The sequence below is a fragment of the Nannobrachium achirus genome (assembly GCF_963921795.1).
Source record: "Nannobrachium achirus genome assembly, chromosome: 5".
NCBI classification, from domain to species: domain Eukaryota; kingdom Metazoa; phylum Chordata; class Actinopteri; order Myctophiformes; family Myctophidae; genus Nannobrachium; species Nannobrachium achirus.
This window is the reverse complement of record NC_137814.1, coordinates 27599899-27744077: the sequence shown is the minus strand read 5'-3', so window position 1 is coordinate 27744077 and position 144179 is coordinate 27599899. Positions and strand designations below refer to the sequence as shown.

At 42.2% G+C, this 144179-nt stretch overlaps 5 protein-coding genes across 7 annotated transcripts; 2 read left to right on the top strand and 3 right to left on the bottom strand.

Moving 5' to 3' along the window:
- Positions 1-9422: 9422 nt before the first annotated feature.
- Positions 9423-11963, bottom strand: LOC308284958 (exonuclease mut-7 homolog; the record flags this gene model as incomplete). The annotated part of the gene is made up of 1 exon (XM_080725680.1): positions 9423-11963. One exon carries the CDS (start codon positions 11961-11963, stop codon positions 9423-9425), a length of 2541 nt encoding a protein of 846 aa, XP_080581806.1.
- A 20719-nt stretch (positions 11964-32682) lies between these two features.
- Positions 32683-90322, top strand: slc1a7a (solute carrier family 1 member 7a; the record flags this gene model as incomplete). The annotated part of the gene is made up of 11 exons (XM_080725313.1): positions 32683-32817; positions 46262-46341; positions 66246-66461; positions 69251-69293; positions 71880-72111; positions 74768-74867; positions 77743-77976; positions 82286-82480; positions 87849-87983; positions 88940-89039; positions 90056-90322. 11 exons carry the CDS (start codon positions 32683-32685, stop codon positions 90320-90322), a joined length of 1737 nt encoding a protein of 578 aa, XP_080581439.1.
- A 7316-nt stretch (positions 90323-97638) lies between these two features.
- Positions 97639-133147, bottom strand: scp2a (sterol carrier protein 2a). Its single transcript, XM_080725155.1, has 16 exons — positions 132945-133147; positions 131200-131257; positions 130944-131015; positions 130426-130557; positions 129495-129559; positions 128756-128882; positions 128531-128594; positions 127124-127210; positions 126013-126163; positions 125448-125595; positions 125125-125232; positions 117907-118060; positions 109633-109729; positions 109300-109429; positions 103824-103903; positions 97639-98715 (listed from the first exon to the last, which is right to left on the bottom strand). The coding sequence occupies exons 1-16, from the start codon at positions 132999-133001 to the stop codon at positions 98620-98622; spliced, it is 1626 nt and encodes a 541-aa protein (XP_080581281.1). The 5' UTR covers positions 133002-133147; the 3' UTR covers positions 97639-98619.
- On the top strand, positions 133038-134894 carry LOC308284513 (endothelial differentiation-related factor 1 homolog). 3 transcript variants are annotated; one of them, XM_080725158.1, is made up of 2 exons: positions 133038-133165; positions 133948-134894. In XM_080725158.1, the coding sequence occupies exon 2, from the start codon at positions 133982-133984 to the stop codon at positions 134429-134431; it is 450 nt and encodes a 149-aa protein (XP_080581284.1). In that variant the 5' UTR covers positions 133038-133165; positions 133948-133981; the 3' UTR covers positions 134432-134894. The 3 variants fall into 3 exon arrangements, with proteins under 3 accessions (XP_080581284.1, XP_080581282.1, XP_080581283.1); XM_080725156.1 differs by lacking the exon at positions 133038-133165 and adding an exon at positions 133763-133847; XM_080725157.1 differs by lacking the exon at positions 133038-133165 and adding an exon at positions 133789-133843.
- A 655-nt stretch (positions 134895-135549) lies between these two features.
- On the bottom strand, positions 135550-142600 carry czib (CXXC motif containing zinc binding protein). The gene is made up of 8 exons (XM_080725382.1): positions 142584-142600; positions 142407-142490; positions 141077-141133; positions 140882-140963; positions 140730-140761; positions 139351-139428; positions 137333-137398; positions 135550-135935 (listed from the first exon to the last, which is right to left on the bottom strand). Exons 1-8 carry the CDS (start codon positions 142587-142589, stop codon positions 135858-135860), a joined length of 483 nt encoding a protein of 160 aa, XP_080581508.1. The 5' UTR covers positions 142590-142600; the 3' UTR covers positions 135550-135857.
- Positions 142601-144179: the final 1579 nt, after the last annotated feature.

Genomic DNA, 144179 nt, shown 5'->3' with positions numbered 1-144179 from the left:
AAGTAAAAGACTGCAGAGTCTTGAACCATGAGAAGCCATCCTAAGCTTAGCAGTAACTATGTGTAGCAGCAGCTAGCTGCGATCTCTGCGTTGACAAATTTATTTTATGCTAAAAGATACATGCTGCATCTTAAAAGAGAGACCATTCTATGATTAGTGAAATGAAATAGCTAAGAGAGGCAGCGAAGCGACGCTGCCGACCTTTGAAATAATTATTCTGTTAAGAAGCAGTTCTTAAATTAAGAAAAGGCCATCCTACCATTAGTGTATAAAGTGGGTCAGCTACGCTTGCTGTGCTGTGTGTGCGAGCGGTTCTAACGCAGAACCAAATTGTATTAAGCAGTTGGTCTTAAGCCATCCTACACTGCGAAGAAGAGTGAATCAGCTACGCTTGCCGAGTTGTGCCCCATCCCTTAAAGGGGGAGCGAGCTGTTTGAGGTTACCCACCATGCTAGGTAGACGTGACCCTGCAATTGGAAGTTGATATTAACAGCTGTGATAACCGTGCCAACCACCTTTGAGCAATTAATTAGCCGACCGTCTCCTCACTTAATGCCGCTCATGCTTTTGAGCAACAAGAATGACCTCCTTCCTGGCGAGTAACATTCATAGCTGCTGAGGATCAGCGTCCATAACGTCCGAGTTGGAGCCAGCCCGGTTGTATGCATAGAGAGATGTACAGGTGTGGAGCCATCCCCGATGCTGCAGGAAGCATCTCTGGTAGCCATCCTTCCAAGGTCCGATACAGCTTGCCTCGCCAGAGGACGCCAGGCAGATACCATGACATAGAGGATAGAAAGAAGTATTAGTTTGAGAACGTAGTCTGGATTGCCTTGATGCACCACCCGGCTGAATATTAATGAACTCATACAAGCATAAGGTGCTGCTGAAATATACTTAGAATCATCTTGAGACTTGTTGCAACGATCATCATTATTATAATTATTATTATCATCCACAACCACGCAATCTATATAATACATCTGACTTATCAGCCATATAATTATGCCTTTAGATGAAGATGCAGTTTGATTAACGAATGACCTGCCTTTCATGGCTTCGGGAGGAGGTCCAGGTGAGTATCCTCGATCCAGAATCCTCGATCATCGCGACACATCGATGTCGCTCATGAAACAGGCAGGCAGCCACTCCCCTGTCTGCTGAATCTGTAGCGTGCAAGCAGGCGGGCCAGCAGGCGGGCAGGCGTGCAGCAGGTGGGCAGGCAGGCAGGAGTACAGGCAGGCAGGCTCATGGTTGCAGCAGAAGTAGCGTTAGCTGAAGCTGTAGTAGCAATGCCCTCTGCAGTGCCAACCGACTCCTGACTGGCCTCATGGCATTATACAGTAGTGGACGAAACTATAAAGATAAACATGTTAGCAGAAAACACACAGAAGCTGCAGCACAACGCTGCAATGACATGCTGTAGCAGCAGCCATGCAGCAGCTCCAGCACGAAGCTGAAAAGATAAACATGATGTTCGCAGCAGACATGTAGCAGCCTCAGCAAGAAGCTATATAGAAAAACACGATTTAGCGGAACATGAAGCAGCTTTAGCATGAAGCTGCAATGATAAAACCTGATGCCGTAGCAGTGGGCATGCCACAGCTCCGGCATGGAGCTGTAATGATAAACATGATGTTAGCATTAACTAGCAGTAGCATTAGCTGTAATTATTAGCAGTTATGCTAGCAGGCAGCAGCAGGTTGAGTGGAGCTAGCAATAGCTGAAATTCTAGGACACATGATAGTATCTGACTGAAGCAGCAGCAACAAGAGCCATTAGCACAATTATGTGATCATTGTAGCATAGCAGCACAACTGATAAAGAAAGAAGCCTGGAAATGAAACATGATGTTAGCAACAGACATGTAGCAGCTTTAGCATGAGCATAAGTTGAGCATACAGCAAAATGGCAGAAGCCTGGAAATGAAACATGATGTTAGCAACAGACATGTAGCAGCTTTAGCATGAGCATAAGTTGAGCATACAGCAAAATGGCAGAAGCCTGGAAATGAAACATGATGTTAGCAACAGACATGTAGCAGCTTTAGCATGAGCATAAGTTGAGCATACAGCAAAATGGCAGAAGCCTGGAAATGAAACATGATGTTAGCAACAAACATGTAGCAGCTTTAGCATGAGCATAAGTTGAGCATACAGCAAAATGGCAGAAGCCTGGAAATGAAACATGATGTTAGCAACAGACGTGTAGCAGCTTTAGCATGAGCATAAGTTGAGCATACAGCAAAATGGCAGAATCGAAGCAGCAGCCAGCCTATGCAGTAAATATATATATATATATATATATATTTTTTTTTTTTTTTTTTTTTTTTTTTTTTTTTTTTTCTCACCGTGTGCAAAATTACAGAACAAGTGTTTAACGCTGTTCCGAACAACGTTCAGCATGTACTGGCTGTGCATAGATACAATAATCAACTCAGTTTATCCATTTCACATGGCCACTTCAGTGTTACCATGCTAGCGTTTGTAGCATAAGACAATGGCACCCCTGAGTGTTACTAGCATTAGCCTCTAACATTAGCATTTAGCAGTGAACAAGCCTCTCCCCATGCTGGAATGTATCCTCTTACTCCATACAACTCAAAGGTTCCAAATGCGCTAACATTAGCATTTAGCAGTGAACAAGCCTCTCACCATGCTGGAATATTCCTCTCACTCAAACCTCTCTCTCAAAGGTTCCTGAGTAAATAGGGAGAGCTTCCTAGAATCTCCTTTTAGTAGAACTGTACCATCATGCAACTGTACTTTTCCCATGCAACCTTCTAACAAGTCTTCAACTCTCCCCACACTACACACACAGTAGCTGCTTGACCTCATGTGGCTCAAAAAAGGGAATTAACCCACTCTGCACACAGACTAGGCTGATTCTAACAGGAAGCATGTTGGAAGGATGTTGAAAGCAAGCCAAATAAGCAACTTTACTTCAGAACAAGCCCGAACAAAACAACCCACAACTAGAAGTTATGGGGAAACAAGACCGAGTTGCTTATAATGGGCAGACCTGGCAACACTGCTAGACTGAGAACAGTGTGAATGTGTATGGTAGCAGTACATAGACTGCACTACCCATGATGCATTGCCCATTTAACAACCTCCCTTATCAACTTTCCACCATTCCACCACATAGGACATTAACTATGGTGTTTATAAAGCCAAATAATCACCTGTGCAAGAACCTTCAGTTCCATACTTAAGCAAGTGTGAGAGTGAGCGTGTTTGATCCTCGCTTGAATGCCGCAATCTCACCTACTTTACTCCAAGTAGTGGCAGTTAGTTGAATATGGACTAATTCAACTGTAGCACATGACAATCTCTCTCATGGTAACAAGTTCTTACACCCATGAAGGCATATGTTAACCATTAAACATTTAAACCCCCTCCATAAAACTTCTAACATCTTGAAATGCTGTACCACTGAATTATCTAAGCATCAATATTTGATTCAAGACTCTTACCGAATACTAGCTGAACCACTCCTCAAGGACAGGTCCCCAACAAACACTCGGACTCAGGCTTCTGCATGGCCAAACAGGCCCAGACGCAGCCACCTCCCCTTATGCTCTGCCCTTAAAGGGGCAGTGCTACTCCTGTAAACACTTGACATGATTCCTGAATGAGCAAAGCATTAATCTTAATACACAAATATACTCAGTAGTTCCAACCTGCCTGCAGAGTAAAAGTAGCATTAGTATATGATTAGCAGCAATGTTGGGAAAAGAGGCATATATTAGAAGTGAGCAATAGCATCAGAATATCATCCATGCATGATATCAATAATAGCATAGGCTAGACCTGTTTAAAGCAGGATGGGAATCCCTGCATGGAGCCATGCATCTGAAGGGAGTATGGCCACACCGGCCAACATGTTGGATTAGCTGCCGAACTAGCTGGTGTTTGCAGAGTGTAGCCCTGCGATTAAAGATTTAAGAAACCCAGTGTGGCATCTGCTGGAGACAAACAGCACTGGAAGCTGGGCAGGAACAACAGTTCACATACTGTTCTAGGCAGCACAAATCACAGCCAATGCCATCATGGTTCGGGGTGCACTGTAGAGCAAAGCATGCTGTTAGCTTATGTTGCTACAAACAATTTGAAGCTTCCACTACTACCACTGTTAGCATATGCTATACTGTTGAAATGTTTTCTCTTCTGAGAAGCAAGCATGCTAGTAATACATTTTAGATGAGACCTTGTTCAAGTTATGAGTAGTAGTAAACACGTAAATGAGAACTAATGAAGTAGTGCATCATGATAGCTGTAGTTAACATTAGGCATAATACTGTTAGCAGTAGCATAGTGATAGCAACAGATATAAAAGCAGGCTAGCATTGCTATTGAAGCAGCACGGCAGTAAGCAGTATCTAAAGCAGAACCATATGGTATCACCAAGCTTTCGAGCAGAACCAGAGAGTAGAGCAGCCGCAGCAGCAAATGATTCCGAAGCTTCGGAACCAAGCATTGGTAGGGAAAGCAAGCTCTATTTAAAGGAGCCTTCCCTACTGATTGAGAGCTCTGATTGGAGTATGGCAGTCATGTGACATAATGACCAGCAGATATGTTAATGAGGTATGAGAACAGAGCTGACTGACAACTGACACTCAGACTGGCGGCGACTTGACTCCCATGCCCTGCATAAACTTACGCTATGCTTTATTAATAAAAAACAGCCTAATCTGCATTTAAGTATAGATTGCTTACACATATTGTTTCTAATTAAGTACTGTAGTTACAATCAATGGAAAGGTGTCCTGTAACATTCTGAGAATTTCTCTTACGCCCTTTGCGCTCCATGCAAGCCCTCGAAATAACCTATACTGTACAACAAGCTCACACCGCTTAGATGTGCCATCTCCGCTATTTGTGGTTTAGAGGAGAATGACCTTCCTTCACACAAATGCTGTATCATTCATTAACAGTGTACACTGTATACAGATACACACTTATGAACGCTTTGGATTTGAAAGAATTTTTATTGAAGATTCAACAGGAATCAATCAATAGGTCAGCACTCAGCACTACCTGTGTTACACTTACAATGACATACTCTAAAATGTATGTACAAGTACAGTAAGCAAACATAGGTTCATGGCCATGTACTAAAATGTATGTACAAGTACAGTAAGCAAACATAGGTTCATGGCCATGTACTGTACAGACAGTATAGCAATGGTCTGTTTGTGAGGCTAAACATTTGTGCTGCCACAAGGCCGTGACAGACTCAGAGTTTCTCCCTCAAGCTACGAGAGCTCTGAACAAGGATCTGTATGATTATATTTCTTTTCAAATCTTTTTATTCAATTTTCAAATGAGCAAAGCCCAGAGGCGGGTAAACAATCTCAAAAAGATGGATACATCACATGTAGAAAAACAGATTACATTATTATGAGAGTGAGTAAAACCCATCCCCTATCCCCCCTCCCCCCACCCTCAATCCCCAGGACGGTTGAACTGTCAAAACAAAGTAAATAAATAATCAAAACAGTGAAGCAGAATAAATAATCAAAGCTTGCTGCGCACTGGGTTGGTCAAACAGGTAAGCGCCACACTACACCGTTTGAGTATTATGGTAGAACATCATAAAAGGGCTCCAGGTTTTATAAAATTTCTTTTCAGAGCCGGCAATTGAGAACCTCAACATTTCCAATTCCAGACAGGACATTATAGCGCGAAGCCACAGGTCGAGCACAGGCGGGGCAGCATCCTTCCACTTAAGCAGAATGGCGCGCCTAGCGATCAATAAAGCAAAGTCGACCATACGACTTTCCGTCCGTGTTAGAGGGAGGCCCTCGCTTCCAACTGTACCAAACAGAGCTAATAAGGGGTCTGGGTCTATGTCACGATGTAAAATGTTGGATAGCGTGCTGAATACACCCTCCCAGAATGGCTGTAGCCGTGGGCACGTCCAGTATTGATGTATAAGAGTGGCCTCATTGTTACATTTATCACAGCTAGAACTTACGTCGGGATATATGCTTGCAAGTCTGGCTTTAGAGATGTGGGCCCTATGAACTATCTTGAACTGTATTAAACAGTGACGGGCACAGAGGGAAGATTTGTGTATAGAAGAAAAAATTGAGTCCCACTTTTCCTCTGATAATGTGAGCCCTAGATCCCGCTCCCAGTCAGCTCTTATCCTATCCAACGGCGCGGATCTCAGATTAGAGATGGTGTCATATAGGATTGATATAGCGCCTTTTGTTGTCGGATCAAAAGATAAAAAGGTATCTATGGGGTTAGTATTAGGTTTGTCAGGGAAATCGGGTATTATAGATCTCACGTAATGCCTGACTTGGAAGAACCTAAATTGATCTGATCTAGGCAGGCCATATTTCCTCATTAGTTGTTCGAAAGAGGCGAAGACCCCGTCTAAGAACAAATTCTTGAGACTTTTGATGCCTTTCCCGCGCCAATTTCGAAAGGTTATGTCACTTAATGAGGGAGCGAAAAAGTGGTTGGAGGCTACCGGGGTTAGCAGAGACAAATCTCCATAGTTATAGGTTCTCCTGAACTGGGTCCACACTCTCAGTGTGTGACTGTATGATTATATTTAACCTATAATTAACCATTCACCAATAGAGCACACGTATACAGTATATTATTTGGTGTTTTTATTTTTTTTTATTTGCACAACTCATTGTATGAATTGTACATTTAGTTTACATCAAACGCATAATTGCCATAGTTCACCACCTTCTGCTGAAAGAAAGAAGTGTGCACAGATGAAACTAGAACTGCACTCTGTCGAGGTGCCATGTATGGCCTACTTGTGTGCCAGCAGAGCGTGCAAGGAGGTGCGCTCACAACTGGCATCACCAGGAATGCTGGTCCCTCATTGGCTGTTAATGATGACGTTGCCAGAAATTCTGTTCCCTGATTGGGCTACAGGCTTAAACACGGGCAGACAACGTCTGCATACACATACGCGGCCGAACGCAGTAATGAGTCAGTATACAGTACACAGCATGGTTTATGTTTTGTTATTGAAAACTGAATATTCTCACAATAGATAAGACTAACTAGTCTTACACCATTCACTCATATCGGTTTAAAAAAAAGGGTTATTATATTGTGCATCTCCAATTCTGAATAATGGTGACAGGCCACGGTGGTCTGCTGACCCATCCGCTGTCCGAATACAGGTCTGGTCGCCCTCCCAGCCGTTCGCCCTGGGCGTCTATCAGGCGTAATTGCGACCGTCAGGTCGCACTTACTATCAAAACCTCCACCGGCTGTCTGTCTGTCCGTCTGTCCGTCCGTCCGTCCGTCCGTCCGTCCGTCCGTCCGTCCGTCACACTTTTGCCCTGCTCATATCTCTGCAACCGTTGCCCCGATCCATGCCAAATTTTGCACACACACTCCTTGCCTGCCAAACCACAACCTCCACCCAATTCTCACATGGCCCTCTTCTAGCGCCACCATCAGGCCGATTCTTGCTAAACACATTTTTGGACACTGCTCCTACAATTTTTGCCCTAAAATCACGCAAATCGGTACACAGTATGTCTACACTCATCTCATCAACATGGATCTGTCCCATTTAGCGCCACCTTCAGGCAGAATTTTTAAAACACATTTTTGGACACTACTCCTACAGATTTTGTCCTAAAATCACGCAAATCGCTACACAGTATGTCTACACTCATGTCTTCAACATGGACCTATCCCATAGCGCCACCATCAGGCCGATTCTTGCTAAACACATTTTTGGACACTGCTCCTACAATTTTTGCCCTAAAATCACGCAAATCGGTACACAGTATGTCTACACTCATCTCATCAACATGGACCTTACAGCCCTCTTTGTGTATACATGTGACCTGACGGTCGCTTACCTCCCGATTAGGGAGTCTTACTGGTGATAATTGGGGTGAAATGTTTACTATTCTGTCCCTATCGTGACATACTGTAACTCGGACAGCGCTGAGTCGGCTCATGTGACTTTTGCAACGCTCGACACCGCAACTCGCCCGCTTTAGCTTGCTCCGCAGTGTCTCACGTGGATCAAGGTCACCTGAGATGGCGCACCTTCGTCATCTCCACCATCAGCGCAGTGAGCGTGAGGTAGAGCGAACGACCCGGGAGGGCGATTTGGGTCTTAAATTACATTTGTTGAGGTCTTAAAAAGTCTTAAACATCAGCACTATGACATCTACCACCTGCTTGGCCATACACTGATCTTCGGGGCCAGCTGTCAGCCATCCACCAGCTGCCTCTCTAAAGGGTCTGTCTCTTTCTTCATTTCTGCTTTTGGCTATCTTCTTGGCAGTCAGCAGGCTCTCTAGAGTCAGAAAGGTGGTGTAGCAGGTTGTTAGAATGCATAATGGATGGAAGTGTGTCTTCTGTGACAGCTCATCAAAGTAAGACCCTGCCATGCTCTGAGTGGGCTAAACAGCTGTGCAATTAACATTGAGAATGACAGTATGAAACAGTTCTGCGGTTACAGTGGTCGCTCTGTAAACAACTTGTGTGTTGTCGCTTCCGTTCTTTACCTCTCCTCTGCCCCCTCCTCTCGGTGAAGATAGCAATCTTTAATCACAATAAAAAGCACAGACAGTAAATGTACCGGTATGCTAACGACAACTGTCAAACAACAGTAGGCTACTGTCTACAACTTGCCGACAAGACTATGTTGCCACAAAATGTAACAAAGAAGTGAATGTAGTCTCAGGCATTTCTGTGGTAACCTGAGTTTACTTTGTTTGCAACATTTTTATGAAGGCATCTGCATGCAACCATGCATTTTTCAAGAGGCACGCGAAGACACATTTGCCACTTTTCCTTTTGTTCATTGGTCGACATTTTGTGCAAAGCATAACTTGGCGTATTATTCCCTTTGGGCCAGCCTCGCTGTTATCGACAGCCTGCTGTATAGTGGTGAACTAGGCGCAGGAAAGGAATTTGCCTCTGGGGCACAGGTGTGAGCAGGGGTGTCAAAAGGGGGGAGGGGGGGAGGGGGGGTACTGAGTTACTAGGGCCCAAGGAGGAGAGGACTTAATTATTTTATACTTTAACTATTGAAAAATAGCAGATCTACAAGCTCACATGAAAAGTTTGAGAACCACTGACATAGAAACAGGTTTTAAAAAAAAATCCTTAGAAGGATTTGAAATATTCAAAGACTTTTCAAGATTTTTCAAAAATAGCAGATCGTAGCTCGGCACTCAGTGCCGCGCTGTGAGCTTGTATCTGCTATTTTTCAATAGTTAAAGCACAAAACGATGCATAATAATGCGTTCCCAGCCTCAGCATCCACAGTAGAAGCCCAGTTTGTAGAAAGCTGCATGTAGAAATTTTAGCTTTTATATTGAAAAGAATTTGCATTTGAGCTTTTATATTGAAAAGAATGTGCACTGAATTTGAATTTTGTGAATTAGTAATGAGCTTGTGAATGCATTACCAGTACTACTGTGCAACACCAGCGGGTGCTGTTGTCAAAGACATGTCGTCAGCGATGCGTAGAATGCTCCGGAACTGGGAGAGGACGCGAATGGAGTGAGAGCCTTCCCAGAACACCTTCCCACAGCCAGTGCAGACAAAGAAGCGTGGTATTCTGTGTAGAATGGTGGGCGGGACCTTATGGAGCTGTATGGAAGCCCCCCCAGGGAAGGTGAGGGTGTCAGGGTCTAGGACTGACACAGGGGCCCAGTGACACTTAAGGGCGTAGCTGGGGAGGCCAGGGGTCACACCAGAGGTCAAAGAGCCAGTGTGCTCCACGTCCTTATGCAGAGTGCCTTCCAGTCCTGTGTGGTCAGAGTCCCTGCCTTGGAGAAATCCGGTCTCTTTGAGCATCCGGACCATGTCCTCTCTGGACAGCGTCATGTACTGGTTGCTGTTGCAGGCATGACAGCGGCTGAAGATGTCACTGGGAGTGGGCCGAATGTTGAAGAGCCTGAGGACCCTCATGGCCTGTTCTATCGCATTCTCTGAACAGCTGAGAGACAAACAGCGACCCTCACCCACCTGGGACCGCAAAGTGTGGTATGGCAGTCCACTGGTGAGTATGGTACGGTCCTCTGCTCGAGCCAACTCAGCTGCAACTCTGTGGTCATCGCTGTTTTCCAATATAGCCACGTCTACCCCTAAACAGCGCAGGTACTTCCCCAGTCCCTGTAGCATGTTGTCACACACTATCCGTAACTGTTGGGGAGTCATATAAGGGCCCTCTGATGCCTTCTCAACACACAGGAGGCCCATTTCCTGACCATTGGATGTGGCTCCAATTACCTGATCCCCTTGATGTTCCATTTGACCACTGGCCTTGGTGTATTTCGTCTTTGGCTTCCTTACCTGGCCAGAGCAGATGTACCTTGGATGGAAATTGGTGGGAAGCCCAAAGGATGCTGGGTTGCTGGCAAGGGCAGAGTAGATTTCCAGTAGACAGTAGGCATCCAATGCTGCATATTTAATTTGGCTGATGCGTAGCGGGCGTTTTTCCCACATGGAGAGCTGCTCTGATTTGTCCAGGGGCTTTCCCAGGATCTGCTTTACCATCAGGCTGAGGCCTCTATCTTTGCGGGATAGCGTAGCACACCGAATCTGTTCATGTAGAGTCTTCAGATCTAGAACTTCCTCCACTTTCAGTGGCGCCTGCAACAACTGAGGCCATGTAGTCTTTAGGCATTTCAAGTCTCCAGTTATATCGTAAACCAGTTTAAGAACTTTGCTTTCAAAGAAGGTCCTGATGAAGCAAAGGGTTTCCTCATATTGGCGTAAACCACTGTCAGACAGGTCTAATAGGAAAACCTGGTCTGAAACAGCAAGCTGTATCACAGCAACACGCCCCACTGAGATAGAGAGTGGGGCCCACCACTCCATGTCGAATCCAACTACACCACCTTCCTTTAATACAGTGTCTTGGCATTTCTTAAGTCCTTCCAGTGTGTCCAGGAAGTAAACCTTGTCCCTGGAGAGTGACAGCTGGTGGTACTCTTCACAGTGAGACATGGGTGGGATCCACCCCATACTGTGAACAGAACTCATTTGTTTGAGATCATCTGGTAGACTCTGTTGTTTGTCCCAAACACAAGCCGACAGTCTGTTTCTGGGGATGCCGTATTGGACTGACCACCGGGCCGCTGTCTGGAGGTCAGAGTACTTGACCAGCATTTTAACCAAAGAGATCTGCAGCTCAAGGTCATCTGCCACTATATACTCTACACTGTCTCTCCAGCTCGCCTCTGTCATGGTTTTCTCTGTAAACATCTTATGTGTTAAGTATCGCAGGACAACCTCTTTTCTCTTCTGCATAGAATTGGGAAACAGTTCTGCGCACACCTCTTGATCAGTTGAAAAGTTGAATTTCTTTATTAGGCGAACCACATGTTTGCAGAGTACTTTAGGATGGATCTTTATATCATAGTGTTTGGAGAGGGCGAGGTGTGGGAACTTCTTGCATATGTTTCTCACGCTGAAGTCAGGAAGGCACCAGGAGTCTAGGAGTGTGACTAAGTGTTGCTCCAGTGCATGGTGGCCTGCGACAAATGATTCTGCTATAGACAGCTTGTCATGCAGAATCAGTGGTATACAAATCTCCTCCATGTCCAATACATTCTGTAGATTCAATTTCATGCCTAAAATCGCTGCCCCTTTGTACCATTTGAGGCCCTGAAGCTTCATGATGCTCAATCGGAGAACGCTTGGGTCCAGAGATCGGAGTTGGTATATGTCCAGCAATGCATCCATAGAGGCAGGGTGCCAGGTCAGTGGAATCTTTGTCAGTAGTCCTAAGACTTGATGCTGTAGTGCTACTGCCTGCTTCTCTGAGACTGAGTCAAGGGTCACCTGGGGCTGATTCTTCCGCCATTCTTTAAACTCTGCCAGGATGCAGCGGACTGGGTTGTTCATGTTAAAGTGCAATTTCTCCATGAAGCCCTCTAGGATTGTCAGGAGGTCTTCCAGTGGTTTATTCAGCTCTGAAAAGCCTTGGTAGGCCATCAAACGCATCTTCCGTCCATTTTTGCTGTTCCAGACTTCCAATAGTTGGTCTACAAGCTGGTCAACACCCATTGTAGTAATGTTTGATTCCTCTTTGCTTGCAGTCAAGTCTTTGTGATGGGTACTCTGCCCCATTAGAGAAGATTAGGCCATTCTCCTTGTGAAATATTAGGAAAAAGAACGCTGCAGTGGTGTACCAGACTTTCATGTGGCCAGTCTATGACATCAATCATCTATGATGTCAATACTATGATGCCAGTCTTCTCTATATTTGGGGAAAGTATCAGCCCAATCTGTCATCCGTTGACTTTAAAATTACAGAGAGATCCATAGAGAGATACACAGAGATGGCAATGTGTTTATTAGGATGAGGAGGGGATACTAATGTAATCTTTCTCAGAGTATTTGATTTGTCGGAGTTTGCCTACAGTATGTCTGCTATCTATACGTGGTGGCCATAGCAGCTTAGTAGGTACAGAGGATGTCTGGTAATCTGAAGGTCACCTCCAGGCCATACTAGTCTAGGCCAGGCCTCACTACCCCCCCCCCCCCCCCCCCCCATCAGCCATCAGCCAGATGAAGCTGATAAGTGAATTCTCCCTGAAGGACTAACTAGAAGAGTGTGACCTTGACAAGGCTTGATATGAACCACTTTGAGAATCACCACAAAATACATACAGTACATACTGTACATACTGTACACAGTTTATTATAGTGAGTTTAGCATCCCAAAACACTGACATTTCTTAATTCTTAATTTAGGCTGAGACGGTGCATAATGGAATATGTTGAGGTGACAGCAGATCACCATAGAAGTCGATTGTGTCTGTCAGTCTAAATAAATGAGGTACACAACAGGCCTATAACTGCTTGCTCTAATCCCAGATTATCTCTGCTAGTTCAATCCAGAAACAGGGGAAAAATTTACTGAAGAAAAAGGATTATTTGTACTGTGGTGGCGGGATGGTGGTGGTGATGACGGGGGAGCATGGCAGTCAGTTCACACACCTACCCGTAAACACAAGAGACAGAGACAACACACACTTGCACACACACATAATACACACGCAGTGTACACTTTCTGGGTGTAGTGTACAGTACACAATGGTGGCAATGAGTCTGGCACTAGCTACTGTACAATAGTTCACGTCTTTGACAGCCAGTGGGTACACTTTGAAAACAGCCAATCTATCTATACTATAATTTTCCGAATGTCTGAGTGAGTGTCTGTCTGTCTGTCTGTCTGTCTGTCTGTCTGTCTGTCTGTCTGTCTGTCTGAAACAGCGTTTCTCCTCAGTGGCTGGAGCAATTGATCTGAAATCGCATCACCATCAGCATATGAACACACCTGACATAACTGTGAAGCCCGTTTGTCACTTTCACAAATCGTATGCTGTATATTAGCATTTTTATGGTGTATCTATATCTATTTAGCCTACAGTACCTTTTGTGACCACACATGTTAAGGGAGGGGCGCTGTTGTTCAGGCCATGCACAATCACACACAAACCCACACACACACACACACACACTCTTTCCATCCCTCATATACTGTGTGCACAGTGCACATCCCATAACCCACACACTGCACATCATTTCGGAGCTCATATCTTTGAACGGGTAAGGGCTAGTACAGTTAATGTGTTGTTTTGGAGTTGGCCTTTTTTAATATAACACTATCGTCACAAAGAGGTTATTTTTGAACAATGCTAACCGCTCCAATACGTGACTTTGTGTGTACCGCTGTTGCCTATATTGAGATTGGCAGATTTCACCCAGTCTACCGTCTTCACACATTTAGGGAAACATAGGCATACACATAGTATAGCATAAACATTAAAGTATATAGGCTACTTACCATTGACCATTTGGAATACAAGACAGTAACAAAGAAGCAAATCGCAACTGCCCCTTAGTAGCGGACAGTGGAAAATCAAAGTAGTATGAGTGACATGAGTGATCTGGGCAGCTTGCCCCAGGAAATATGCCAAGCTCAATAGGCAACAACAGTATGTCCAATTGTTTTTCCATGGTATCAAATACTGCTGTTGTAAGTTCTCCAATTGTTTTTCCATGGTATCAAATACCAAATACATCATCATCATCATCAGCAGCAGCAGCAGCACCACTCACTTCACACCGTTGTGATTTTTGAATGATATGCGAATTGCGAAATTTGACAATTCTATTTCTCTCTCTTTCTTTCTCTTACCCTCCTTTTGCTCATCCTCTCAGATCCTCCGGTGATTGCAGGATGGATGAACCCCTCCCTCCCTTCACACCCTCTGACTGCACTCTGCTGGAGACGTGGCTTTGCCGTGGCCTGTGAGTGCAGCACACGTTAGCACGCATTTAACCACTTAAACCCCCCTAACACTTACACACACACACACACACACACACACACACACACACACACACACACACACACACACACACACACACACACACCCCTAACACTTACACACATACACACACACACACACACACACACACACACACACACACACACACACACACACACACACACACACACACGCGCGCTATGCTACTTCATTTATTCATTCTTGTGTCTTTGTATTTTCTAAATTCAATGCATTTTGTCTTTTACATTTATGGTACTGAAGATGACTCAACCTGTGAATCAGAAAAACAACCAAGGTCTTGACTGACAGGCTATATCCGGCCTCATTAGAACCCTGCTTTTTGAAACTGCAGTAAATGGAAGTGAAACCCACTTTCCATCACTGTTTCATAGCAACAGTGGTGGACACAGGGGCGCCCGCTGGCCTAGTGGTCCAGGCGCATACCACATACTAGGCTATGATGCCTGCTGGGGTCGCCGATTCGGTTCCCGATCCGGACGACCATCCGTCATTCCCCGTCTCTCTCCCCATTTCCTGTCAGTCTACTCTCCTATCAAATAAAGGCATAAAAAGCCCCAAAAACAAATCTTAAAAAAAAAAAACAGTGGCGGACAGTAACCAAGTACCAAGGTCGTTGCACACTGCTGCGTCTTTTCGGCTGAATTTCGGAGCACGTAAATAAAGAAATCAACCTCACGTTATGTCAATCACGTTTGCACACTGCCGCCCGTTTCGTATTTATTTTCGACCACTGGGTCCCTTGCTCTCTCTATCTCTCTCTCTCTCTCCTTGCCCTGAAAAACGCATTTCTCAATGAAAATACGCAGCAGTGTGCAACCAGCTTAATGTTCTTAAGTACATGTACTTCACCTGAGTATTTGTGTTTTTGGGATACTTTCACTCAGTGGATACTTTCACTCATTACTACTGTAGTAAGTGAAGCTGCTATTTTTGAATTAATGAGGTATAAAATAGTATGAGAATGAGTTTAAATTTAGGGCCACAACTATCGATTGTTACGATACGATTATTCTATCAATTACCTCTTCCATTCATGGTATAACTGAAGCGCAGTAAAAAATAAAATAAAAATAGAAATCTGTTGCGTATCTGTCTGTGTTTACGACCGTAGCCAATCAGGGACCAGCATTTCTGGTGACATCACCTTCAACAGCCAATGAGGGACCAGCATTCTTGGTGACGTCACCATCAACAAGTGCGACCTGATATAAATAACAAGGCGTGCTCTGCTGGTGCACAGCACAAGTAGGCCATACGTACATAGCCACGAGTGCACGAGGAGCAAGTTGGCACCTCGACAGAGTGAAGTCTAGTTAACTTTTGAAATACTATGTTTAGTGAGCACTAGTCACACAGAGGATGTACATCAAAAATACATTTTAATTTGAGTAGCCATCCTCTTTGTATGATTCGTTTAGTCATGTCTTTTTTCCCCTTCCCTCACCAGTAGGCGCAAAATAACAACAATATTAACTCAGCGGGTGCCCACGCGTCAAACTCTTTGATGTCGCTGGAGGCCCACGACGTGTTTGCCGCGTTTACTGTATTTACAGTATTAACTTTAAATCTCACCGTAAGGTCGGGGCTACGCCTGGATGCAGCCCATTCACCGCGGGTTGCTTCGAATCGACGCTGAGAGCATCGCACGGCCGTTTTTCTCCATATAATCCAATGCATTTCCTCATCTTTAACGCCCTTTATCTCTGATGTTTGTTTTATGGCTAAAACTGTGGCCGGCTGCGGCAAAATGACCAACTTTTGATCGGCAATGAACAGCTATGATCAACACTGGCCCATACCATACAGTATGTTACACAACAACATCCTGTCTGCGGTCATGTGACCAAGTGACGTCATGACGCATGTATTGACGCAGCAGGGCCGTATTCAATAGAATGGTGGTGGGCCTGGGCATCGAGAGGGGGCTCAATCTTGGGGCACCCAATGTGTTAATGGCAGTAGCCTAATACCCCAAATAATATAAATCATAGAAAATAAAAGAACAGTCAAATAAATACCAACAAACATTTAAAACAAAAACCAAACTAAAACAATGTTTTACATACCAAAAAAGCAAAAAAAGGCTTTCTGAGAGGCTAATTGTAGAGGTTCTTTTCTTTGGCACTTTGACTTTCTATACCCATCTAAACCCATCAACCTTCAGTGAATGTCGGTGTCTGACAACAGGTTGTACCTGCATCCCATCAGCCGGCTTGCAGGGAAAATGTCCCCTGCCCCACCACCCCCATCCCCTGTGGGAAATTGATTTTTTACTTGTATGAATCTTTTAAATTGCGCACCACACCAGTGCTAATCCAGCTCGTCACGCAGGTTTGACTTGACGTTAACCTAACCAATAATTACAAACGGTTGCTTTTCATCTGTGGCCTCATTGTCTGCTCGTGTTTGAGGTGACATCTACTGATCTTTGAATACCATTAGACTTTTGAATTCCTACTTGGTGGGGATAGAGTACTGCAGGATAAATGGGCTTCGGCCTCACTGACAGATTTAAATCCTTCACTCTATTCTGGGGCAAACTTGTGGCAAAAATAGACTATTTACAAGCTCACAATGCATCACATTACTTGAACTTGTATATTGGCTATTTTGGTTTAGAGGGAAATACTACAATTTAGGCATTTAGCAGACGCTTTTAATCCAAAGCGACTTACAATAAACAGGTAATACATCAGTATAAGCAAGATACTATGTCAGTACATCAACAACAATATAAGAAATGCATAGGAATATCAACAATAACATAGGTAGACCATGCACCTAATCAGTAAAAAAAGTTTTCTAAAACCTAAAAATGCTATCTAGCTTCATGTATGGTCATCGAGGGAAAGGGAGTGTTACAGTAGTGCTATGGGTTTAGGTGGAGCCTGAAGAGGTGGGTCTTCAGTCCACGGTGGAAGCAAGGGAGGGAGTCTGTAGTTCTAAGTGCAATGGGGAGTTTATTCCACAGTTTGGGGGCCAGGAGGGCAAATTGTCTAGGACATAAAGGTGTCAGGTGTGGTGTTGATTTAATTGAGCTGTCACTGTTTGAAATGGAATGATTCAGAAAACCGAACCAAAGAACCTCACATGTGATGACAGTGATGACACACGTGTCATCACTGTCATGTCAGGCAGTGGTGGAACATTTACTCAAGTACTGTACTTAATTTTACAGTACTTTTACTGAACTTGAGTACTTGTATTTCCATTTTTACGCCACTACATCCCAGAGTCAAATATTGTACTCAGCTACAATTATTTAAAATATTTACTTTCTAGTTACTTTTTAGATGAATACTACAGTTTGGGCCACCCGCCAGCCTTTTACTCAAGTCCAATTTTGAATAAGTACTGCATGCACAAAATTGGGCAGCTCTGCATCAGAATGTTGTAGAAGTTGACTAGAGATAAGGTAGAGTTAGGGCCGATTTATACTCCACTTTTAGAGCCGAATTTATTTCTGTTCGGTTCGGCGAGTCACAAAATCTCGGTGGCACCGAACAGCCGAATTAATGAGGGTACCTGAACCTCTGAATGACCTCATATTGTAGTTTAAATAGAGCCGAGCCGAAATAAATGTGGCTCTAAAAGTGGAGTATGAATAAAGTCCACAGGTCATAACAGAGTCAGAGTGGGTCCATGAGTCTCCAACGCCACCCAAGTGTACAATTTTGTGCAGACTAGTACAATGATGAATAGCAGTCATTATAGTGTGTTCCCGGAATTCAGTGCCATCACTGGCAGCAGCACTCTTGTTCCTTACATTGTAGCAAAATGATGACAACATAATAGTAGTAGTAGTGTGACAATAGGGGGAACTGTACTGAAGTCAGTGACGCATACTGGAGGAACAGTCTGAGAGCAGCTACAGTATGACCTGACTGAACCAGTGGTATTAAGTAACTACATTAAGAACATTTACTCAGTACTGTACTTTTGTGCAATGTTGAGGTATTTTTAAGGCTCCTGGAAGGAGCTAAGCTCCAACATCTGGCTTTGTTCGGGCTCCAAAACATTCCGGTCTCTGAAGCGCGGCCTACATCTGGCCTACATCTTGGCACAAAGTGCTCAAAGTTTGTTGTACGCCCAGGCAGCTTACAACAAGGCAGCAAAGTTGGACGGGATATAGCTGCATACTGTATGTGGTATACACCTGGATCTCTGTAGGCCAGTGGGTGCCCCATAACATAACACAGCATTTCTACATTACGGTATTGATACTTTTACTGAAAGTAAAGCAATTGAGTACTTTGTCAGGTAATGGCACAGTCACTCAGCACTTTTATTCTACCTATGAGGGCGGATTCTTCCAATGCATTTCAATGGGAATGGAGCGGTTTTGTGGATTTCTGCAAAGGTACATAGAATAAAAGTGTGGTGTGACCATGCCCTAAAGGGCCTTGTAGCGAACCCCAGCCAGAGAATGGTGAAGCTTACTGATGTTTCCAGAAGTTTTTATTCATGCTCAGCCTTAGACCTTGTTTGAACATTTTCCTTTCCTTTAGTTGTAGAAACATGCCTTTTCTGGACAGACACCGTAAGAACTATAAGACAGATAAATTACATAAAATGAGTTCTTACAACATACAAACGTTAAAAAGATGTCATACAAACATAACATAGAAAATGGGCCTATAAAACACATACAAACATATCTACCATATAGGTCCTATTATCATCAAAATGTTTACCGACATAACAATATAACCTGTGGCATCCCAATATGAAACCCAGAATTTCATCATTACCGTCATGTTATAGCCATTCATTTAAACAAGGCAAATATCAATGTTTACATGACAGCAAACACCCTCTCTCTGTTAATATGAATAGGCATTAAGTGCACAGAATCATGAAACCAAAATGAGCACATTACCTTGTTCCCGTTCTAGCTGGGTGCTAAATGAGCCGTAAATCATAGAACCTTATTTCAGAGCAACATTGTGATGTCTTTCCTTCCTTCTGAATTCACAGCAGGCAAGTCACTCTTTATATGCATCATTCACTTCGTTCCATGGCTTCAAAATAATAGCACTGCCATAAAGCAAACCGAACCTAATGAAAAGAAAGCTTACATAGTCCTTCAAAATAAAATAACCGTTATATAAGAGGCAGTGACAAACCAAGACCTTGCAGAAGTGTTACCTTATCAACAGACCTCCAAAGGGGTCTGTTACAGGCCTGTATTCCAAATTAGACTTGAGTAAAAGGCTGGCGGGCAGCCCAAACCGTAGTATTCATCTACAAAGTAACTAAAGTAAAGATTTTAAATAATTGTAGTTCAATATTTGACTCTGAGATGTAGTGATGTAAAAATGGAAATACTCAAGTTCAGTAAAAGTACTGTAAAAATAAAGCTATACTGTGTAAGTTTCTCAACTAGTGGTCAGTAGCGGTATAGCAAACCGCGGTCGCGTCTGCTTTTTTCGGCCGTTTTACCGGGCCTTCAGACCACCGTGTCCGCCTCGCCACGCATCCGTAGAGGTCTCTCGTGTCCCTCTGCGGACCGGCGTTGGGGAGTTACAGGCTAGACTTCTAGACCAGCGTAAACAAAGCTGTTGAAGCAAGCTACTTCCTGAAGAGACGCAAGATGCTCTGTGATTGGCCGTCAGTGTATGATCTTCGCTGTGATTGGCCGGTAGGGAGACAGGTATACAGAATGATGCAGATGACGTAATTTTGCCGGGAAAAACAGTCCCGGTCACGGCCACAGGGGCTCAGTAGAACACATAAAGAAAAGGCTTTTGGGGCTGAAATTAACAGAGTGGGTGTTCTAAAACTTTAGCGATTTAATAGTTAGGACAATTTTAAGATTTGTTTCATTAAAAAAGTTACATAGTATAACTTTAAGTACAGTACCTGAGTAAATGTTCCACCACTGTGATGACACGTGAGCTTCTTCGTGTCAGTTTTCTGAATCATTCCATTTCAAACAGTGACAGCTCAATAAAATCAACACCACACCTCATACCTTTATTTGAAAATAGCAATAACCCTGTCAGAAATCCCATGATGCACAGCCTCGCAGACATACTGTTGTAGCGAATCCTTGTAAAACATTTTTGTGCACAACCTGTGCAGAGCCACTGTAATGTCAGTAGACATACTGTACCAAAGTCACACAGATTCTCCCCCCCTCTCTGCTCCCTCCACTGGCTCCCGGTTGCGGCCCGCACTGAATACAAAACACTGATGCTGACCTTCAAAGCAGCCAAAGGTACGGCTCCTCCATACCTCCAAAACCTGATGAATCCCTACAATCCCACCCATTCAATCAGATCAGCCAACACAGGGATGCTGACAGAACCCTCAATAAAAACCCCAGTACAAAAATCCACTCGTCCTCGACAATTTCCCCTCCTGGCCCCCAAACTTTGGAATAAACTCCCTGTCGAACTTAGAACTACAGACTCACTCCCTAGCTTCCGCCGTGGACTGAAGACCCACCTCTTCAGACTCCACCTCCTAAACCCATAGCACTACTGTAACACTGCCCTTCCCTCGATGACCACACATGAAGCTAGATAGCTGTTCTCTTTTTTTCCTTAGGTTTTTAGACGTTTTTAGAAGATAACTTCTATACCTATGTTCTAGATTGATATTCCTATGCATTTTTTGTATTGTTGTTGATGTACTGACATATTATCTTGCTTATTATATTGATGTATTACCTACTTAGTGTAAGTCGTTTTGGATTAAAAGCGTCTGCTAAATGCCTAAACTGTAAAGTGTAAACTGTCACACTCATGAAGTTTCAAAACCAAGTTTAAACCCTATAAAATCTGCTGCAGAAGAGCAGTGGTGGAAGAAATACTCACGTTTTACTTAAGTAAAATTATCAATACTGCAATGTGGAAATACTTTGTTAGGGCATGATCACACCAAAGTATGGCTGCCAGCTGATAAACCCTTTTGTTTTGTATGCATTCTGTCCCAATAACCAGTGACACACATGTCACTCACTTTCAGGACCCTCCTTATAGCTACACAACACACGTCTGTGGCGAGATACGTATCTAACTGCACAGCAGACAGAGAGACGGGGTAGCCTCGCCCCAGTCTGTGCATTCCCAAAGCTCAAAACACACATTGCTACAACCAGTTGTCGCTCCGAGGTGGAAAGTCTGGTGACACGATAGTTGTCTCTTCCAGAGTCTTAGTACGGTCCACCTTCGATTCACCTGACTGTACAGAGTGGGAAAAGCGGAATCTGAGTATGAGAGCACAACTGCCAACTTAGGTTGTTCGTGGCCGACTGTCTTTTGCAGCCAGCGCATTCTAAAAAACTTCTGTCCCAATAATAGTGACGCACCTGTCACTCACTTTCAGGACCCTCCCCATAGCTTCACAACACACGTAGCTACAACCAGTTGTCGCTTGAGTCTTGGGACGGCCCGCCTTTGGACAGAGGGGGAAAAACTGCATCTGTATCGAGAATGTATCTGCTTCAAATAGACAAGGCGTATAAAGCGCATAAACGCAAGGTCTGCACGGCATGCGGAAATACACGCAAGACCATCAAACCACACTATTGAAATGCATTTACAGAATCTGCCCTCTTACAGTACGTAGAATAAAAGTGCAGTGTGACCGTGCCCCTTCAAAACCTTTTCTCAAACTTGGGAATTGTGGCATTGATGTAATGGGTAATATTGTTGCATTGTCATCAACATTAAATAGTAAACACGGCAGGTGCCACATTGGACAGACATATTGCTACAATAAAAATTTGAAGACAAAATCACAAAATGTATTCTAGCGTGTAAAGGGGTCCAGCAAACAGGGGAACAGCTGCCGTGGATGAATGTCATCCTGGAGCCCAATCACAGATTACCCATCGCCCATACAGCAGCTGTGCCATGTGAGATTACAATTAGAGTAATATCATCCATCATGTGAAAGCTTGTTATGCTACAGTTAACTCTGGTAGCTCTGGGTCTGCCGCTTGTCAGGCACGTGGGTGCCTTGTGCTGCCCATGGCTTTGTTACTGGGCTGCGTAATGGAAATTAAATCAGCTGTCTGCGTTGTTTGACTTTTCATTCTAATCAAGATAATGGAGGCTGGGGATGTACAGTAGGGACCCAAGGATTATACATCCAAGGAGTTTAAAACGAACCAGTAGGTTGGAGTGGCAGTTGTGTCAGTGGAGACCGAGTGTCTTTATCACTTCTTTGCTAGACCCTGGGAGATGGATTACTGAGGTGGAGCACCACTCCTACCATCAACTCTCAGTACCTACACTCATACACTGAGCACCACACCAAGCATCAGCTCTCAGTACTAGAGGTTGAAAGAGTACTGAAAAATCCTACTCAAAGTAAGAGTATTTTCCTGGACTAGTGTCCAGGAAAATACTCAAAAGTAAGAGTAAAAAGTAGCCTATTTAAAGTAAAAGTCTTCAAGTAAAAAGTAAAAGTATTTTTTTCTTTCTTTTTTTTTTTTACATTAATTACATCATGAGAACATTTAAGCAGATATCTCTACCATCCGGAGAAGGCACATCACATATTGCATTATATAGTTAACATTGTTAACTTGCTAACTCGTTTCATACTGAACAACTTGTTCAGATGTAGCCAGGGCCCAGGGATGCGCACATTCTTCACTTTCCTGTGTTTGTGAAGTTCGACAATATCAGGAGAATCATTGTCAGTTTCAGATACATTCATTTTCTCCCAGTCAGTTCTCACGTTAGCCTTTCCTTGTTTGGTTTCTGAATGTACTTATTTACTGAATTTAAATTACTCTTAGGCCTACTCATTGTCCAAATGAAAAGTAACGAAGTAGGCTACAAGTATTTACTATTTTAATTACTCAAAAGTAAGAGTAAAAGTAGAGCAAGTACAGATCCTCAAAAAAAGACTCTTGAGTAATTACTCGAGTACTTTTACACTCATACACTTAGTTGGCGGTGCCCATGCAGGGCCGGCGCCAGGAAACAATGGTTTAGGTTGCGTGAGCTTAAGTTACGTTTTTTTTTATTTATTTTTTTTTTATAAAAAGGGTGCAAGCCTGCGAGGTGGTCTGCGTGAGGGGGGGGCTGACACCGGGCCTGTGCCCAGGTGAGATCTCTCATTCTCTACCAACTGAACCACCTTAAAAAAACAGTGACTGTAAGCTATACACAATGTAGGCTATACACAACTTCACACATTTTGTATTTTTTAGCCATGCCTGCCTCTAACATTCAAACTCTGACAATGAACACAGTTTTAACTCTTATACTGCTTTGAACGTTCCTGTTCGCCCCAATTCTTGAGGTCGAGTAGGGCCAATACGGCCGTTCGTTCGTTTGATGTTTTTTATGGATTATGATAAAAGACGTCCTTGCGCAACTTTTGAATGCATAATTGGTCGTCGGTGTCATTTTGAGGACAGCCGGAAACCGTTCATAAAAAAAAAAGTAAACAGACTGTCCTGGCTCCGCCTGCCCAGAGCGACTCTGCGCCTGCCTAGCTGCCAGGGGCGTCAATTGGGTATGGCAGGGGTATGCAGCTGCCATACCTTGACAGGGGGAAATAATAAAAATGTACTTTTCATCGTGCCTGTTGCTAAGGTATGGCAACATGACTGGTGTCTTCACCAGACACCAGTCATGTTGCCATACCTTAGCTTGTTCTGAACTGACGCCACTGCTAGCTGCTAGCAGCCTTGAGGGACTATATTGTTTTATGCATCGGGCTGTTAGTAGAGAAAGAGAGAGAGAAACGTTGGTAAAAGCGATCATTTTGTCGGAAATCAGTTGTTTTATAGTATTAGTAGTATAGTAATTGTAGTAGGTAGTAGTATTTAGCAGTAGACCTACTAGAATATTGGGCCCTGCTCAGTATCAATCCGCCGAAGCAAAGCGACCATCCCCCACCACCCCACGGCCGAGGTCGCACAGCAGAGATTCCACGGAAGGAAAGTTTCGACAACAAACTTTGTTAGAATTAGGATTACAAACCTACCCGCGTTGGTGACCCAGGACCAGGCAGCGCCCACCACGAATGGTGGTGGTCGTCGTGATGATGATGAAGAAGAAGAGAAAAAGATTCCTGTAGTGTAGCCGTTGGCTTTGAAGAGAAACATTCCATTTCTTGGTGCCGTTGGTCGCGAAGAACCGGGTCAAAAAGTGCATCAAGAGCCTCCTGATATCCCGATATGGACTCGGAGACCCCCGCCATACCCGCCGTTCGTTCCTGAGAGTGAGACCCCCGCGCTGGATGGATCGGCACGGCACAGTGGACACACATCTCGGGCGCAGTAGAGACCGCCGCCACCCATTCAACAGCCAGACGTACAGAGGCAGAGACTCACTGGACGATGGCCATGATTCTACTGTCCAGAGTGGTAAGACTTAGACTTAAATCCAGTGCATCTGCATGTATGTATAGTATACTGTATGTGAATCGCTTCAGACTTCCAATCCAGTGCATGTATGTATTGTATAGTTGTATACTGTATATAGTTGTATACTGTGTGATAACAGAGCATCCGTGTGGAACTGGAAGCCTGGGATGGGGGGGATGGTCAGTGATCAGTGAGATAGGGTAACGGTTTTCCATTGCGACGTGTTGCCACTCCGACATTGGGATCCGGTCTAGAGCCCGCCTACTGCATCCGGCTATTTACACGTACACATACATGCAAGAAATGTTTCCGTATCCGGACCGGATCAGTAACTTGATCCAAGCAGTTAGGATCCACGTGCTTGGTTTGTTTTTGTCGCTACTCAGGACACACGTGGAGTTCCTATCACGCGCGTGCACGTACCGCGTGTAGTGTACGTGCACTGCACAGCCTACTAGGATTATTTGATGGGAATTTAGGATTTATTGGCTTAGTTTGTGTGTGCGTGCGTACGATGCGTGTGTGTGTGAGAGAGAGGGAGAGGTTTCTTTTTATCGTCATCATCATCATCATCATCATCATCAGTAGCTGATGATGTAGCTTTTCAGTTCAATTCAAAGGAGCTTTATTGGCATGAGAAAACATACGTTTACATTGCCAAAGCAAGTGTTACAAATAAAAACTGTTGAAAATGGGGAACATATATACAGTTGGAGGGAGTACAGCTTTGTGTAAACAGAGCTATGTTGCATTGTGACATTTTATATAGGTATACAGGGTATAAAGGGAATTTCACTGTGACAGTAAATGCATGGTAACTATTTACTATAACTGCATTTTATGTTATATATGAACTTATTGTAAGTCATTTGCTAAATGTCAAAATTGTAAATTGATTTGTTTAGATATAAACTATTTGATATTTTCCTGGCTATGATTTTAGATGATGAGTCGACGATGATGATGAGCCTACTTATTCATTTCCACATCGTGGTCGTCCAAGGACAAGGATAGGTAAAGAAAAAACAAACTTTTTTCTGTAAATCAGACTTAGCACCATGCACATGCTCACATAGACATCAAAGGGGGCTTGAGCCCCTGCCCTTTTATCCATCTGTAAAAAGTGCCCTCTCCAGACCATGAATGCTGTTTTTACATAATTACTATATATATATATATATATATATATATATATATATATATATATATATATATATATATTTGTGTGGTAAGCAGGAAGTGCATAGAATGTTAGAGAGGCAGGGGTTGACATTTCTAAAACGGCCTTTTGATGAAAATAGTAGGCCCCCAACCTCCACGCATTCTGCTGTGACGCGTTGTGAGCTTGAAGGTGTACTATTTTTCATGTATTTTATAGTAATTATGTATTTGTATAATTTACAGATCGACCATGGGCTCGTGTACGAGTTCAGCAGACCCGGTGGAGCCCTTCCGGAGGAGCCTGGCTGGAGTGAAACAGAATGGAGCCCCAGGCCCTGTGCAGGCTGAATGACACACACGCACGCACGCACGCACGCACGCACACACACATATACACTCTGTAGACATGTAGTGTCACAGTAGTGTCACAGTGAGATAAAGAGAACCCTGAAAGCTGAAGCAGGATTCAGGCTGAAGCTCATGTCACTGTGTCAATGTTCTGCACTGCTCTTACTACTGCTCTTACTTCTCTTACACACTAAAAGTGTGTAAAAAGACACTTTTTCTTGTTTTTATTTTTTTGAATTTGTTTGTAAACAACCACTGATCATAGGTGTGATGTTACTGAAGCCAACAATAAAAGGCTAAAGAGAGATTTCTGCCTGAAAATGTATTCTTCACAAAAATGCATTTTTCTCAGCTTTATGTTCTCAAAGAGCTGTTTTTAGGCCACATTCTGCAGCTTCTAGCTAATGAACAGAACAAGATAAAAACTCGAAATCTTTTTCTGTTGCAAAGTAGACATTCTATTCTTCGTTGCCATATAATTGTTGTCTTTATAGTCGAAACCAAATTTCTCCAGTAGGCCTTCAAAGATGAGCGACAATTCTCAATTTAGCTGGCAGTGGATTGAGCTTTTTGTTCAATTCTGTGGCAGTAAAAGAGTTAATGTAATCCAATAATCCATACTGCTGTAACTCTCACTTTTACGATAAGAAATGATTGGGTTGCCATAAAGCCTGAAGAATAACAAATGTCCATAACGATAATTATCATGAAACTCACACTTTTTTGTATGGATCATTGCACTAATGTACAGTACATGTACTGTAACAGTGCATACTATATTTTAACTTGTGGCTTCCTGACACCTGTCATCTATTGGCTTTTACCAGCCTACTGTATCAACATGAGGGACTAGATTCTGGGCAGTTGTGATTTTCATAATGTCATATGTGTTGCACAGACATCTGTGTTGATTCAATATATCAAATGGCTGCGCCCACAGTCTTCCTGAAAATGCCAAAGGATCTTTGAGGCAAAATCTGTTTGATATACAGTACTCTGGCACCATGTCATTTGCTGTAGCATGTTTAATGCTGTAAAAGTGTCACTCACTATAAGATGCTGTGAACAGACTATATACAGTATATATTAAAGCTCAATTATAATCCATTATAAACCTGGGATAGTGTGTCTCTGACAGACCCATAATTGTCTCCACCAGCCGAAGGCAGGGGGAGAGTATGTTTTCGCTTTTGGGGTTACATTCAAGGTGGGGAATCCTATCCTATCCTATCCTATGGCCAGACCACTGGGGGATATTTTGGGCCAAAACAAGAAACAAGTGCACCCTGATATAAATAACAAGTTGCAAGTTTGGCACCTCGACAGAGTGCCAACTTGCCCACAAACATACCCACAGACAGCTACAGTATCATCACCCTACATGCACGCTCTGCTGGTCGCACTTTCTTCGGAAAGTGACGCAAATTACCAGCCATATTGGCTATGAGTGCACAAGGTGAAAGTTGGCACCTCGACAGAGAGCAGTCTAGTTAGAATTTCCATTGTGGCAAAATGGACTGGGCAAAATGCTGATCGTGCATTTTTGGTGGATATAAACCAGCACTTAAACTCTCTTGTATAGCCTTCCACTGTACATGCACGTTAATACCGATTATAAAAGTAAAGCTTTCTAGGCAAACGTCTTCATAAGAGACAAAATGAATAAAATGAAACATTTTGTAGTAGCAAAGACTGAGACACATTCACTTTATAGTCCGTGTTCCCTGTTACTGTCTCAAGCGGCTTTATACTTAGAGAGCCACATGTCTTTAAGGAAAGACATTACATCCCCTGACCACGTGCATGTAGAACGAGAGCTCATTAGGGCAGACTGGGGACATTAATGAACGATAATAACCAGAACACATTATGTATTCCTTACAATAACTGACTCATCACACACATACTGTACACGTCGTACATATAAAGTGTATATATAATTACAATGTCATCGTTATCTCTCTCTCTCTCTCTCTCTCTGTGTGTGTGTGTGTGTGTGTGTGTGTGTGTGTGTGTGTGTGTGTGTGTGTGTGTGTGTGTGTGTGTGTGTGTGTGTGTGTGTGTGTGTGTTTTGTGTAGTGAAAGGCCAACCAGGCAAGCGCTGCCACAGATGAGTAGGGATTTATTTAGCTTGTTAATTATCTTTATTGATAATGAGCACCTTATCGATCCTGCTTATTCAGCCGGGCTTTTATCGAGCCCACTATTGAGCGCTTTCCTATAGTTTGTGGAAAGAGACGACAAATTCTGAACAGAACTTTCTTATTGGCCAGTTGTTGTGAGTTTGTGGCCGAGCACCATCTATGAAGATGACAGTTGACAAAAGTAACAAATATTATAATTAATTATCATTGAAAAAAATCATTCATTAGTGTGCAATAAGTGTTAAATGGCTTATGAATAGGAGGCTACTGTAATCATTTATTGATCGCCTCTTGTCTTGATTGTTTAAACATGACGTCATGGGCTGCTATGCTCGATAAACAGCTTGATAAGCCCAAAGCTTATTGATACCGGGTACTCAATACATTTGTTATGGAGTTTGTAGCGGGCCCTTGTTTGAAGCTCCATCCCTACCGATGAGACCAGAGGGATGAGGAGAGGGTTCAGCACCACGGACAGCACCGGGTCTTTTAGGTCAGATTATCACATGTCTCTCCTTTTTGTATTGTATTAATATACTGTAGCAGATCTTGAAGCTCACAATGTGCCGTGACGTGTTGTGAGCTTGTGGATTTTCAATATTGTAATATGCTTTTTAAAAAATAAAAAGGAATGCAGGGGCTGCAGGTTGATAGGAGTGTAGTTTCTGATACACACTCCATTCCAGCTCTGCTTAAAAGAGCCCCAGCTGCAGACCCTGTGGGGAAAGCGACAACAAGGAGGACTGGAGGAGTGCTGCCTTGATTGTCACAGTACTGATCTCCCAGTCCCATCTGCCCGGCTCACTAGCCAGCACTGTGTGAAAACAACACTCCATGGGCAAGAAGATGAAGGAACAAATGAGAACAGACGATAGCTCAAGGAGCTTGCAAGACTGAATTGATCCGTTTTCTGCATTCCCCTCAAGGTTGTACCAGTTACATTAAGTCATATGGTATTGTAAGTCATGCATATACTGAGCACTTTTCCCACATGTGGTTCAACGTACCCATTTTCCTCCTCCTCCTGTGTATGGTAGTGACAGCGAGTCTTCTATGTTAGGCTTTTCCACAATGCGTTCTATTTTGTAGTCATATGTCTGTAATCTTAATCCCAGTCTTTGAATTCTGATTGGCAACAGTGAGCCTCCTCGGGATTGAACATGTAAATGAGAGGTTTGTTATCCGTTTGAAGTGTAAACTTCCCACAAATATGTTCTGAAGTGTTTGGCGGCCCATACACATCCTAGAGCCTCTCGCGTCTTTCCATAAGAGTAATGAAGTGAGAGGCTTGCGTAAGGGATTGTTTTATTCTGTCCATCTGCCTGTTCCTGTAGGACTGCTCCCAGTCACTGTATTATGGCCACAGTGGGTGCATCGATCTTGTACTATATGCTAGGCAGGGTTCTCTTACCAGCGTTCTGATTTCTACTCCCACTCTTGTGTTTTCAGTGTCTCCTGAGTGGTTCTGATATGTCTGGAATAAATGTAATCAGAAATCCACGTGTGCGAGCGCAACTGAGGCACATTCCAAGGTCTCGGTACATTACAGACAGCCTCTATTTACCAGGGGTCTGGTTTTATGCCTTCCGCTGAGATCACATGTCCCAGCATCTCAGTCTTTTTCATTTTTCAGCATATACATCTATCACATCATCCATATAGCACACCTGGCAATCCTGTTAGCATCAAGTCCATAGCCTTCTGGTTGGTCTCAGGTGCACTTGACAATCCTGAAACGGTAGCACCCTCTGCGAGTGATGAAAATAGTCAGGTGTCTTTGACTCTGGTGTTAACTCCACTTGCCAGAATCCTTTTCTAGCATCCAGTCTAGCATAATATTCACATGATTTTGCTAGTTCTCTCAAAGCATTAACAAAGGTATCGATATATTCCTCCGGGCATTGAGCTCTCTGTCCCGGGAGGTTGGCAAAGATCCTCTGAGTTGGTTCTCCAATACAATGCAGTTGTGTAGCTCTCCTTACGGCATCTTCTGCATCCTCAGTCCCACTGGCTATTTCGAAGATTGTGTAGTTCTTCCACAACCTGTATATCCGCTGCTTCCAAGTTCAATGGAGGAGGTGGCGATAGCTAAACATAATCGGATGCCATAATTCCTTTATCCTCGTCGCCAATGTATTATTCAATAATGAAAAGGTTTTTATTTTTATTTTTTACAAAATAGCTCCTCCATACACTTTCTGTGTTCTGCATTTCACTCTGTCTTTTCGTACTTCCGGCTTCCTAGTCTCGCGACCCATGCACTCTCGCTGTACATTCCACTCTACCACAATGTATTTGAATACCTGTGCCTATGTAAAGCACTGTCATTTTACCTTTGTGTATGAAGAAGCAATACAAATATAGTTGCCTTGCTTTGAAGACGAGAAACACAGAATCTCCCTTGGCATAGGAGGGATCCCTTTGGCTCAGTGGACGTTTCATTTGCCATGTGAGAGGTGGTTGTGGGTTTAAATCCATGGGGTTACATTCGCATTAGCCTTCCCTAACACAGGCTGATTTTGGTATAGAGGGGGCGGATTCACCAGCTGAAAACAGCCAGTGGATCCTATTGGTTCACGATCTGTGCCATGGCCCGCCTCCCACTTCCTATGCCAGAAATTGCAGCAGGTCAGCCCAGGCTTTTATTTTTCTTCCTATCGCTACATTCGCATAGTCTGATGCACAGTTGCAAGTTTGATGGCATCTTTATGTTTATGTTTAGTACTGTATATCTGCTTCTCCCTGCATGTGCCAGCCAGTACATAGTTAATGACTTAAGCCTGTTGCATGCTGATGCACAGGCCACCAGCTTGTCAGTCAGTGGGATAATTGAAAAAGACAGTCTCCCTTCCCCTCCATCTCTCTCAGGCTTTACAGCCTGTGTTATGTCTACAGGTGAACAGGTGTGCCCTCCTGCCCTAGCGGCACGTTCATTAAGTTGGCACGGATCACGGGATAAAGATTAAAAATCTCAGTGTGTCACGGCAATCTCTCTAGGTCAGCCTGCTCGTGCTCTGCGAGAGATCATAGGGTTCCTCCTCATTCGTGTCTGTGTGTGTGTGTGTGTGTGTGTGTGTGTGTGTGTGTGTGTGTGTGTGTGTGTGTGTGTGTGCATGGGAGGCAATTAATCTACCTGTATAGGCCTTACCATGCAGTGTCACATTAGCGATCTGCACCTACCTCTTCATGTGTGCCAAAGTTGGCGACTTAAAGGCGCTCTGATCACGACACCATAGGCCTACTGTAGGTCAGGCATTTGCTCTTGACATGCACTGTACATGTATGTAGTACATGCACGCATATGCTGACTTTTAACTTGTTAACTCATAGAATAGACTCAATAGAATTGAATCAATGTTACGCTTATGAAGAAGAACCAACTATGTCGTGTACTTTCTCCTAGCTAGTGTGATTGCATGTGTGCATGCATGCGTGCATGTGGTTAGTTGGATACACAGCACATGCTGTGTATGTGCATATGTTCATTCACACCTTGTGCATGCTCACTCCACATGTGCTTTCTAGCGTGTGCTCAGCACCTGTAGCCTATATTAAAAAGTCAATAACTCATTACAAATGTCATTCTACCTCTCCCCAGGCTCTGCACAGTGCAGTTCAGCCCAGTGTTTCTTGTGCCATTGTTTTTTGTTTTTTTCCTTCCTTTTCGTAACAATCTGCCGTCCAATTGTTCAGAGAGCTCTCTAATCCAGCCTCCAGTCCTACAGTACGGCCTAATAGGATCGGTAGTATTAACCCTGATGACAATATCGCCAGCTGTCGCAGAGCCCCCTATTGGCCGCACGCGGAAGTGAGATGGTGGTGGGGGATGAGGGTGGGGTTGAGAGAGAGGGAGGGAGGGGACAGGCAGAGTTAGAGTGTCTGGAGCGTTCAGTTCTCTTAGGGGATCAGGGGAAGCAGCTCATTGCATGGAGCAACGCAGAAACTACTAAAGTGCTTTATCACTGGACGAATACCTCCGGATTTATTACCCCCACCATTAACCGACTTTGATTCCCGCTCATGAACTCATTTTTCATGTATTCATCGTCTTCCTGTTCATCTTTTCCATGACTGAGTTTCTCGGCCTCATCTAATTTCCCGTTTGTCCCACTTTCTCCCTCATTCTCGGGTCGGTTCAGCTCGTACGGCCGTCCCTCTTTTTCTTCCCAACACCTCCTGCCCCCTGCATTCAGTCACCCTGCATGCACTGGCCGGGCGACTGTGCCTCTCTTTATGGCTAAGTAAGAGGGGTCAGAGAAGAGGGGGGGGGCTGTTTTGGGGTGCAGGGTTCACAATCAGGACCTGCAAGCAAGACCAGGAGGCAAAGGTGGTGGAGGAGGAGGAGGAGGAGGATGTCTTTTCACGAAGTATGGGCCCGCGTGAAGAATGTCTGCAAGCAGAACGGACTGCTCATCCTGTCAGTGTTGGCCGTGGTCGTCGGCTGCTTGCTGGGATTCCACCTGCGGGGCAAGCAGCTCTCCGAGCAGGTTGGTTGGAACACCCTGACTCCCATGGCTCTCCCTCTGTTACCTAACTTAAGATGTCCCCCCCCCCCCCCCCCCCCTCCACACACACACGTACCACACCAAAACCCCTCCTGTCGCCCTGGAGCACTGGTTCTCAAATTATGGTCCGGGGACCCCTAGGGGTCCTTGAGGGGGTTCCAGTGGGCGAAGTAAGATAAGACCTCTATTGATCCCGTGGGGGATAAAGTTTGGGAGACGCTTAAAAAAGCTGATCTACAAGCTCACAACGTATCACAATGCCACACGTTGAGGACTTATAGATCGTCCCTGATATCAAAATGTTTGACAACCACTGACGTACAGTTATCGGTGAATAAACAGATTCCCTGGCACCTGAGTGAAAAGCCATCACGCTGCCATTAAGAAGCAGTCACCTTCCTGTTCTTTCATTTCCAGAGAAAAGTCCTGTATACAGCTCAGGTTTGGAACGTTTATTCAGAAATATTTGAGGGAACGGTCATGCTTAACTGGTACCAGTCATAGCAAGATAAAAAAAACACCTGGGATGTTTCACAACGTTGAAAACATTACATTCAGAACCGAAGCCATGACTGAGTAGGATATACATGGGAAACTGGCGGCCCGGGGGCCACATGCGGCCCCCACCTTCACTTAATGAGGCCCACAGGTTAATACCGGAATAATGATATATTATTGATCAGTCTATCTTAGTAGCTTAAAGGGGAAGACCACCCATTTTCAATATTGAAATATGTCATTAATATACCTTAGAGGAGTTGTGTGGAAATAGAAAAAAAGTTCCCCCCATTCTGTGTTGCCTAGAACTGGAGGATTGATTTTGGGGTTTGTATTGTAAAGTACAATGTGTGATGTCATCAAGTTGTAATTTACAATACAAACCCCGAAATCAATCCTCCAGTTCTAGGCAACACAGAAGGGGGGGAACTTTTTTTCTATTTCCACACAACTCCTCTAAGGTATATCAATGACATATTTCAATATTGAAAATGGGTGGTCTTCCCCTTTAATGACTAGTATAGTAGTATTATTATTATTTTTTATGTCCAATGTATTTGTATTTAGGTTCATAAATTTAACATGAGTATATAACTAAATGAGTTTGAAATTAAATCAAAATGTCACATTTCAGGATTCCAATAAAAAAAAAATCAGGATTCCAATTCAAAAGAAGAAGAAATAGCCGATTTACTGCGATGCGTTTTGAGCTTGTAGATCTGCTATTTTTGCTGCTTTTGTATGAGATACTAGAATGATACTAGAATGACAAAGTTGGACGTAAGCTAGCATTATGCAATGTGGCCCTCTGGAGTGAAGGTGGAAATATAGCGGCCCTCACCATCATCAAAGTTGCCCACCCCTGGAGTAGGATATACATTTTCATCTATTCGAAATCTGAAGAAATCATTGGAAATTACTTCACCTGGAGAATAACATTATGTCAATTGGATTCTTCCCAAACCATGGGACTAACTGGTAGAAAGGTTTGGACTTCCCCCTTGCCTTGAAACTGAACTTAAAACCACCGTGAGACTCTTTGGAAAGATCCAAAGAGCAACATACATGTTCCATGCGAGGGCCAGAGTGGGGGGTTGTTAGCAGTATTCCGTCACTCACGCAGATTGACCTTCGGTTATTCTCAATGCATCCGCAGTAAGAGATTGCTGCTGGTGGAGAGAGATTAGTTGTCAATCACTCACAGCAAGCTTCAATTCAACAACGCCCTGCTCATGTTGGCTTATATAATTCACACAAGAGAGCGGAATTAAATAGCTGGACTTTATTCCAGTGTAACCCTTTCGGGTTAAAGCTCTCCACGCCCAACAGCAAGCAGAAATGATTATGGCACATTAGGGAATACAGTATGTGTGAAAAGTGCAACTAGTTAAAACCTATGTATGTACAGTATGTATGTATATACATTAGGGCATTCACGAATAGTGATTTTTAGTATTCTAATTATTCGACCTCAAAGTATTCGAATAGTCGAATATTCGACAGGACTGGCCAAACTGTCAAATATTAAGTAAGCAAGAGGCGAACATTGTGAAAATTGCCGATCTACATGCTCACAACGCCTCTCACAACGCGACTTATTTGCGGAATGTGTGTGAATGTGTGTTATTCAAATTTGAATGGTTTTCGGGATTGCCTGTTACTTATACAGTATGAGGAACAGTTTAAACACTTAAACCCTATTTTATTTTTTGACTATTTCAAAATGTTATCTTATCTCTGGTAATATATCTCACCAATTTCTGTATTTCCTGGATGTGGGAGCCAGGAGTACAGTACTGTCAGCACAGCCTCATTTCTGCCTGTCATAGCCTCTGACCAAACCCTCAGCACCTACAGTATACAACGTGACAACATTCTGTCTCAGTATGGCTTCATTCTATTTGTGTACCGGCTAAACTATCTGTTTAGACACGTGTGTCATATGTAGCCTATGGCCATGTCACAGTCACAGGTCACCAGACCCCAAGCTTACTCTTAAAGGACAACTGTGTTTTTTTTACAACAAGGGTTCATATTTTAGATTGTAATTAGAGAAAAGAAAAGTTAAAATGTTTTCATTTGCTTTCTATAGTTTTAGCGATTTTGATTTCAGTGCGTAGGGGCATGCGTACAAGTGGCTAAATGTGTATTTTTTGACACAATAAGCCCATTCCCAAGATGCACTGCAGTCTTTCATGGACAGATGTGACTTATGGGGGCTTGTAGTGTTACTGTAAAAAGTATTAAAGAAATCTAAAATAACTAAAACGATAGAAAGCAAAACATTTGAAAATCTAAAATATGAACCCTTGTTGTAAAAAACAAAGTTGTCTTTAACTGCAAACTGGTCACACTGATACAGAATTAAGAGTTCTAAATGATAACTTATTCAGATATCTTTAACACAGACAGCCATAGTAGTGGCAGGAATTCACATGACCCTCTGTCTGCATGACAAGGGACTCTGGAGGTCCCTTGTTGACGGCCTCTACCCTGGTATGGGTGATTGATTGATTGATTGATTGATTGATTGATTGATTGATTGATTGATTGAAGACTTTATTAGAAGTTTGCATAGGAACAGGTACACTGGTACAAGGTCAACTAGAAAATTAGCAATTTGTGAAATTGCAAGTGTGGTTGCCCGGTTATGTTTGTTTAGCAGTAAGTGCTGCATCTTGAGCATTGTAATGCATTTCTGGGCTGATTTGACTGATGTGGGACCAGAGCCTGCTTTTAGTATGTCAATGAACTAAATTCATCCAGATGCCTGGGGATCCCCATATATGAGTATAAGGGGGTACCCTAACAGGGCATGTATAAACCCTAACAGGGCCTAACAGGGCATCATCTGGGAATGCCCATACTGTACATGGACATTTTATTTATGTCATCCTTTAATATATATATCCATATACATATGGACTTAATATTAACGTTTTCGGGGGGAATGCCCATATATGGACATATATGGTCTCATGTGGTCTGTGATTGCGACCGTAGGTCGCACTTTACTATCAAAACCACCACAAAGTGTAAGTAAGTAACTCCGTCTGTCTGTCAGTCTGTCTGTCACACCTCACACGTCACACTTTTTCCCTGCTTATATCTCCGCAACCGTTGCCCCAATCCATGCCAAATTTTGCACACACGTTCCTTGGCTGCCAAACTACAACCTCCCCGGAGCTCCAGGGACCCCCAGGTCCCTGGGGGACCCCCAGATGTAAAAAATGACCAAATGCGCAAACATGACCAAATGACCACCCCAACGGGGCTGCTCACGGGGAATTCCCGGGGACCACCGACTCCTGGTGCTCCAGAACGGATGCAAAAGTGGTGGCGCCCCCAGTGGAGGACCCCCTACACTGCAGCTCACATAAAATGCCGTAACTCCGGCTAGGAGCGACCGCGACAGCCGGGGCCGGTACCTATTCGTCCGCCTTGCCGGCACGGAGACCCCACCCCTCATTTCTCACATGGCCCTCTTCTAGCGCCACCATGAGGCCGATTCTTACAAAACACATTTTTGGACACTGCTCCTACAATTTTTGCCCTAAAATCACGCAAATCGGTACACAGTATGTCTACACTCATCCCATCAACATGAATCCCTCCCATATAGCGCCACCTCCAGGCCGAATTTTAAAAACACATTTTTGGACACTGCTCCTACACATTTTGCCCTAAAATCACGAAAATCACTGCACAGTATGTCTACACTCATGTCATCAACATGGATCAGGAAGATTTTGGCAAAACACATTTTTGCCCTATTTGTGGAGATAAGTGACCTACGGTCGCTTATCTCCCGATTAGGGAGCCTTACTGGTATACCATTGAATGACAGACGGATAGAACACAGTACTATGCAGTAGATAGTCAGAAAAGAAAAATACAGTAGATATTTACAATAGAAGGGTCAGGGGGATGGTTAAGGCTGGGCTAGGTTTGTTTTTACCAGTTAGTTACGAGCGGCTGCCGCCTGTAAGTGGTTTCTCAGGGCGATTTTAAAGGATGTTAGGGATTTACACTCTTTTAAAGCCTTCGGTAAGGCTTTCCACATTTTGGTGGTATAGCAGGAGAACGAGTTTGACCCTTTGTTTGAGTTGACTTTGTGTCAGGCAAGTTATTTCTGCCTGTATATAAGGGTTAGGGTTAGGGATGGAATTATCCATTTAATACAGTGTGTGTGTGTGTGTGTGTGTGTGTGTGTGTGTGCGTGCGTGCGTGCGTGCGTGCGTGCGTGCGTGCGTGCACAATGCATATATTTTTTTAATATATTTTTCATGAACGGAAATGACAAACGATGACAACTTCTTTGTACCGTTTTCAGGGGCCGTAATTATTCGAAGATTGTGGAAAGGTTGTCTGGCTTGAGAGACTTCAATTCCTCTCTGTTGCTTCCCTCTCCTCATTGCCTTAATTACCCTGAGATGACTGACTTTGTCCACCTGAGTCTGGTCTGGATAATGTGCCCAGTAAGACTCCCTAATCGGGAGATAAGCGACCCTCAGGTCGCAGCGTGATTTTAGGCCAAAATGTGTAGGAGCAGTGTCCAAAAATGTGTTTGAAAAGAATCAGCCTGATGGTGGCGCTATATGGGACAGATCCATGTTGATGACATGAGTGTAGACATACTGTGTAGCGATTTGCGTGATTTTAGGGCAAAATCTGTAGGAGTAGTGTCCAAAAATGTGTTTTAAAAAATCGGCCTTGAAGGTGGCGCTAAATGGGACAGATCCACATTGATGACATGAGTGTAGAGCAAGTGTGTACCGATTTGCGTGATTTTAGGGCAAAATTTGTAGGAGCAGTGTCCAAAAATTTGTTTTAAAAAATCGGCTTGATGGTGGCGCTATATGGGAGAGATCCATGTTGATGACATGTGTGTAGACATACTGTGTAGCGATTTGCGTGATTTTAGGGCCAAATCTGTAGGAGTAGTGTCCAAAAATGTTTAAAAAAAAATTGGCCTGATGGTGGCGCTATATGGGAGAGATCCATGTTGATGACGTGTGTAGACATACTGTGTAGCGATTTGCGTGATTTTAGGGCCAAATCTGTAGGAGTAGTGTCCAAAAATGTGTTTTAAAAAATCAGCCTGAAGGTGGCGCTAAATGGGACAGATCCATGTTGATGAGATGAGTGTAGACATGCTGTGTACCGATTTGCGTGATTTTAGGGCAAAAATTGTAGGAGCAGTGTCCAAAAATGTGTTTCGCTAGAAGAGGGGAATGTGAGAATTGATGGGTGGAGGTTGTGGTTTGGCAAGGAGTGTGTGTGCAAAATTTGGCATGGATCGGGGCAACGGTTGCGGAGATATGAGCAGGGCAAAAGTGTGACATGTGACAGACGGACGGACGGACAGCTGGTCGAGGTTTTGACAGTAACTGCGACCTGACGGTCGCAATAAAGACTCTGTGTTCCTTCACTGCTGGTTTGTATTTTGAGGCCGCAATCACACATATGCTTGAGACATCCTCTCCGTATCGTTTGAGAATGGTCCAATTCACATGGTTTCATGTTGTTGCCGTGTCTCTTGCTCAACCGAAGGCTGTCTTTTGGCCAAGAGATTTGCAAACCACGTGACCTTCATTGAGAATGAATTGGACCCACCCTCTTCCCCTCATTCTCAAACGACGCGGACACGATAGCTGTCGCAAATGTTTGGACGGCGCCTGAGAGTATTCTATGTGTTTGAGTGATGTTTGTTTTGGTAATATGCATTTTAGTGAGAACGCATAAAAACTAGACTGCACTCTGTCGAGGTGCCAACTTGCTCCTTGTGCACTCGTGGCCATGTGTGGCCTACTTGTGCGCCAGCAGAGCTGCCCAGTATCATTTATATCGCACTTTTTGATGGTGACGTCAGCAAGAATGCTGGTCCTTGATTGGCTACAGGTGTAAACACAGACACACATGATTTTCATTCCTGTTTTGAAAGTGATCTAAATTTTTTAAAGGATGGTGCAGGGCATTCCACATTTTTGAAGCTGCTCCTGTGATATTACAGAATGATTATCTGTGCAAGAATGACGCAGAATCTGAGATCAATAACCCCCCTTAAGCAGCGATACAGTTATTGCATGAACATAACATTCAAACAGTCCCAACCAGTCCTCAACATCTACAATACGTTCCAAGACTCTGCTACCCGTCTTCTCACCAGAACCTCCCCGTCAAGCAAAGAATCCTGCTCACCACCTACAAGGCACTCAACAATCTGGCACCTATTCTACCATTTCTGAGGCAATCATGAAAAGATATTTCATGAACAAAAAATCCTGCACTCTGCTCTTGCTCAGCTGCTCATCTTTATTTCACTTGACAGACGTTTCGGGCCCACTGGACCTTCTTCAAGAGTGTCTTACATTTTTTGTTCATGAAATATCTTTTCATGATTGCCTCAGTATTCACTATCCAACGCACCTGCACCCATCCAGTGGATGTGCGAATATTTCCCTTACATATATTCTACCATTTCTTTTTTTTACTTATTTCACCTAATAAAGTTGGTTCCTCCTTTTCCTTATGTAAAGCGACTTTGGGTACTTAGAAAAGCGCTATATAAATCTGAGCTATTATTACGAACATCAGGTCGCAAGTTACTATGAAAAGCTCCAACGGCTGTCTGTCTGTCAGTCTGTCTGTCTCACGTCACGTCACACTTTTGCCCTACTCTTATCTCTGGCACCGTTGCCCCTATCCATGCCAAACCTTGCACATACACTCCTTGGATGGCAACCCACAACCTCCACCACTCTCACATGGCCCTCTTCTAGCGCCACCATGAGGCCGATTTTTGCAAAACACATTTTTGGACACTGCTCCTACAGATTTTGGCCTAAAATCACGCAAAGCGGTACACAGTATCTCTAGTCATGTCATCAACATGGATCTGTCCCATTTCCCTTATTCCCTCCTGATTGGCTACGATTGCCTTCTAAAGTTTGTGTATGCGACCTGACGGTCGCTTATCTCCTGATTAGGGAGTCTTACTGGTTATTAAATCTGAGCTATAACCATTCAAGGAAATATGTTAAGATACAGATACTGTATGGCATCATTCAATCCACAGAATCATACATTTAATTTAGACCTAGATTGCACAAGGAGATGTTGAGGAGGCAGGAGAGCTGAGCATGGAGAACCGCCTTGACTGCCGTGCCTGCCTGAACTATCGTGATGCTCGATTGTACAGTACATGTTTTGTCGTCTGTTGAGTGAAGTCTTTGAGTTAATTAATGTCTCCGAAGTTTGAGTTCCTGGGGTCCAGTCTGAGTTGAGTCCCTGACATGCATGCGCAGAACAATTTACAATTTCAGTATTTAGTAGAAGAATATTCTATCAAAAAAGGGGTCCAGAAGTGATAGGCTACAAGTAGCCATAACCTCTAAATTCCCTACATTGACAACCCCATTCACGAGGCAGAAAGGTCAAATCTGATTGTATTAAATTACGATAAACTCACCAATATTGGACCTCTGATGGACAGCTTGGCTTATCCTTTGTGTCTGTTTCACAAGAATCTGCAGTTGACATTTTATGAGCAATCACTAAACCTGTGTGTGAGCTAGTTGTTCTGGGGCGCTCTCTTTTTTAAATCACTCAAAGTCCTGCATACCACCTGTATCGACACATAATATCATGCAGGAGGTTCACATGAAGAAAAAATGTTCACCTTCAATCCTTGGAAAAGCCTTTTTTGTGCCTTTATTCTTTAGAATTCATTTTCAACAAAGTGCTCAATCAAAAATGGAATCCAGGAGGGAAAATATGACTGACTGGAACAAAAAAAGAAAAAGATCTCTCACTATCCACCTCCCACCCTCCCATCTCTTCCTCTGGCAGGGGGTTTAAATGGAGTTTCTATGTATAATAAAGAGCAGTAGTGTTGGATTAGGGTGGACTCCGTTCCCGCAGCAGCTGGCAGGGTGAAGTTGAGGATAGATGTGGGGACAGTCAGGCCCGCCACTGCATTCATGCTGATGTGGTGGACAAAGTACTCAACCCCAGTACTTGAGTCAAAGGATAGATACCACTGTTACTGTACTAGCTTCTAAAAATGTTTTAAAAGTACACATTACAAAGACATTTTATATTTAATATCAATGCATTGCTGTATTTGACCCCCATATTCATGCATTTCCTTTTAGGACTGATATGTTTGACATTTCTTTGATAATATCATAATGTATGAAAGATTTATGTTTAACAAATGCACCCTGCATACAGGTTAGAGTCTGACCATATGGCACGGGAGGTTGTGCGTGTGTCTACTGTCTACATGTCAGCACACATATTTTGTTGATATGCATTCATGACGTATTGCCACAAAGGCTGCATGGTCACAATTCAGTTCCTGTCACTCTCATATTCATCTCATACTCATATTCACTCTCATTCTTCTATTTTTTAGCTCTCATGTCCAATGTGAGATATATTGTGTTGTACATACAGTAACTAGGTCATCGGAGAGATTGAATATTTATAATCATATGATTAGTTCTGTATTGTATGCGCTCGTTGCATACATTCATGCCCACAGGCTCGAAGAGCGCCAACAACTCCCATCTCCCATCTCCCATCGCTAACAGAGAGAACACTGCTCAAACAGAATATAACTCTTATTGTGCAAGAGCATACGATCATATAAGCTGAACCACCTCCAGTCATACTGCATATTAAATCATTACTGTCAGGCAGCAAAACCTTATATCTCTGCATTTCAACGTTTTACCTTCGTGAATGGATGCCCTGCTTTGTCATACTGCAGTCGTCAGTGTCAGGCAATGTTTCCACTCAACAGTGACATGTTATGCCACTTACAGTATAGCATAGGATCATTTTAGCTGAACCACCTCCAGTCATAGTATCAAGTGCAGAAGAAAAGCAATTAAGGCTCAACCGAGACACTCAATAAAACCTTGAGCATTTAACAAGCAGCAGCTCATTCAGCCACTGAGTGTGATTCTATGGAATCAGTTTAGACTCATAATTATTCGTATCTGTGAACAATATTTGTACTTGTACAGGCAATTTGTATCAAACATTCTGTAAGTGTATATTGGATTTGTCTTTGTGCAGTTATTTTTCGTATCTGTGAAAAATATTTGTGTCAGTCATATAAATGACTATCAAATGCAACACTGGCGGTGTGCCATGTTCACCTTTTAACACCTGAGTGAATGATTATGAATAATATTCAGAATGTGTGTGTGTGTGTGTGTGTGTGTGTGTGTGTGTGTGTGTGTGTGTGTGTGTGTGTGTGTGTGTGTGTGTGTGCGCACACGTGTTCGCGTGTGCATCTGTGTTGCTTTAGATATTAACCACTTTAACCATTATTTTATATTTTAACTATTAAAAATAGCAGATACAGATAAAAATAGCAGATACATAGCGGATACAAGCTTGTAGATCTGCTATTTTTTTTAATTGTGGAAGGTAAATCTTTGAATATATATATTAAAGCAAACATTTGTAATTCAAACCTTTCTTTCTCAGGGTCCCTGGAACAAAATATTTTGAGATGGGTGTCCACGGTGAAATACATGGAATTCTAGGGGTCATTATTGTCATATGATGTAATGCATCATATGACCAGTTGTTGCATGCTGAAATACTAAAATATCTAAAAACACAGATTGAACACAAAAAATAACTCAGGATTGTGTTGATCGTGTCCCAAACAACAATAAAATAAGATCTGGTTGTCCCAGAGGTGAAGTGGTCCTTTAAAGACGCACGCACGCACGCACGCACGCACGCACGCACGCACACACACACACAAACAAATGTTGCAAACTCAACAGTTACAGGCAGGATGCTTGGTGCATGCTGAATGACTTACACTACAGTGTTACAATGCAACAGCAGAGACTGCGTGAGAAGTTAATCCCACCTCAGCAGCCCCCAGTCCACCCACACACCTCATTCATACATGCCGTGCAGAGACAGCTATAGGAAGCAGACTAGCAGAGGAGCACATAGTAGCATGCACAAGTGGCTAATCGGCTACGCACTCCGTGACTGCAAATTCTTTTTTGCTTTTTCCACAACAATTCCTCAACTCTAAAATCCCTCCCATACCCACCTACTCACCCTCCACCCAAACAACTGTTGGCATTGTGTGCAGAACAATTTATACACTAGATTAAATCATATTCCATTTAGTAATAAAATAAGGATAAGAATACAGTTTAGGGGAAAAGATTAACATTTTCATAGTTCAAGGTCTATTTCATGTAAACAAACAGTTTTAATGCACTTCTTACTACAGTAGGTAGGCAGTGATATATTTTCCATCAGAAATGCACATGCACACACAGAGTTGTCATCATGTACAGATCTTTTTATTTTATCATCTCTCTCCTTTTGTCATATTATTATGATTCTCCGCCAGGCCGCAAGGCATGGCCGAGACTATGTTTTGCACCCTATTCGTTCGTCCGTGTGTGTGTCCTTCCATCTGTGGACAGCTAATCTCTGGAACCGATGGCAACAAAACTGTGCACGCACACTCCCTGGGTGGCAGAGCATCGGACAGATCCACGTTGATCACTTTAGTATAGAGATTAAATCTACCAATTTGTGCTATAACAGGCCCATGTGAAAGATTTGGGGCAGAACCTCTGCCCCAAAAAGAAAAGTAGAAAAGTACCGTAGATAAGGCAGGGAAATACATCACACTCAAAAGAAACACCATCAATAATGAAAAAATAAAAATAATAATAATATATATACAACGATATACACCCGTAACAGTGCTTACATTATGCAAGCATTATGCTGCCTTGTAGGTTCGAAAACCAGCTGCCTCTTGTATAGCATGGCAACGTGCCACTGATGATTCACTGTTGTGGTGGAAAGTAAATACGTAGGTATAGTCTACTCAAGTATTGTACTAAGCGGTAAGTACAATTTTGAGGCACATTTAGGCTACTTCTACTTCTACTCCAACTCCACTATATCTCAGAACAACATTTAAATTTTACTCGACTACAAATATTTGACAGCTTTAGTTAGTTACTATGCAGATTTAGATTATCTTTTACAAAACTTTAACCAATTAAGCACTCTATGACACTTTTTGGCGTTTCGAAATAGCTGTTCTTCAAGCTCACAGTGTGTTGCATTGCGACACGTTGTGAGCTTGTATTTTGAATACAGGCAGTTAGTTTTACTTGTTACAGGCTATTTTTATATTATGGTGTCTATTGCTACTTTTACTTAACTAATTCTGAATACTTTTTACACCACTGGTAGGGGTCTTGTAAAAACACTTTTGGTCATTTTATCGTCTAATCAGGCTTCTATGAACACCCTGAACAGTTTTTAAGTTGCTTGATTCAATATTTAGATATTTGATGTAAATTTGATCAGGCCCTCCAGGCACAGGGCCGCTCCCCATACACACCCATTGTAACTTCAAACTCCATTTTAACTATGATAGATTAAAAACACCCATTGTTTTTTCTGGTGAAATACCCTCGTAATATGTGAGCAGGCTGTGGAAAATGGAAATAATTTAATACAGAAATGGATTATTATAAATAAATGAAGTATTATGAGTCATTCAGGGTGTTCATAAAAGCCTGATTAGACAATAAAATGACCAAAAGTTTTTTTGAAAGTGAAATGTCCCTTTAATGCTGTGTGTGGCCTTACTTCCATCCCCAGGAGAAATGTAAGTGCTACTGGGTCAAAGTACAATGAATAAGCTGCCATTCACCCCAGGGGCGTCACAAGGGGTAGGAAAGTGGGACTGAGTTACTAGGGCCCAAGGTGGAGGGGCCCTCGTAACTTTAGCTATTGAAAAATAGCAGATATACAAGCTCACAGCGCGGCACCAAGTGCTGCGCTGCGAGCTTGTAGATCTGCTATTTTTGCAAAGTCGTGAAAATGTGTTAAAATCTTTGAATATGTATTTTTTAAGCGAACATTTTGGGGGGGGAACTAAATATTTTGAGATGGGGGTCCGTGGCCAAATTCATATCATTTTGGGGGTTTGAGCATCACTGACATGGAAACATGGGTTTCTTGCACACATTTTCACAATTTTTCAAAAATAGCAGATCTACAAGCTCGCAGCGCGGCACTCGGTGCCGCGCTGTGAGCTTGTATATCTGCTATTTTTCAATAGTTAACATTCATGGGGGGCCCGCAGTGAATCCTTGTACCCAGGGCCCAGAATTTGGTGTGACGCCCCTGATTCACCCACTCTAATGAACAGTTACTGTGGGGCTGAACAACCCATGAATACAAATGTGGACAAAAGGGACCAATTTTATGCTCTACTGTACCATATAATACAGTCTGCCATTATGTTATACATTAAGTGTGTAAAATGCATGGTCTATGGACATTATCTCACCAGTAATTACTACTTAACTGGCAAAAAAAGTGTCATTATGTTTAACCACTTCAATCCCATGTGGTTTGGCGGAGTACTTCGGGGCTCTATAGAGTATTTTCTGTTTCTCTACATTCAATATCTTCTCTGAAAATTGACAATGTGAGCACGTACAGTAGATGCTGCTATTTTCAGCGAAAAGCTTTTTGCCAGAATATGCTGGGGTGTTTAAGAACGCTAGCATTAATTCTTGGGCATGTCATAAAGACAAACATTCTGGAAAAATAGGACAAACATTCGCCAAGTGTCACAACATGACTCTTGTGAACTTGTAGATTGTGACCTTCGGTGAAATGATTTGATGTAGAGGTAAAAAAAAAAAGAAAGAAAAAGAAAAGGGATCATTACAGACCCCCTGGGGTCTGTAATGAAGTCTGAGGTTTAAGTGTTTAAATTTATGTCAGCTTAGCTCCTCATGTGGTAGCCTATGATTTATTTTCCTAACCCCCCCCTCTCTCTCTCTCTCTCTCTCTCTCTCTCTCTCTCTCTCTCTCTCTCATTTTTCATCCTTTGAAGGAGGTGAAATACTTCCAGTTCCCCGGAGAGCTTCTGATGAGGATGCTGAAGATGTTAATTTTGCCCCTTGTTGTATCCAGGTAAGTGCAGTGCTACTCTACATACAGTTATGAATAGATTCAGTGACCTCCTTGTGTACAATAAGCAAAATAACATTACATTTACACATCCAAGCGGATACATTTTGTGTTCTACATTTTCGATGAATTGAGTACACAGGACCCCAGTGGAAACAAGCCAGGCTTTCTTGGAAAAATCCTTTTAGCAGACCTTGTATTTTACTGTACTTCGCTGTACCTGTCTCTGCAAACTGTTAATAATGTGTCCAATCAATCAATCAATAAATCAATAAAGGAATCAATCTACAGTAATACTGGATATTTTCACCATGGTCACTTTCCGCCTTCAGGCCGTAGGCTGCAGAGAATGCACCATTTCTCGCCATTAGGCTACGCCTACGCAGGTTTGCACACTGTTTATAATTCCTGGAAAATGTGCAGGCGCTTTTTTTTTTACTGTCCATTCTCATACTGTCCATCCATCACAACTAGATATGGTTGGGAGTATGCATAATATTTCTGAACTGTGTGGTCTCAGTGCATTTTACCTATTTTTTGTGGAAAGTGGGTGAAATGCAAATGAACGGAATATGGTTGAGTTGACTTTGTGAATACATAATAGTAAAGTATGTAGCTTTGATTGAATACGTTATTAACAGTTTGCAAAAAGTACAGCGGTTTACAATAATGCTAAAAGGATAACACAAAAAGCCCTTCAACGCTAGGAGCAGTAAAAGCATATATACAGAAAAGAAAGACAATTGCAAAATCGATCTTTTATGGTGTTTTGAAGGAGGGTAGGGAGTCGCACGATGCTTTCCACGTGTTGGAGGCATAATAGTCAGATGAATTCATCCCCATGTTCGTGCTGGATCTGGAGGGATGACATCCGTGGAGTTCCCTGTGGTGTTGTGCCTGTGGGAGATCCTTACTCTTTTGAAGTACAGGTACATGGGAACTGCATGGTGCCTTGAGTATCTTGAAAACAAGGCCCCAGCTTCAGAGAGAATAATATATGCTATAACGTGCTTTGCTCCTGCATGATGCAATGCATGCTTTGAGTGCAGAACCTTTTGACATACATATTGCATATCTAGCTGGAGATCCCCTGCTGGAACCCCTTCAAGGACCCCAGGGGTCCCCGGACTCCCCATTGAGAAGTTGAGAACCAGTGATCACAAGATCTCAATGACATACTCTCTTTAGTAAGTAACGCGCTAATGCAGTAAAGCTGCACTCTTGATGAAGTCTTATCATGTGGCTGATGTGTCACGGAGGTTTCTCTTTTCTCTTGTTATTTCAAAGACTGCTCTTTTGTTAAAGGGCCATTTCACCTCTGGGACAACACTATCTTATTTTATTGTTGTTTGGGACACGATCAACACAATCCTGAGTCATTTTTTGTGTTCAATCTGTGTTTTTAGATATTTTAGTATTTCAGCATGACTAGTGATGCATTTTGCATCATCAGTGATGCGTTTTGCATCATATGATGCAAAACACATCACTAGTACATTCTGACATACTAAAATATCTAAAGAAATTCCACGTAATTCCATGCACTCATGCACTAGTCCTCACTCTGTTATCTGACGGCTGATAAATCTAAATTCTAAACAATGATCCAAAGAAGATGGAAAGAGAACCTGTATGTGGACGGGGTGAAATGGGGGGCTTTGCTACGCAATTTACGTATAGGCAGCGGCTCAAATCAAATCCAATGGGGCTCTGTTTCCTATTGAAAGGTTGGAATAGAATGCTTGACGTGAAATCGTAAATCATCATGTCTCCCCGTCAGCTCGCAACATGGCAGTTCCCCCCTAAACGTCAAATAGTGAATAGTATGGTCAAATCCATCCCTAGTAGTCACCTGTTTGACAGCATGGGTTTGAGAATATGTTGCATGCACACACGCACACACACGCACACGCACGCACACACACACACACACACACACACACACACACACACACACACACACACACACACACACACACACACACACACACACACACACACACACACACACACACACACACACACACACACACACAGACGACTGGATGAGAGGTTAATATCCCACCTCACCACCCCCCAATCCACCCACCCACCCACCACACTCTCTCTCTCTCTTTCTCTCTCTCTCTCTCTCACTCTCTCTCTCTCTCTGTCTCCATCTCTCTCTCTCTTTCTCTGTCTCTGTCTGTCTGTCCTGCCTCACACTCTTTCTCTCTCTATTTCGCCCAGTTGATTCTGAACAGAGGGGAATTGATAGATAGATAGATAGATAGATAGATAGATAGATAGATAGATAGATAGATAGATAGATAGATAGATAGATAGATAGATAGATAGATAGATTATTATTATTTTCTTGCACAGTGTTGTTTGTGTTGTTGGTTTCATGTTATGTGAAAAAAGGAAGGATTGAATGCACACTTGTAATGTTGCCGAAACAAATTCCTATGTGTTTTACACAATGGTAAATAAAGGAATCTGAATCTGAAATCTAGATAGATAGATAGATAGATAGATAGATAGATAGATAGATAGATAGATAGATAGATAGAGTGTGTGTGTGTGTGTGTGTGTGTGTGTGTGTGTGTGTGTGTGTGTGTGTGTGTGTGTGTGTGTGTGTGTGTGTGTGTGTGTGTGTGTGTGTGTGTGTGTGTGTGTGTGTAGGAGATTACTGCTGTAAAGTCCACATAGAGTTGCCTCCTAAAGAAGCCCAGGCTCGTGAGTCTTGAGGGCAAGTTGTTAATGAGCACATGTGAAATGGTGGCTGCATGCTGGGAGACTAAAGCAGCCAGGCTCAATAGCATTTTGGCCCATTACACGAGGACCAGTCAGGGTCAATTGGAGTCATTCATGACTCATGATTACTTCCCCAGAAAGTAAGGGGGTTATTACACGAGGACGAATTCCCCTGAGGCCGCTAGTTTTTACTAGTGATTCGGCCATATTGACACACAGACACACGTTTTTATGACCCAATCCGACACTTTTTTGAATTCGGATCTGGAAGTGGATTAGTGCGTTTTAGCATCGATTTCGCAGCTGTGTAAATAAAGAAAACGACCAATATGGGAGAATACGTTTTGGTAGCAAATCCTAAATGAGACCGGCAGCGTCTCCATGCGTCTCCATATAAAAGGGGCCTAATGTCTAATGTTATACTGTTTGTTACAGTTGACTTTGATCCAATGTCATCTCTGTTAATATTTATAATCTTAATCACCACTTCTTAGAGGCAAAGCTTAATGAGTTTACATGTCATTACTCTGTAAGTAAGGTTAATGTTAATTGCTACCGTAGGTACATTTATTAGGAAAACCTGCAGATCATGTGCGTCTGTCACTCCTCATCACGCTCCATATGGCCAAGATCCCATCAATCGTCTTCTTTCGTGTATCATCGTTCTTGAAGATTGGTTGACGACATTTTATTTCACAAGATTTCTTGTTACTTAGGGGAGGCCATGGGGCTGGCTGTCGTCTTCTCCCCCTTGCTGATGTCGAAAATCGACTCGAAAATCGACTCATGCTCACCACGACTCAAAAAGTATGAGTCGAAAAATCGGCCCATTTTTTCCCCAAAAAATGTTTTAATCGCTTGTACGTTATAAGTGTCAATGTTTTCAAAATGTGAGAGGACCGGTGTGTGTGTGTGTGTCTGTGTCGGGTACGAGTGAATGTCTGTGTTGCATGCATGGATCGCAGATTCGCATGCATGCGGCGCTGGTCAGGTCCGCGGACTACTGGTTGAGAAACACTGCTGGTCTGTTTGTGTGCACGCGTCATAGCAGTGCGCGCTGACTGGATGTGTTTTGTTTACCTCCTGCCTTTGCATGCATGCTTGACACGAAAGCTCGCTTATTTAATGGCAGCGTCGCCTCGTGTGCAGTGATTTTGTCAAGATTGACAATAAAACACAACACAAAATAAATACACTACTCGCCTTTAATGCGACACACCCGTGGACGCGGTCGGGGAGGGAGAGCGAGCCAGCGAGGCAGACCAAACAAAGCTCCACATTTGATACACTAGCCTGGGGTGCCAGCCTGAGCGCTCCCACTACGGAACGGTTCCATGGACTTTGTCACTCCGCTTCTAGTCTATAGAGAACAGACTCCATGCTAACGCAAGGAAGAGCAATTGTTTATTATAATTATTATTAGGGCTTTGATGCAAGTTCTGGTGGGTACAGCTGCATAATTTGTGTTGCTTAAAGTAATGCGCCGTTGTGGTCTCCTCTCAGCTGCAGCTTAGCGGGGGAAAAAAGTGAAAAAAGTCGATCGACGCGTCGATTTTCGGCCGCGACGCGTCGATTCGCAAATAATGCGTTGATTAACATCCCTAATATGCACTAACCACTACACCAACGTCGTGCCAAATCCCATCAATATTAAGCCCATATCTGGGAATACCCATATATGGACTTATTGTGTCATTCTCATGATAACCAGTGTGGTTGTTGCAACGCGAGTCACACTTGCAAATTAATTCCGTCCTTGTCCCTTTCATGCCCATATATGGAGATCCCTGATGTCATCAATATTAAGCATATCTGTGAATGCCCATATATGGACTTATTGCTTCTTGCCCTTAGGGCATCTTACAGGTAATAATAATAATGTTTATTGTCCCCGAAGGTATATTTGTCCCCACAAGTTTGTTCGAGAACAACACAAAGACAAAACATGAGGTCCTCACTGTAAACAGAAACCCTTTCCCACTTCAGGGTTCTGTATCTTCTCCCAAATAGCATGAGGTCGAAGTAGCGAGGATGATCACTGTAATTTCTTATTGAAAGTGCTGTATTTGTGGCCCGCGGGGGGCTACTTTCTGGCCCACACAAACCCCAGTAATAATTGTGGTATAAGAGCAGCAACAACACTAGTATATCGTCGTTGTCGGGTGGAAATCTCGTATGTCCAAATTTGTACGTTCTTTCGCAAATCATACAAGGCCGTCGCACAAAGGTAGTGAAAACAGCAGATCGACAAGCACACAGGCGTTGTGTGCTTGTAGATCGGCTGTTTTCACTAGTTTAAGTCATTTTTAAATTGATAAATTCAAAACGAACGGTTTTGGACATACAAGAATTTCACCCGACAACGACGAAAACCGTCGCAGGAGTAGTGGGAACGCCACCGTCGCCCCCTGCAATGTTGTGTCCCTCGTCTTGGTACCCTAGACATAATTCGGCCCTTGGGGAAAACTAATTTGGCCATTAGTTACATCACACAGCACCAGCACCAGCACCAGACAAAGGCAGATGGCTAGAGCAGTTCCATGCTTTCCATTAAAGGTGTTGGGCTTGTGGAACAAGAAAGGAGAGTGGTGTTTCATTTCTATGATGTGCAGATGCTGAATGATGGCAGCAATGGCTCCTGTTGCCTCGCAGCTGCTTTTATTACTACACCCCAAGCCCATAAAAGTAAACACAGACGTTAATGAAATCCATGTCTGTCTGGCTGTTTCCCCCTCTCTCACTCTGTGGCCATATTTCACTCTTTTATTTGTAAATTGTACTCACATAATCCCAAACCAGACACAAAAACTCGTCTTAACTGCTAAAGTTTTTGGGTAGCTACTGTAAACTCGATTTGCGTGTGTTAGTGTGTTTTCAGTCTGTCTTTGTGGGGATTTAAATCATTCCATATACATTATTTTATTTTATTTTTTTAGTTTCTGTACCAGCACACAAATATTGGCAACAGAAAAGTTCTCGGTGGCAGCGAATGCAAGCTGTAATGCACTGCTCTTCAATACGGGATTAAAAGGGATGCTTTCGTTTTAGTGAGGGGGACTTTGATACTCTATCTGTCATAACACCTCTCAATACTCTCTGTGAGTTTTACCGCTGAGTAGAAATGAACAGAGAGCCATGCTGACCTAGATTTGTGTCGCAGCACTGCCCTAAATCCAAGGCACCACCCTAATATTTGTGTGTAATGCTGTCCTGAGCTGGAACCTTTTTTTGTGAGTTTGAGTTTGTTTTGTTTGTCTTTCGCTGCCAGTATATCAGATATGTTATCTGTTGTTCTATCAGATTGGAAGTCTCATCCAAAAGTTATTTGACTTACAGTATGAAGTGTCAAGGGATTTCTTTTTTTGTCACAAACAAAAAAGGAAACCCCAAGGCTGGGTTATAAGCAGGCTGGATTGAAGGAGGGCAGGAATGTAAAAAAGTTACAGTACACCACAGTGACCTGTTATTTCATTGTTCATGCCATAGAGTGATTGATCGGGTCACCAATTCATCGATCAATTGTTTTAATGAGCCTCAATGGAAACAAGCTTTTTTGTGACTTCATCCATGTTGAAAAAGTAGCTGGTCACACCATTAGCATCAGCTTCATGCTTTGATTTTCTCTAAATCTATAATAATAGGATTGTGGGGATATAAATCATTACATATACTGTACATTATTTTATTAATTTTTTTTAGTTTCTGTACCAGCATACAAAGATTGGCAACTGAAAAGTTCTCAGTGGCAGCGAATTTATCTTTTTGGCAACAGAAAAGTTGCAGTGGCAGCGAATTTATCTAAAAAATAATAAAAATAAAAAAGTAGCTGCACCATTAGCATCAGCTTCATGCTTTGACTTTCTCTAAATCTTTTTGATCCCTGTTCCTGTTCTGCTGTATTAAAGTATTAAATCCAGTGCTAGAAATAAAAAAAAATGCAATGCATTAAAAAACAAAAACGCACATGTAATCGAACTGGGTTCGACTGAAATAACGATGCGACATCACACAGCCACTCGCTGCATGGACCGCAATTAGTAGGAGTAGGAGTAGGAGTAGGAGTAGGAGTAGGAGTAGGAGCGTGTATATGTTGTAGAGAAACCTGTGTTCATTTTAAATGTTTGTCTGTTTTCCTGTGCAAATAAACCCAACTGTGTGCAAGGATCTTAGATCAGAGCACTAATAAGTTATGTTGTGAATTTGCCTCCTTTGAGCTGAATAACCTTTATCTCAGCTGGTTATGCTGGATAGTTAATTTGTGCTGTGGAAAACATAGCTATACTTCACATATAGTGAAGGAGCTGTGGCCTTCTCTTTTCCATCTGAAAGAGGGATTACTGTAATGCTCTTGCTCAGCAAAGATGCAGCCAGGAGGGACAGTAAGCCTCATATGGTCAGAAAACTTGTTGGCAGCCCCACTGTACTGTATGGAGCCTATCTGTTTCCCACATGATCTGGGCAGGTTCACATGTCAGGCAAGGTACCATAATCCTAAACTGAACTGCATGTAGGAAGCCAACAGGTTCTCATTTACTTGGAACCTGTGGTGTAAAGTAACTAAGCACATTTACTTATGTACATTTTTTAGGTACCGTATTTGTACTTCACTTGAGTATTTCTCATTTCCAATACTTTTACTTCTACTCCACCACATGTCGGGTCCAAATATTGTACTTTTACTCCACTACATTTATTTGAACACTTTAGTTACTAGTTACTTTGCAGATATAAATTATAATCTTATAAAACATACATTAACCACTTTAGCCCTATTTTATACCTTGGCTGTTTGGAAATAGCCGATCCACAAGCTCACAACGCGTTGCGATGCGACGCGTTGTGGCGCGTTGTGAGCTTGTAGATCTGCTATTTTCATTTTGTACTTTTACTTTTGGTACATTTTGGTTCATTTTGATGCCAACACTTTCACACTTTTACTCAAGTACCTTTTGAATTGCGGACTTTTACTTGTAACAGAGTATTTCTACATTGCAGTTGATTGATACTTTTTCTTAAAGGGGTACTGTCACCTAAAGGGGTTGAGAGGCAGATTACACTGTGACATGAGCTTCTCTGAAAACGGTCTGAAACAGTCTGAAGCTCATGTCACAGTGTAATCTGCCCCTCGCCCCCAAACAACAGCTGAAAAAAAAATATCAACTTGTTTTTTAAGATGATTCTTAAAGTGACAGTAACCCTTTAGGTGAGAGGCCCCATTTAAGTAAAATATGTGAGTACTCTTTCCACCACTGCTTGGAACTAGATAAACCTTCCCATGGCTCTGGCTCTCTGCACTGGGTAATGATTATTGCTTAACACAGCATGCTTTGTGCAATTGGCAGAACATTAGTCAGTCAATAGTACTATAGCATCTCTCATTTACACCACAATAGCACAACACTCCAAAGGAAAAAAATAAAGTAACCGTTATTCAATGTAAAAGATTGACAATGTTTTGGTTTACCTTTTATACCGTCTGAACAGGAAACACATAATGAAGGTGTCATGTGTTTCCTGTAAAAAGCTGCTGCTGAGCCAATCAAATGAAACTATGCGAAACTGATCTTTGTCACTGCACTAGCAACTACCAAGGGCAACAAGTTGGTCAGGGCGTAGTCTCGCGTGGCCAGACTGTTGCCTAACGCCATTTGCTAATGCTCCCGGCATACAGTCTGGGGCAACAGAAGAAGAACGATGAGTACCCGGTTAAAGCGGAAGTGAAGCCTCCTTCTCACTTCCGTTTCCGTCTCACATTGTCTGGCTACGCGAGACTAGTCAGGGCGCCTATCAATCAATAGCGTGTTGCTCCACATGTTACATGCTGCCAGATGAAAATAAGGTGTGTAAACTCTGTGTGTGTGTGTGTGTGTGTGCCCGCAAACGCATGTGTGTGTGTGTGTGTGTGTGTGTGTGTGTGTGTGTGTGGGGGGGGGGTCCTCTAATCTCCTGTGACCAGCAGGCAGTGGTGGTGGTGGAAAGTAACTAAGTACAAGTACTGTACTTAAAAGTTCAATGCAATTTTGAGATACTTTTACTTACTACTGGATTATTTCCAATTTTCTATACTTTTACTTCAACTCCACTACATCTCAGAGGCAAACATTGTATTTTTACTCCACTACAATTATTTGAAAACTTCATGCGACGTATTGTGATCTTTTTGTATGCCAATTATGTACTTTTACTCATGTACATTTTTTATTCCGTACTTGTAACAAAGGATTTCTACATTGCCGTATTGATACTTTTACTCAAGTAAAAAATAAAAATGGGAATACTCTTCCACCTAGTCTGGGATCACTTCACTTTTCGGGCTTGTAGCCGGTCTGGAGCGGAAACCACAACACGTCATGTTGTAGTACTCAAAGGACTACAATTTGCCGGAAAGATCAAACCGGATTCAGTTTTAACCCAAAATATTCCCCTGCGTTCAAGGACATACTTTTAGGGCCTACCTAATAAACTCCTTGATGCGGAGTAGTTTTGCTTTTGAAAAATGTGTTTGGTATATGCATATTTTTGTCCAACTGTTAGCGACTGGCAAGACTACACTAGGCTACTCAAGCATTTTAATAGGGATTGGGGAAACAAACGGAGGGAACCAAAACAAAGTGAGGCCGCTTCTTCTAGTGGTTTCCGCGCTTTAGGCGGAAACCAAACGGCCTGTTGTGAACGAACACCAGGCTTTCTCTCAGAAAGCCTGGTGGGCGAGGTTACTTCCACCATTGCCAGCAGGAGCGTTCCCCCCTCAGCACTGCTCACAGCTGTCATGGCTGTCCCATATATGCAGGGGGACTCAGATTTATTTGCACAAAGCTGTCTGTCTGTCAATCCAATCCAGCCACAACACAACCAAGCTCCTCTGCCCTCTGTCCCCTGTCCCCACCACTTGAAAATAAATACCACATACATACGGAATGGAACTTCAATGGCAGTACGTTTTGAAAGCCTGTCATTTTACAAAACAGGTTAGAGGGGACATGGTGTTATATTGCACAGGCAGAATATCAATTATCTGCAGGCCAGGTCGCTGTGGTTGGTCAGCAAAAGTGGTTTAGCATTTTGTATTTGATTTTGATTTGATTGGATTTAAAGGACTAAAGGATTAATGGACAACTTTGTTTTTTTACAACAAGGGATCATATTTTAGATTGTAATTGGAGAAAAGAAAAAAATTAGTGTTAAAATGTTTTCATTTACTAGTTTCTATCATTTTCGCGATTTTAATGATTTTGATTTCAGTGGTTGGGGGCATGCATGCAAGTGACTAAATATGTATTTTAGACACAATAAGCCCATTCCCAATATGCACCACAATCCTTCATGGGCAGATGTGACTTATGGGTGCTACTGTAAATAGTAATAAAGAAATCGCAAGCTTATTGTGTCTAAAAATACATATTTAGCCACTTGCATGCATGCCCCCAACCACTGAAATCAGTCATTAAAATTAAATGAAAACATTTTAACACTCATCTTTTCTTTTCTCTAATTACAATCTAAATTAAAGCTGCAAGCAGCAATGACCGGGCCCTCGCAGCTCTACCCACGTCACAAGGCCAGCAGCCAATCAGAAACCAAACAGGAAGTCAACCATTTCGACTAATTAGTGGCGTTTTGGCGCATTTTTGGCCGTTATCACAGGTCGCACTTTAACGATAGTTTAAAGTTTTTCTCAAAAAAAATTTTTGAGAAAAAAAAAATTTTGAGAAAAAGATTTTTGAGAAAAAAAAAATTTGAGAAAAAAAATGTTTTGAGAAAAAAAAAATTTTGAGAAAAATGATTTTTGAGAAAAAAAAATTTTTGAGAAAAAAAATTTTTTTGAGAAAAAAAAATTTGAGAAAAAAAATTTGAGAAAAAAAAATTTTTGAGAAAAAAAAATTGAGAAAAAAAAATTGAGAAAAAATTTTGAGAAAAAAAATTTTTTGAGAAAAAAAATTTTGAGAAAAAAAAATTTTGAGAAAAAAAATTTGAGAAAAAAAAAATTTTGAGAAAAAAAAATTATGACAACAGCCGCAAGTCTGTACGACAAACGGTTCATGAGTTATAGAGGCACTTCCTGTTTGGTGAAGGGCACTTCCTGTTTGGCGAAGGAAGCGTCAATTAAGGTTAAGGACTCTTAATCAAGTCATATGATACCAGCCACAACTCTGTACGATAAACGGTTGAAGAGTAACAGCCAAAAAAAGGAACAATCAAGTATGGACCAATCAGAAGAGGGGGCACTTCCTGTTTGGTGAAGGAAGTTTGACCCTTCGCCACGGGCACGCCGTTTTACGAAAACTCACGATTTTGATAACTTTTCATTGTTAAGGTGTCTTGAGTATGCCGAGCGAACTTGAAGTTGATCCGATTAACCCCCTAGGAGGAGTTCGTTAAAGTGCGACACGTGAAAACGGCCAAAAATACACCAAAACGCCACTAATTAGTCAAAATGGCTGACTTCCTGTTTGGTTTCGGACGTGGCGCCGAGAGACTTTTTTGTGAGTCCGGACACAATACAGATGTGTACCGATTTTCGTACTTGTGGGTGAAACCGTATAGTGGGGCTGTTGCGTTGAAATATTGTAGGGGGCGCTGTTGCGCCATTAGGCCACACCCCCTTTTTTTTTTTTTTTTTTTATACTAAATTTTTCGCCACTTGTGATGTGTGTGCAAAGTTGCGCAACTTTTGGAGTACGTTTTGCGGCTCAAAAACACGATTCATTCGGCGGAAGAAGAATAATAATCTTTGCAAATACAATAGGGTCCTCACACACTGTGTGTGCTCGGGCCCTAAATATGAACCCTTGTTGTAAAAAAACAAAGTTGTCCTTTAATGTTGGTGCGTCTTGTCATGTTTGTTTAAATTAGTGCAATCTAAAATAAAGACAAGACAAAAAAAAGTGGTTTAGCAGGAAGACGGCATTATACAGGGTTAGGGCATATTCATAGCATATTCGCTATTTTTAAATGGTTAAAGGCAGTGACGGATTAAGACTCCCCAGGGCCAAAGTAGAAACAGACTGAGGGATCTCAAGACTGACTGACTATTCAATAGTAATTCACACAGGGCCCTGCACATATAGCATATCGTACACATGAGCAACGAAAGTACATGTGAATTGTTGAAAAAAAGGAAGGAAAAAAAAAGGGCTGCGGTGTGCCCTAGCTGGCGCTTAAGCTCCAGTTATTTCCATTTTTAATCTGTGCCTTGTTAAAGGGAAAATACTAAAACCACAAATAAATGTAGGTCACTGGAATACTTGAACGGGGAAGTAAAAGTAGACAACCACTCAAAAAACATATAAAGAATTTAAAAAAATATATAAGAACAGCAAATAGGTGGTGAGTATTTAGCTTGAAAGATGGAAGAGGGGGGAGTGCATTCGGGTTCACTGCTTTTGAAATTGTGAAATCAGCTGGGGCAGTGTGGGAGGAGCATCAAGGCCATGCGTTATGGCCTCAGGGAACAGAACTCTTTGAGGAGAATAAGGCCAACCTGAGGCCTTCATGGGACAGCCTGCCGTAGGGGAGGGCGATAGAGAGTTCTGGTCGGAAACCGAACTGGTGACCTTTTGATCCACAGTTCCCCTATGCCGCTTAAAGGGTGTCATGTTTGAACATCTAACAGTGCAAAACTCCATCATGTAACTTATTTTTGTTAATATACCGTATATATTTATTTATTTGGGGGGAGGAGGACAGGAAACAGGTAGAGATAGAGATGGGGAGAGAAATGCAGCAATGATTGTCGGGAACGGGACTCGATGCGCTGTCAAGCTACATTAGAGCCTATACTTGTGCCCGGGGCAGTAGAGTCAACAGTAACTCTCAATTCACTTCATTTTCACTAACTCTTTTGCCTTTTCTCTTCTTAATTTTTCTATTTCCCCCTCATTCCCATTTTCCCCTCTTCTGCCTCCTGTCCCACCCAGACTTAATTGTTCCCCAGCTTTGGCTCAGGAGGTAGAGCGGCCTGGGAATCGGAAGGTTACTTCTTACTACTTAACCCCTAGTTACTCCCTATGAGCAGGTCGTTGCCTTGCATGTTTTCCTCCGCCATCAGTGTGTGAATGTTGAGTGCTTTGGATGAAGGCGGCATGTAAATGCACCATTATATTTACCAATTTGTGGCCTCCATGAAATTCTTGCCCTGGTGTCTTAATAATATGCATTGAATGGGAGTGTTGAATGCTCTATTCCTGACATTGAACGTGTCTGTAGCATACAACACATGCATTTACTTTGGAAGTGCATGTTCTATTAAAAAAGATGGGGAAAAAAAGGAACACCAGAAATATGTACATAGTGAAATGTACGGTACAGGCTCTCCTCGCTGATTAGTTTCTGCTATTGTCCCTCGCGGGCTAATCGGTATGCCACACAGCTATTTGGTATGCACAGACTATTCCTTCAACATTATTAAGTTCCGAAAGGGCTAAATGCGAGTGAGAAAATGTCAATACTTCATGTAGGGCATGTTTGCCAGTACCTAGTGTAGTAGTCCAGGTTGATTTCCAGCGCAATCAACTCCCTCTCAAATCCCTCTGAGAGGCAATACCCTTTTAAATGCAAATGGCTCCATCATGTACTGCACTGCATGTGTCCTCTGTGGGGAAATGTTGCATTTACAAAGGCATGTTAAAGAGATGACAAACCAGTAAGACGCCTCAGGGCGACAAGCGACCTCGCCCTAAAGGGCCATGTCTTGGCCATCTGGCCAAAGGGATTTGTTTCCCCTGGCATCACAGGGATCTCCATATAGGGCAATAAAAGGGATTTGGTTCCCCTGACATCACAGTGATTATATATTGGCATTCACAGATATGGGCTTAATATTGATGACATCAGGGATCTCCACATATGGGTATAAAAGTGATTTGGTTCCCCTGGCATCACAGTTATCTCCATATCTCCATATATGGGCATAAAAGGGATTTGGTTCCCCTGGCATAACAGGGATCTCACTATATGGCAATAAAAGAGATTTGGTTCATATGACATCACAGTGATGTCAGAGGGAACAAATCCCTTTTATGCCCATATATGGAGATATGGAGATCCCTGGGATGACAGGGGAACCAAATCCCTTTTATGCCCATTTATGGAGCTCCCTGATGCACACATCACTGTGACATCACTGTGACTCTGTGCCACACTGGCCAGATGGCCAAGACAGTGATGTGTCTGGGGAACCACAGTGTCAGGCGTTACCCATACGGAAAACGGACAAGCTGTGCCAGTTCTGACAGTAAACTGCGACCTACGGTTGCAATCAACGCCCTTCTGAGTGAAGAGCTTCTTCCAATGGTGAAGCTCATCTGTATTTAGAATGGTTCTAATCACAGCTCATCAAACTTTCATCACACTGTAATACTGTATGCTACACAGATTCTAATGCGTACTCACATAGATTTGCTGCCACGCAGAAACCTTATCTCCATTTTTCAACATTTTATGTTTTTTTTTTCATAGATTAAGACTGCCGGGTATTAATTAATAACCGTTACCTCTGCCAGCATTTTTACAGATGTTACCTTAACTTTCGAGATCCACATTTTTATTTTTATTCTTCCAAAGCGGATATAAACAAAGGATGTGACATTGGACAGACTAGTCTCTCTTCTGTCCACCGGAAAAATTAAATTGTAACCTCGATTTTCCGTTCTAAAGTTATGGGCGGTTAACCATAGCGGGGGCTGCTCTCCATTCCGACATGCTGCCATTCCGACATTGACTTCTTATTGTCTGAGTGGCAGCACTTCCATAGAGGTTAGGGTTAGGGTTTGGTGTAGGGTTAGTGTCAGAATGGGGGGATGTCGGAATGGCAGCATGTCGGAATGGAGACATGTAACGCAATACAGCTTGTTTACACCAAAAACGCAATCTGCGTTTTTGGTGTTGGACAGAGAGGTTTTTTTTTCTTATTGTTTTTATCCCACAATTTTGTAACCAATTTTTTCACCCAGTGCCAATTGCCTATGTAATCCTGGGCTCTGCTCTCCCTCTGCCGTGCCTGGGGAGACAACGGACTGACCTCATGCTTCCTTCTATGCATGAGGAGTCCAAGTTGCTTCTTTTCACCTGACAGTGGAGATTTCCCTGGTTTGGACATAGCACGTGGAAGGAACACGTTATTCCAACCAGTTCCTTTCCCCTCCATCAGGCGCCCCGGCTGGCCAGAGGGAGGCATTATTGAGACCAGGATTACGTGCATGTTTTTGTGAGGGTATCAACCCTATTCCTGTCTTTTCTTCCTCAGTAATAAGGTGGATAGATGTTCCCTGTCACATAGATTATGTATAGGGGGGAAAGTCTTGTCTGTCAACAGGAGAGGAGGGAATGAGCTTGCCTCCTTTTTCACAACAAATAATGACAATATGCCTTTTTGCCACAGGCTATAAACAGCCAAAGGTTGTTAAATAGACGGGAAAGACAGGGACGTTTGTATGATTGGCCAATTGACAGCACATGACCTTGTCTGCTGGAAACATTGTCCGCTGGAACCCACCTGCAGCCACGGGCAGAACAGAAATCGATAGGTCACCACATTCTTTTCAACCCTTGGGTGCCTTTCACACCTAAAGTCCTCTGAAAATCAAGAACCAAAATTGTTACATACTGTAGTTGCATTTTTCATTAGGTCTGGTTTGTGTTCACAAACTTCACATGGTCACAATGTCCTGTGTTAGCTATTGCCACCATGTTCTTCTGTCTCTCAGAGAGTTTGTTAGAGTGGAAAACGATTGCTGTTCAGAGCCGTCCAAGCCATTAAAAACACTAGTAAGAGGCAGAGTCATTAATGCCACAGATTCCAGTATTGAGATTTCAGCTGAGTAAAGTGTCTTGGGTTCTACTTCCCTTTCCAATGAGGGTCCAGTTGGTACCTGCCAGTTGGAGTCCAGGTCCTTCCTCCTCTGTCCTTCATGTTGTAGGTCTGTGCGCCTTTGTGTCCAGGGCAAAACTACTACCTCACTTTCAAACAGTGGCCATTAAATAGGGAGAGCCTTCCAGCCCAGCACCAATAGCAGCAATAGAGTCGTATGCCCTTGTCCAATTGGGACTCATCAATGCTGAAGGCAGCTGAACTGCTGTGCTGACACTGATACACGGCGCCTACAAATTCACGCCCCCTATTGTGACAGCGGCCCCACTTCGGGTAAAATAAATTATACAGAGTGAATTCTCCAGGTTAGTATTAATAATACAAAAAATACTTGCAAGACTCCGTTTGGAAGAAGCAAGATGCGATAATTTCCCAAATTATACACGAGAGACAAGCGTATCTGGGTAAACTTAAAATTTCCAATTCTAGCACTTTTGACCCACTGATTAAGTATATTATGGTATGTTGTGGGTTGTATATTGTGATGGCAGTTATATCATATTAAAAAGGAAAATCAAACAAATGGGACACCAGAGCTAGATCTAGCCTTTAGCACTAGGTGGGGCAGGAAGAAATGATAGGGGGGTCACCTCCAGCTCATGCCACGAAGCGGCGTGGGCGGAAAAAAATGGGGGTACAAAACACCCGAAATGCATAGAAAACTAAGCATTTTGGCACACTTCTATAACACGCAATACAAACAACAGGTCTTCACCTATCTATCTCTCTCTCTCTAATATCTTATCAGTTTATCTATCCATCTACTTAGTTGTAGCATAACATTTCAAATATTTTAATATTTTTGAAATTTTAGATTTTTGCATGCCATCATGTTTTGTGGGGCAGACAGGGCAATTGGGGGGGGGGGGGCATTGCCCCCCCTTGCCTATGCCTAGATCCGGGCCAACTCAAAAGGATTGAACTCAAAGCCAGTTACAGTATAATACAAATAAATAAGCTGTCAGCATGACATTCATTTACAGTCCTGACTGTCCTGTATAGAAAAGGCAGAGAAGCCTGTTGCATGTGATTTATTCAAATACTTTTTCTTGTTGTCAGTGGTGGTGAAGAAGAATATTGGCTTCTGCAAAATTCCTCTGCTAAAGGAATAGTTCACACCCAGAATTACTTTTTGATTACTCACGCCAATATTTGGTAGCACTTTATAATAACTATACACTATAAAGCATTAGTTAAGCATTAGTAACTAATGAATTCATCATGAATTCATCATGAGTTCATAGTTTATTAATCATGAATTCATCATTAGTAAGGCATTATTTATACATTTACTGTACATTAGTAAACACAGTAGTTAAGCATTAGTAACTGCTGAATTCATCATGAGTTCATACTTTATTAATCATGAATTCATCATCAATTAATGATGTATTAAGGTAGTTACTACTCGTTAGTTAAGTATGTTCCGTGAGCCCATCTAAAGTGAGGACTATTCATGCCTTATAAAGCATTTATAAATGAGATAGAAGCAGTGATGTAGAAAATGGCCGTATTTCTAGGTTCGTGAGGAGGTGACTAAAAGAATAGACCAGAGACAAGAGCTTAAATGTGAATAATAAAGACGTCAAGTTTACTGAATGAAATAATGAAGCAAAAATAGTATGCATACAATAAACTATTTACAATGATGGAGGTAGGTAGACAAAATTCTCAAAAACCATTCAACACCTTTCTTTTTTAGAGCAGGTTCTTAGGCCAGTTTTTCTATTTAGTTTACCAACTAAATATTTAATCCAGTTAATTCAAACTAAAGATAGTTTTCTATTTAGGACCGGTCAATCTTTATTATATTTTCAGCCTATTTAAACAGGTAAGACCTATTTATTTGAGCTATTTTCAGCAGGTTAAGTATGCTTTCAAAATAAAACGTGCAGGCAAGTACCTTTAAACTCCCCTTTAACCTTAATATGACCTTTAAGTTCAACCTTTACAGAAAATAATAAAATAAAATATCAAAAACAATCAATTATCAAAAATAGTGCAATATCAATTTTAGTAACAAAACAGTGCAATATTGTCAATATCTAACTTCCAAATGAAATGTCACTGTCTTTTCCTCTTCCTTAGATCTGTGTTCAGTTAACTCAGTGGATGATCAAAACAGTTCAGTTGCTCGGTCCAAAGTCTCAGTTCAAAAATATTAGTTAGTCAGAGTTCTGTTCAAAGTCAAATCTCAGTTCCAAAAAATAGTCAGTCAGAGCTCTGTTCAAGTCACTTGGTCAAACCATGCAGTTGGTCCAATAGATGTTTTTGTAGATTCAGTTCCTGGGTCTCCAATAGCTTGCCATCCGATGTCTGTGTGTTGCTTCACATGGAGAGGAACCCACTCAGTTCAAAACTATCTCTCCTGTCTTTCTTCAGCTGCTGGTCAGGCTTGTTGATGAGCAACAGCCAGTTAGCTTAGCTGTTAGCCACAAAGTTCGTTTTTGCTGACTGAAGCACTGGATTCTGTTGGCTCAAACTCCTGCTAACTTGGCTAGGCCTTTAAACACTCATATTGTACAAAAATAACACTTAAACTCTCGAAAATAAATGCTCAAAACTGTCTTTTGTCTGACGTTTTTTCTCTCTGTTCACTCACTGTTCTGTTGATCATACACTCTGTCTGTATCAGGAAGAGACTCTTAAAGGGGCAGTGCTCCTTTTATAGTGGAGTGCACTTAAAGGGATTTGTTCAAAGCCCGATTTTTTAACCTCACATATAAAATGTTTTTGGCACATTTTACACAATACAGCATGAGTTTTCAACCTTTTTAAGCATATTTATTACTGTAGATGAACCAACTATTTATTGTTGTTTTTAAGCAAAATCATATGATGCAATGAATGAGTTATTTAAACCAGTATGCATAACCAGGTAGTCATTTATTTGACTTTTTATCACCATATAATTGACCCTTATTTGGAACCTGGGTTATATAATGTACAGTAAATGTATAAATAATGCCTTACTAATGACAAATTCATGATTAATAAAGTATGAACTCATGATGAATTCAGTAGTTACTAATGCTTAACTACTGTCGCACTACTGTGTGCTAAATAATGTTCAGTTAATGTATAAATAATGCCTTACTAATGATGAATTCATGATTAATAAACTATGAACTCATGATGAATTCATGATGAATTCATTAGTTACTAATGCTTAACTAATGCTTTATAGTGTATAGTTATTATAAAGTGCTACCCAATATTTTTTTGTATTTGTCGCATTCCTAAGACAAAAAAAAATCTAATAAATGTACCCTCATTGAGTCCGGATGAGGACCCAAATGCATTTGGGCCCCCATCCGGAATCAATGTGGTAAATTTACTATAATACATAATTTTCTTCTTTTTCTTCTATGACTATTACCGCCCTCGCCCTACATCTTCAAACTGGTTTCGATCCCCTGGCTACAGTTTATTAACTTCAAAGGGTCGAGTGTGGGGACCACCGGGGAGATTTAATAGACAGAGAGATGGTGTCGCTGTATCGGGAGAGAAAGGGTGGGAGAGAGAGAAGGGAAAGAGGGTGTGTGTGTGTGTGTGTGTGTGTGTGTGTGTGTGTGTGTGTGTGTGTGTGTGTGTGTGTGTGTGTGCGTGTGCGGTGCGTGTGCGTGTGCGTGTGAGAGAGAGAGAGAGAGAGAATCTTAGAATCATGTGATCCATATCTGGATAATGAGAGACATCTTTTTTCTTTTACTGGTTATCAATTCTCCATGGAGGCATTCAAGCTCGGTGTGTTGCGATCTCTTGCACATTATATTATGTTCCTCCATTCCCATTTTGATAACACATCCATTCCCATTTTGATAACACATGACAGGGGTCGCTGCTATACAGGGTTCGCTGCTATAACGGTTCGCTGCTATACAGTGTATATTCATGGTTGTCATTTCTCTCTAACATTCAAACAGTCTTGTGTCACGGACGGCCTTATCTGAGACAGCTGTGCTCCGTGTCTTATGTAAAGGGCTTCTCAAGGTTTAGTAATGTTTACTTAAGGATCTGCCTGCCATCCATACAGCAATGAAACCAAACATTATATTTTAAGGCAGTGAAACACTGGTCACTGTTGATATCTGTGCTCTGTGATAGAGCACAGATTTTGGCTGCTGAATTATTAATCAACTAAAAAATGTTAATCTATTCCTAACATGTTTTTATCTCTTTGTGTCTGGTGTGTGGTGTGTCTCTCCCTCTCTCGCTCTTGCTCTCTCTCTCTCTCTCTTGCTCTCTCTCTCTCTCTCTCTCTCTCTCTCTCTCTCCCCCTCCCCATCATGTTTCCATGCATCAGTTTGATGTCAGGCCTGGCTGCCCTGGACGCCAAGTGTTCCAGCCGCCTGGGCATCATGACCGTCTCCTACTACCTGTGGACCACCTTTGTGGCGGTGGTGGTGGGCATCGTCATGGTGTCCATCATCCACCCCGGCGGCGCCGCGCAGAAGGAGGACAACGAGGACAGCGGCAAGCCAATCATGAGCTCCGCTGACGCCTTGCTGGATCTCATTCGGTAAGGCAGTGGTCTGTGGTCCCCAACCTGTGGTCCCTAACCTGGGGTGTGAGCAGTGTTGCATTGTTCTGGTCAAGCGTGTACACACTGTCCCGTATCTTTTTTGACAAGTGTCACGCCTCTCACGCGCATGGGCATGCATCAACCCCCAAGTTCACACCTCAACAACGTTTAGTGCCATAGCAGGGTGATTTAACAAAGGGATAAGCATGTGTGCATATCAATAGACCATTGTCTGAACCTGTTAAATTGGCCAATGTGACCATGGGTGTACAACAAACTTTGGACAAAGCCATGATGTTGGAGCTTAGCTCCTTTCATGAGCAATGCTCAAAAATAATCAAAAATAGTGCCCATTTTTCAAGATTTCTAAAAGGGTTTCAAAAATACAGAAAATAGCAGATACATGCTACTGTAGCAATGCGTCATAGCAGATCTGCTATTCTTCTATTCACTATATTTGTTGTACAAGAAGTACCGGTATATGGGTCTTGCAAGTTAACATGTTTGAATATATACACATATTCTCGTGTGTGTGTGTGTGTGTGTGTGTGTGTGTGTGTGTGGTGTGTGTGTGTGTGTGTGTGTGTGTGTGTGTGCGCGTGTGTGCGCGTGCGTACGTGCGTGCGTGCGTGCAAAGGGGTGCTCTCATACTGTTGAAATTATACAACAAACAAAAAAATCTTTTCTCGCCGTGTGCATGCGTGCTGTGTCATGACGAACAGAGAGGAATTTCTTGAAGGTAAGCCCCAGAGCCGCATGTGCCAGTGGGTTACAAACGCTAAGCTAATTAGTGGTTGTGCTGAGGGGGGGGGGGGGGGGGGGGGGGTGGGGAGGGGGGGGGGGGGGGGGGGGGGGGGGGGGGGGGTGGGTTGTGAGAAGGGTGATGCTGGGACAGAAGGAGTGACGGCCTGACCCTGAGAGCCAGTGTGTCAGTGTGACAGTTGGTCAACGGGCTGATGTCAACACATCACAGGCCACTAGTGTGTCAGGCGTCTTCCATGTTTGTGTGCTACAGGAGGGTTTCCCAGCAGAGACCCATTGTTGGGTCACTCAACATTGTTATGGGTCGCTAGTAAAGACATTTTCATATTTATAGGCAGGCTAAGTGATATTGTTTTGTTAAAAAATATAAAATAAATATATATACATGAGTGTTTGAGAGAACAGGATACAGATTAACAAGTGAAATTGGAAGTGGTGACACAAAGAAATGAGGTGACGAAACCCTGTTACTGTCTGAACATACACTCTAAAACCTTTTTACACAAAACTTAGAAACGTACCTTCAAGGGCACTGTCACACAGCACTAATATTCTACCTACGTATGAGAGTGGATTCTGCCAATGCATTTCAATGGGGATGGGGTGGTTTGATAGACTTGTGCATCTTTGGCGTGCCGCGCAGACCTTGCGTTTATGCTTGAAGCAGATAAATTCTCGACGCAGATTCTCGTTCGGGAACCTTTTGCTGGGATATGGTAAAAACAAAAAAACACCCACACTGTTTTGGGTCTTGAGCTAAAAGTTTGTAAACCCTTGAACCCAAAAGAAAAAGATTGTGTCGAGAATCTGCAAGGAGAATTTATCTGCTTCAAGCGGTTACACGTCTCCATTCCGACATGTCTTCTTTCCGACATCTAACCCTATATATCCCTAACCCTAACCCTAACCCTAACCTCTATGGAAGTGTTGCCACTCCGACAAAAGAAGTCAATGTCGGAATGGAGACATGTCGGAATAGAGAGCACCCCCCTTTAGGTCTTGAGCTCGAAAGTTTGGGTACCCCTGGGATAAAGTAAAAAAAAAAAAAAAAAAATCCGCATCCACATCCACATCCTTTTTTTTGTCTTGAGCTAAAAGTTTGGAAGCCCCTGGCTGGGATACAGTGAAAAAAAAAGTTTGGGACCGCCTGGGAAATACAGTAAAAGAAAAAAGAATAACAAATAAAAAACACACACTGTGCATCTGTGCGATTTATGCTGCTTTCATAACGGCGAAGGCCAGAGAAACATGACCAGGCTGAGTCTCCTCCAGTCCATCCATACCCCTCCTGTTGCACGGATGAAAATAAATCATCTCTGCACTCAAGCTCTGAGTGTGTTAGCGTGTGTGTTTGTGTGTATACACTATGTGCGTGTGTGTGTGTGTGTGTGTGTGTGTGTGTGTGTGTGTGTGTGTGTGTGTGTGTGTGTGTGTGTGTGTATGTGTGTGTGTGTGTGTGTGTGTGTGTGTGTGTGTGTGTGTGTGTGTGTGTGTTTTGCAGAGCACAGCTGTGCTTCGGATTTATCTCTTAAAGCTTCTTTAGACTCTCATTTATCATGCCAGCATATGTGTGTTTGCGCGCGCGGTGTGTGTGTGTGTGTGTGTGTGTGTGTGTGTGTGTGTGTGTGTGTGTGTGTGTGTGTGCGTGTGGGCGTGTGGGCGTGTGCACACGTGCACTTACAACCGTGCCTGCCTGCCCACACTCATGATGCGTCTGTGAGTGGGTGTTTTAAGTATAATGAGTACAGTATGTATGGAATGGTATTGTGTGTTACGTACTTATATTCAATTAGGGGCATTGGGGTCAGTGTCCATCCATTAGCCTGCTTTGCTCTTTGTCTTAGATGACAATGACATGATGGCTGAATGGTTAAGTGGTGAAATCCATGTAGAATAGAGCATATTGGCTTTTATCTGCTAGCTATTTTTGAAAAGATTCCCTCTGTAATTGCTTTCTTTCCCATCCAGTGCTTACATTTTTCAGATACCGCAACACTAAAGATTTTCAAAATCTTCTTTCCTAGCAACATGTTCCCGGCCAACTTGGTTCAAGCTACTTTTCAACAGGTAAGCACATGCTCGTGGCTTTGTGTGAGTGGACATATTAAGTGAATCCAATGTCATGAAATCAATGTCAAGGGCAATATATTACGCAATTATATTGGTGCCAGTGCGGCAATATACCCGGGGTATGCTGCTTACTATACGTTTATTCAAATTCTTTATAACTTTGCACCATTGAGCTGTCTCTCTCTCTGATGGCTTTTGACTGACTTTTGCATAAGTTTATACTGATATTCTCCATTTTATTGTAGAATTGTAAGATATAATCACAATCCCTAGTATTATATTAATTGTAGACATATGCACCTCTGGTGTAAAATCTTAAATTTAAATGGCAGCATCTCCAGCAAGTGACCAATTTAGCTTTTGTAGACAAAATACAGATTTCAATAACAATGTAAGGGTCGTTTCATACCGTTATAAGGAGCCTAACTAATTTCGGTTCGGGAGGACGCCCCGACCCGAAATTATTTAGGTTCGGGGGGAGTTCATCCATACTTTCTTAACGACTAGTGCCCAAGTCGCTTGTAAATATTGGAGGTCCGTGGCATGACGACGTTTGTGGCCGATGAATGAGCGTTGCAGGGCGGATATACATTTCTGACTTGCCCTCGCGCTGCACACTGAATGACTGGAGGTCCAGTGAGTAGCAGCTCCAGCAGGCAGCAGCACCAGCGGGGTCTCTTCTCTCTCTCTCATTCACACTCACAAACGCTCGGCTCGAGCTCTGTCAAAAACATTTAATCTACAAGCTCACATTATAGACGTGCCGCCTCCCTTGCTGCATGCATGTCATCACGCAGTCACACAACTCGTCGTGGAAAAAAAAATCAAACCTCGGTTCGAAGTGGAGCGGTGAATCTGAGCAGCTATACCGTGTGTGTGTGTGTGTGTGCGTGCATGCGTGCGTGCGTGCGTGCGTGTGTGTGTGTGTGCCTGCACAACAGCGCCCCTCCTTTAACTTGTGTGTTGTGTGTGGCCACTCAAGGTATTGCCAGGCTACAGACATAGCCAGCCACCCACATAGCCACCCACCCACCCACAGACATACCTGTCTATTGGGAGCGCTTTCACCGCTCCAAAAACATATCAACACGGAACACTAGCAATTAGCAAAGTTGTGTTTAAGCTCTTCTTTTCTCTTTAAAACGGTCGGCGACGCGTTAGCAGCGATACACGCAGCAAAGGCGTGTGTGTGTGTGTGTGTGTGTGTGTGTGTGTGTGTGTGTGTGTGTGTGTGTGTGTGTGTGTGTGTGTGTGTATGTGTGTGTGTGTGTGTGTGTGTGTGTGTGTGTGTGTGTGTGTGTGTCGCGCGCGCGCCTCCCAGTCCACCACTCTTCGTCTCCAGTATCCGCTCTCTGATGCCCAATACACGGCCACACAAGCATTTGGAAGTCGGCGTGTCTCCCACACAAACGACAGCTGTTTCTGTGTTTCCTTGGATTCACAGCCGAGAATATGAACGTGAAGCCGGGATGAATGAATGAGAAGACACCGCTGAGTACCGAAATTAAGTCGGGAGGTCACAACATTTCGTCAGCACCGTAGAGCCGAATTTAGTCGGTTGACGCCCCCCCGAACCGGGGGATGCGAACCATATTTGGGTTCGCCTACTGCCGAACCGAAATTAGTTAGGCTCCTTATAACGGTATGGATCGACCCTAATTCAATGTGCTTTAAATAAAACATTATGCAAAGGAAAGACATTAGAACTGAGAGTTGCAGCAGAACTAGGGATGGGACAATAAGTGATATAATCGTTTATCGTGATAAAAAAACACTCGTGATAATCGTATCGTGGAGATTTAATTTATCGTGATATCCTCATCCGTCACGCACTGGGATCAATTCACCTTTTATTTGCAGAGCTGCATATCCGCTACCATTTTAAACAATCTATTGGTAAAATGTACTTATAATATACGTACTTGATACAGTCTTGTTTCACTCTCTAGTCTCTACCAAATGTCTTTGTGAGCTTGTAGATCGGCTATTTTTTGGGGAAAATGTAATCCTGGATGTTGGGGATTTATATATATATATATATATATATATATATATATATATATATATATATATATATATATATACACACGCACACGCGCACACACGCACACACACGCACGCACGCACGCACACACACACACACAGTAGCCTACATATGCACACAGAGTACATACAGTAACAGTAGCCTACACACAAACATGAGCCCCTTTTCCACTGCAAGGTGGAACCAGAACTTTCAGGAACCTGAACCTATTTTTTTGGTTCTGGTTTTGTTTTCATTGCTCACGGCCCGGTTTCAGACGAGGTTCCTGGAACCTTTTTTAGGTCCTACTCCTGAGGCAGAACTATACTTAAGTTCTGGGAACCTATGGGCGGGACCAGCAGCGCTGCTGCTCTTTTTTCGGGACCTTCCCAGTTAGTTCTGGTTATCTGGAAATGTAAGCAGAACTTGGTCCCGGAACTTAACAGGTTCTTGAAAGTTCTTGGTTCTGGAAAGTTCTGGTTCTAGTTCTGGGTCGGCCCTACAGTGGAAATGGGGCTATTGACAGCACTGATATATCATTGCCGTGCTTGGCGTTGCAGTATCGCACCCAGAGCATCCCGGTGCCCATCCCCAAGCCCACGGTGTCTCAGCTGATGGACGAGATCACCACGCGGCGGATGTTCGTCTACGGCATCCAGGACGACAACGGCTCCGACGTCCAGAACTTCTCCCTGGACCTGACGCCGCCGCCCGACGTCATCATGCGCACGTCCCCCGGCACCAGCGAGGGCATGAACGTGCTGGGGATCGTCATCTTCTCTGCCACCATGGGTAAGAGGAGGCCTGCTCCACACAGTCAAACACACACACACATGCACGCACGCACGCAAGCATGCACACGCACACGCACACACACACACACACACACACACACACACACACACACACACACACACACACACACACACACAGTCAGTGGTCATGTTTTTTCACACGTAAAAGTATCAATACTGCACTGTAGAAGTACTCTGTTACAAGTACAGTAGAAGTACGAAATTCAAAATATACAGTTAAAGTACAAAAGTATTGGTATCAAATTGTGTCACATCAAACTCTTTGATGTCTCCCGGTGCCCACGACACGTTGTACAGTAAACTATATTAATCTGTAGCTACTGTACGAGGCAACTGCGGTGAAGAGAAACACTCCAATTCCCGAAATGCAACAGGGTATCATGTGACAGGGAAATCCGGTTTCCTCGTAGACAGCAGCATAGACATAGAAAGGTAGACGCCTCCTTCGGCTAGGGGGCGTATGCATTGAGCAACTAAGGGAATCTTCGTCGCTTCCGTGTTCATTGCTTCCGCGTGCGTCACACATACGGAAGTCGGTAAGCCAATCAGAGGCAGGTAGGGGCTGGTCTTTACGTATGCAGCCTATAAGAACAGCTGAGCAGCGCAACATCGGAAACTGGCTCTGTTGAATTGAATTGTGGTCCTTGGATAAGTCACGGAAAAGACACGCTGTGATTGGCCAGTAGTCACTTTGACTGACAGCGTTCCCTTAGTTTTTTCAGGAAGTCCGGACTAGAACTTTTGCACATCGCTCCAATTAACTGCAGAGGCGAACGAGGCATCTAGCTCTTTATATCTGTGGACAGCAGTGTTATGCTGCTGCACAAAAGTGCATTTATCTCCTAATCTAACCTGACCTCTAAAAAGACTCATTCTTACCAAGTGACAAGTGATTGGTAAGTTCACTTAAGTGGCTCAAAAGGTTAATGTCAACCCTTGGCCTGCGCAAACCCAGCGGATGTCTCTGTCAACATGTTGTTACCTTGAGAATGTCCTTGTCCACTGATTGCTATTTTCCACTGTCTGTAGCACATAATTGAAGCCCGTTGTGCCTCTTCTGGGGGGAACATTCGCCAAAAAGCTGATAGTCTCATACCTGTATCTCATGTCTCACACACACTCAGCACACTTACATACAGATAGGGCTGTCACGATTATGACATTTTACATGACGATTAATTGTCATTCAAAAAATTGCGATTAACGATTTAATTGTGTTTTTGTCGTTGACGATTACATTTCTGTTTGGCTTTTAGGCTTTGAAGTTGCACATGGTAGATATGACACATAATCTAAATAGCTATACAAAGAAATTAAGGACATATTTGACAACTTATATTTAAGTATACTTAAAAACTTGTATTTAACTATACTTAAAAAAATAACATTGATAGTGGAAATAGCCGATCTACAAGCTCACAACGCGTCACGATGAGCTTGTAGATCTGCTATTTCCACTATTTTTTACTTTAAAAAAAATAAATTAAATTTTTTCAACATGGTGACGATTATGAAAAATAATCGCGATTATGTGTGGGCGGCATAGCTCAGGGGTAGAGAAACCGTTATTAGAGCACGAAGGGTTCCCGAGGGTTCCCAGTTCGAATCCGGGCTCCCCCTGAGTTAATGTCGAAGAGTCCTTGGGCAAGGCTCTGAACCCCTAATTGCTCCCGGTGAGTAGGTTGGTGCCTTGCATGGTTTCCTCCGCCACCGGTGTATGAATGTGTGTGTGAATGGGTGAATGTAATGCACAATCTCTGTAAAGCGCTTTGGATAAAAGCGCTATATAAATGCACCATTTACCATTTTATTTACCATTTATGTCAAATAATTGCGATTAGACGATTATAATAATTGTGACAGCCCTACATATAGATTTGTGCCTCGCTAGCAGCGGGGCTCTGAAGATACCGTAGCTATGTGGATGTGCTTGGTGCTTCTCCCTGGGGTAATCTGTAGTTGATCCTTTATTGATTTTGGTGACCCCATAACGTCTCTAGCACATGTTTCTCATTTTCAATTCAATATTTGTATTGAGCTTTTTTCGTTATTGACAATGTCAGACACGCACACGTGCACGCGCGCACGCACGCGCGCACGCACGCACACAATATATTTACATCACTTGTAAGGACATTACATAGACTTCCATTCATTTGTATGCAAGTCCTGTGGCCTTAGCCTAACCTCTATCCCTAAACCTAACCCTAACCGTTGTGGGGACCTACTATTTTGTCCCCACATTGTCAGAGGACTGTGTCCAGGGTGACTGTGTGAACATACATGCGTTTAGTCCCCATAAGTATAGCTAGACAAACTCACACACACACACACACACACACACACACACACACACACACACACACACACACACACACACACACACACACACACACACACACACACACACACACACACACACACACACACACACTGACACACATCCCTCCCTACAGGCTACCTACACCACAGACAAATAACAAGCACATCCCACCTCTACACAAGACAGGTGTAATACAAATGGAATCAATACTGGACCAGAATAAAAAACAGCAAAGATTTGTGCTTGACTGCAATCAGAAATCCAATTTCATCCAATCACACCACAATTTGCTGTTTCTATGTCTTTTCAGGTATAATGCTGGGCAGAATGGGGCCTAATGGCACCGCGTTGGTCAATTTCTGTCAAAGTTTGAATGAGGCTGTTCTCAAGATAGTCGCCATCGTCATCTGGTAAGGTCACAGCTCTTGACTCACACTTGACACTTTCTTTTCTCCACTCAAGGTGTGTGACCATTAGGTCAGGGTGAAGAATTGCCTTTTGAATGAAAACCTATGTTCTATTCCTCACATGCACTTACAGTATAATACAACTGTGCCAACATTGCATGCAGTGAAATTCAAGTCTCCTCAACAGTGCAGAGAAAAGATTTAATAGTAAGAACATCAAAATAGCATATTATATACTGTAGGCATAGCTAATATTATACTTCTTGGCTATGCATTATTTCTACCCCTCTACCTGTCTTTTTTCCTCGCTTATTTACACAATGCATATGGTTCCACTCCACTGAATGGATCATAAGTTACTGTAGGCATTCCTGCATGTTAGACAGATGCCAGGTTCATTTGTTGACCTGGCATCCTATAGTTTGTATAGTTTCATCCGTATTATTTATCTTTTGATATTATAATGTTTTTAGACTGATGGTATACAGTAGGTTCTTGGTTTACCTACTGTATATATACGGTATGATCCTAGATTACTGCAGGCACTACACTGTCTATGGATTTGATTTATTACCTTGTTGTGTTTACCTTGTTTACCGTAAATCGCTGTGGATTAAGAGCGTCTGCTAAATGCCTAATATTAACATTTCATGTTTTGCTGTCTGGGTTTTTTTTTCTTTTTTTTTAAAATAAATTTACTCCCTGTTTTGTACTTTGTTGTATTACAGAGTAGCGCATTTGATGATGTGACCAAAATAGGGACATCAGAAAAATGAAAATGGTTAAGTCTGTCTGTGGGTGTTCATAAAGTTGAGCTGCATGTTAGATTTTGTTTGACCTTCTCACTGCTGCAGCAGTCAAGGAAAAAAGTCACAATAGAGCAGGGAAGGACTCACAGGAATGAAAATATATTGTTTGCCTTCATTAAAAGATCCATTATCTCCAGATGCACTGACTGACCTTGATCATGCGTCCCTGCGTGGTATGAAACGTTAGCAATACTCTGTTCAGCCCTGGATCTTTTAATGAAGGCTTTTATATGCAAACAAGACCTATTAGTCTGACCTCTTCATTCCTGTGTGCAAGTCCTTCCCAGTTCTATTTTAATAAATACTTAAGATTAATATTTAATGAAAATCTTACCAAGAGCTTATGACTAAATAAATACATTGGACCCATTGGAATACAGATTGCTTTTTCATTTCCTGAAAAGCAATGGTTTAGTTTGGACATATGATTATTAAAAATATATATATATATATATATATATATATATATATATATATATATATTAGGGGTGCAACGGTTCACAAAATTTACGGTTCGGTTTGGTTCGATTTTTACCTTTCTTAAAAATAAAAGCCAAAATAGCTGATATACAATGATCTGTGATGCAACACGTTGTGAGCTTGTAGGTCAGCTATTTTTGCTATTTTGCACAACACTGTTGTAGGACAAAGTTTAATATGATTTTTTTCATGCCTATTTGTTGATACAGTATTTGCTTCTCTCCTATCAACCGAAAAAGGGATGGATACAATAATTGCTAAGACAATAATGGATGGTCCAGCCCTAGTTTCAATACACTCAGAGGTGCCTCTGTGCAACTGTACAACATCAACTTGCATAACGTCAATGTCAGGCAGAAACCTCGTATCTCCAAGTTTCAAATATGTAAGTTTTTTCGCAAAGTATAAAGCCCTGCTTCATCATACAAGACTATCGCACAAAACTAGTGAAAATAGCATATCTAGAAGCAGTGCAAGGCGTTGTGTGCTTTAGAGGTCTTCGGATCCACCCGAGGTCCGAAATTACCCGGGGTCCGACCCGCCCCGAACCGGGTAACGGGGCCGTTTATGCGCAGTGAGGTCGGGGCCGGGTCGGAGCCGCCGCCGTATGTCCCGGGTCCTGGGTATCTGATAGTGAAATCGCCTGTTACTGATCCCCGAGGGGAACCGAGTCAGCCGAAATTGAAAATAATATGTGCACAGGTGCACTACAACGATTTCGCCACCAGATGGCCCTAAATGATACAGCATGTAATCTTAAGCCTAGATAGTGAAATGAAGTTGTTTAGAGGAGACACTGTCTGCGTGTCTGGGGCAGTTATATTATTATTATCAAAGATGTGATATTAACGTAACGTGTTGGTTTGTGGTTCACAATGGCGTTGTCATCGCGTTTTGTCATGCTCTGCAAAGCATATAATGGAAACTTCAAAGCAGACTATAAACAACAACAACACATGCGACAGAAAATGATAGCATTAGCATTGGCTAGCCAGAGAAGAAGGAATAAAGAAAACATGGATTCATTTGTATTTACAAACTGTCCGCAATGATTGACTTACTCGTCTGGGAAAACATCTTGTTGTGAGGAGAGGCGCGCAGCATGGCTGAACGCAGCAGCAGTATCTGCAACCATTACCATGGCGACGTTTAGGTAAGAAAGTAGTCTCATACAACTCTTAATATAATAACGTTGGCATTCGCGGCCACAGGTTCGGGTCTTGGACCTCTCATTCTGCAAGGGTATCGGATCTAATTTGCATATTAATAGTACGGGGCCGTCGGACCGGGTCCGTCACGTTTCGGGGCGAGACGGGTAACGGTTCTGAAATTCCAAATTATAGACGGGGCCAAATGGGTCCGGTTCCATTTTCCCCGGGTCCATTTGGGTTCGGGTAGTTAAAATTGGACCCGTGAAGACCTCTAGTGTGCTTGTAGATCAGCTATTTTCACTATTTTCGATGATTTTTAAAATGCTAAATGCAAAACGAACGGTTTCGGTTATACAAGGTTTCCACCTGACAACGACGATAACAGCATGACCAAGTTTGTCGCTATAACAACGACACGTGCCCCGTTTTTTCCCCCAGGTATTTCCCGTTTGGGATCGTGTTCCTGGTGGCGGGGAAGATCCTGGAGATGGACGACCCCTCGGCCATGGGGAAGAAGCTGGGCTTCTACGCCATCACGGTGGTGATGGGACTGATCCTCCATGGCCTCTTCATTCTGCCCGCCATGTACTTCTTCATCACCAAGAAGAGCCCCATCGTCTACATCCGGGGCATCCTGCAGGCCCTGCTCATATCGCTGGCCACCTCGTCCAGGTAAACCCGGTGGTTTTCAACCTTTTCAGGCCGCAACCCCCAAAATGATCATGTTTTAACCGGGGACCCCCCCACCCCCCCACCCCTGATGAGCACTAAGAGTTGAGGCATTACATTTTGTACAACACGGTTGGTTCTATTGAGGCGTTGTGAGCAGGCTATTTTCACAATTTCTGCCTCTAATATTTGACAATTTGGCCAATGTTTAATTTGCCATTTTAGGGATACTAGAAGCCAGCGTCTAGTCGGCGACCTGGCCAACTCGGAACAATGTAAATAGGGAATGAATGCCCCGCCCTTTAATGCAAACCCCATTATACCTGTTTTCATAGGACCCGTTTTGACCATTTGTCTGCCTGTGTCCATTTTTGCCCATATATGGAGATATCTGTATCTGTCTGTCGGTGTCCATTTTATGTCCATATATGGAGATCACTGCAGTTATAGTTCTGGGTCCATTTTATGCCCATATATGCCCATATATGGAGATATCTATCTGCATCCATTTTATGCCCATATATGGAGATCTCTGTATCTGTCTGTCTGTGTCCCTTTTATGCCCGTATATGGAGATCTTTGTGATTCTGCATCCATTGTATGCCCATATATGCCATATATGGAGATATCTGTTTATCTGCGTCCATTTTATGCCCATATATGAGATTTCTGTCGCTTTTTCAAACAATCGTGGGTCGGGTCGGGTTGAGGCCGAGCACTGCACTACCTGCTGCGGTGGGGAACGCACGTGCCGAATTTGAAATAGGGAATGAATGCCCCACCCTTTAATGCAAACCCCATGAATGCCCCACCCTTTAATGCAAACCCCAATATACCTGTTGTCATAGGACCCGTTTTGACCATCTGTTTGTCTTTGTCCACTTATGCCCATATATGAAGATCTCTGCACACACAGTACCGGTTGCGGAAAACTCTGATGTCAGACTTTATGCCCATATCTGGAGAACGCGCGTGCCGGTGGGAAGAAGGGTTCTCGAGATACGCGGATTACATACATACATACACATTCACAGAGATTTTGTGTTGACTCATGTGGCGTACGTGATGTCAGAGCCTTTTATGAAGTGATGTCACAATGACTCAGCGCTTGCGCCGATTTCCTCCGGAACAGCCTGATGTCAACAATCAGCTCCGCATAAGGAGATTCCGAACGTTTCGCGCCGGTTTCGGAAAACCGCGAGTCGGGTCGGGTCGAGGCCTGGCACTGCACTCCGCGCGGCGGCGGGGAACGCGCGTGCCGAATCTGAAGCCGGTGGGACGAACGGTTCTCGAGATACGCGGATTACAAACAAACAAACAAACAGACAGAGATTTGTCGCATTTATAGATAGATTAAAAGGTCCTTAATATATATGGAGATATGGAGATCCCTGTGATGCCAGGGGAACCAAATCATTTCATGCCCATATATGGAGTGCCCTGATGTCATCAATATATTAAGCCCATATCTCTGAATGCCAATATATAATCACTGTGATGTCAGGGGAACCAAATCCCCTTTATTGCCATATATGGAGATCCCTGTGATGCCAGGGGAACCAAATCCCTTTGACCAGATGGCCAAGACATGTCGCGACCTCGCCCGCTTTTCGCCCTTAGGCGTCTTACTGGTATTATATATTGTGTTGTCAAGTGAAGCATGACTTTTCTGTTGTGCGGCCACCCAACCTGGATAATATTACTCAGAAAGTTTACAAAACACAGGTTCACTTTGCTGGGAAAGAATTCTTGGACTGTATACAATAGTGTGTTGCTAGTCATCATAGCTAAGTTATGATGACCAAAACTATGACTAAATATATTGACAATTTCATCAACAAATAAAACTAGACTTAAGTGTTAAGGAGGGACTAGTGGATAAGAATCCAGTAGAACTAAGACAAGTCATTTCATGTTTGGTTGCACTCAGGTGTTGCATATAGCCTATGTCACATTGTGACGCATTGAAAAAAGTGTAGCAAGAATGTCATGTATCAGTGTGTACTGTGTACAATGTGTAAAGTAATGTGTAGATTACTTTACACAAGTGTAGATGTTTTTAAATTATCTCATACGTGTGCAGAAAAAAAGGATATCAATATAGACAAGTTAGGATTGGAAACATAATTAGGCCTACAGAATCTATACATGCAGCTTTGCAGCAGAAGACTGGCCAAAGGGTGCAAAAAAAAAAGGAAGCTTAACTGTTGCAATTCTGAGCAATACAAAATGTGTGCTGTTCATATGAATAAAGCATGAACTAATAAGCTCAAGTGTATGATGATTATATCATACACACACTATTATAGCTTGCTACTTGCATTACTTACTGTTATCTTGGTCAGCACAGTTACTTATTAGACACCTGCATATCTCCAGTGTTTGTCTCCAATTTAAATTAAAATGTAAATGACAGACATAGCCTACAGACAGACAGACAGACAGACAGACAGACAGACAGACAGACAGACGTACAGTACATTTTTGATCACACCAAGGAATAATTCAATCTGATTGTACGCACGTTTTGTTAATGAGGCACATTGTGTTCCATCATGGACCAGGTTGGTATGTACTGTATGCGCCTGCTGATTGTTTAAATGAAAACAGGGTCGAGGCTCATTCTACTGCAACATCCCCTGCAGTCCTTCTGGAACCAGAGCATAATTATAATAAAAGCTCAATTTAAATGTAAATACACACATACATACACATACACATACACATACACACGCATACACAGGCTCTCTCTCTCTCACATACACACAATGTTTTCCCTTAATATTTTCAGATTTTAACGTTTTAGACGTTGACCTTTGTTCACGTTTTTGAACACGTTCCATTTTTTTATCTTGATTGATTGATTGATTGATTAATTGATTGATTGATTGATTGATTGATTGATTGATTGATTGATTTATCAGCAGTTTGGAGGGAAAAATGCTCAAATTACAGTTCAATAAAAGGTCTGCTAAGAGGATTTAAAACCCAAGAAAGCCCTATGGCTTGTTTCCATTGGATGTAGTAGCATTATTTGGGTATGGGGTCATTGAGGTTAGACCATTTATGCGGGTATCCAGAGATGACCTCCCACATTTCACAGCATAATGTTGGCAGATATGAATAAATGAATAAATGAATAAATGAAGGCCACACTTATTGAAATGTTGAAAACGTATGTGCAACATTATGTGCATTGTGCATCAATGTGTTGCACTACGCTGTTACAGTATGTGGAGTCAGGGCTGAATGTTCAGGGTTCAGGGCTCTCCTCCCACACATTGGTGGAGAGTAACTTATCGTCACTGTCGGACAGAAACCTTGTATCTCCAAGTTTCAAATGTGTACGTTTTTTTGCTAATAAGAGCCCTGCTTCATCAGACAAGGCCGTCGCACAAAAGTAGTGAAAACAGTAGTGTGCTTGTAGATCGTCTGTTTTCACTAGTTTAGTAAAACGAATTTAATGATAAAAACGAATGGTTTTGGACATACAAGGTTTCCACCCGACAACGACGTTATATTACTAAGCAAACATTGTAGCCTATACTTGTACTCCACTACAATTATTCTATAGCTTTAGTTACTAGTTACTTATGCAGATTGAGATTATTATTGCCACTATGTTATTATTAAACATACGTCATCCACTCAATATCCGTTTTTAATACTTTGGATATTCAAAAAGTAGCAGATACAAGCTCCCAACGTGGTGCATTTTTGACAACTGTAATTGAGTACTTTTACTTTGGCGCTTTAATTATAATGCCAATGCTTTTGTACTTTTACTGCATTATGTTTGATCACTTTTGCTAAACCCATTAAAATGGGAAAGCATCTGAGTCATTTTAGATTTTAGCATTAGCTATTCAAAAACAAGCTTGCAGTACATCACTTTGTGCCGCACTGCGAGCTTGTATATTTGCTATTTTACATATTTTGAAACATTTTGAAGGTGTGAAAACTACTGATCTAGAAGGCATGTGAAGAATCAGATTTTAACGGCTTAGGCCTATGTAAAAAAGAAAAAGATCGTCTATTTCCACTTTCAATGTTCTCTTTTAAGTATAAAGTTGTCAAATATGTCAGTCATTTCTTTGTATATTTAGGATATGTGTAAAATTTGCCTTGTGCAACTTCAACTGAGTAAAAGCCAAACAGAAATGTAATTGTCAACGACAAAAACACAATTAAATCGTTAATCGCAATCATTTGAGTTGCAATGAATCCATCATGTAAAATGTCATATCGTGACAGCCCTACCACCAAAACCACCACCACCACCACTGACTGATTGTGTCTCCTCCTCCCTCAGCTCTGCTACTCTGCCTATAACCTTCAAGTGCCTCCTGGAGAACAACCACATCGACCGACGCATCATCCGCTTCGTGCTGCCCGTGGGGGCCACCATCAACATGGACGGCACCGCGCTGTACGAGGCCGTGGCCGCCATCTTCATCGCCCAGGTCAACAACTACGAGCTGGACTTTGGCCAGATCATCACCATTAGGTGAGCCGAAAACGATTTTGACTGATTGTCGCTGACACAGAGAACACCTTCTTCCCATCCGTAAACATGCGAAAGAGGACACGATTGTGTAGAAAAAAAGAGAGAAAGGAGTGTATCTGTTTGGCTCGAGTAGACAAGGAGCTCTTCGGTCAAAATGGATGACAAAATGTATTTGCAAAAAAGGAAAGAGACCAAGGCACCCTTGTGGAAAAACTTAAAAAGCCTTTAATTGTCTGTCTGGCTAATGCAGCATGGCGAGAATAAAAAATACACCTACGCGTAGCAGAAACAATGCCTTCATCAGGATGACTAAAAATGTACTTGAACGTGGAATAATGTGGCACCAAACAGCAAGTGAAAGGAAGATGTTTTATTAGTCTTTTTTAATAGTCTTTTGAGAGGGAGTGAATAAAACTGTCAAAAGCACACATAAAGTGATGAATATATTTCACCTACAAAATGATTTGCAGGGATAAACTACCTCTTCTGAAGTGATAGTATAGGCAGCAACTCTCCTTCCATAAATCCAAGGAACACTACATTTTGTGCAAAAATCGTTAAAATGCCTTTGTTGTCTTGGACCAGAGCAGGCCAGTTATTTACCTTTTTAATCTCTGCAACGTGAACATCAATAATAAAATAGATAGTAATTACCAGCACACTTGCACAGTATAGGGAGAATTTATTAAGCAACGTTTCAGGCACACTCGACTTCCTCCGGCAACCTAAACGAGGCAAGCCTTGGAATTTATTGAAGGAGGTATTTATAGTTACAACTTACAAAACACCTGGACCATCCAAAGATCAGGCTCCTTCTACCCATGCTCAGACTCCATTCTCAAAACATCATTTAGCCCCCCGCTAGAGCAGAATGTGTGATATTACCTGGTCATTTTGTTTGGCCTGAAGCGACGGCGCCGCCCGCAGATGTTGCTTCAAATGCAATGTGGGAATTAATCCAGTGTCACGCATTTTTGATTAAATCCAAATTAACAAAATGCACCATTATGGGATTTGCCAGATATGGTGTGCGTACGCCTATAAATGTACATGTCCAGCAGATTAAGCATTGCACAACCTCCTTAATCAGTCTGGATGTCAGGGTGTGGCCGTGTGGGAGAGTCTGGCTGTTTGGGACAAACGCACACAGACGAGGGACAAAACGTCGAGTGTCCCCCTGACTCCCCCAACCTCCCTAACAGAGTGGGGACCCACTGTTCCTGTCCTGTACCAACAAGCCTGGTCCAGTGGTCCAGCCCAGGCCAGTGCAGCAACCAGTGGTGGAAGAAGTAACAATACCACTGTAGAAATGTGCTATAAGGGCATGGTCACACTGGATTCTGACAATGCATTTCAATGGCAATGGAGTGGTTTGCTGCCATGTGCGGATTTCTGAGAAGGAAAAAAATCCCATTGAAATGCATTGGCAGAATCCGCCCTCACAGGTAGAATAAAAGTGCGGTGTGACTGTAAAGTAGAAATAGTCTTTTACAAGTGAAGGTCCTGCTTGAAAATAGCAGGTCTACAAGCTCACAATGTGTCGCATTGTGAGCGTGTAGATAGGCTATTTTCAAAATATCTTTTATATCTTTTCATCTTGTGAAATTCTGCACAATGAGTAGGCCTACTTTTAGTTTTGGTACTGTATATTTAGATGCCGATACTTTTGTACTTGTACATTTTGAATACGAGACTTCTACTTGTACTTGTAAAGAGCATTATCTACATTGCAGTATTGATATTTTTACTTAAGTAAAACATGCAAGTACTTCCTCCATCAGTGTTAGTTACTTCACACCACTGACAACAACTCTCCATCCCTGTGATGTGATGACATGTTTTGTGTAATAACATTAGCAGTCCTCATGGTCTGCAGTCTGCCGTACAGTGGCTTATAATCCTCCCTGATGATAAAACCCATATGACCTGTATTACTCATGTCCCTCATCACGCCAGGATCATAATCATTTCCCTTCCATCACCGCTCTGTTCTGGTGCCGTTTTGACTGGGAGGAGCACCTCCATCTGTCCTGACTCCTGAGGCAGTCTGGCATATCAGTGAGCTTACCGTTGCTGTCTGTCGGGCAGAAACAGTTCATCTCCATAATCTAACCTTTTGTGTTTTTTCGTAAATTAGTGCCCTACTTCATCATACTACAGTGTAGTGTGTGCCAAAATATCCATATTGCAATATTTACTCACTCTCGATAAATATATCGATAGCTGCTGGTAAATATCAATATTTTATTACACCATGCATGGATTCCCTGGGTTGAGGCAGAGCGCTGTATAATTCCAGATGTTTGCCTTTTATGAGTACCGGGATCTTCTTTTTTCTTTTTCAGTTACAGATAAGTTGTGATATCGTTGACGCCTATATTGAGTATTGCAGATATCGGGTATTGTGAAATTATCGTTAACGAGGGACACATATCGTCACAGATATCGTATCGTGAGCTGCCCATATCGTCCCAGATGCAACACATTTCTTTATATATATATTTCTGCTACTTTTGCAGTTTCTTTATATGAATCCCCCCTCCTAAGGACGCTGGACAATTTACAACATTCCACCCTCCCACCTTATGGATGCAATAGTGAACACATAGGTTGCATACCATCATTTATCTTATTTATTTATATAGAATTGCTTTGTATGGATTTTATTTAATCATTATTTATTTATTATATTTTATTTTTATCTTTGAAATTGTTTGCATATGATGACATGCCCAATAGGGACATCAGGTTGAAAATGGTTAAGTCTGTCTGTGAGTGTTTATAAAGTTGAGCTGCGTCTTAGTCTTAGTCTTTTGTTTGACCTTCTCACTGCTGCAGCACTCGAGGCAAAAAATCACAATAGAGCAGGGAAGGACTCACAGGAATAAAAATATATTGTTTGCATATAAAAGCCTTCATTAAAAGATCCACTATCACCAGATGCACTGACTGACCATGACCATGGTCCCTGCGAGCCATACTGTGAATCAACTTGACTCACACAGTATTCAAAAGCTTCCTGTCTGTGTTTGTAAACTCAAATGTCAAACAGATGCCGGCTACCTTTGCTTTTAGGGGGTGTAGTTCCAGACTCTATATATAGCATTTCGGAGTCTATGAAATAGTCTGGCTAGGCGAGACTAGTGACTGTCCATGGGGTCTATTAGGCAGAAAGCCCCTGTTGTCCAGTTTCCCAGCAGATGTATTGCTACTTAAGCAATTGGTTGTGGTCTAAATTATTATTATTACTATTATATTAATTATTTATTCACAAATCTCTTATTAGTTGTCATTGTACACACATCCATGACGTGGTTGTCCCACAGGACCCGCCATAGTCTACTAAACCGATGTTATGCCAAATACATATATGAATACAATAATTCATGGGTTGCATTTGTAGTCCTACACCAGCCATTTTGAGGACCAACACAGGTGTTTTGATTAACGTAGAACATTAATTCTGTGCCAATCAATCAGACAGACAGACACATTGAACACCTGTGTTGGTCCTCAATATGGCCGGTTTAGGACTACAAATGCAACCCATGAATATAGGAAGATGTGCCATCCAGGTTGGAGACATTGTACACAAATCCTACAAATGGTTTCGCTGGCGGGCGCTAGTGGGTGCTGGCCTCTGATCTTACACACGTCCTATGTTTACTGGTGCGAGATCCCGCGAGAGTGTTGCTGTGAAAGAGAAAGGTCCATAATAATGTTGATTATTTGTATGAAAATTGGGGGAATATTGTGTGGCTTGTGACGATCAGGTCCAATATTTAGTTCAGTGTTCAAGTTCACTCTCCCATTGGAAATGAAGACTCCAACCTGCTTACTGCCTCATATAAAGGTGTCAACCTACTTCATGCAGATACAGGAAGAGATTCCGTCTTGGGTTATTAGTGAGGGAAAGTTAGCCGAGTGTTGGACCAATCTGGGAACGAAATGCTTTCCAATAGCCATAAAATAGGCCTAATTGGCTAAGGCTTAGCAAATCATGTCATTCGAGTTCACCTGTGTCCTGTTAGTCCCTATGTTCCAAAACCCTGTGTTTGAATGTTCCTTGTCAGATTGTATCATGTTATCCTGTGTGTCATGATGTGTGCTTACCCACCTGATCTTGAATAGTTTTCATGAATTCAAACCCTACTCCAAAAAAAAAAGCCCAAAAATACCCAAATTACACACCTCATACACTCATATTGGCAATCCCCCCCCCCCCCCCCCCCCCCCCCTTTATTCCCAGGCCCTCGGGATACCCCCAACTTTGATTAGCACCGACAAAGTTTGTCAAGGGAGTTGGGTTTGACAAAGTTCAAAGGTGATAGTAGACACCTTTATGAACACATTTGTGAAGAAAGCTATTGGAAAGCATTTAGTTCCCAGATTGGTCCTCCACTCGGCTAACCCTTTCCCTCACTATATGCTGTTATGTGTTTCTGCCCGGAAAAGACGCGCTGTGATTGACCAGTACAGTAACTTTGATTGGCAGTTGTGTCGAATGCTCACCCCAAAACATGATTTGCGAGACTGTGGCGGCTCATGTGGGACAACCAAGGCATGAATGTGTGTACAATGACAACTGATAGCTGATTAATGGAAAAAGAAATCACTTTTGCCCGAAACAAATTGCTTAATTAGCAATATGCTTATGAACTCCTTTCCGTGCTATGAGGGCTGCGGGGGTCTGCTGGGGAAACTGGACAACAGTGGCGTTTCTGCCTAATAGACTGGTCATTTGGGAACAATATAAGTAAGAAAATGAGCCTAGATCATGGGTCTTCAACAGGGGGTCCGCAACCCCTAGGGGGTCCACAGGGATACTGCAGGGGGTCCCCGAAAGAGGGCCTTGGAGAAAAAAAGTTTTTCCTTTTTTTTTTTAGTTTTTTTAATTTGTCTTTAAATATATAAAAAAAAACATGATTCTGTCTCTTTTGAATAGCTTGTATACAGTACATGATTATTGTGCGATTGACAGATTATTAGTGATAGATTGATAGTATTGACATTGGTTCTCAGTTAAAAGGTATGTTTATAAATGGCAGTGGTATGGCCACTTGTGCATGAATGTTTAAAATAAAAGCATGAATATATGAATCTATTATTTTAAAAGCATAGTATTGAATGCACAATAATAACATGGTATTGTGAAACACACTTATACATAAATATACAATATATGTTCTAGCCCCACCCCCACCCTATGAGGTAGGGGGTCCTGCTCCATCTCCCCATCAGTTTGGGTGTCCCTGGCCTGAAAACATTGAAGACCCCAGGCCTATATGTTATTTAGTGTGGAGTTGTCCTTTAAATGCCCTGTCTGAACTAACGTCATGCTCCATTAATGTCACCTGTTCTCTGCCAGTATCACTGCCACCGCAGCCAGCATCGGTGCTGCTGGGATCCCTCAGGCTGGTCTGGTCACCATGGTGATCGTGCTGACCTCTGTGGGCCTGCCCACCGATGACATCACGCTCATCATTGCGGTCGACTGGGCGCTGTAAGTACTGCAAATCCCACCGAGTGAACATTCAATCAAGCAATGGAAATTGTGAAAGAAAGCATTTGCATTATAGCATGCCCTGCAGGATGCGACTGTCACGTTGAATGTTGTTGGCGACGCTTATGTATTTGCATGATTAATATTAAATATTAAGAGAAGCTGCCCTTGATGTTATTGGAATGTGCGTGCCGATGTTTTTAAGGAGCTCTACGACATGTTACTGTGCTGTCTTTAAAGCTGCAATACATAAGTCTCCTGATGAATAGAAGTATTTCATCACTGTCCGGCAGTTTCAAATTTGTATGTTTTTTCGTAAAGCAAAGCCCTGCTTCATCATGCAAGACTGTCGTATAAGACTAGTGAAAATAGCAGATCTACAAGCACACCACGAGGCGTTGTGTGCTTGTAGATCGGCTATTTTCACTATTTTTAAATCATTTTTTAAAATAAATACCAAACGAATGGTTTTGGACATTCCACCCGTCAACAGTGATTTGGAATGTTTTCTGAACTGCAATAAATATATCGGCACATCTAGTGTCCAAACTGGTGCACTCGTCTGCTTCAGATAACTTAATTAAAACCGGGAAAGCATCTGTGTCACTTCGTGCCCCGCTGCGAGCGTCTGTTTTTTTTAATTAGAAGGCATTTGCAGAATGGGCCTCAGGATATTGTCAACCAGTCGGTGTCCTGCCTGACGCCTGTACCTGGGTCAAACTTTCTAACCAGCCACCATGCAGATTGTTTAAAATAAAGTTTTATTCATTAAAGTACGTCTTGAATTGTAGCTTCAAAGTTAACCAAACAATAATTTGATTAATGGATAATGCTAACGGGGCATGGCTGTATGTATAGTTTTCATTATTTTAGGATTCCATTATCATGTATCACTCAATTAGCAAGGCTTCATAATATTATTACAACCAATGACCATGTTTATTTCTTTATTCCAGGGATCGATTCAGAACCATGGTGAATGTGATGGGTGATGCCTTGGCCACAGGGATCATGGCTCATATTTGTAGAAAAGACTTTATCAAGGAATCAGAACAGGTGAGAGGGAACATTCACCACTTAAACCCTATATATAACCTACTAAGTTGACCGGGGTTCCCCAGTGGGGCTATACTTGGCCCCCTCAATCCTACATGATTACTGTCTTTTAGACGTATAGACATGGAATGGAACTAACAGACCGTATGCAACAGAGGTGGTCCTGGACAGCCAGCTATCATTCAAGGCACACATTGCATCAGTCACCCGGTCACTCTATAACATCCGTAGAATCAGACCCTTCCTCACCCAGCCCAGCTCCTCATCCAGACATCAGTCATATCAAAACTTGACTACTGTAACTCTCTCCTCACTGGCCTCCCGGCATGTGCACTTAAGCCTCTCCAACTGATCCAAAATGACGCGGCACGACTGGTCTTCAACCAGCCAAGATTCTCACATGTCTCCCCCCTTCTCCGCTCCCTCCACTGGCTACCGGTTGCGGCCCGCACTGAATACAAAACACTGATGCTGACCTGCAAAGCCGCTAGAGGTACGGCTCCTCCATACCTCCAAAACCTGATCAACCCCTACAACCCCACCCGTACACTCAGATCAGCCAACACAGGGATGCTGACAGAACCCTCGCTAAAAACCCCAGGACAAAAATCCACTCGTCCTAGACAATTTACCCTCCTGGCCCCCAAACTGTGGAATAAACTCCCTGTCGCACTTAGAACTACAAACTCACTCCCTAGCTTTCGCCGTGGACTCACCTCTTCACACTCCACCTAAACCCATAGCACTACTGTAGCTCTCCCCAATTCCCTCGATGACCACACATGAAGCTAGATAGCATTTTTAGGTTTTAGAAAGGTTTTTTGTACTGATTAGTGCGTGGTCTACCTATGATATTGTTTTTTCTAGATTGATATTCCTATGCATTTGTTGTATTGTTGTTGATGTACTGACATATTAGCTTGCTTATTATATTGATGTATTACCTGCTTATTGTAAGGATTTGGATTAAAAGCGTCTGCTAAATGCCTAAATTGTAATTGTAAATTGTCCGCCAGGTGCCTCTCATCTGCGAGACCAAGCCCATGATAAGCATCCAGCAGATGATGAGCTACCAGAACCAGACCAACGGCTGCTACCAGCCGCCGCCGCGGGGGGGCAAGCTGGACCACCTGTCCCCGGACGTGGCCCGCCTGATGCAGCTGGAGGAGGGCGTGAGGCACTCTGGAAAGAAAAAGCACCACGGAGCTCAGCACAAGAGAGAGCACAGAGAAAACAAGGACCACTGCACCATTGACATGAACGGACTGGAGACAAATGTATGAAGTCTAATTAAACGTTAGGCTGCATGGTCAGCACATCTGCAGGAACAGGGGCGTCACAAGAGGGGGGAAAAGTGGGACTGAGTTACCAGGGCCCAAGGTGGAGGGGCCTTAATTATTTTGTACTTTTGCTATTGGAAAATAGCAGATATACAAGCTCACAGCGTGGCACTGAGTGCTGCGCTGCAAGTTTGTGGATCTGCTATTTTTGAAAAGTCGTGAAAAATCTTTTATTTTTTAAGCGAACATTTGTGACTCAAATTTTGCTTCTGGGGGGTCCCTGGAACGAAATATTTTGAGATGGGGGTCCGTGGCCAAATACATATCATTTTGGGGATCCTTCACATGAAAAGGTTTGAGCACCACTGACATAGACTTGCACAAATGTTCACGATTTTTCAAAAATAGCAGATCTACAAGCTCGCAGCGCGGCACTCGGTGCCGCGCTGTGAGCTTGTATATCTGCTTTTTTTCAATAGTCAAAGTACCCAGGGCCCAGAATTTGGTGCGACACCCCTGGACAATGAGTGTGGTAGAACTGGAAGGTATTAAAACGTGCACACAGACACACATGATCGAGCGACCTTTTTCTTCCAAGAAGTGCGCCTGCCCGGATGGATGTACTGTAGACAGCCTTGGAATGAAACCAACTGAGAAAGACCATTTTCTACAGAATCTAAACAATTGACCCACAGTTGTGTGTGTGTGTGTGTGTGTGTGCGCGCGTGTGTGTGTGTGTGTGTGTGTGTGTGTGTGTGTGTGTGTGTGTGTGTGTGTGTGTGTGTGTGTGTGTGTGTGTGTGTGTGTGTGTGTGCGTGCGTGTGCGTGTATCAGTATTATTTATCTGCAGTAACGGTGTTTGCGTCACGGATCCATACCGTGCCGTAGAGCCAGAGGGAGGGAGCAAATAAGGTATTCTGGTAGAGCGCTGAACCCTCAGGAAATCAGTTTTCCACTTTCAATATTGTATTGGTTTTTGACAAATTATGTGTGCACATAACAAGGACAAGAACGTGGGACAACAAACACATAATCAGTTTTCCAACGGAGGGTTTCCCAGTTGGAGCTGTGAGCAAAAATGTACCATAGGCAAATATCACACATTACTGTCCCTTATTGGGCCGTGGTGCAAGAACGAACATGCTCATCTCTCTTTTTATTTGCAATGGTCTGTTATTGTATTATTTGTTGTCATAATGTGATTTGGGGGGGGTTATTTCTTGTTTTTTGTTTTGTTTTAAACTTTTGTATATTCTTTACTTATTTGTATTCACGTATATTCTCTGCTGAAACACTATCAAATGCAAAGTTGCCTCAAACCCCCATAGACTGTCACTGGGCTTTGGACATATTCACGCACTTTCTTATGGTTCATTCACTTTTTTCAGTAGTGCCACCTTTTGGCCAATCTGTATGAACGGTTAATCAATCAGTTCTTTCTTTGCCCAAGACCATCATGTCCACTAACGTTTTGTGCAAATCCGTTAAATAGCTGTTTGAGAACAGCCGGTGGTCAAAATATTATCTCCTTGGCAGAGATAATTACAATGCGAAGATTAAACAAATGCTCAAATTGTCAGATGTTCCTTTGGTCAACATTCCAACACACACAGGTTGAAGATGTAAGCAATTTACCCCGAGTGAGAGGACATTATGCTCTCATAATGTCCGCAGTGATGGTGTTATCGGACGAGGCGCAGCCGAGTCCGATAACACCATCACTCAGGACATTATGAGAGCATAATGTCCGACCCCGAGTGGTAAATAGCTTTTCTACCACTTTTTCCCGTATACATGAAAGAAAACACATAGTTGTAACTTGCAAGGATCTTAAGTTACAATCATTATTGCCTATAAAACTTCCGCGAGACAGCAGATAGTTCCACAAACAACATCTTCTACTCACCAACAGATGGCGCCAACTCCATACTAATCCATGCGTCTAGCTTACAGCTAAGCTAACGTCAGTTAGAAGTACCGTTCCGGCCGTAAATAGAGGCTGTTCGCTTCCAGAAAGGCATAGGTTCAGAGAAAAGGGGCTTTAAAGTTGGCGGATTGCATTGGATCCAAATAAATCGGCGACTATAGCATGCACGTTAGTGAACATAGGACCGTTGCCACCGTCATTTGTTGGTTGGGGGAAAGGACCTCCTGAAGTCCCCGGATGTACACTGAGGCGCATTGATCTCGGACACACAACTTTGCGGCAGTTGTCCTCTGATAACCTCCGGAATTTAGCCAATCAGAATCCAGTATTTGAACACGTGACTCGAAAAAGTGGTAGAAATTCTTTTTTCAACTGATATTAAATCACTGCGCTGTTTCTCAGCGTCAGGTCCAGGGACTACCAGGGGGTCCAAATGGACCCTTATGTAACTCTGAGAGTGTACAAATGGTCTGAAGATTAAAAAAATATATATTAATAAATCCATTTGTAGGGACCCGTAAGGATCACTTCGGAACCCTGGTGGGTCCCGGACCAGATGTTGAGAAACAGTGTATTGAACCAGTGGTTCTCAACCTGTGGGTCAGGTCCCCAAATATATGTATATATTTATTTCTCTTCTTTTTGGGGGGAGGGGGTCCCCAGATGACAGTTAAGTGACACCTTTTTAATACTTCAAACAATGTAAGCAATCAACAAAATAATACTTTAAAAACTGGTCAAACACTGGCCAAATTGTCAATTAAGAGACAAATATCGGGAAAATCGATGATCTCTAGAAGCCCACAATGCTGTTGTGAGCTTGTAAATTGGCTATTTTCACAATATGTATCTGTGAGAAGTGGGAACTGAGTCAAACTAAATGTAATGCCTCAACTCCAACAATTTCAAGTACTTGTCAGGGTGGGGGGCAAGTACAAATATGTTTAAATATTATTTTGGGAAGTCCCCAGTTCAAATATGATTATTTTGAGGGGGTCCCCGGTTCAAATATGATTATATTGAGGGGTCACGAATCACGACCTGAAGGTAAAGAAGAAACCAGCACACTCATAGCATAATGTAGAGTTTAATATGAATATTTCATATTATCTTACAATAAATGCGACACAGGCAAACAGATGGTCAATACGGTATAATGGAATTTGCGTTAAAGGGTGGGCCATTCATTCCCTATTTACATCGTTCCTGAGTAGTCCGGGCCCCGACTAGACGCTCGGCCACCCGACAGACAGATACAGAGATCTCCATATATGGGATGCAGACCGACTGATAACTCCATATATGGGCATAAATGGACACAGGCAACAGATGGTCAAAACGGGTCCGAACAGAGATCTCCATATATGGGCATAAAATGGACGCAGACAGACAAATATCTCCATATATGGGCATAAATGGACACAGGCAAACAGATGGTCAAAACGGATCCTATGACAACAGGTATAATGGGGTTTACATTAAAGGGCGGGGTATTCATTCCCTATTTACATCGTTCCCGAGTTGGCCAGGTTGCCGACTAGACGCTCGGCTTCTAGTTTATTCAATTCTGCATCGTGGCTACGAGTGGAGTGGGCAGCCTTCTTCTTTACCTTCAAATTCACAAGGACAGCACTGGCAGCACCTAACAAATACTGGTGTGCACCCTTCCCCCGCTTGTTTAGGGGGTCACGGCCTGAAAGGTTGAGAACCACTGTATTAGGCCTACAGCTAGCCTGCGTTACCTTTCCCTGCACTTCTGTGTTCTGCCTTGTAATCCCTGAGTCTATAACTGGGTACTGCGCTCTGCTTCATATCCCATGTATTCCCTCTTTGCCTTAAACGACCAAAGGAGAAGCATTTGGGAACAGTGTTTTATACAGCCAGATCTGGAGTGTTCGCTGAGTGCAAACCAGCAACAACAAAGACGATGGGAGACGGAGCCGATGACAGGCCACACTCCGTCTTTGTGTATAAGATGTATGCTGTACATATATTTATTTTAAAAGTGAAAAGATAGTTTATATTACCATGACAGTTATCATGACATTGCCATTTAGGTCTTTGTAAGGAAAAAAATAACATTTCACTGTAGTCCAATTTTATGAAAATGTAACTCACCCCCACTTTGTAGAGAAAAAACTCAAACCATGGGGAAGAAAATAAAATATATATATATATATTGTACAGAAGGAAAAAAGAGGATAGTTTGAATAGAAAATGTATTTATTTTTGATTCAGTGCTGTATTCATGTGCTGTATCGATTTCTCAGCAATGCAAAGGGGGACATTTTATTTATTCACTCTCAAACAATGTAGACTCTTATGTCATGTCAACCAGAACTATCAGCACAGCACAACACATACATCCTATGGGCAGTAATTGTATGCTCATTATTAGGATTCCTAATAATGAGCATACAATTACTGCCCATACTTAAAGTAAGCACGTGTTCACAACCACTCACTCCACCTCACCATCATCTAGAACAAAAGGATAATGTTCAGCAATTCACAAACTGTATGGCCTACTCACTTTCAAACATCATAAAGCAACATTGCAACAAAACGCAATAACCACAAGCCCAACACTATTGCACGGTGGCTAGCAAAAGTAGGCAAATCGTGAGCTTGTAGATCGGCTATATTCAAGCATCTCTGTGAAACTGCACCTGGATGAAATTATATCCCTTTTTTTCCTCCCTTCTATTTTATAATTTTCACAATTTATTTTTTTGGAGCCATGGCCCAGGAAATAAATTCATGAACATGTAATTATGTATCTCCTTTAATCTTTGGAGCGCTGCTTCCTCCAGAGGAGAACATTGACATTTGAAGAGGTTGGTTGAAATGTCTGTGAGATAGAGAGGAACAAGAATAACCCGGGAGCAAAGAATGTGTCAAAGCAACCTTCATTACCAAGGCAACACTGACGCACAAACAGCATCTCCATGATGCAGCTGCTATACCCACCATCTAAGAGATGAGGAGAGAGGGGCGCCGCTGGCCTAGTCCAGGCGCATACCTCTTAAGCATTGCCACATAGGCATGGGTGCCTGGTGCCGTCGCCGGTTCGATTCCCGATCCGGACGACCTTTGCCGCGTGTCACTCCCCATCTCTCCCCCCATTTCCTGTCAGTCTACTGTCCTATCAATAAAGGCATAAAAAGACCCAAAACAGATCTTAAAAAAAAACAAAAAAGATCATCACCGAAGAGTCCAAATTAAAACGTAGCTTAAAAAGCGAGTTCCACAAAGGCAATCAAAATAAATGTAAGCTATTGAATGGGCAATGAATGCAAAGCATGCCATGCACAGGGGTATACAGTTGACCACATCAGAAACCTTTCCTCTACAGGGTCCTCCCACAGCTCACAGGCACCCGGAACTGGTGGCAAGCACACTGACTCTGTGGGAGCCAAGCCAGGGCATAGAGGGGATAGAGGCGTACCACCTACTGTATGTAGACACACTGCGCCTTGATTGGTGGTTGGTGCCTTGCATGGCTGCCTCTGGTGTCTGTATGAATGTAATTCTGACATCTCCAATAGGCCACAATCTCCACTTAGAAAATATCTAAAAAATGTAAAGGTGGATAACCATGAAACATTCATACTCCCTGGAGGATGAACCCTAACCACTTGAGGGACTCCATTGCCTTTCCTCTAGCACCATGCACCCACAGGCCAAAATGCCAACCTCTTTTCCCATTTAGCCCCACTAGCGAGAACTGGCTTCAAAGGATGGCAATGTTCTTTAGTCTTCTTTCTGTTGTTTGGATTTCACCTCGTACAAATCAGGGTAGTAGAACTACACAGTGAGATGAAAACCTGTGATCTTTCAGTTATGTGACTGATGGTCTCTAACAACCAGGCCACAGAGGTCACTGTAATTGCACATGGCAGCATCATTCTCCAACGAAACCAGTCTGCCTGATTACTGTGATTAGTGCCATCACACGCATCCTTTCTTCTTCTTAGCTGCACTACACTATATGCAGTGATGTTACTAGGTTTTCAATGTAATGGGTCCCGACCCACAGGTGGTCATTCAAATGGGTCCCAGAAAAGTTTTATGAGTCCTCAATACAATGTTTTCGAGCGCTGTGAGCTTGTAGATCGGCTATTTTCAAAATGTTTGCCTATTTCTTATATTTATTTTACAATTTGGCTAATGTTTGAACTTAGAACTAGGATTTCTAAATACACTAGGCTACAGACACCCATTTAATTATACTGATATCACTGGGACCCCAATTTATATTAAATGTTAAAATACTAGAGTACAAATGGAACAGGTCCATTTGGTTCCATTTGTTCACCGAGTTACAGACCCATAAAGTTCTATTTGGTTCCTAACTATCATTTATCTAGGGACCCCCTGGAACTCCCTCAAGGACCCAGGACCCCACTTTGAGAACCACTAGTGAAAATAGTTTTAGCTGTTCCAGGTTTAACTGATAATACATCTTTACAGTGTTTATCTTACACAAAACATTAAAAAACGAATTAAACTATCTAAACTAATATAGCAACTTAAGTAGAAGAAGTAAATTATTTTAACATGGAGGCGCATCCCCGGGACCCCAGGACCATGACATGAATGAGTCCCTGGGCGACTTGAATGAGTTTTTGATGCGGGATGCGCACGTAATGACATCACTGTTCTGAGACTAGAGGCATGCGGAGGTGCTAAATGCCACCAGTTGGCACAATGATGATGACCTGGCCAGGAGGAAACGGGACAGCGCAGCAGTATGGGGACATGGATGGGGGCTGGGTGGAGCACAGTAGCGATTAGGAACACAGGCTGGATTTGGCAGACGGTGTGGGCCGGCTAGGAAAGGGGGATGGATTCAACAAATCAAATGTAATGAATCAACACATGAATTACTGGAATAGAACTTGAGAAAGAGGACACCAGGATGAAATCAAAATAAAACAACAATTTTCCTTGTTTGTTGCCTCAGATTTAACCGTGACTTATGGAATGAGGGCAAATGTCACAGTGGTGGATATTTAATTACTTGGATATTTACCTTGCATTTGCCCTCATAAGATAATCTCTCATTGTCCTATTCACAGGTAATTTAATTACTTTAATTTATACACATTTACCCTTTCACTCGGCTTCTATCTCCTTCCACCTCTTTCCATTTTCATGTTTGTGTGTGTGTGTGTGTGTGTGTGTGTGTGATGATGTAAAATCATCCATAGCGCAGTACCCATTGTCAGTGGGTACTAGTATGCACTATTGATATTAGTACAGGCCTGTAACCGTGTGTAACATCTGCGGGCAACGGACACCATTCACGTCATATTGCGCCATTTGCAAAGAAACGCCTGTCATTCAACATGCATGCACACACAATACAATCGGTTTTGGGATTCTCATAAAGGTTTCCTTGTCAATAAAAGGTATTTAATTATTATTACATTATTTAGTCAAAATCAACAAACACTTTCCATCATTCAGATACATTTTATACAAAATTAGTCATTGAAATTGGCAAGTACACACTGCCCTTAGTCAGACAGAAATTCAGTAAGTGGCACAACTGCAGTCTCATTAGACGTGTGACATTAGTTATCATCATTACAGCAAGGACTCCACACATACGGAAATTATTTTACACAATTAGTATGGCTCTGAATGAGCACAAGTCAGTCTACTGTACCACAGCAGCAAAACAGGCCCAGGTTCACCGGTAGTACAGTAGCAGTAGTCACACCATATTATCCTACAGATGATGTGCTTACTGTAGGTCCAAATACACATGTACCTACAGTCAATCAATGTTGAGCTCAGAAGCGCCTGGAATGGAAATGGTACCCACAATTTTGATCACTTTAGTATGATATTCATGTTAGAGTTCTCAACGGGCCTGAAAATGAAGGCCCGGCCCCTAACTGGGCCGGCCCGAGGCCTGGCCCTTCCCGACTAATTAGCATACATTTTAGGCCCTACCCTACCCTTAATGTCGGGTCGGGTTCGTGCAGAATTTGAGAACGCTAATTCATGTGTTTAAGTGAGTTAGCCTTGTCACAGTGGTTGGATGTAATTAAATGTTTTTGATCAATTCTCTTAAGAAATGCTAATCAAAAGGGTGTAAAAGAGCAAGAGAAGTGTTCATGGGAGAGGAAGATTTGGGGGGAAAAGCTCAATGAAAACATGAGATAGAGAGATGTCAGAAGGCAGAAGTATGAATAGGAGTTAGGAGTGGTTCTGATCACAGAGGATTTAGACTATAAAAAAAACCTGAAACACTGAAAGCATCAGACGCTCGCATGTCAATTTCAATGTGTCGGGGCCTTAAGAGGAGATAAGGCATCCTAGACAGCTCTGGTGGAGGTTGGGTCCAGCCGTGCTCAGAGTTTCACAGCTTGGCCTTGCCTGGTGTCATCTGGAGGCTCTGTAGTTTCATGGCCATGCCCATGTTCCCTGTGATTTTAAGCTTGCCCTGGAAGAACGCCTGAGAGGACAGAGAGAAAGATGACGTTAAGTCAAAGTCAGCAGCGAAGGAGACGGAAAAAAAGCATTTGTAGGATTCTTATCATATTTTAAAATGTGAAGATGGGGGTTCTAGACAATGTAAAAATATATTGGACAAACACACACACACACACACACACACACACACACACACACACACACACACACACACACACACACACACACACACACACACACACACACACACACACACACACACACACACAGTCAGTGGGCACTTTAATATTGCAGAAATGTACTGTTATGTGGTGAGGGCCAAGATGTTCAGGTACAGTTTCACCAACATCAGAATGAGCAGGTGATGTGATTCAAGTGTATGATTGTTCGTGCCAGTCGCTACCATCCTGTACACCACTGGTTGTCAACGTGGGGTCTACTCTGGGGACCACCAGGTGTCCTTGAGGGGGGGGGGGGGGGGGGGGGGGTTCCAGTGGTTTCCCAGCTAAATGATTGATTCTACACACTCAGTTAAAATTAGTGTGGATTTGACAATGTAGATAGGGGAGGGGTCTCAGTGATTTAAAAAAAGAAAGTGTCAGTCTCAGCGTGTAGAATAAATAAACCAACATGCAGCCACCCTCTTAAAGGACCACTTCACCTCTGGGACAACCAGATCTTATTTTATTGTTGTTTGGGACACAATCAACACAATCCTGAGTTATTTTTTGTGTTCAATCTGTGTTTTTAGATATTTTAGCATTTCAGCATGCTACAAAGCATCATATGATGCATTTTACATCTTATGATGCATTATATGATACAATATCATGCTACAAAGCATCATATGATGCTTTGTAGCATGTTGAAATACTAAAATATCTAAAAGCACAGATTGAACACAGGATTGTGTTGATCGTGTCCCAAACAACAATAAAATAAGATCTGGTCGTCTCAGAGGTGAAGTGGTCCTTTAATGAGAGCTGATTGGATGATGACACCGGTGGGATACCCAATAGCTACCTTCTGTTCTGTGTAGTGTGTGCCTAATAAAATGACCACAGTGGGTAATATGTATTGTGTGTGTTATAGAGCCCTTCAGAGGGTCATTTGTATTATCCTGCATACACACTCTGCCTAGAGTGGCAGAGCCAGGAGGTTTCAGGGTTTGGTTGCAGGGTGAACATGAACCCACCACATGAACCCCAGCTTCCCTAATGTGGGGTCAACATTCGGCGAAAATAGCAAATCTACATACAAGCTCACGTGTCGTTACATGACATGCTGTGAGCTTTGACTATTTTTGGGGAAGAGAATTTCGTTAATAAGGAAAACAAATTTTGTGCACCTAGTCTAGAGCAGGGGTTTTCAAAGTGGGTGACGGGGCACCCTGGGGTGCCGTGACGGCAGTCCAGGGGTGCCGCGAGATCATTCGATAATATTTGGAATTTATTTGGACACTTAAAAAAAAAACCATTTAGTATCATTTTAAACTTGAAGTACAAAGTTATTTTCAGTCAGTTCTAACCAACATGGCTATTATCTCAATGTTTTTCTTGCAACATAATCACAAAAATATTGTCACTGTCGGGCAGAAACCCAAGTTTGAAATGCGTACGTCTTTTGGTAAAGTAAAGCCCTGCTTCATCATACAAGACTGTCGCACAAAACTAGTGAAAACAGCCGACAACGGTGTTGTGTGCTTGTAGATCTGCTGTTTTCACTAGTTTAGTACATTTTATAGATGACAAATATAAAACGAACGGTTTTGGACATACAAGGTATGCAATAAATATAAGGTGCTGGGAGTGAAAATTATAATGTAGGGGTGCCTCGGATTTAAAAAAAAATATGATGGGGTGCCCTGAGACAAAAAAGTCCTGAGGAGCGTTGATAGGGTCCCTAGAAACTGGGACACATTCATTCTGCCACATGGCCTCAACCCCAGCCCAGTGACAGGCAAACAGGATTAACAATACTGTGTACCACTTTACTTCAACCATTATTTTATGCTTATTAGAGCTGACAGAACATATTACCATAACTGCCTAATGTAAACCTTTTAAGCTTTGAAGTTGCACATGGCCGATATGACATACTGTATGACACGCTTTTCCAAATGCTCATAGCGCTTTACTCTGTTCCATAAGACAGTAGAAAATAAGTTGCCGCAGTGGGGCTTTCCCAGCAAACATTGAAAAGATAAGATAAGATTAGATAAACCTTTATTGATCCCCAGAGGGACATTCAGATGTCATAGTAGGAACAGCAGTAAGAATGAAACACAAGAGAGGTACACGTGAGTAAGAGTCAAGAACCAAACTTAAACCAAGATTAATTCAAATTAAATCACAATCTGTGAATGACTCCTACATAACTTCTCTCAGAGTGTAAATATTTACTCATACAGTACATTTTTACACTCTCTGTTATCATGCTCACAGAAATGACAGGACACAGGAGACTTTGCCTCAATACTCAACTGCATCTCCAGTCTCTGGAGCATAAAAAGCTCCCTGGGTTCATAGGTTCTGTTGGCTATGGGTGTAATATTTAATTGACATTCAAAGAAAAAATAACGCCTGTTTCCTGAGACAAACGGCAAAAACAGTAGTACTACGAACAAAGGTGGGCTCGCAACTCATTTTTGATCGCTCAAACTGTTTTATTATTGATACTTTTATTGTACTGCTGATTTGTTGTCAAAACTTAAAACAAATTATCCCTGCTCTCCCTCTCCCTTTTTCTTATTCTCAAGGCTCAATAGTCTGTCTCATTATAAAGGGTACATAATAAAAATGTCAGACGGTGTCTCTCCTCCCTGGTGTTCAGGGAACGGAGAGAATGTGGATGCCTTGAATTTTATCAACATATTATATTCATTAGAAAGACTCGACTTGCATAATCTACTTACAAAGACAGGATAGGAAGAAAAAAAGAGGCAGAAGTACCAGACACTGTCTTCACTTACAAAGGTTGTTTTGTGTGCAGGGATCAGCATACAATACAGTATAGTAGGAAGTGACTGAGAGATTGAATCTGAAAAGACAACAATGCCTTTTCAGATTCAATGAGATAAACCTGACAACGAGAGAGTGAGGGAGAGAGACTCGCCAGAACGACTCTAGTAGGTAATAGAACATTTATCATTACACATCATAAACCTCTTTCTCTTTCCATACACTGTACACAAAAATGCTACAGAAGACTCATGGCATGGATATCTCCTACACCCAACACGTCACTAACGAGGAAGCCCGGCAAAAGGTCAGCCAAGCCATTGGCACACATGATGACCTGCTCTCCACTGTCATAAAGCGAGGAGGTACGGACACATCACCAGATCCTCAGGCCTTGCAAGATCATCCTGCAAGGCACCTCCCCCTGAACTTTCTATTGTAAATACGATCTATTTTGCATTGTCTATCCTTAACTCCCCCTGACCATTCTAGTGTAAATACCATTTTGCATTGTGTTTTTTTTCTGATGATATCTTCTGCATAGTACTGTGTTCTATCTGTCTGTCATTCAATGTAGAGTTAAATATGAGTAAAAAAAAAAAGGATCTCAATTGAAACAAGCAATAGGCTTTCTTGGGCGTATCCTTTCAGTCAACCTTGTACCAGTGAACTGTACTGTCATGAAACTGTACCCTTTCCTATAAAAACTAATAAATTCGTCAATCAATCAATCAAATCGTACAAGGTGGCAGGAGCCAAGGGAGACAAAAGAAAAGATGGAAAGATGGCATCGGAGAATGGACTCGAGGGACAGAGAGGGATGGAGAGAGCTGGTCAGCAGATCGTCTCTCCCTCCGGTGTTATGGGATAGGGACAGTTGCAGGTTAAGACTAGGCTTCATGCTACTCTGATCTTGCACTTTGTAAGTTGCTGTGGATAACAGTGTCTGCTAAATGTAATGTCTTAAAATGTTTAGATACCCACATGGGTTCTCATTATTTTAAATGATTTCTTCCTCCAAAATATATCATATCGCAATGTGACAGTATCTTTCAGTTTCACACTCTGTGTCTTCTCAGTGATTGATTGATGGGACTCAGGAGAGTCAGGAACAAGTGCACTGGGTGTTACAAATAATCACAACTCCCTCTTTTCTCCATACACATACAGAAAAGCACCATCCTAAACCCAGGTTTGTTAAAACAGTAAATAAACTATTACTAATAAATAACGCCAAAGAGACAAAAAAAAAAGTCTCTCTTTGTGGGAAGTAAACATTAATTTTAATGTAGAAAAACAGAGCGGAGCGTGGCTTTTAGAAAATGTGTCAAATCCAACAAAGTGCTCCATGGTACAATGATGATCAAATTAATGCACAACACGATAACGACCTTGGCACTCTTGTTGTGGGAAAAAAGTGTTTATTTGTATGACCAGTTCACTACCTTTTGGAATGTATTACCAATACAAATACAAATAAAGGCTTCGGTGTTCACACACATTTTTAACTATGAATTTTCCAAAGTATTTGACCCCATTTCCAGGCCTATAGCAGCCATATAGTGCAATAACGAGGCTTTTACTCCAGTGTTCTATCAATGCACTCGAGCGAAAGCGCCACGTGACATAATAACATAACGGATCTACAAGCCCACAACATATCACAATGCAACGTGTTGTAAGCTTGTCAATCTATTATTTTTGTCACATGACATCCTATATACTGTACATTAGGCCGCTTTCTTGCAGCTTGTGCAGTGCAGCATTACATTTTATCGTGCTACATTTTACCATGTTAGTCATGTTTTGGGGCATGTTTTTCAGCAAATAAATAGTCAAAACTATGTACATCCAAAGATTTCCAAAGCATTTGATTAAATCCAAACCTTTTCCAGGTATGTTAAACTTTTCTCATTTCAAAATATTTTCAGGAACTTCACGGCCGTGGGAACCCTGGAGCTTTGTATTTTTCCACAACAAGAGTGCCTAAAGTCAAGGTGGCAAGGAAAATTCATACCAATATTCATCTGAGATTATGTGTCATGGACATGGGTTGCTTATTTGCAGCTCTGACCAACACCAGTTGGTAACATGTGAGCTCAGTATCATGTGTTCTTGTTGTTATTGAGGTTGCATTTTGGAGAACATGAACATCTGTTCTAAAACGTACCGTCTGTGGATTCATCTGTCCCGTCATCAAAGCCAGAAGGTTCTCGTCACCCATTGCAATGGTGCAGTCCGCCTTCTTATCTAAAGGATACAGAAAGTAAAGAGGAAGGAGGAGGATATTATATCTTTAGTGAGAATAAGCGGCATTGTGCCGATTTAGTTTTTGTGTTCCTTGCGCTCCACACAGAATGGGGGACAAAACAAAACATGCCTTAACTTCTTTGCCTTTTTTTACTATATAGACATATTTTTTTAAGTATTTCAAATAGCTGATCTGCAAGCTCACAATGTGAAGATGTAGATCAGCATTTGAAGTATTTAAAAATGTTTTTCAAAATAGTAAAAAAAAAAAAAGGCAAAGAAATTAAGGCATAAGGCATAAGACCTGGATCATAATAGAGCCCCATCTCTTAACTCATTGAGTGCCTATCTTATAGTTCATCGTATGACATGGTTGCATGCTGAAAATAGCTTATCTACAAGCTTAAGCTCACAATGTGTTGCAGTGTTTTGTACGTTTTTTTCTTTTTTTAACTTGTTCTCTGCCCTTACTTGCGAAGTTCTGAAGTTCAACCCACCCACAAGACATAACCCCCATAGAAAATAATCTTGTCCACTACTTCCTAATTACAACCCACTGGCGAAAACCTGGGTGGAATTCTTGATTCTGACGTTTATTTATTCCCGCCATGACTAATGTAATTCCGCCTCTCCAAAACATATATTCACCGCCTGCAGCTCGTTCAGAATGTCATTATTTCTTGTTATTGTGATGCATTTGTGTTGTGGATTCTTCTGTCAAGCACTTTGCGACTCCTTTCTTAAAAAGTGCTTTACAAATAAAGTGTATTGTTATCACACAAAAAAAAAACAGTCATCACCCAGTATATAATTAAACACACTACACAGGTTCTTAGTTATTTTGTAAAAAGTGTAGTTCAAAGGCAAATAAAATCGTCCATTTTACAAAATACATTCTTGCACCGCAAAAACACTCTTTAGATGCACTTATCAAAATACATTAAATGGCACTCAACACGGAGAGGACATGTTACATTCTGTAAATGTAGTTGGTGAGTCTAGCAAAAGGTTGCCATAGTACGGAAATTAAGATGCCATGCCTATTTTTTTGTTATTTGAGAGGGTGCTTCGACCTCAGTGTTCTGATTGTTTTTCTTTCCTTATTTTGCTGGCCAATTAGTCACTAAATGTCTGACTAAAGCCTATTTATATTTTGCCACACAACAGGGTTGTACGCTGAAAATAGCCAAACTATGAGCTCAGCTGCGCTTGTTTATGTGCTAGAGCGACAGGGTTCAAATTAACTATAATTCACAATCATTAAGCATTGTAGTGAAGGCCCATGCATGTCTGTCCCTCCTGCTGTGTGTAAATGGTTTCTTCCTGTCTAGCTTCTGGTTTATTTAGGGTGATATTAAGGTGATACGGTTATATCAAGTTATACGGTGCGGCAGTGGCTCAGGGGTAGAGTAATTGGTTGGTGCCTTGCATGGTTTCCTCCGCCATCGGTGTATGACTGTGTGTGTGAATGGGTGAATGTAATGCACAATCCCTGGAAAGCTCCTTGGATAAAGGCGGTCTATACGTAACGTAAATGCACCATTTACCATTTACTGTAGCAGAAAATTATGACTAGATTACAAAACACATGGGAATATAACATTGGTAGAACAAAACCTAAAGCAACAGAGAGAGAAAAAGAAGAAGAAAGAAAGATGAAACAAAAGATACAAATCAATGAAATAGAAATACTGTTATGCTATAGTAAATAGCTAAATCATATATTTTTGCAAAAAAAAAAAGCGAAAATTGAAATAAACGTAAATAAAATAACATACAAAGATAATATACTACAGAACTGTGAGAGATTCACTCATTATATTCACTGTTGATGGACAATGCTGCACATACTATATTATATACATTGCCCAGAGACTCACTGTTCCACTGCATAAATATATTTCGTTTCATATTCACTGTGTTGATACTGTAGTGTACATATCCATTAATTAATACATTAATTGGTGATAGATATATTCATGCATATGCATTGGGGATGGGGATACATACACACAAAGCCAGACATAGGAGCGGTTAGCAACGCTCAAAAATTGTGTAGAATGAAAGGAATTCCGTTGATGTTCCGGCTTTCGGCAGCGTTATATCAAAACCTGTAATAAAAGGTGGTGAGTGCTGGTGTGACGCACAGGATTATAGCTCCCTTAACTCATTTAGTGCCAGCGCCCTCTAGGGGCCAAAGAATGCCAGGGTATCTCTCATAGGCGAGCGCTTTAGCTTCCAGGACCTCACCTTCCAGGACCTCACGTGCTCACGTTCATGCACGTCATGGAAAGGTCCCGGATGATAATGCTAACAGAATGGCTATTCCCATTTTGTCATCTAAAAGATCATTTTTGGGCGATTTCGCCGTAAATAAACCTCGCGCCGCTTCCCTAAAGACACAATCCAGAGATATAAGCCTTCAAAGATGTGGTCTTTCATTGGATTAGGCAGAGATTGGCGATTTCGTTCGCAAATAACGGCCGGCCGGGAGGTTGCTAGCTTTCGGCTAGTAGCTAGAAAAATCAGGCCAGGCTTCAGAAGGCCTCTTATCATTTTTATTCATTTCATTAAATATCCCGGACTAGTTCGGGATAGGCACCCTGGAATACGTCGCGCCGCCTACAATGAACATTGGGTGAACATTGGGGGGGTCTAAACTTTATTTTAAACCATTTTCAATGGAATAAATCGTCGGACTATCTAGCGTCTCTCGTTGGTGAGCGCTGGGCGAGCCGGGACCACCCACGTTGCTCCAAGCAGCTCGGGGTAAGTAAAATAGCAAATAAAATTTTTTTTTGATCAGCTATTTTCAGCATGCAACCATGTCATACGATGAACTATAAGAATACGATTTTCTAGGACAGCAAAAAAATAGTGCTTATGTAACCGGTTGTTGACACGTGACCTTTGTGGGGGTTTAATAGGCAGGTTAGATTTGACATGTTTGTGTCAGGTTGTGTCCAAAGTGTGTGATTGATGACAGGTGAACATAATGCCTCCCCACTCTGTGTGCCTCAAAATGTTTCCAGCAATCAATTCCAGTCCATCAAACACAAACGTTATAATAACATGTGAACCAGAGCACCGTATAGGCTACTCCTGGTGAGAGCGCAGATATGTGGAGTGAATGTGGACATTTTGACATTTACTAAATAATAACTACATTGGATCCATTAGAACAGTGGTTTTCAACCAGTGGTCCGGGGACCACCAGTGGTCCTTGAAGGGGTTCCAGGTGGTCCCCAGCTAAAGGATGGAGAGTTGCAAACCAAATGGGCCCTTATAGAACTTTAACGCTGGTGAGTGTAAAATGAAACCAAATGGACACTTGCAGGTCCATTTGGTTTCATTTTACATTCTCAAGAGTTAAATTATTGTTAAACACCTGCATTACTTAATTTACAAGAACTCGATACAGTTACAGAATGTAGAAGAATTGTTATTTTGATTGACCTGACATCTATACAGCATGGTGTTGTGGACAAAATCATATCTAACGATAAAAGATAGTTTTGGGTCTGAGAGGCTGAATCTCATCAAATGGTGGTCCACGGCTCAAATGCCCAATAAATAATGGACCTTCATATGAAAACTAAGGGTTGAAAACATTAGCAAAAGCATTAGAACACAGATTAGTTTTTTACACTTCCTGAAAAGAAATGGTTTCTGCCTGACAGTGACAATAATGTCACACAGTTAATGAAGTTTTGCATCCCATTCCTTGTGGCTGTCTTTGATATTTGCTGCCAGTGGGGACACGTTTTTTTTTCTTCTTCTTTTTTTTTTTTTTAAGAAATCTCTGCAGCTGTTCACGCAACTCAAAACACGGAAATGAAACACGAGGCAGATATCTCCCCCTGGATAGCCATCTGAATTCGGGGTGCAAGAGAAGGCACTCCTCTGCGGTGTCCATTTCACAATGCTGTTCACAACGACACAAGTTGGGGCATGTGCTATGATGCTGTTGCAGACTGCACATTTTTCACATTCACTTGATTCTGGTTTTATACAATAATTGTGTATCTGGCTCTAGGCTCGTCTTGTGCGTGACGCGTGTGATTCGGCGTGACAATTAGGTATGGTTATGAATACTTATAGCTCTATTTATGAATCTCGCAGGTTATATTTGGTTGTTGTACCACAGTAATTGAATAAGCGACACACGGAAAACATGCTTTGCAATTATGCATTGCTCCAACATGCCAATTGAAAATAATGTTTTGTAGTATTCTATAACAAGTTTGCTGAGGTTTTATATATGCTAATATTAACATTTAGCACCTCGTTGAGATGCTGTACAGACTTGGAGGTGTTGAGGAAGTGCGCACAGTGGATTTCAATGAGTTGCCAAACACTGTGGTTTCACTCGTTGGTTTTGTTAAGTAGAAAGGTAGACAGAAAGTGTAAACCCTGTCCTCCAGGGGGTGAGATACTAAGCAGCTATTGGTTGATGACACAGCCCATGTCATTGAACTTCACATGAGTGCGCCACCAACTCTACCAAGTCTCTCACGATTTATTCTGACTTTGGAGATTTGTCTGCACAGTGAAATCACATGAGAAGTCGTTTGGTGAAAAGCAAGCATTAGGTGTTTCTGTATGCCAGCATCAAGTTAACAGTATAAGTGTTATCTAAATTAAACAAACTAAGCTAAATTAATTCATGTTACACACACACACACACACACACACAAAAGCGTGGGATGGCTCAAAGTAGCTGACAAAGTACAGCATCTTGCAATGGGCCTGGTGTACAAGATACACTACACCTCCAAGATACCCATGTACCTGACAAACTACTTCTTAAAGGTCAAGGATGTTCATGATCACAACACCAGAGGCAGCTCCACTAATCATCATCAACGTAGATTTAACACTAAACAAGGCTCTAACTCGTTCTCCTGCTACACCATCAACATGTGGAACGCCCTCCCACAAGCCTTAAAGGAGAGCAAATCCCTAGCCTCCTTCAAAATCGGTATGAAAAGTCACCTTCAGGCGGCTGCTACCCGTGACTTGTAAATAGACTAAGCCCCCATGCTCCCCCCACCCCTTTTTTCTGCCTTTGTATTTGATGTTGTGCTTTTTCTGCTTTTGAAATTGATATTATCCTAGATAAAGTACTATGTTCTATCCGTCTGTCTTGTTATATGAGATACTTAAAGTGTGGTTCCTGTGGAAATAAGCTTCGGCTTTCTAGGATCTCCTTTTAGTTGACCTTGTACCAGTGATTTGTACTGTCATCACACACACACACACACACACACACACACACACACACACACACACACACACACACACACACACACACACACACACACACACACACACACACACACACACACACACACACACACACACACACACACACACACACACACACACACCCCTACCTGTGTCATTGGTGACGGAGCCCTTGCCATTTTTGACATCCACTACCCAAACTGCCTCTTTCCCATCAGGTCCATCCTTGACCTTAAACGCGAACACTCCCCCAATCTTCTTGACAAACTGCTCTCCTTCCTGGGGGGGGGGGGGGGGGGGGGGGGAAGAGAGAGAGAGAGACAGAGAGAGAGAGAGAGAGAGAGAGAGAGAGAGAGAGAGAGAGAGAGAGAGAGAGAGAGAGAGAGAGGGAGAGAGAGAGAAAGAGAGAGAGAGAGAAGCAAACTTGAGTCATGGCCAGAGCTAAAAGCTTTTCTGCTCTTTGTTATTGGATGACGTTTTACCTCTTGCAGTTTTTTTTCAATCTCCTGGAAAACAGCATAGGCTTTAAAGTCCTCCAGTCCGCTGGATGCAGCGGTAGCAACAGCAGCAACCCGGGGCCTGTGGAGAACAGGGTTATTACGACTATTAGATAAGGATGTGACCTCGAAACCTGCCTTGGTTCTGTGTGCATGTGCATGTGCATGCGTGAGAGCGAGTCTGAGAAAAACAGAGAATTAGAATGTCAACAAGCAACACAAACATCCCAATGGCAAAACAACACACTCAAGATAAATATGCCCAAATTAATTTCAAGGCCCTCAAAAATAAAACCTACTCTATCACTCTATAAAACCACACATAGTGAAATGATTTGGTTAAAATACAACGTTTGTTAAAAGTCTAAGCTTTAATTCTGATAGTAATCATTCTAGTAATGAGTACAGAATATATGCAGTATAGAGCAGAATATCACAATATAGAGCTATTTAACACTAATATTAACCAAAGAAAAATGTACTTACCCTACCTTTAACCAGTTAAACCCCTCTATACTAAGCAAATATATATTGTTGAGGTAATGGTTTGGATTTCAATGGAAGATACAATACGTTTATTGTCATATGCACACAAGCACAGTAAAAGCACAGTTGTTCACATCACGCAATGACATTCCTACTTTGCCTTCAGACATTCACACCGACTGTAATGATACAATTAACTAAACAACAAGCTAAAAAGACTAGAAAGAGCAGAGCAGCAGTCAGAATATTGCACAATAATATAAAAACTGTTAAGCAGCAGTTCTTGAGTGGCCTAGGTACAGTCAATAATGAAAAGTACATATTGTAAATGTGTGTTTGCGTGTGTGTGTGTGTGTGCGCGCGCATGTGCGTGTCGTGTATGCATGTGCGTACTGTATGTGTGAGTCTGAATGTCCATTAAAGAGCAGCAGTGATGGGGAGGAAGTGGGAAGAGGGGTGCTTTTGTGTGTCTGAGATGCATTCATGATGAGCCTGATTGCCTGAGGGTAGAAATGTTCTTTCAGTCTGGCTGTCCTGGACGTCAAACTGTAGAGTTTTCATGATGGCATCAGTATGTAAGAGGTGGTGTAGTGGACGAGAGCTGTCCTGATTACATGCTGTGAAGTGTTGTGAATTGATGGGAAGGTCGCCTCTTGATCACAACTGAAATCTCTGTGGTTGCAATCATTTACTCTTCACCATGCTAGCAAGGCAATAGCTTCCAGGGACAACCTGGCGTGATACAATCCAAATGAAGTGTTCCAACCAAGAGGTAGGTTGAGGCAGCATATATAGCCCACAGAATACAGGGATCCAACACCGTGCAGAGAATGACAAAATTGTCTGCCTCACAGAATGTCCTTTAAAGGGATCCCTGGCTAATATGACAAATATGCCTTAAAACATTATAATTGTCCTCTATAACTACAATCTAAAATTAAAAACACCTTCAATATTTTATTTCTTCTAGAGATAGCTAATCTTTCATTCAATAGGGGAAATGCCTGTCGCAAGTTGATGATGTCATAAATGTCAAGTGTAATCTATCCCTATGGAATTCATGGCGTGCATGTGCAAATAAAAACAAATGTAATACTTCCTATGGTTAATATGAGCATCAAATAAACATTTCAAATGTGTTTTTCGCACATGCATGCCATAAATTCCATAGGGATAGATCACACATGACATTTATGACATCATCAACTTGCGACAGACATTTCCCCTATTGAGTGAAAGATTAGCTATTTCTAGAAGAAATAAAATATTTAAGGTGTTTTTAATTTTACATTGTAGTTATAGAGGACAATTATAATGTTTTAAGGCATATTTGTCATATTAGCCAGGGATCCTTTTAAGATGAGCATTGTGAAATGCTTTATATACAGCACTGCCATGAATACATTTAACGTTCCTGTTATAAAAGATGGGAAACCAGAGACAGATAGAATCAGGGAACTTTCATATATGAAGGCAATAGTTTGAATTTCAATTATTGCAGGTTATTCTTCAGGCCTGCACTCATTTTGCACATCAGCCTTCCTTAACCAGCTACAGTGTGATCATATGGGTGGTATGTCCAGCATTCTGCTCCTCTCACATGTAATAGAAAGATCACACCTTGTGAACTGAGTGGTGGTCAAATAAAAATAGTCAAATAAAAAGAGTCAAATACATGGATTGCAAGGTTGCTCATGCTCAACAGTGGCAGTTGATTCTTGTATTCCAAGAATCCGTGATGCTTACAAGTTGTACCTGACGGACGGACGGACAGACAGACAGACACATTGTGAGCTTAAATCCGCTTTTTTCCAAGTATTATTTGTTTATTATTATTTTGACCTGCTTTAATTGATGGACAGGTGGACGCATTGTGAGCTTGTAGATCCGCTATTTTCGATTATTTGTTTATTTTTATTTTGATATGAAAACTTCTACTTGTTGTAACAGATTATTAGGCCTACATCACCTATAGACAACACGTGAATTCGCACTCGACCAGCCTAAAGAAACTCGAATAAAGACTAATGATTGAAAGCACTCGAGTCGACCTGCTATAAGATAGGCTATAGTTTTCGCCAACTTGTTATGATTGATAGTACATTACCTCTTTGTGTCAGCAAAAGCATCTGTGGTAGGCCTACTTTCTGGTCAGGGGAAAAAACGTTGTGCGTGCTGTTGCAGCCACCCAGTCGCGGACATTTGTGTGTTATTGTGTGTGTGTGTGTGTGTGTGTGTGTGTGTGTGTGTGTGTGTGTGTGTGTGTGTGTGTGTGTGTGTGTGTGTGTGTGTGTGTGTGTGCGCGCCCGTGCCCTCCTTGCTACGCGTGTGTGTCTACTGTGTGTGTGTGTGTGTGTGTGTGTGTGTGTGTGTGTGTGTGTGTGTGTGTGTGTGAGAGAGAGAGAGAGTGTTGAGTCTGCCTGCTCAATTGCGCCCCTCCTTTAACGTGTGTGTGTTTGTGGTCTGTGTGTGTGGTCAGGAGAGGTATGGCAGGCGACAGACATACACGGCCAGCCAGTAACATCGTGAAAGCGAATTACAGGAGTGGCGGGAGACCACCATTCAAAAGAACATCACTGACAGGGCCGTATCCCTGGCTTCCCAGGTGGGAAGGACATATTTGGACCGGCCCACGTTTGGTTCGGGACAGCGAAAATTTGCTTTGGTTCGGTTCGGTTTTCTTTGTGCATTTTCCAAGTCGGTTCTGGTGTGCATAACAATGAGTTATAGCACGCAGCGCAGCACGTATATACATGCACACTACACACACATACCAGGACAGTGTTCTAAAGTATATCACCAACAGTGTGTGTTGGATTTAGACTGTTTGTATTGGAACTTAATAGCAACAACACAGCTGCACAGTAGCAGCAGCTAGACGTTCAATGACACGCATACATTTTAAAATAAAATGTTACTTGAGCACTCAGCAACATCAAAATATACCAAAAGAAGAAGTGCTCTTCCGAGCACAGGTCTCCACCAGCCATGCGTCCTGGTGGTGCTATAATAGGCCAATGTAAAAAGGGTGGCATGTGTTCTTCACCAATCTTAGACCTTTCATGGCGCCACCATGAGGCTGATTTGAACATTTTGTAGTGTAATTTCTTCCTTGGCCTTTTGCGAATGTGCGTGCACAATTTCATTACAATTGCACGCCGTTTGATTTGAGGCATTTTGTTCGAAACGGATCAATCCTGCAAAGTTTGGAGGCCAATCTTAGCCAATCAGGATTGAATATTTAATATGGGACAGATCTGTCTTGATCATATGACTGTAGAGATACTGTGTACTGATTTGTGTTAATTTTGGGTAAAATCTGAAGGAGTAATATCCAAAAATGTGTCTTACATAAGTCGGCCTCCTGGTGGCGCTATAAAAGGCTGATGTGAAAAATGCAAGGAAAGGGTTTTTCCTTGGCCTATAGGGAGTGTGCTTACAAAGTTTGAAACTGATCGGTGGAGTTATAGGTAAAACCACGAATAGTTATAGTGCCACCATGAGGCTGATTTCAAAAATTTGAAGTGGCATTTCTTCCTCGGCCTAGTGGGAACGTGTGTGCGCGCGATTTCATGTTAATTGCACTCTGCGTTTGTGATTTGAGGCATTTTGTCCGAAACGGACCAATCTTACAAACTTTGAAAGCCAATCTCAGCCAACCAGGATGGAATATGGACAATCAGATCGATCCATGTCAATCACATGACTGTAGAGATACTGTCTACCGATTTGCGTGATTTTTGGACAAAATCTGTAGGAGTACTGGCCAAAAGGTAGTTTTGCACAAATTGGCCTCCTGGTGGCGCTAGAACAGGCCAATGTGAAAAGTGTGGGTGGCAGAGGTTCTGAATTGGCAGCCAGGGAGTGCGCTTCGCTTACAAAGTTTGAAACTGATCGGTGTAGTTATAGGTAAAACCACGAATCGGCCTGTTATAGCGCCACCATGAAGCTGATTTCAAAAATTTGAAGTGGCATTTCTTCCTCGGCTTAGTGGGAACGTGTGTGCGCGATGTCATGTTAATTGCACTCTGCATTTGTGATTTGAGGCATTTTGTCCAAAATGGACCAATCTTACAAACTTTGAAAGCCAATATCAGCCAATCAGGATGGAATATGGACAATCAGACAGATCCGTGTCGATCACATGACTGTAGAGACACTGTCTACCGATTTGCGTGAATTTTGGTCAAAATCTGTAGGAGTAGTGTACAGAAATGTGTTTTGCAAACATCGGCCTCAAGGTGGCACTAGAATAGGGTCATTTGAAAAATGAATTGGCATCCAGGGAGTGCGCTTACAAAGTTTGAAACTGATCGGTGGAGTTATAGGTAAAACCACGAATCGGCCTGTTATAGCGCCACCATGAGGCTGATTTCAAAAATTTTAAGTGGCATTTCTTCCTCGGCCTAGTGGGAACGTGTGTGCACGATTTCATGTTAATTGCACTCTGCATTTGTGATTTGAGGCATTTTGTCCAAAATGGACCAATCTTACAAACTTTGAAAGCCAATATCAGCCAATCAGGATGGAATATGGACAATCAGACAGATCCGTGTCGATCACATGACTGTAGAGACACTGTCTACCGATTTGCGTGATTTTTGGTCAAAATCTGTAGGAATAGTGTACAGAAATGTGTTTTGCAAACATTGGCCTCAAGGTGGCGCTAGAATAGGGTTATTTGAAAAATGTGGGGCAGAGGTTCTGAATTGGCATCCAGGGAGTGTGTGTGATAATTTTGGCAGCGACCGGGCCAACGGCGCGGGTGATTAGCTGTACACAAACTTGGAGGACGGACGGACGCATGGACGGACGCACGCACGGACGGACGGACGCACGCACGGACAGGGGCGAAAACATACTCTCCCTCAGCCTTCGGCTGGTGGAGACAACTATTGGCATGAATTTATACTCAAAGTTAACCATGTTAAGACATTTTCAGTAAAGACAAGTAGAAGAAGAAACTAAACATTTTCAAATGGCAATACGGTAAAGGAGCCCTTATGATAAAAGCCCTTTTCCCTGCTTTCCTTCAATGTTTCAGTAGCGCAACTAAGGATGCATAATTAGTAGTTACTAGTTATATTTCCATTTAAACTTACATTGAAATAGAACCCTCTAAGCTCTAACATTATTACATCAGAGAAATGGCAAACGAAAAGACATGTAATGTACGTGGCTTTATATTTCTGAATTGATACAGTATGAGCTGCTTGTCATGCTGATGGGCATATTGATACAGTATGAGCTGCTTGTCATGCTGATGGGCATATTGATACAGTATGAGCTGCTTGTCATGCTGATGGGCATATTGATTTGTGTTCACGAAGCGACAAGGACACGTGAAGATACAAAACGACACCGATTATGGATGCAAATTATCGATTAATTCGTTAATTGATAGTTGATAACCTTATCGACCGATTAACTAATTGATTGATAAGCAGCGTTTTTTAGGACCAAATGGAAAGTTCTTGTCCAAAAATGAGTGCAGAAACATAATTGAAGCCTTGAAGTATATAACATTAACGAGGGTCAACGAGCTTCAGCTGGACATTAATCTGAGTTCCTAGATGTATTTTTTTGGACACACACACACACACACACACACACACACACACACACACACACACACACACACACACACACACACACACACACACACACACACACACACACACACACACACACACACACACACACACACACACACACACACACACACCCCCCCCCCCCCCCCCCCTTTGCAGTGCTCTATGGAGTCTCATTTCTCTCAAAAAGCCCTTGAATATGATGGAATATGATTAAGGATTACTGTGATTATGTTAAGCTCACATTTGATATCACACACACGACACACCATATCTGAAACTTTCACTAGACAAAAAAAAATGGTTTTCAAAAGAATATTTTCTTTCTAATAAAATATATTTTCTTCAAAAAATATTTTTTTTAATGGCAATTAATCGATTATAGATTAATTGTTAACATCCGTAATGCCAATACATGTTGCTGCATGACGGGTATGATGCATGGCAGGTGTAACGCACAGGGATCTGTTACACCAGTTTTCTGTGCAGCCTGTGCTACTGAACACTTTCCTTTACTAGGCAGTAATGTGGCCACACTTGTTCATTTTGCAACTTTTGTCGCCGCTAGTGTGTACTGTGTAGTGTGTACCTCACAGTCTTCAAATGCAACAGTCTATGCCCCTTGAAATCTGCCACAGGAAGCTGTCACCTGTTTTATCATTTCCTTTCACGAAAATACATCTTAAAATATCTTTTTGAATTTCCATTTCTTCTAAGCGCACGCTAGATACCTTTGACTAATTACATTTACAGTAGGAATTATTGACGTGATTGCAAAGGCGAAATGGAAGTGGGGGGAAGCAGTCACCTGCTTATAATCTGCGCCTTTTCAGTGTTTCTGTTGCACAGACTGTTAGGCAGACGCATTTGAAAATGTTGCCACATACCTCGTTTCTCTGTCTACTCAAAAGGTGCACTTACAGTATGCACTAATGTTAGGACTCCAGCCCTCACCTTTGACCTGTCAAGTAGGGCTGTCAAGTAAGCTGTCAAGCCCTGTCGGGCTACGAATAAAACTGAATGTTCTAGTATGAAGTGAACTTGCATGGTTGCCACCACAGTTTGTGTGAATGTGTGTGTGTGAATGGTTGAATATAATGCACTTTGTGTAATGGCGCTAAAGAAATGCAGGCAAGTTTTACACCGTTTTACACCGTGAGGGTTGAGGCAGAATATATTCAAGGTTGTACACCAAAGATAGCCCATAGAATACAGGGAGCCACTTTCAACCTACAGACCACTGTGCAGAGGATGACAATACTGCAGCACAAAATGTCCTTTTAAGACATGTTGAGCATTGTAAAAACACTTTTCATACAGCATTGCCATGAATTTCACGTTCCGATTCTAAGGTCTGGGAATCCAGATTGCCCTCATAATCTCTTGCCCCTAGGATTTAGCATACATCTGGATAATAAAATGCATGGTGACTTTAATTTGACACTATTCAAAACGCCCCACCCCCTTTGCTACATCATGTCAGCAAAGCAGCTCTCAGTAAAATAATAGTTGCCCTACATGATTAAAACAGAACTGAATCTTGTTGCATGAATGGTTATAAAAATGGAAAGACCTTCATGCATAGCATAATGTTCATCTTAATTCATGAATGCTCCCCAGTCATTAAAGCCCATACCAGACCACAAACAAACTAAAAGCTATTTACAAGATAATAACTACTGTAATGTTCATCTAATTCATAAATGCTCCCCAGTCATTAAAGCCCATACCAGACCACAAACAAACTGAAAGCTAACAAGATAAATACTGCATAAATAGGAACACCGCATAAATAGGAACACAGCTAGGTCCTTTTTTCCATTTCCTGAAAAATAATAGTTTTGTTTTCCACCAGACAGTGAGGATAATTAGCTGCTGTCGTAATGAATCAGACATTATTACAGGCACACATTGCACTTAATCACAGAGCAATTTGTGCTGCACTTTTAATGTACAATAGGCCTACGTGACTCAGGCCCCGGGAGAGCAAAAGCATGCATTTCTCTGAAATAAACATCTTGGGGAAGAATTACACACCAAGCCAAAACTTACAGCATGAAGTTACAAAGAGAAAGGTGAGAACACCAAACGAAACAACAGAACCAATACAACGTACATCAATTGAGAAATGTCTATTGGCGTCCATCGACATGCAATGCGTTGTCGTTTAGACCTTGCTCACCTGGCGTCCTGTGGGAATCCCATCTTGTATAAGGCGACGACCACCGCACCTCCTAAGCCAATGTTGTGCTGCAGAGCGACCTTTGCACCCGGGACCTGCCTTCTGTCAGCCTGCCCCCGTAGCTGCCAACACAACTCTGCACACTGGGCCAGACCTGACAAACACACACGCACGCGCGCGCACACGCACACACGCACACACACACACACACACACACACACACACACACACACACACACACACACACACACACACACACACACACAATATATTTACATCACTTGTGGGGACACATTACATAGACTTCCATTCATTTTTATGCAAGTCCTGTGGCCTTACACTAACCTCTATCCCTAAACCTAACCCCTGTCCCCTAACCCTTGTGGGGACCTACTATTTTGTCCCCACACTGTCAGAGGTCCCCTGCAGGTGACTGTGTGAACTTGCGTTTAGTCCCCATAAGTATAGCTAGACAAACTCTCACACACACACACACGCACGCACGCACGCACGCACGCACGCACGCACGCACGCACGCACGCACGCACGCACGCACGCACGCACGCACGCACGCACACACACACACACGCACACACACGCGCACACACTGCCCTTTGGCCACGTTTAGGCACTGGGCAGTGACTCCTTCAGGGTCACTGAACTCGTTTCGTCATCAGCATTTGTTATATACAAATTGCCCTATATACAGTAGTGTGATTACTTTCTCCTCTGACCTCTCAAATGTTACATCATGGATATATGAATTGTTTGGTGGTGTGAAGGTTGTTTCTTCTATATAAGTCATTGTAAATGGAATGTGGTTATTGTTCTGAAGCATTATGAATATTGATAATGCACTATATTCATACTTGCATGTTTATAATGCATTATAGACTTTATAGAAAGTGTTGCCAAAAGTTATACAAATCAGCAAAAAGCTATGCAAGATAAAGCATGTTTGGTCATTGTCAAGGGTTACCTGAACTGACCACACATGAGAGAACTAAAAGTAGAGATCATTGGTCAAAATGTTGTAATCACCCCAAATATAATTGGCAAAACACTAAAGATTTTATAGATACTATAGTACTAGTAAGATGCCTCAGGGCGCCATGCGACCTCGTGCCAATTCTTTGCCATCTGGCCAGTGGTGTATATCGGACCAGTTACCCATATATGGAGACCCCTGGTACCCATATATGGAGATCCATGTTCTGTATATGGAAATATGCAGTGAGAGCCCAAACATGCTTACACAGTTATTCATTATGTATAAGTCCTATGATGTCTATGTCATCTGACATCATACCCTTTTATGCCCATACATGAAGATTCCTGTCTGTAGAACCAGCCACACAGATATGGTCCGTCTTGGCCATCTGTCTTGGCCATACTGTATATGGATTCTATTAGTGTGGTATGTGGCCCATATGGCCTCCATATATGGGCATTCCCATATGAAATCCTGTTAGATATGGGCTTAATATTGATGACATCACGGAACTCCATATATGGGCATAAAAGTGATTCTGGTAGAGTGACATCACAGTGAAGCCAGAGCGTGATGTCAGAGCGGCAAACCCAATCTGTTAAGAGTGGTTCCCCTGACATCACAGTGACATCAGAGCATGATGTCAGAGCGACAAACCCATAGAACCACAGTGTCAGGCGTGACAGAGATACATACATACATACGGACAAGCTGTGACAGTTTACATACTAATCTGCGACCTATGGTCGCAATTAATATAACATTTTAGGCCTAAAGTGGTTTTTAAAAAAAGTTTAAAAACTATCTTAACATGGCAGATGGGTGGGCTGCATATGCTTTTGAGAATTTCAAGTGGGCCCTGATCCAGAGAAGGTTGGGGACCACTGTTGTAATGTGTTGTGCACCGATGAAACTTTCTCCATTACATTTCTGAGACAGAGACGGGTGACCAGTTGACAAACTAAGGTGACACCTCCTTCCCTAATCTTACGAGGGCCGGGTCCTGTGTTGGCGTTAAAGCTAAGCGTTTCATCCCATTTGATTAATGGGCTTTTACATTTTACCATTATCCCAATAAGCTAAAGTACTTAAGGGTAAAGACCTCTGCATGCAGAGACTTCTGCACAGCACAGCACCAATCTGCTCCCACAGGGCTTGTTTGTGGGAATGCAGTTTACAGGGCCTAAAGGTCAGTGGGGATAACGGCTATGGCTTTGTGATCTGATGTTTGGCCTATCCAGATTGGTTTCATCAAGTCTGAACTAGCCTGACATGGCCAGACTAATATCACAACATAGATATTGGTCTAGAATCTCTGTTTGGAAATTGCATTTCCAAGGGGCAAATTAAAAAAATGCCTCTGGTGTAAACCCACCGATATTTGCATACTAGGACCGAATTGGTGCCCCACAACTTCAGGAGCAGAGAAATCCAATCACAACCTGGAGAGGGCCTGCAGAGGATTTTTTTTTGCACTTGCCCTGAACCATAAAAAGAAACATGTGGAAAGTGAGTTTTGCTAATGAGATTTGAACCACATTCCTAAATGGTTTGAAATTCTGATTTCTAAAGATGAGCCTCGGTCTGGACGCTTGGATGGACACTGAAGCTTGATTTGTACTTTGTCATTGCGACCGTCAGGTCGCAGTTAATATCAAAACCTCCACCGGCTGTCTGTCACGTCACGTCATACTTTTGCCCTACTCATATCTCCGCCATCGTTGCCCCTATCCATGTGAAATATTCCACACACACTCCTTGCCTGCCAAACCACAACCTTCAGGACCCCCGGACCTCCACGGACACCCAGGGACCCCCTGCCACCGCCGCCAAATAGTGCAAAAATGACCAAATCAACACCCCAACTGGGCTGCTCACGGGGTATTCCCGGGGACCACCGACTCCTGCTGCTCCAACAGTCCTTCACCTTCATTGGTTTAACTTTGCCCAGCCCCCTCCCCTCATTGGCCAAAACTTTATTTGGCTTTACTCAACCGTTTGTCGTACAAACTTGTGGGTGGTGTCAATTGACTTGATTAAGAGTCCTTCACCTTAATTGGTTTAACTTAGCCCCGCCCCCTTCTCTGATTGGCCCAAACTTTATTTGGCTTTACTCATCAACCGTTTGTCGTACACACTTGTGGGTGGTGTCAATTAACTTCATTAACAGTTTGCCAGCCGAAATAGAATGGTTGTTGGTAGATTAGCCGTGAAATTTCTATTATTGTATTGTGATCTGAGACATAATATTATGTTTATAAACATGAGCCCGCCACCACTCCTTCTTGGACCGCACCGTTGTTTTTTCTTTTTTTTTTCCCCCCAGGTCATTAGCTCACCGTGATTATCTGGATCTCCGTTGGGATAGAGTGGTAGTTTTGGCCGAGCATCGATCTCCCCGTGCGTTTCGCGTGCGCGATCCGTGCGCATAATAATCCATGCATATAATCCAAGAATGACTGAACAGTCGATGTGACCATTTTGGCTAGCTTAGCCCTTAGCACTCCAGCTATGCTAATGTTATCCTCCAGACAGTAAATGGACGGTGTCAAGGAAGCATGAAGAAGGAAAGGCCATGACGTCACCTCTGCTTCATGTCAGAGCAGCCATGAGCTATCGATGGACGAGCGGTGACTAGGGAAGGTTAGACGATCGCCGATTTTCGGATAAAAATCATTTATTTCGGTTTTAATGACCCAGTACGGGAAAAGACGACGCGGCTGAGACTCCTTGCTCAGATGTCCGATATATTCCGGTTTTAATATTAAGGGGCACCCCGTGGCTTGGAAAGGGTTAAGAGTCCTTCACCTTAATTGGTTTAACTTTGCCCCGCCCCCTCCTCTGATTGGCCGAAACTTTATTTGGCTTTACTCATCAACCGTTTGTCGTACAAACTTGTGGGTGGAACCAATGCAACTTACAGGCCTCTTTGTGTATACTGTGACCTGTCGGACGCTTATCTCCCGATTAGGGAGTCTTACTGGTATAGTTTAGTTTAGTTTGTAATATCAAAAGAAAACAAGATATCGTGAAAGAAAAGGAAGAAATCAGCAAGCTTAAAGGTAATATATCACTATAGAGAGTGTTTTTGTTACAAGGTTAAAGTTCTATATTATGATATCATACTGTATCATCAGTAATCATTGCTACAGTATAAATTGGGTGTTCAGTCACAGTGCCTCCCGGTCTCTCCATCTCTTTAATAAACAGAAAATACAGTAGGTGACAGAATTTCAGCCAATCAGGAGAGAGTATCAATTTATCAGCTTCATTTTGGTGTGTTACTGTTCCAATTTGTGTCTGCTAATGTGTCAATGTGTCATGATCACTTCCAATCTCACTTGTTTAATCTCTGGTGGATAAAATTGGTATCCTGACCTGAAAATGCATTTCCTGTTTAATAAAGAGCTGGAGAGACATGGAGAGTCCTGTTATTGAATAAACAGCATGAACAAACTAGCATTAACATTTTCAAGAAATGCAATTATTGAGGGGAAGTCAGATTACTTACTTAATGCTGGTCTAAAACATGGTTATAAAACTAGACAGGTAAGCTCAGGGTATTTGGAACTTCCTAAACGAAATTCAGAAATACTAAAAAATATATATATATATATTTATAGAACCACCCAACAATGGAACTCATTACCTGGAAATATGAAACTAATCAAAAGCAAGTACTTATTTAAAAGATCTATTAAACAATTATTAATTAGAGAGACCACACAATTTGAATAATCTATGTTTTTGTACATGTTTTACCTATATTTCTGTATTTCATTATTGGCATTTTAATGTAACTTAGATTTTGACTGACGAGTGTCACTTGTTTTTTGTTTGAATATTGTATGTTTGTGCTGTTTTATGTGGACCCCAGGAAGATTAGCGACCGCGGAAGCTAATGGGGATCCGAATAAAGAATAAAGAATAAAGAAGGACAATTGGAATCCAAGTGAAGAGATACAGATAGATTTTGAAATGGCCGCTTCACCACAGCATGCATCCAAAAATGGACAGCAAGTGGACAGTAAGCAGTAATTAAGTGTATTTTAAGAACTACACCAGTTAATTATTAACAGACATGCCTGTTCCCCTCCCTTCCCCTCCCTCCCATTCATTACAGCCCACCGCTGGTGTGTCATAAGACAGCAGGTCATCTGCATTTCACCACCGGGCAATGACCTTAACCTATAACTATTAAAACATTACAGATATACAAGCTCACAGCGCGCAAGCTTGTAGATCTGCTATTTTCTTGAACATTTGAAAATTCCAAAGTCTTTGAATATTTTTAACCCGATTCTATAAATCCTTCTTCTAAATCAGTGGTTCTCAAAATTTTTCATGTGAAGGACCCTCAAAATTACATGCATTTGGCCACGGACCCCCATCTCAAAATATGTTGTTCCAGGGACCCCCCAGAAGCAGATATTTGAGTTACAAATGTTCGCTTTTAAAAAGATATATTCAAAGATTTGCTAATTTTGCTCACATCTACAAGCTCAAAGTGAGCTTGTAGATCTGCTATTTTTTAATAGCTAAAGTATATCAAATAATTATAGTCTATATGGCTTTGCTGTCCATGCTGCCCCTAGTGGCACAGGGTGTACCCTCCTCAATCCCTCCTCACACCATGACCGAGGAGTTAAGGGTCAGAGCATTAGAGTTGAGATTAGGAGCAAGACGGGGGATCAGCAGACGGATGTCGCACAGAGAGACGCGGCTTAGCAGGGCGGGGGCACCTAGAGTCCGAGAGAGGATGACCCAGAGGAGAGAGAGAGAGAGAGAGAGAGAGAGAGAGAGAGAGAGAGAGAGAGAGGAAGGGAGAAAACCCAAACCGAGACGGGATAGGAGGAGGGACGGGGACTGGAGAATGATAACGAGACACGCGGTATGGGTACGTTCAGAGAGTCAGAGACAGATGCATTGACCCCCATCCACTCCCATGTTAAGAGAATAACCCGGAAGAGGCGTTAGGTCTCTGATCGAAGATGCATTATGCCGTTGCGGGGTCACAAGCTCAAGGGTTCAATACAGGTTCATGGTTCAGCACTGCTGTACTATCATAGCCTAGCACAGCTAAACAATCCACCCATGTTAAAACAAGGTGGGGATGTTAGTTAGCTGCATTAGTATATAGTCTGGCCAAGCCAGACTAGTACTCTCACCAGGTAGAGACACTCACTAACCAATGAGATGCTGGAAGACACTCACATTAGCTGCTCAAGGTGTGAAGGTTCAAAGGTAAAGGAGTAATGCTGCCTGTAATAGGCAGGGGCGAATGTACATAACCTGTGGAACGTACCCTGTGGACTCAGTGAGGTTAGAAGTGGATTAGGAAGGGAAAGAGGAAGGGTGAATTAAAAACAAAACACAAACACGCACGCACGCACGCACGCACACACGCACACACGCACACACGCACACACGCACACACACACACACAGAGTATATAACGTATACTATACACTGTCACAGCCGTGTTGGAGACACCTTTTTCACTTCGTCATCCCAGGTCTGTGCATCTATAACCTCTATTTCTGCAGTCATTATTACAGTGACAAAGTACAAGGCACACCCAGCTCTGCAGAGGATCCAGAGTCATCTCAGCCCTCCATGGTTTAATATCCAGAGGGATTAGCCACAGTACAGGGAAGCCTGGCAAACTCCTAGCCGGCTGGCCTCTCACATGCAAGCTTATGGGTCACTTTTACCCAGTTACAATCCTGAAGCTGTCCCTATGAGAGCACTGCTACCTGGTGGCCGCTCATAGCACTAACACTCATGTTTATGAAAAGTTCTGTCATTTTCAGACACAGCCAATGGACACAACCTTATACTGTACACTTGACCAGGGACACTTTTCGCCTCTACACCATGTTTCAAAACATGCTTCACACACAGTAAAGGAAAATAAATACGGAGTGTTAATATCTATCTGTCGCTGTCGGACAGCACAGAACCCCTAGCTGTCCACAAAACATTACTTTTCAGGAAATGGATAAAAGTACCTGTTATCCGAGGGATCCAAAGTAATTCTTATTTGTTAAGACTTGTTAATACTACTTGTTAATAATTTTTATTGGTGAAATATTAAAATCCACAGAAAGCATTAAACACTTTTAACATGGTGTCCTATTGGGCACATCAATATGGAGATGGACGGTTTCTGCCTGACAGCGACAATATAGTTCCGGAAGATCAGTGAGAGTTTTGATGGACAGTACCTGTGGCACCTAGAGGATGTCCTTTAGAGATGAGCCCCCCGCTGGGGTTGACCACAAATTTGCCCCCGTAGGTGTTGTCCCCTCTGTCAATCAACTCTCCTGCTGTACCTGAAATGATCACATAGTTTAAAACAGTGGTTCTCCAACATTTGCATGTCAAGGACCCTCAAAGTTATACTGTATGTATTTGGCCACAGACCACCCATTTGAAAAGGATTGTGACCCATAAGAGAAGATTTGCCTAGATTTGTCACAGTTTGTCGTAACGATAATAACGAGTATCATCCCATCCCTAGTCCAGGCGTGGTGAGGCTGAGACTCACCCTCTGGGCACAGCCCCAGCGCCTCGTATGTGATCAGCTCATTGGCTGAGAAGCAGTCGTGCAGCTCGACCACGTCGACATCGCTGGGCTGCAAGCCTGCCGCCCCGAAACACCGCTTAGCCGCCAGCTGAGTCATATCATATCCCACCTGGAAGGAGGAAAAGACAGAAAGAAAGAAATACCATATCGTTTACTTTATCATGCTACACAGCGTCACACAAAAGCATCCAAAGTAGCAGATCCACAAGCTCAGAAGCGAAATGTTTGGTAGATCTACTGAATTTGAATCCTGAAAAGTAATAGCTTTGAGGTATGCACCTGACAGAAACAATACATCAATTGAATGAGGTGTTGTAGATCATGCAAGAAGTTACATTTCCATATTACAGTAACATAACCTTTTACGTCTTTTCATAAAGTAATGCCCTATTTTGTCGTACAAGAGTGTCACACAAGTGTAGCAAAGATAGCCGAACTACAACTCATAACGCGGCGCGATGCAACTCGATGTGAGCTCCAGTCCAGGCAGAGAGAAGGGAAGGCGGGACAAACCCCTGATTCTCACCATCTTTATGCAGCTGTTTTCTTCAAAGGTGGAGGCGAGGTCTGTTACCATCTCCTGGGCCAAGATCTCCACGGCCTGGCCCTCCAGACCGTGGCTCCTCACAAAGGCCTCACTGGCCAAGACCGCTGCTCCAGCGCCATCTGAGGTAGGGCTGACAGCAGAGATACAGGGTTGGGTCAATGTGGTCATGTCACGCTAGGAGTTAAACTGCATTAAAAACGGGCCATATACAGCACTTGCCAAGACGTTATACAGTGTCACGGCTAATGACCACAGATGAACGTGCCCCAATATCACAAGTATACTCAACTCAATAACATCCTCCATGCATGTATGTATTTTTATGGTACTCACTTCACACACCCACTTGACTGCCTGGTGAGCTACTGTACTTGTACTGTACTCCAAAGCATGCACAGCTGTGGTAGCACGTGGGAACCAACAATAGAGCTACAGTACTTGTGCTAATGATATACGTTGATCTATAGAGAAACCACTAGAATTTTTCTAGTGGTTTCACATTCCACTAACCACATCATTCACCACCACTCATACCCACAGTAATACGTATTGATAGTATGAAGTATCTAATATTTATATCTGCAATAATTATTCAGCTTTGGCAATTACCAGTCTTTTAAATAACAATCAATGTGGTCTGAACAATTGGGCCTATATCTATAGATGCCAGGGAAGGATCTCTTGTTAATGTGACACATGAGCAGTCTCCATATTAGAGATTCCAGTTCCGTTTGGCACTGAAAACATCCTTACCAACACTGAAAAGCAGCACTGCCTGGGACACAAGTGTTACCATTACTGTGTTCCTATACAAGAACACAGTAATGGTAAAATAAATAATGTTATTGCCCAAAATTGTAGTTTGTAGCTTGGGTAGTTAAACTACAAAAAAGTAGTTACTACTCAACACGCCACACACATATGAATGTAGTTGACCTATCAGAAGCTACAGCAAAAAGTAGTTAAAACTATGTAGTTCAACTAGTACAACCACATACGTTTCATTCTCCCCAACACTGATGAGCACTGCAACCTAGAAATAAATTAACCATCATTAGTAGCCTGTGGCTTTGATTTGCGAGGCTCTTACCAGCACTGCAGGAGAGTGAGGAACTCAAACACTTTCTTGGAATTAAAGACCTGCTCCAGACTGTACTCATTCTGGAACTGAGAATACCTACACACACAGACAAGACACAGACACACAGACAGACAGACACACACACACACCCACACACATATATAAAAATAATAATTTCTCTTCAAATCATTCAACTAAAACACCAGCAATTGTTTTCACCCAAAACATCAAGAGAAATGAGATATGGTCTGATTTACATAAATGCAATCAAATGTTTTTTCACAATTTTCTCCATGTATTCTTTTCATCTTTCTTTTTTTTTTCATAAAATTCAATGTTTGTGAATTAGCAGTTTTTGTATACTGGATTTTTTACTTCAATTGAAAAGATGCTGTTAACATTTGCTAAATGGGCTGTGGACAGATATTTTAAGTCACTCATTTTACACATTTAGTGCCAACTTTCGTACACAGCATGCCTTTGAATTGCATTCACTGTTTTGAAGAGTAGCAGTGGCTTAGGAGTTAGAGCAGCCGCTTATAGAAATCGGAAGCTTCCCGTTTCGATCCACAGCTCCGCATAATCTCTTTCAAGTGGAGTGGGCAGAGCTGTGAAAGGTCTGCCTATGCAAGACTAGTGTCGAAGTGTCCTTGAACAATGGTTTCATCTGCCATCGGTGCGTGTGTGTGAAGCCCTTCTAAAGGTCCTTTATCATTTAAATGTATAGCACATTGCCTCAGATGCAAACCCCATTACCAACACACCATATGTTGGCATCTTTTTCTTTTCTGTAGTAAGCTGTCACCGTCGTTTATTATTCGGGAGGATTTTCTCCTTTTTCTTCAGACCTGTACAGATGCTTATTTCATTCTATTTCTGTGTCTTTTTTGGTGTTTGTTTCTTTTTCGGTGTATTTCTTTTTCGGTGTATTTGCACTACGGCAGGTTACATTAATATTATGCTGTTATCTTATTTTTGCCATTTATCTGTATCACTATATCATTTTATGTCACTCTATCATTAGAACATCATAGGAGATGCATATAGGCCAGATCTATTCCATCAGGGATCCATTTGAAAATGTTATACAGCCTGGCAGCCTTTCCTGGCATTTTTTTAAAACATGGAAGCAGAAACTGTAACTGCAATTTATTATTTTGTACAAGTATGTGTATGTATTTTTGTTTTCTCTATTCTTAAATCCGATATTATATTTATACCATGTATGTTCTGTGTTTGTCCTGTTAATGTCTTTTTATGTGTCTGAGGGGTGTGGGGGGGTTGGTCTGTAGGTTCTATGTTTAAAGTTTTATGTATAATGGAAAACCAATAAAAAATACCTTGATAAAAAAGAAAAACACATTGCTTTAGATGCAAGAAAAGCAGGAACACACTGAATAACAAACTATGCCTTACGGGTTGTTGGTGGAATGCTTGTGGTTCTTCCACCCGATTTTGGCAAAATGTTCCGGTTTAGTACCTGGAAAACACACAAACCGCAGACACAAACCATGCGTTTTACATGCTGAGGCTGAGCTAACTGCATACTTCAGATGGAACAAAAGCGCTAACAGCAATAAGCAATTCAATTTACAATGAAAAACCTGTCACATTTCACCATACTTCCATACATAAACTTACCATATTTCTCCATATGTTCCTTGCCAGCATTGCCAAACATCTGTGCAGCTGCTGGTGCAGCAACCATGCCATGGCGGTTGATCATCACCTCCATGTGCTTGTCCATGGGGTTGGTCCTATCCATGAACTAACGGGCAGATATGGAAATTATAGCTGGGGTATGGGAATTAACCACTATTAACTAAGTACTTTGACATACAATGGCTTAGGGTTAAGAAAAATAGCTGTTTTAGCCATTTAAAGATTTTGAAAATCTTCCTTATAATGACATGCCCAAAATAGGGTGCCAAGTTGAAAGCGGTTAAGCTTTAATATACTCTGCAGTACCACGAATCGATGTTGCTTGCTGAAAATAATAATATGATTTTCAAGCTAACACCGCTTGGAAATCAGCTCCCTATGGCATGTGACACTATCATGATGCGATGGGGTATAAAACTACACTTTAGGAACGATATTGAGTTATTAATCTCAACTAAATTGGCTTGTCAAAATAACTAAGCAAGGTTACAGTGTAAAATAACTAAGCAAGATTACAGTGTAACATATTGACCATGTGCGATTGTGCGCGCACGCACACACACACACACACACACACACACACACACACACACACACACACACACACACACACACACACACACACACACACACACACACACACACACACACACACACACACACACACACACACACACACACACACACACACACACACACACGATATATGGTTCTTTACCTTTGCGGACAAAGAGCCTCTTTCCATCTTCTCAAACCCAAGGGCAAGCACACAGTCAGCAAGACCTGCAATAAGAGGTGGGTGTAAGAAATGTGTATGTGTGTGTGTGTGTGTGTGTGTGTGTGTGTGTGTGTGTGTGTGTGTGTGTGTGTGTGTGTGTGTGGGGGGGGGGGGGGGGGGGGGGGGGTAAGTGAATCTACTTACAAAGGCACCTTTAATTTATTTTCAAATCTTATCCTCCCGAATCAAACATAACAGCTTGTGATCAGAAGTTCAGAACCACAGATTGAGTTTTCACCACTAACTCTGCCTAACGCCTACTCCATACAGTAGGCATTATAACTATAACATGTCATAGCCAACACCCAACTACAGCATTGTTGTGAAGTTCCTTATTTAAGTTGTTAGACGCCCACGCGAATGTGTGTTCAGAACCGATAAAGTGTTGGATAACACAATTTAATTGCTCTTCGCAGCCTTTTGGGGACTGTCACATTGAGCCGAAACCGAAACCCTGTCCACCAGATAAATTAGCCACTCAATTCCATGATGGAACCATTGAGAAACCCGTCTCTACCAGAGAAACTCTCCATTTAAAGCCTCTAACTGCTTGCTGAGCAGGTGTTGAAGGGAGTGCTTCAGACTTCCTTTCCTTTTTTTGGTTGTAATGATTTGCCACGCTGGAAAAGTATTTATGTTATTGATACTCGGGTACAACAAAAGTTATAGTGCAATTTGCAGGCAAAGTTAGTTTCATTTGTAAAAGCCAACTGTTATAAAAAAGAACAGAAAAATAGTTCAACTGTATACAGTAACTGTAAATAATAATAATCAATGCAAGAAAAACACTGTAAACTGGGATCTGACAGCCAGGACATGTTGCAGCCATGAATCCTTTGTTTTGACTCTTACAACCTCTTGCCTAACTCACCTCCCTGGACCAGCTGCCGGGCCATGTAGAGGGCAGTGGAGCCCGTGGAGCAGTTGTTGTTAACATTGATGATGGGGATCCCAGACAGGCCCAGGCTGTGGTAAATGGCCCTCTGGCCACAGGTGGAGTCACCTGAGGGACAACAGCACAGTTTTATATGTTTGCATTTGTTTGTGTTATTTAGTATTGCAGGACCATCTGACGTAAACCAATATCCCACCAGACCATGGACCAAATGTTGAAAGTTAATGTCTCAATTTTGTCAAATTGTGTCTTAACCTTCTTTGACAATCCAACAATTAACTTTATCTTTGCCTTCAGAAGGACAAATAAAAGCAACACTGCAGACATACCGGTAGACAGAAATTTATTTTGGTATTTTATTTTTGTTTACAGTATACTGTTGAACTAAATACAAAAACGTTTTCATATTGTTCCATAAAATATGGTTATTGCTTATGACATATCGGAGAACTCCAGCCCAACAATATATATAGAGTCAGTATTAGGCCCCTTACCATACACATATCCTACACATGCTTGCTCAATCGCAGAATATGGGATTCCGGCATCTGCTAAAGCCTTTTGACCTGAATCAGAGAGGAGGTATGAGATGTTAATCGTCGTGAATAACAACTCCCATTTCACAATATTTGTCTTAACAATGATACATGTAACATGACCGCGTATGTCTATAGGCTCTCACCATAGTATATACTATAGTCTCTATTAACAGTATGTACTGTAGAAAACATAGTAGGAAGGAATAAGCACCTGCTTCCTTTGCCATATCAGGATAGTCAAAGTCCTCCCGGGCTCCAGGCTTCTCAAACTGGAAGACAAATTCAAGGTCCAGTATTTTAATATTATTAACTCGATCTTGACCTATTGCACACCTGTCCAACCTGGAAGGGCTTTTTTGAACCTTCCAGAGTTTTCTTCCCGTCTTAATTGTAAGGCCACAAAAGATCAATTGGACAGTATTTGTGGTTAATGTGAGATCACATATAGTGCTGGATTAGAGCCAACACACACATAGCTCATGTAGATGTTATATTGAAACCAATGTAATTTGAATCCACTAAAAGAAACAAGATGATAGTTCTGCCGACTTGTTTGTCTCAAAGGCACATTTCAATTGCACTGGCATCTGTTTTTGTACAAAATGCCATACTTGGAGATTGCCCAAGTTACATCTGATCATTTTTGGAATGGGTCTCTGATCTGGACCCTATCACAAGTTGTTGCCTCAAGGTGCCCAAGGTCCGCTCTGAACTTAGTAAATCTACATTTAGCTTCTGTGGCCCTACTACCACATGGAATGCCCTGCAAAATACTAGCCGCAACTCTGGATTTTCTTTTAAATATGTAGAATCTAGATTTTCACCAACCATTGACAGCCCAAACATGCAAACAGAAAAGTCCAATCTGATTGTATACTATTTAACTCACCAAGATTGCACCTGTACGGAAACCTGAAATTCCTCTTACTATCTGCGTAGTGTTTGTTTTGTAAAAATCCACATTCTGTCAATAAATTATGTGCAGGTGATTATTTTGAAGTTTGGAAGCTCTTGTTGGGAATCACTCAATGGTCCTGCAGTGCATACCACCGGTTTCAAAATTGCACATAATGCAGAAGGTAGTAGGATGTTGCAACTCCAAGTCTCCAACACTGATTATCATCTGTACAGAATTTATTGACAGAAAGTATCTCATAAGTTAAAATGTCTACGGTGGACTTTTATGAAACAAACACACTTGACAGTTCATGATGATAATTCAAACTTTCCATACAGCTGCCGTGTTGGTGAGTTTAACATTTAAAACAATCAGATGTTTCTGTTTGGATCTATTGTCACTGTCAGTGGTTGGTGTTGCTACTCTAGATTCAACATATTAAAAAAAATCGAGAGTTGCGGCTAGCAGAATACATTGAGATTAAACACTATTAGTAGTCTTGAGTCATTTTAGAACCAAAAAAATCACAGTCACGTCTCACCACAATATGTAAAGTGTTTTAGAAATTTGCTTTAAATTTGTTGTGGTTTTGAATTGATAGCGATTGGACTATTGTGGTTAAAATAGGGGGGGGGGGGACACTACTATTATCTAGCAATATGCCTGCGATGACACCTGTTGTGTCAATGCCTCCAAGTGGCCATGAATCGTGGACTTTGATAAACCTTGCAACCAACAGATAACGTCAAATTACACTAAACCAGCACTGAGTCTTATGTTATACAGTAGTAATAACAGTTGTATTACAATCTGTGGTCCGTGTTTGGATCAGCTTGCTGAGCTGTCAAACCACACAATGTAGCTTAAACCAACTCAACAGTCTGATGTCATAATAAGGTTATTTCGATCCATAATAAACAACCACAGGCTTCAATGCGAGGTGAGTGATTGTGCAAGAGAGCTCATGGCTAAAGTTATAGCGTCTTCTCTAATAAGTCCAAGTTCAGTAAATCCAAGCTGCTGGCAGTAAGATCAGCACCTACAGTAGTGCTATTTACCTTTGTCATTCCAACGCCTATGACAAACACTCTGTTGCTGTTCTTTAGGGGTGCCATGGTGGTGTTACTTCTTCTATCCAGTATCCAGAGTGGGGCAGAGGGCAGCAAGCAGCAGCAGCTCAGCAAAGAACACAGCAAGAAAATAATACACAACCTGAACTGAACCAGTGTCAAATCATAGTTCACCAATGAAAACAGGACTTCCGGTTGCCGACTTCAAAGTAAAATCCATATTGACACATTTACGTGTGTTCATTTGTATTTATTTTTTGTTAAATATTCATTTCATTGTATATGTTGTAATTCGTGGGGGTGGGGGTGGGGGGGTAGATTAAATAAGAATATTTGTATGGGTAAATTGGGGGAAATGCGGTCTGCTGGGCAAAAAAAAGAAAGAATATTTGTTATCGATGAGCTGAATACCTAGGACTTCCGACGTAAAAAAAAGAACGTAAAGGGACTTATTTGGGGTGTTTAACTGTTCTTGTACTGTTCTAAATTCTTTTAATGTATTGACTATACTTTTTGTTATGTTCTCCATTTTTGTCTAATAAAATACTCAACTGATCTACAAGCTAAGCAACGCGTCGCATTGCGACCAACACGGCGGATCATTTAGCTTGTAGATCGGTTCTTTCTGGCGAGCGACACTCTCGCGAGATGATTTATGGCCCGCCGTACGGCGGGGTCGCGCACCAAATAATAGCCGATCTATAAGCTCACAACGTGTCGCATCTGCCACCCATTGTGAGCTTGTAGCTCGGCTATTTAATCCGTTTGCGTCTCGCGCGACCAGCGCCAACGTCTTACGTCATCACGCAGGGTCTGAATCAGCATGTACTACAGCACGAGCGGGTGACAGACAGTTCGAGAAGAAACAAGCAGCGTTTGTTGTTGTTGTAGGTAAGAATTAGCAAAGAAATCCCTGCTTTCCTCCTCGACGTAATAACCGATTAAATACTTTGTTTATACTCACTCATATACACTTATTTCTTGTACATAGTATCTACGGTTATCGAACACAATCTGGTCTGACGATGGCAGAGAGCGACTGGGATACCGTGACCGTGTTGAGGAAGAAAGGGCCGACCGCCGCTCAGTCTAAATCCAAGCAGGCCATTACTGCCGCTCAGCGCCGCGGCGAGCAGCTGGAGACATCCAAGAAATGGTCGGCGGGGCAGAACAAGCAGCATCTGGTGACCAAGAACACGGCCAACCTGGACCGCGAGACGGAGGAGCTGCACCACCAGAGGGTCCCCCTGGAGGTGGGCAAGGTGATCCAGCAGGGCCGACAGGAGCAGGGCCTGACGCAGAAGGACCTCGCCACTAAAATCAACGAGAAGCCGCAGGTCATCGCCGACTACGAGTGTGGGAAAGCGATCCCCAACAACGTGGTCATGGGCAAGATCGAGAGAGTGATCGGGAGGAAGCTGCGTGGGAGAGAGATCGGACAACCGCTAGAACCAAAAACGACCAAAAAGAAATGAACGCTAAGGGACTCTGATGCAACATTGGCAACTTCCTACGCCGCCGCCACCCTCCTCCACCTGCTTGTTTTGATTCTGAACCCAACCACCCAGGTGTTTGCTGCACACTGCACAGTTTTGGCAAAATGCTGCTGTTTGCCTCTACATAGAATGTTGTGGATCTCTGAAGTACCACGATGATACATTTTTGATATGCTGTGCAAACGGATATGGCTACAGTATATAAATATATATGTTATGTTAAAATAAATCAATTTTGGCAATATATTGCTTGCCTCTACATTTAATTTGGCAATATATTGTTTGCCTCTGCATTTCGTTTGGCAATAATGTTTGCCTGTACATTTAATGTTGTGGTTCAACCTTCAGTTTTGATATGCTGTACCCACCAATACTACTTTATATGTTGCATTAAAAATAAACCAACTGCAACAATTTTGGCAATATAGTGTTTGCCTTTACATTTAATGTTGTGGTTCTGCTAAGTACCTTGATATGTTTGCCGTACACCATTCAGTGGTTCTCAAATGGGCTCTTTTGGGTTCCAGGGTATCCCTAGCAAAATTGGTTAAATTTCATTATCATTTCATTAGCTAGAAGGATTGGTTAATGGCAATTCAGATTTCAGATCATAGGTACACTGTTCTGTCCCCACCTACTTTACAGACAAGAAATTCTGTATTAAATCTAATCAAAGAATACTCTCACGAGGGACCCTGGCTCTGAATGATTTCAAATGGGGTCCACTAATCAGTTTAGGGGTCCTTGACATTGAAATGTTTAAGAACCACTGCTGTACCGACCCAAACCATGCTTTTAAAGCCTTTAATGGGTAAATCAATCTACTTCTGGTTGTTACAAGGCCAGCTGTGTGGCTCACTTGATGCATCTCAGATTCTACTTGGAATGAAGCCCCTATTTCCCCTTTAGCAGGCTCAAAGGGACTTGCCTTTTACAAGACCACCAGAATTCTTGCCTGGTTAAATACAAAATAAATTAAAATATCTACAGTGATAGATGAGCAATACAAACATGTAGCTACAGTATTTTTTTCTGAATTTGATTTGGTAAATTATTTTACAGCATGACAGTGTTTTCTTATGCCCCATTGTGTAGTTTTTTTGCAATACATTAAGATGCAATACACTAGATATTAAGAAAATATTTAAGCAACAAACGTAACTGCTCAGAAAATTACTGAAAGCACCATTATAACTCTTTATTCACAAAGCATGAATAAGCACTGAATAAAGCACCGTCTGCTTGGTGGTATATCTTGTTAGAAGCATGACATGGTTATTGATATCCAATCCTGTTGTCTGACCCCCGCTTTAGAGTTGAACCACACTGCCTTAGGGCCAGTGAGCAAGTCCACGGAAGTTTGGCCATTAAAGTCCTTGTCCAGTAACTTCGTTGTAGGATGCCTTCAGCACTTGATGAACTTGTGTGTAACCTCATATATCCCCACTGACTCGCTGACCTTCTCATCATAATCGTTCCAGTCCTGAAAAACAAATACCATTATGATCATTTTAGCTTATTTTCTTTTTTGGTTTATTTTAACCACATTAACCTATTTTGTGCATGACATTAAAGGCAAAAAATCTCCCAAAACACCCTAGGCCTATAAGCTGGATTTACACGTCATGTTTACTCTGCAGTAGTTTTTATCCTTAACTGGAAAATAAACTACAAAATCAGCCTTAGGGTGCGGTCACACCAAACTGGAATTTTCCCTATGCGGGCGGATTCTGCCAATGCTTTTCAATGGGAAGGGAGCGGTTTGTTGCTCTCTTGTTATCAGGTCCTTTGGCTTGTGTAACAGGATGCTGCACGAAGATGTTCTACCTATCTGGTGTGGCCAGTGTTCTCTGCAATTGCATACTGGGGGAGTTACATCAAGACAGTAACATACATACATTGAAGATAAATAGGATGGTGTGGAGGTGCTGGTGAATGTGAGCACAATGAAGAAGCTGGTGGAAATGTCGAGCCCCTCCAATCCCCTCCAGAAGGAAATAGTAGGGCGACCAGTGGTGAACGCAGAACAGATGGACTGGGTCAAGTCAGTCCTTTGTGCCGGCAGCCATGAAATAGTACAATGACTAAAGCTCTACCCACCATCAGGTGTCCTGTCCGGTCCGTGGTCGAATGACTTATGTGATTGTTCTAGCAACTCTTATCCTCTGTGAACAAATGACTAATGGAAGATATGAATCTTATACTGGTGTCTCTATCTTCCATTCCGGCTGTGTTCTCATAATCTGTTTTTTTTGCCTTTTGTATGACTGCTTTAACTGTTATGGCATCTACACTTCTCTTATGGGATCAATAAAGGTCTATCTTGAAACAGCTGCGACCTCGATGCAGGTGTGAAGAGGTCTGGGTTTACTTTGAAACCGACCTAGGGCCGGGATGCCTGGAGTGGAGAGCCCTTTTTTACAGCTTTGGGCATAGGCCTGAAATCATCCCAATATGAAGACTTTGTAATGGATCTGCCGTTATAATTTTGATGGGAACTCATGTTTAAGACCATTCATTGAATTTAGATGTCATACGATGTATCGGTAGGCAGAGATCTCTGACCATCTGGCTGGGCAGAACTGCACATCAGTCTGACTGCCCATAAGTCCGACATCTCATTACTCCGAAGGTGGTTAGGGTTAGGTAGGTTAGGTTTAAGCATAGTATTACTGAGGTTAGGTTCAGGCATAGTTTTAAGGTTAGGGTTACCCTCAGACTAATGGGACGTCGGAACAATGACATAGGCACCCTGGCTGAGCAAGATTATTTCTATTTAAGTCAAATGGGATGTAGATAATAACGACTATATGCAGTGATCAAAAAGTTGATTTAGGAACGATTGCCCTCTAATGTCATTTCTGTGGCAGTGGCACTCACTTTCTCTAGCAGGGTGATCTCAGGAAACGGCGTCCCAGATTCTGTTCCTTGTGCAGCAAAGCCAGCCTTTGGTGGGTATTTGAAAACAATGCAAAGTTATTATGACCATAGCAACATTCTATAATCAAGTTTACAGAATATTTCACAATGTGTCCATGAAACAATGCATTGGTGCTTTGAGCTTTTCTTTTTATGATCGCCACATGCTAGGTTTTCTGTGTGTGTGTGTGTGTGTACTGTGTAGTGAGGGTATAGTTGTCATGTCATCAATTACAGCTTCAAAATATAGCACATACTGTACCTTGCAGGCTTACACAAAGGCTAAAATGTAATTTAGATAGCATGACGTGTAGACAGATGCCAGGTCATTTGTGGACCTTTGTAGAGTTTCAATGAACAAATTATAGATTTTTGGGATACTCTACTGTTAGACTGATGATAGGTTCTTGGTTTACCTATCCTAGATTACTATTTCTATGCATTTGATGTATTACCCCATCTTTTCCTTACTTGTTACGTTATGTCACTCTGGATTAAGGGGGTCTGCTAAATGCCTACCGTAAATTGTAAATTCTCACTGGGGGTCTTTTATCAAGTGCGATGTTAATGTAAATCAATCTCAATGTGAAGTCCAGACAAATTAACAGTTACAACAAGAAGTGAGAACAACAACATCATACAGGTACTCAAATTCCGAATATGTTTTCATGTGGAACATGAAAACATATGGTAGAATATGTAGAATATGGTAGAATATGTATAGCCTAGTATGTACATAAATTGGGACGGCAGTAACTCAGGAGGTCGAGCAGCCGTCTGTGGGAACCGGAAGGTTCCTGGTTCAATCCACGGATCCTCTGGCGTTGTGTCCTTAAGAAAGACACTGAACCCCATACTGCTCCTAATGAGCAGTTTGGTGCCTTGCATGGTCCACAGTCGTGTGAAAGTATGAATATAATGCACATTGTAAAGTGTGTTGGATTAAAACACACACATATACTGTATACACACACACACACACACACACACACACACACACACACACTGTATACAGAAATCATTTGTGTTATCCGACACTTTAGAAAAGACACTTTAGAAAAGACTTGACTGGATAAATCATAACCTCAATTCTCCCAAATCATTACACTACAGTGCAGAGCAGCTCATTTTCTGAAGCAACATTACTGACAGAAGCAATGCAGTGCACCTTGCTGATGTTTCAGCAAATCATTAGCACTGTACATAAGTAACACTACGCTACACATTCTGTATACAAATCCTAGTAATAGCCAGTGGTGTAAAGTAACTAAGTACATTTACTCAAGACAAGTACAGTACTGTACCTACTATGTCATTTTGAGGCAATTTTACTTTCCGGTTTTCAGTACTTTTACTTCTACTCCACTACTGTACATCTTAGAGACAAATATTGTACTTCACCTCCACTACAATTATTTGAAAACTTTAGTTACTAGTTACTTTCTAGATTTTGATTATTTCCAAAAACAATTAACCACTTCAGCCCTATATGGCTTTTGAAAATAGCCGATCTACAAGCTCACAGCGTGCCGCATCGCAACATGTCGTGAGCTTGTAGATCTGTCATTTTCAAAAGATTGTTATTTATTTAATGAGTACTTTTACTTTTGGTACTTTAACTACATTTTGGTGCCAATACTCTAGTAATTTTAACTTTTTAATACCAAACATTTAATGGGAGCGTAGCGTTATTACAACGTTCGATAGTTCTGTGTCACATTCGTGACACTGATGAATGCTAACCTGGTGGAATGCTAACCTGCAGACGCTGGTGAATGCTAACCTGGTGAATGTTACCTAACCTAACCGCCAGCCCTTAGCTCAGTACAACTATGCCTAAACCTAACCCTTTAACCTAACCATCGAAATATCGAGATTTCACCTTACTTAGTTGCGACAGAGTATTTCTATATTGTGGTATTGAAACTTTTAAAGTAAAACATTTGAGTACTTCTTCTACCACTGGTAGTAGCTTTCACCTGAGGCTGGAAGTCAACTGGCTCCAGACCTCGACACTCAAACTGCACCATTGTCTTGAACCTCTCGTCGTCCTCTGCCTTCAAGACACACACAGCACCGAGAGAAACACAGACAACGGTGTAAGTAGCTGAAACAAAGAAGCACTGTTCATCATGAAGCACCGATGATGTTGGAGGCTGAGCTGCACTACTTGGTGAAGTGGAGCAATTCAAAACTCAGCCACGTTTGGAGCATTACGTTCATGGACAATTTAAGCCTGATTTATACTTAAAGGGATAGTTCACCCCCCATGTACTTTTTGCCAGACCCAGGGGGTCGGCCTACAAAAGGCTTTGTCGGTCTGTCGGTCGGTCGGTCCCTCTTTTCCTCAGCAGCTCCTCTTTTCCTCAGCAGCTCTACAGGTGACGGCACTCAAGGCAATCAGCCGAGCAAGGGAAGGGAGGGGCAGATGAGCAGTCGCACGCACGCACGCACGCACGCACGCACGCACGCACGCACGCACGCACGCACGCACGCACGCACGCACGCACGCACGCACGCACACACACACACACACACACACACACACACACACACACACACACACACACACACACACACACACACACACACACACACACACACACACACACACACACACACGCATCTGCCCCTCCCTTCCCTTGCTCGGCTGATTGCCTTGAGTGCCGTCACCTGTACGGGACCAGCTGAGTTGAGTTGGCTGACGAGCTTGCCCCACAGCCATACTAGTGAAAACAGCCCATCTACAAGCTCACAAACATTTCCAGCTGCTCAGCCTATAAAATCCTGTGTGTTCATGTGTTAGTTCAGTGCCATACTAGTCAAAACAGCCGATCTACAAGTTTTCATTGCGGGTCTGGCAGAACCAGGTGACCTGGTCTAGTTTTCTTATTATTACTCACCACATGGAGACTTGAATTCAGAACCGGTTCTTTGCCGGTGGAAAAGGCCCCTTAGTGTCTCCATAGGGATCCAAGCAGGCACTTTGTGTCTCCATAGCATAGGCCAGGGAACCACTGCTGATCATCAAATTATTGGCTTAGGAATGAGACAAAAACTAAAAAAATATCCATGAAATCAAGTCTCCGTGGGGTGAGTATTCAATAGAAAAAATAAATAAATGGGTGAACTATCCATTTAAATGCACGCCACTGAAAATAGCAGATCTACAACCTCAAAACGCAGTCAAAACGCAACATGTCACAAAACCATCAGCTACAGTGTTTTTGGTGCGCAACACTAAGTGCAACCAAGTTTAAGTCAGGCTCCAGGTTCCTCAGGTTAAAATGTGCAAACCGCCTCTGTGTCTGTGACATATGCAAGAGCAGACCTATAGTGAATGTGTACCTTTACTTACATTGTAAGGCGTGATAGTATCTCTCAGGATATCTATGAATAAACAGTATAGGTCATATTAATCTCCAATCTATTTTAGATTTCACTTCAGATAGTAACAACTAAATTCCACACAGTTGTGAAGATGCAGAAAGATATGTTCCTGGCTCTTACCGATAGAATTCTCCCTGGCACAAAGTTTACACTTCTGCAGCATGCTGACACTGCCTCTGCCTCCTTTTGTTGGTGTGCTTTCCTGGGGAAACAAATCAATTCAATTCATATTTGTGCATGTGTTCCTTTTACAGTAACATTGTTTTGTTTGCTAACAACAACCCGTATGGACATAAAAGACAATCAGGCCCTTACCGCGAGGGTTACATATTGCCATTTATCTGGAACCTCCCCGCAGTTTCCACATTTTAGCTGAATCAAGAGAAGGAACCAAGTTGTTTTGTTAGTTCACATAAAAGCCAACTTGTGCCCTGTGTGAGAGAAAGAGGTACAGTGAGTGATCACAGCAGATAAATCTAAATGATGAGGATTTTTTTCTATTCTTTGTAATCAATATGGTTTAGGGAAATTCAGGCATTGTATAGCAACAGCAGAAACACTGTCTAGGTAGCTGCAAGAAACTAATTTGCAACAAGCTCCATTGACAGCCCATTCATGAAGCAGAAAAGTCCTATATGATTGTATTAAACAACCATAAATTCACCAATATTACAACTGTAAGGAAAGCTTGGGTTATCCTCTTTAGCCCTTTTTTCGACTGCAGCTTTAGCACCACACTACACCGCACCACATAAAAATATCTACATTTTCCATTACACAAAAGTACCCCTATCGGTAAGAAACAAATTGACCCTTTTAACTGTGATTATAATACAATATAAATTTCTATTACAACTATCCTAATTATAATGCACTATAATGGATTATAACTGTGATTATAATACACTAAAGTATTAATATATTACTATGATAATTATAATACACTATAATAGATCATAACAGTGATTATAACACAATAGAATCTATTATCATGTATTACAACTATATCCTGGGCTGGTGGTCTAAATGAAAAGTCATTGAGTGATCAGACATTATGAAGTGGTTGGCCCTGTTTGGCCTAGTTCAGACCAACTCTGGATTGGATACTTTTTTAGTACCACGTATAGTACCACTTCCACACCACTCTACCTAGGTCCTTGTAGTGGAAAACCTGTTAAAGGAGCATTTCTATATGTCTTCATGTTTATTGACATTTCTCATAACATAGCCCTACATGACAGTCATCAAGTATATGACCGTCATGTATTCAGGGCTACTCATAACATTGACTGAACACTTTATTAGACAGAAATGTAGCACGGTGTACAGAAAGACATTAGAGCTAAAAGGATAACACAGAACGGTCCAGGGGACTTGTTTCCATTGTGGTCCCGTCCTATGTATTCACATGACAACAACAACACAGAGATAACACCAGCTGTCTGTCCCTATGGCTATGGTGTTGGTGAATGTATGGGCTTTTAACAATCAGATTGTATTCAACTTTTCTGTTTCATGAATGGACTGTCAATGGAGCCTTAAGCAAACTAGCAAAGTCAGAGATTTCAATCGAACGAGATACATCGTATGGATGGTTTTGACAGCAATGACACATGACATGACATGATGACAGAGCCATCCTTACTTTGAGAAACCAGCGGAAATCCTCGCCCACCGGTCGCACATTTGTGATATTCTCCAGGGTGGCTTTGAATTGCAGTCCGAATTTCTGTTATGGGGAGAGAAAACCAAATATGCATACTGCCCATAGTTAAACAAAAACATTGTTATGCTCGACCATGCAGTTGATATCAATACATACCACCATTTTGCAGGCTTCCGTACTGGTAACGTGCGTGCGTGTGCAAACGTAAAACGCAGGCTACTCTTGCCACAACGTAGAAATGTGACACAAGAGGTCGCTGTTCTGCAAGTTGTGATGTTTTCCCATGGCTAAGTTGCAAAAGACTGAAAATGCATTTAAATTGACAGACATATTCCTCAGAAATAATCAATACAATCATGACAATATGTATAGCCTACCAGTTTGTCCCGAGGCTTATTTATTATCCCCATCAATTATTATAAAAGCTCTGAGCTCATATTCATCATCATTCAGGAACCAAATCACTGTCAGACATGTACCACTCTGGACCACTTTTAAGTTTTATTCAAGGTTGATCCTTGCTGCCTCACACAACATTGTCATGAGCACTGTTTTATAGGCCTACTTATTTATTGTGTAATAGTTGTTAACCTGGTTCCCTGTTGTAGAGGTCCAATGTATGTAGCTAACTAACTGAGCATCTTTACTGATCACCTGTAATGTCTTAAACTTTTGTCACACAATTAGACTCCATACAGCAGTTTGTTCTGCAAAGGAAACCAAAGATGGTTGAGGCAACCAAGATGCCCCGCAATGTCTTAAAATAACCACGTGGTGGCAGCAAACAACTATAATGTTAACTTGGAACTCAGAAGTTTATGTTAGGTCAGCCTTGGTAACTAAAGTGAAGAACATAAGTGTAATAATCAAGTGCAATAATAATGTATTTCAATGTACTTATTATAATCATGTTTTATAAACATAATTATAAAAAAATAAAATATTTTATAAACATTGCTTTATAACAAGCAAATTAATTAATTACAAAGCTAATTTGTGCTGCTGTTTGTTGTACACCACGAAAATAAACCATGAAAGATTCTATTTTGAACAGACAGCTGTTGTTGGATAAGTTGAAAACACATGAACACAGAAGGAATTAACTGGCCTTTAAATTATTTTGGCCAAAGCTGTATACACAGACTAAACTAAATAATTTAATATAACATTTTAAAAGTATGTTTCCTTAAGTTTACACAATGATAATAAAGAGAAAGGTCATTGGAATGGAAAGCCTAAACAAGCAGATTTAAAAAATGACAGAAGACTTAAACTTACAAAACTTTAATACTCTCAAGAGTGCAGCAGAGCACAACATTCCCTAGTGTTAAACATTTCAACACAAAGAACACAATGAAACAACTCCGGGACACTACAACATTTCACATTGAAGGTTTTTCCGAATAGTTCCTGAGAAGAGAAGACACCTTACTCTCCAGGGAGTGTCCACACCCAGAACTCTCCTGTTCACCGAGAGAGAGAGAGAGAGAGAGAGAGAGAGAGAGAGAGAGAGAGAGAGAGAGAGAGAGAGAGAGAGAGAGAGAGAGAGAGAGAGAGAGAGAGAGAGAGAGAGAGAGAGAGAGAGAGAGAGAGAGAGAGAGAGAGAGAGAGAGAGAGAGAGAGAGAGAGAGAGAGAGAGAGAGAGAGAGAGACAGACAGACAGACAGACAGACAGACAGACAGACAGACAGACAGACAGACAGACAGACAGACAGACAGACAGACAGACAGACAGACAGACAGACAGACAGA

What these genes read in the sequence shown, in the direction of transcription:
- czib (XM_080725382.1), bottom strand. An exon ending in GGCAATATGTAACCCTCGCG is followed by an intron (nt 140,964 to 141,076) that starts GTAAGGGCCTGA and finishes TTGTTTCCCCAG; the next exon opens with GAAAGCACACCAACAAAAGG. An exon ending in CAGTTGACTTCCAGCCTCAG is followed by an intron (nt 137,399 to 139,350) that starts GTGAAAGCTACT and finishes TACCCACCAAAG; the next exon opens with GCTGGCTTTGCTGCACAAGG.
- scp2a (XM_080725155.1), bottom strand. Translation starts at nt 133,001, where the DNA reads ATGGCACCCCTAAAGAACAGCAACAGAGTGTTTGTCATAGGCGTTGGA. An exon ending in GGAACATATGGAGAAATATG is followed by an intron (nt 128,595 to 128,755) that starts GTAAGTTTATGT and finishes TGTGTTTTCCAG; the next exon opens with GTACTAAACCGGAACATTTT. An exon ending in GCTGGGGCTGTGCCCAGAGG is followed by an intron (nt 125,233 to 125,447) that starts GTGAGTCTCAGC and finishes TGATCATTTCAG; the next exon opens with GTACAGCAGGAGAGTTGATT.
- LOC308284513 (XM_080725158.1), top strand. Translation starts at nt 133,982, where the DNA reads ATGGCAGAGAGCGACTGGGATACCGTGACCGTGTTGAGGAAGAAAGGG.